The 144,179-nt window shown below is 37.2% G+C and overlaps 6 protein-coding genes across 13 annotated transcripts; 5 read left to right on the top strand and 1 right to left on the bottom strand.

Moving 5' to 3' along the window:
- Positions 1-4,405: 4,405 nt before the first annotated feature.
- Positions 4,406-13,723, top strand: dpt (dermatopontin). The gene is made up of 4 exons (XM_058779446.1): positions 4,406-4,783; positions 12,626-12,751; positions 12,938-13,045; positions 13,215-13,723. Exons 1-4 carry the CDS (start codon positions 4,494-4,496, stop codon positions 13,279-13,281), a joined length of 591 nt encoding a protein of 196 aa, XP_058635429.1. The 5' UTR covers positions 4,406-4,493; the 3' UTR covers positions 13,282-13,723.
- Positions 13,724-26,625: 12,902 nt separating this feature from the next.
- Positions 26,626-43,356, top strand: zbtb11 (zinc finger and BTB domain containing 11). The gene is made up of 10 exons (XM_058779574.1): positions 26,626-27,190; positions 28,103-28,323; positions 28,567-28,798; positions 30,180-31,192; positions 32,342-32,638; positions 32,731-33,127; positions 34,456-34,573; positions 34,702-34,860; positions 35,120-35,295; positions 42,271-43,356. The coding sequence occupies exons 1-10, from the start codon at positions 26,881-26,883 to the stop codon at positions 42,786-42,788; spliced, it is 3,441 nt and encodes a 1,146-aa protein (XP_058635557.1). The 5' UTR covers positions 26,626-26,880; the 3' UTR covers positions 42,789-43,356.
- A 1,270-nt stretch (positions 43,357-44,626) lies between these two features.
- dipk1ab (divergent protein kinase domain 1Ab) lies at positions 44,627-69,122 on the top strand. Its single transcript, XM_058779387.1, is given in 7 exon segments — positions 44,627-44,770; positions 44,773-44,811; positions 44,895-44,978; positions 64,302-64,436; positions 64,735-64,842; positions 65,029-65,205; positions 66,940-69,122. Coding segments are annotated over 7 exon segments (1,407 nt in total). The 5' UTR covers positions 44,627-44,719; the 3' UTR covers positions 67,753-69,122.
- A 10-nt stretch (positions 69,123-69,132) lies between these two features.
- On the bottom strand, positions 69,133-75,009 carry rpl5b (ribosomal protein L5b). Its single transcript, XM_058779388.1, has 8 exons — positions 74,868-75,009; positions 74,340-74,409; positions 74,138-74,253; positions 73,818-73,952; positions 71,383-71,585; positions 70,932-71,109; positions 69,873-69,961; positions 69,133-69,296 (listed from the first exon to the last, which is right to left on the bottom strand). The coding sequence occupies exons 1-8, from the start codon at positions 74,868-74,870 to the stop codon at positions 69,200-69,202; spliced, it is 891 nt and encodes a 296-aa protein (XP_058635371.1). The 5' UTR covers positions 74,871-75,009; the 3' UTR covers positions 69,133-69,199.
- Positions 75,010-79,956: 4,947 nt separating this feature from the next.
- On the top strand, positions 79,957-133,220 carry evi5b (ecotropic viral integration site 5b). Of its 5 annotated transcripts, none has more exons than XM_058778111.1 (20): positions 79,957-80,042; positions 98,383-98,609; positions 108,777-108,966; positions 110,364-110,588; positions 110,924-110,998; positions 111,159-111,284; positions 111,424-111,567; positions 111,777-111,866; positions 112,356-112,453; positions 112,561-112,621; positions 113,273-113,326; positions 114,330-114,362; positions 114,760-114,909; positions 115,568-115,699; positions 116,255-116,395; positions 116,565-116,723; positions 117,575-117,721; positions 118,148-118,243; positions 127,691-127,786; positions 131,234-133,220. In XM_058778111.1, the coding sequence occupies exons 1-20, from the start codon at positions 80,040-80,042 to the stop codon at positions 131,504-131,506; spliced, it is 2,520 nt and encodes an 839-aa protein (XP_058634094.1). In that variant the 5' UTR covers positions 79,957-80,039; the 3' UTR covers positions 131,507-133,220. The 5 variants fall into 5 exon arrangements, with proteins under 5 accessions (XP_058634094.1, XP_058634097.1, XP_058634095.1 ...); XM_058778112.1 differs by lacking the exon at positions 79,957-80,042 and adding an exon at positions 80,649-80,945; XM_058778113.1 differs by lacking the exon at positions 79,957-80,042 and adding an exon at positions 94,659-95,369.
- A 333-nt stretch (positions 133,221-133,553) lies between these two features.
- Positions 133,554-140,278, top strand: gfi1ab (growth factor independent 1A transcription repressor b). 4 transcript variants are annotated; one of them, XM_058778117.1, is made up of 7 exons: positions 133,554-133,749; positions 136,679-136,884; positions 137,316-137,516; positions 138,008-138,405; positions 138,487-138,624; positions 138,749-138,914; positions 138,999-140,278. In XM_058778117.1, exons 2-7 carry the CDS (start codon positions 136,773-136,775, stop codon positions 139,175-139,177), a joined length of 1,194 nt encoding a protein of 397 aa, XP_058634100.1. In that variant the 5' UTR covers positions 133,554-133,749; positions 136,679-136,772; the 3' UTR covers positions 139,178-140,278. The 4 variants fall into 4 exon arrangements, with proteins under 4 accessions (XP_058634100.1, XP_058634101.1, XP_058634102.1 ...); XM_058778118.1 differs by lacking the exon at positions 133,554-133,749 and adding an exon at positions 133,761-134,638; XM_058778119.1 differs by lacking the exon at positions 133,554-133,749 and having other exon boundaries at positions 133,761-136,884; positions 137,364-137,516.
- Positions 140,279-144,179: the final 3,901 nt, after the last annotated feature.

Here is a 144,179-nt window from a genome sequence, read left to right as displayed (position 1 = left end):
CGAAACACTTATTAATATTAATGTTTGCACACAAGATGTCTCCACATATCACTGTATAAAATGGTCATTATTTTAATAGAAACAGAATGTAAAAATGCTACATAAAAATGGTTAAATGCAAGTTACCTAAGTGCATGAGGTGAACATTTTTAACAGACATTAAATGTCAGTAGAAACATCAGGGATGATGTAGAAATCCAAATTATAAGGTCCCAAATGCTTCTGCATATACTGAAAACACACAGTTCTTCAGCATCTCAGAAAGGGTGTACTCAAAGTGCACTGATGTCCGATGACAAGATTTCCTCAACACTTGAGTGACCATGTCCACTTTTTCTTGGCTGGGATTTCTAAATTGCATAAAATGTCCCGGTTTTGGCTTTGTTTTTCTATTGTTTTCATACTTGCTGAAGGTAGTTTGACTGATAGCGTGCAGGCATTCATATTCGACCAGTCGTGGGGTACGAGAAAGTGGGATCTACAGAGAACGGTCAAAGCAATGCAAAGATGTGTTCATATAATGTATAAGGACCATAGAGAGCATGTAAATAGGAAAACAGCTAAAAGTGGATATTTAAGGCAATTTAAAAATCAGAAATGGGATTTGGGGACTATTAGCATAAATCCTTATTCACGAGTTGTGTGCCCATATAATCTTAGCATTAGTGGTAAACAGATTTGGCTTGATGGCTGCAATGGAGGGCTCAGAGAGACAACTCTACTCGAGCTCCGATAGCCCCCTATAGACAGAAAGATAAATAAATAATTAAATATGCATAAAAGGAGGAGATGGGGAGGAGGAGGGATGCCGAAAGAACTAACGACAGAAGTGGTAAGAGACTGTCTTTTATACTTGGATATTAATTGGAAGATTAGATTGGCGGATTCCTCCCAAAATTACGTTAATAACTTCACTTATTAAAAAAATTAAATAAAATAAACATATTTATTATTTCATAAAATATTTATAATATAATATAGTTCTGTGCACCATGTCCCATTTCCACTACACATACACCTATGTATGCTGTCAATATTTGTTGCAATAACCAGATTGATTTTTTATATTGTTGCAAAATGTAAACTATATTATTGCACAGCTCTCTATAAAGTTATTGTCACGGGTTGCTGGAGCAGGGAGCTCAAAGGAGCGCGAAGGAGGCAGATCTCAAACAAATAAAGTCTTTAATAAAGCCACATGGGAAAATCAATGAACACAACCACTTAAAATGACGTTAGACAGGACAGAGAACCAAGGTACAAACAGGAACTAATATACACAGGCTGATTAACAAAACAGGTGTGTGGAATAATCAATCAACTTAACAAGAACAGGAAAATAATAAAATAAGGGCAAAACAGAACTAAACAGGAACACACGCACACACATGACAGTGATATACTGTATACCAGTTAGTGCATCTTGGCAATGTAGTTTTTTATACAATTACAAAATGTAAACTATATAATATATAATATAAAAGTTGGTTCTCTGCACCACATCCCAGTTCCACCATTTACATATTGTGTTCTAAAAAGCAATATTGCAACAGTATATTTATACTGTCAATATTTGTTGTAATAACCTGTGCCATTCTCCTGGACTGTTTTATGTTACATGTCTGCTTTGAGGTCTTACATGTTTGCACAATGGTTTATATGAAAAAACTCCTGGACAATGTAAATATATCGACTTTGACTTTGGCTTAGGTCTTCAAATGTTTAATGACTCAGCTTGCCACATTATGGCTTTGTTGCTCTGTTAGTCGCTATGCTAGTACAAAGTTTGCTTTGCATCCAATCATTGATAAGACAAGTTAATGTTTAAACAGAACACTATGATAATTTAAAGAACCCTGCAGAAGCCCTAAACACAGATTGTTATCTGAGCTCCAGAGATAAATGTTTGTGTTTTACAAGATTGTCTCTAAGACTTATCTCTGAGATAAAGTTGTAGGGGATCAAAGGCTTATCTGATGTGGCCTGACATACTAAATGATCTGTTTTTATTGTTACTAAATATGACATAGCAATACATTTGTATTTTAAAGTAAATGGGAGGATGAAATGGACTGAAACTACTATATAAAACAAGTGCTGATCCAGCAGCTGTTTAAGAGGAAGAAAAAACTGGAATCAGTCCAAACACATGCATAACACAAAGTTCTCTGACATTAGTGACCTTGAGTAACTTGTGAATCAGAGGTCACTACAAGTACTCCTCTTTCTGAAGGGTTATCGCTATTTAATATTAACATACTTTTGCTAAGTAACCCAAAAATTGCAATTGTTGCATTTAAAGGGATAGTTCACCCCAAAATGAAAATTCTGTCATCATTTACTCACCCTCGAGAAGTTCCAAACATGTATGAATTTCTTTGTTCTGCTGAACACAAAGGAAGATATTTTGAAGAAAGTTTTTAACCAGGCTGTTTTGGGGCCCCATTCACTTCCATAGTAGGAAAAAAAATACTATGGAAGTCAATGGTGCCACAGAACTGCTCTGTTTCCCACATTCTTCAGAATATCTTCCTTTGTGTTCAGTAGAACAAAGACATTCATACATGTTTGGAACTTCTTGAGGGTGAGTAAATGATGACAGAATTTTCATTTTTGGGTGAACTATCCCTTTAAGGCCTGATCTAATCCTTGCATTTAGTTTGGCTGGTGTAACTTAATGTATTTAGGTTAATTCAGAGATGCTAAATAATATTTTTGACTTGATCCATATCATGTTTTATTCAATAAACAACTTAATATAGTAAATTATATTAAATTTTTTTTTGGCGGGGAAAAAATAGGTTAACTTTTATTTGTGTGTAAAAAATGTTTCATGTCGTAACATCTAAATGAACTGGGTCATTTTAATGGTTAAATGAGGTAGAAATAGCTCCATAAGAGGTCGGAAATATATCCTTGTGGGTGGTGCAGTGGCTTAGTGGGTAGCACTGAGGCCATGAGACCTTTCTGGGTGGAGTTTGCATGTTTTTCCCAAGGTTCCTATGGGTTCTCTGTGTTACCCCACAACTGAATTGCTTGATTGTTCATATTGCCGCAAAATGCAAACTTATATTATCGCCCAGCCATACATTTAAAGTTAGAAATACACTCTAAAAAATAGTGCTAAATAGCACTAAAAGTGGTTCACCGGCTCATAATCATAGGGGAACCACTTTAAGTGCTAAATAGCATATATATATAGCATCTTAACCACCACAAAAAAACACTGAAGAACCGCTGAAGAACCATACTGGGCATAACAGATTCTTTATGGTAGCAGTGCTATATAGCACCTCAACCATCTCAAAGAACCGCTGAACCGATATATACTAGCAAGTCTAGACGGTGTGAATGTTTATATTATAGCTAATTGTAAACTAAAGAGCTGTCACAAAAGCTATTGAGAACAAATTCTTTTATTACTAAATTATTATTTCTAAATTTCTCAAAATCTGTTCCGATGAGGAATTAAACGCATCTACATCTTGGATGGCCTGAAAATTTTTAGCAAATTTTCATTTTTGGGTGAACTTTGGGTGAACTCCTTTAGCATGACCACATATTAATCTGAATAAATTTGGCTGTAACCTAGGTCACCTAGAAATATTTGAGGTAACACCTAGCCATATTCATATTTTACAATGTTCACACACCAAAAAAAAATGTTCTTCAGCGGTTCTTTGGGGTGGTAAAGATGCTATATAGCACCACTGCCATACGAGGAACCCATTAAGTCCCTGTATAATTCTTTATAGGTTCTCGTTGGGGAAAGGATTAAAATGACATTAAAATACAGTGTATTTCCTGAAGATAATGTGGTTCTCAACCTTTTTGCCCCCAAGGCCCCCCTATAAGGAAATAATCCAGGGACCCCACACATAAAAGTGATTCAAAACAGCTTTGTCCATTGATTTCTCCACTTCCATGGCAAACATATGAGAGTGGAGTAACATATCTAAAATCTAAGAAGGAGAATGGTGCTACTCTTATGGTTCTACATAGCACCTCCTTTAAACATAGGTGCTATATGGCACTTAAAGTGGTTTCGCTATGATTACGGGCCAATGAACCACTTTAGTGCTATTTAGCTCCATTTTTTTATGATGTGTTTCTTTTTTTGTGATCAACTTTTTATTTTCTTTAAATCAACAAAACAACATCCATTCAAACAAACAACAGGGTTCAAGATTCCATTTTTTACTGTTTAACACAGTGAATGATAGATTGAAAATAAACCCATTCTGTTTACATAAATGTTTGGCCTTAAAGTGAGATTTCTTTTTAAAAAAAATCTAACTCAGGGTCTACGGCACAGTCTGGGAGGAGGCTGGAAACATCCTCCTTAACAAAAGGCCCAATCCCTGACCATAACCATCTGGTTATGGTGAAAATTATCACTCCTGGATCCGGACACAGAACATCTGGACAGCACATCCCAGGGAGCCTTTAAGACGGAGGAAGCATTGAGAAGTCCCACAGAGTTTGACTTCAGGATGAGCTCAGCACATGTTCTGCAGGCTCTGTGCCTGCTGATGGTTTTCTCCACAGTCAGCGCTCAGCACGGCTACATGCATGATACTGGTGAGGAGTGGGTGAATACCTGGCGCCAGGGCTTCAACTTTCAGTGTCCCCATGGTGAGGTCTTAGTGGCAATCAGGAGTTACTTCAGTGAGAAGGAAGGCTCGGACCGCCTGTGGAACTTTGAGTGCCAGAGGACTCCCTATGACTGGGGAGAGCCCAACGAATGCTGGTGGGACGATATCAGCAGAGCCGGGATGGAATGGTATGTCTGTATGAATGCATTCGGGTAACAGTGTGCAGGTTCATAGAGGTAAATGGCTTTTTTATATGTCTCGCTATAATGCAATACACATTTGTGAGTGTGTTTTATATGACAACATTCACTGAAGTAGAAAGGACCATGAAATGCATGTTATAGACATATAAATGCATGATATTCCAGTCAATATAATTTTATAAAAAGTGTTAGATAGAGATACATAGGGAATATACAGTAGATAGAATAAACAGAATATTTTTCTTATGTTTGCCAAACATTGCAAGAATGCATGTTTTTATAATAACTATTTTAGACTTTGCAGTATCAAGTGTCTAGCCAATACACATGAATGAAAGATAAGTCATTTCTCATTTTTATACAGTTATTTGGAAATAGCGTTTGATACTACACAGCAAACAACTTCACATGTGATACTGATATCCCTTGTATTGCAGAAAATGTTTTTTCTATGATAATATTCAGTGTAGCAGAAAAAAACATAAAATGACACCCTGATCAATCGATATTATTTTTTTTAAAAAGCATGTTAAATATATATATACATACAATACATAGAGAATATAGATGGAAACAAACAGAATATCTTTGTCATTTTTTAATTAATTAATTTTTATTTTATAACTTTCAGTTTACCAGTGAATACACATATATGAATGTAAGACACATTTATATATGGAATATCAGCTTTTTGTATAGATATTTGGAAAATCATTTTTGATGTTACACAGCCACCCCTTGTGTTGCAATTTATTTATTTATTTTTTCTGCTGACCATTCCTAAAAAAGGTTTGGCGTTTGTATGCTTTGTTTAAACTAACTAAAATGGAGAGCTCCCCTGCATGTATGATTAGACTCAGATGTGAATGTTTACTGAACGCACTAGCTAATGCTAGCTTTCAGAGTTGAGTGCTTGCTTTGACAACATCATGATCATTTGTTTGTCAAGAGGAAAACAATGAACGTTTCTTAAATAGGACTGGAGAAACGCAAGCAGATGTTTGGGCAGAAGTGTAATCCTTGCCTCAGGTCTCAGCTGTTCTCAGTAAGCCACAAGCCACAGAATAGATATAATGGCAACACTTAAGTTTAAGAGCCTTGTTTACTGCCAAAGTGAAACTTTAACAAGCTGCCTCAAATGTACCTCAGACATGTTTGATTGGACATTTGTGTATCACTTTAGTTCTGTGACATTCTGTTAAGAACAGCGCTATGACATTTCAAATTAAAGTTGTGTTATATGTTGTATTGACTGTACTTTGGGATCGTTAAAAGGTTTCTTGTTGAAGCACTGCAAGGTTTGCAGTGTTCATTCCAAATACAGCAGAACATCTTGGACCCATTTAGGTCTGACATGCAATTTTTTCTTCTTCTCCTCTAATGAACTGTAATGTGGTCCTGGATACGCACTCAGGTAAAGTTTAAATATCCAACACATTTCTGAGATTATCTATAGTTATTATAATATTTCTGCATTCAGCATAACAAAACCATAAGAAAAAACCTTCACACAACCACAAAAAAATGGATCATTAATAACATTTAACATTGCTGCTTATCACCTACTGATACTTGTCACAGCCATATAAACCAGCTTGTAATGACCAAAAAACAAAACAAAAAAAAACAGCGTGTATTTAAAAAATACACAAACAGATCACTTAACGAGTGTCCAAAAATCTGTCCACTTAGTCAATCCAACAATGAGTCACCTCAGTTTAAGAATGGTGTTCAAAACCAGGAATGGCCCACCCTCTGATGGCCGCCAGCCAGTCTTTCCAGTGGGAGATACTGCAAAATAACTTTTAACCAAAGAGATATTAATGCTTTTTTATCTGCTATTCAAAGTTTTAAAAGTGTCTCTCTAGTTGCATTAAAGGCTAGTATACATTATAATATTGTGAGTGCTCTGGGATGATCACTATGTCTATGAAATTATTTCTGTCCAAAACTTCTGTATGTTTAGTGTGGTGTATAGCCTCTATAATGCTCTTATTGTATATGAAGGATATGCACTACCAAACAGACACACATAGGAATCTGAATGTGAAATTGAATGTTGATGTGTCATTTAAATTCATAATAGTGAATGAACACAAATGAGACTAAATTATTTAGTACACAGAACGCAGCCATTATTAAAATTTATTGTGATGATAAACAGGAATTGTGGTATTCTGTTGTATGAACAGGACTGCATATTAAAGCTTCATAGTAACATTTATACTAAAATAATATTGAGGATACTGAAAACATAACAGTTACATCACAGTCTCTCATTCAGCTCTGACTGTCGTTTACAACTAAATGAATGAACCGAGTTCATGCACTATTCTCTCACTTTTGTCAGGTTTACACAGAGTCCTGAGGACTAACTTCTCAGACTGAAATCTGACCAATTAAAGGCTTATGAGACTTGCTTGAACTGCACTGAACAGAATGAGCTTTGTTGTTTTGAACACATTCAGGATTAAATTTTCCTGGAATAACAAGCTCATTCTATACTCACAGTGCTGCAGTGCCAGGACACTATGAATGGATATTTTGATAATCAATTGCTGCTGCCTTGATATAAAAACATAAAGTTCAAACTGAAGGTAAACTACAATAAGCAAAAGCATATTGTACACTGGTTTAAACATTACACTGGCTGCTTTCTTTGTTACGGTCACCTTTGACATGATCACTCAGGGATACTAAGGCACTATTTTTTTTATTTTTTATTTTTTGTAAAGCTGCTTTGGAACAGTAAGTATTATGAAAAGAACTATTCATTTAAAACTAACTTTTGTGTTAGTCTTTCCTGCTTCTAGACTCTGGTTGTCCACAGGAACGTGAATGTTTGCCCAGAATGGTCCGACTTAAATGATTCATAGCCCTCTCATGATTTTCCCCTCTACAATAACTGTAATGTCTTGATGTGAGATGATTGCCTTCTTTCCTTCCTCCTTTTTCTAATGATGTGATGTGTGTAGTAACACCACAAATGTCATAGTAACTTTCTGCGATTTTTTTTTTTTTTGGCTCAGGCTCTTCATATCATGGCTAGAAAGACATATCTTTATGCAAGACCCTTAAGATGACTTACAGTTCGTGTGATTCTCATGACAAAAGTGACCTTATTTTACCAGTTCTCCAGCTTGTTAGAACAGGAAAAGTCTGGTTGCTGCGATCAGTCTCTGAGGGCATAAGCAACAGCGCCAAGGGCCATTCAGTGTTCCATCAAGTGTTCTCCACCCACTCCAACAGCATTGGGGGAGTTTTTCCAGTGGGTTAATTGGACTCAGTATAGTTTTCCCTGATCTACTGCCCACTTTGTGAGATTTCCTTAGAGACAGTGCCAGTGACCTCAAGCCCTGTCTGCTGCGCACTGCTAGAGCTTTGTGGGGGAATGCTGTCTGTCAGATTTACTGCATGCTGGGAACTTACAATTAAGAAATCATTTTATGCTTTAGATCAGTTTCCCAATTTGTGGACTGATTTAAAATGTGAAAAAATGGCCAAAAATGCATTCTTAACATATAACATGTATTTACACACACACACACACACACACACACACACACATATATATATTTGAATCAATAAATTAGAATGTCGTTCATGCAAAAGTTCATTTATTTCAGTAATTCAACTCAAATTGTGAAACTTGTGTATTAAATAAATTCAACGCACACAGACTGAAGTAGTTTAAGTCTTTGGTTCTTTTAATTGTGATGATTTTGGCTCACATTTAACAAAAACCCACCAATTCACTATCTCAACAAATTAGAATACTTCATAAGACCAATAAAAAAATTGATAAGCTCATGTGCTGAGCTCATCCTGAAGTCAAACTCTGTGGGACTTCTCAATGCTTCCTCCGTCTTAAAGGCTCCCCGGGATGTGCTGTCCAGATGTTCTGTGTCCGGATCCAGGAGTGATAATTTTCACCATAACCAGATGGTTATGGTCAGGGATTGGGCCTTTTGTTAAGGAGGATGTTTCCAGATTCTCTATGGGGTTCAGGTCTGGTGAGTTTGCTGGCCAGTCAAGCACACCAACACCATGGCCATTTAACCAGCTTTTGGTGCTTTTGGCAGTGTGGGCAGGTGCCAAATCCTGCTGGAAAATGAAATCAGCATCTTTAAAAAGCTGGTCAGCAGAAGGAAGCATGAAGTGCTCCAAAATTTCTTGGTAAACGGGTGCAGTGACTTTGGTTTTCAAAAAACACAATGGACCAACACCAGCAGATGACATTGCACCCCAAATCATCACAGACTGTGGAAACTTAACACTGGACTTCAAGCAACTTGGGCTATGAGCTTCTCCACCCTTCCTCCAGACTCTAGAACCTTGGTTTCCAAATGAAATACAAAACTTGCTCTCATCTGAAAAGAGGACTTTGGACCACTGGGCAACAGTCCAGTTCTTCTTCTCCTTAGACAACGTCAGAGGCGTCTTACCTGGGCTGTGGTTCAGGAGTGAAACAAACTGAGAGACCATTTTGAAGGCTCAGGAAACCTTTTCAGGTGTTTTGAGTTGATTAGCTGATTGGCATGTCACCATATTCTAATTTGTTGAGATAGTGAATTGGTGGGTTTTTGTTAAATGTGAGCCAAAATCATCACAATTATAAGAACCAAAGACTTAAACTACTTCAGTCTGTGTGCACTGAATTTATTTAATTCACGAGTTTCACAATTTGAGTTGAATTACTGAAATAAATTAACTTTTCCACGACATTCTAATTTATTGAGATGCACCTGTATATATATATATATATATATATATATATATATATACAGTGCCCTCTACTAATATTGGCACCCTTGGTAAATATGAGCAAAGGCGGCTGTGAAAATAAATCTGCATTGTTTATCCTTTTTATCTTTCATTCAAAAATTCACAAAATTCCAACCTATCATTGAAGTAAAACAATTGAAAGTGGGGGGAAATCTCATTATGAAATAAATGCTTTCTCTAGTTCATGTTGGCCACAATTATTGGCAACCAATTATTGCAACATCCTTTTCCCAGGGTAACAGCTCTGAGTTTTCTCCTATAATGCCTGATGAGGTTAGGGAACACCTGACAAGAGATCAGAGACCATTTTCTTCATACAGAATCTCTCCAGATCCTTCAGATTCACAGCTCCGGGACTGGGACAGCCATGGCAAAAGATTCATATTGTGCTCAGTGACCCATTTTTGTGTTTATTTTGATGTTTGTTTTGGATTGTTGTCCTGGTGGAAGATCCAAACATGGCCCATTCTAAGATTTCTAACAGAGTCAGTCAGGTTTAGATTTTTTATCTGTTGGTATTTGATAGAATCCATGAAGCCATGCATCTGAACAAGATGTTCAGGACCTCTGGCAGAAAAACAGTCCCACAACATTAAAGATCCAGCAGTATATTTAACCGTGGACATGGGGAACTTTATCCCTCTTTGTATTAAACTCATCTGGTGGGTTTGCTGCCAAAAAGCTCTTTTTCAGTTTCATCTGACCATATAAGCCAGTGCCATTTGAAGTTCCAGTCCTGTCTGACAACTGAATTTTCTGAGTTTGTTTTTGGATGAGTGAGGAGAATTTTCCTTGAAACCCTCCCAAACAACATGTGGTGATGTAGGGGATGTTTGATTTTTTTTTTTTTTTTAGGTTTCTGACCCCAAGACTCAACTAATCTCTACAATTCTCCAGCTGTGATCATTGGAGAGTCTTTGGCCACTCAAACTCTCCTCACATTAGTGCATTAAGAAGATATAGACACGTCCTCTTCCAGGCAGATTTTTAACATCTTTAGTTGATTGGAACTTCTTAATTATTACCCTGATGGTGGAAATGGGGATTTTCAATGCTTTAACTCTTTTCTTACAGCCACTTTCTATTTTGTGATGCTCAACAATCTTGTTCTGCACATCAGAACTATATTCTTAGGTTTTACTCCTTGTGATGGATGATTAAGGGAATTTGGCCTTTGTGTTCCTCATATTTATAATCCTGTGGAACAGGAAGTCATGGCTGGACAATTTCATGCTCCTAGTCACCCTGGTGTGCTAAAAAATGTAAATATGAATGGGAATATACTTCAGAGATATTTTACTCATAAGAATTTCTAGGGGTGCCAATAATTGTGGCCAACCTTCATTGGAGAAAAACATTTATTTCATCATGAGATTTTCTCCCCACTTTCAATTGTTTTACTTCAATGATAGGTTAGAATTTTGTGAATTTTCTGAGTGAAAGATCAAAAGAATAAACAATGCAGATTTATTTTCACAGCCGCCTTTGCTCATATTTATCAAGGGTGCCAATATTAGTGGAGGGCACTGTATATATATATATATATATATATATATATATATATATATATTGGCATTTGAAGGTTCAATCAAAATATATTTTCAATTTGAAAAATATGTTTCCTTACACTGTGCTTATTTCCAAATATATTTAGAATGTATCTGCCATATCGGAAGTATGTGCTCTTTGCATTTAGACACTCATCTTGCTGAAGAATCAGTTGTTTAAATGATTGCTTAATTTGAATATTCGCCCCACCTAATTCAATGGCTGCATGTCTTTTAAGATGATCTTCTTTCCCTCTTCACATTATAAGAACAGTCTCTCTGATTTGCACTATACGGCATAGATGACATTCCACTGGGAGAAGGCCCTGGCATACTTCCTATTGGTGGAATAGTTGCCCATAGCGTTAGTGTTGCTATGACAAAAGTCTAGCACTGCTGGTGACTGGGGAGCAGTGCAGAACTTATGATTGTGTACCTGTTGTGATGACAACAGACTGTATGGGCCATAAACAATCAGAAAGCCTAAATAAACCTGTATTTACAGAAAACCATAAAAACTACTCCCGGTCTCACAGCCACTTCAGAGGTGACATTTCCTGGCTTAAAAAAACATCAAAACAACTTCTTTGTCTTATAATTACTGACTGGTTAAAGCAATTTAGAATCATTGCAATGATTATGTAAAAACGTCTTTTGCACACTTCCTGCTGTAACAAACATGAATATTTTATGGTCAAAGTTTATCATACCTGCGGAAGTTTAATTACATGGGTTAAATATTCTAAAACTATTGTGGGTGATGCATATGACAGTTAGTTCCAGTCCTTACATCTGATTGGACGAGCGGCATACCAAGAGTCTTGATACAGGATCCCAATGTTCACTGTATCACTGACTCATTTACAAAACAAGTGATTTGTCTTTATGAATGAGTAATTGAAACATTCACTCAACCAATTAATTCAACAATACCGATTCATTCAGTAATGAAACAAGTGAATTGTCTTAATGAAAAAGTCAATGAAACATTCACTCAACCAATTCATTGAACAAAGCTGATTTATTCAGGAATGAAACAACTGAAACTTTCTTTATGAGCGAGCCACTGAATCATTTCCTTCACATTGAATTATTAATTCACTTCATAATCTTTTTGTTTAACAATGCTAATTCTTTCTGGAATCAAACCAATCAACTGTCTATATGAATGAGTCACTGAATCATTCACTCAACCGATTCATTCAAAACCAATGGTTCAAACAAAAAAACAAAAACCCATCTGTTGCTCGAGCACTACTGTGGCTTTTTTCTTCTTGCTGTTTTAGTCAGCGCTTCAGTATAAACAGGAAGATGTACACAATAAAAGGTCAATAGCTAAAGGCAGGCACACCTCACACGACCACATGCCATACGTGAGACCTCGGAATACAATATTCCAATGCTTTGTTTTGAAGGATTCATATTCATTTAACAAATAACAAATATTGTTTAGCCCCTTTGCTCAATATAAAAGCCATATTTGTACTGTCTACAGGTCCTCAGTTTGCACTAACAATGGGCTGGTTGCTGGTGTGCAAAGTAAATATTTTGAAGCAGTTCTGGATCGAGAATGGCAATTCTACTGCTGTCGATATGCCCGCAGGTGCCCATATTCCTGCTGGTAAGTCTTGTAATAACAAATGGTGATCTAATACATTCATACAGTTACTAAACAACCTCTATACATCCTGAGTTATTCACAGATATGAGATTATGTGTCCTCTGATAATTAAAACTCTACAATAGGATGTTTTGTCACATCATTTATAACCTTTCCTTTGATTGCATTTTCATGAATTATGCACAGGAAGACGAATGATGTTCCAGAGTACCTCAAAGAAGAGGGGGAGATGGTGGTCCCAAGTTACGGCTACTTCATAAGGGGGGCTCAAACTACTTTCAGTGGTGTACTGAGGTCTGTAAAAACACTCTCTCTTACTTTGCTCTTAAAGGTTGTGCCTCTAATGCATTTATGTCAAAACATCTGTTTTATTACAGGATGCTTTAGTCATCGTTTCAGTTACTGGCTAAAAATTGTTTTCCTTTGGTGGGAGATAACTGTCTGTTTTTTTAATGCTTTGCAGGGATCGGCAGTGGAAGTATATCTTGTGCCGAATGACAGACTTTGATTGTCAGTTTGAAAACTTCTAGACTGCATTCATCACTTAATATCCTTATCAACACATCTATGCTAAAAGAGCACATGCCCGGCACCACATAAGCACTTATAATAGCACTCACTGAAAACATACACCATACTCCATTTTTTTATTAGCTTCATAGCTTAGAAATATTTGATTTGCTCTTTATAAGCCTGCATGGATTGCTATGTTCTCATATTTGGCAGTTATTTCTGTTATTTCCATGTTTACAAATATGTTGTAATCATTTTTAAAATATAAATGACAAAAAAGGAACAAAAAGGGTTTTGTACAATATATATATTTTTTTTTGTTTTTTTTTTTTAAATAAATTTGACTATGATCTCCAATGCATTCTTGAATGGTTGTTGAAAAAGTCTCAGATACTCAGATGGAGTAACAAAACATACTGAACTCTTTGGGAAAAATGGGCAGAACTAATAAAGCAAAGGTTTCTCCCACAGTCTGCTTGTTTTTTTTTCTTCTGCATTGTGCAACACACACACAACGGCTGTTTACCACTTCATCCATTCTCCATCTGTTTTCTGCTTTGCTTGAACTATTGAGCGGATGTAGTACATTTGATCCCATGTGCACAGATGTATTTTTGGGTGTTTACAAATACTGAATACATCATATAAAGCTTTGGGGCTATGAGGGTCTGAGAAAAATAGTGCAGTTTCTACAGTATAAGTTGCATAAAGAGTGTGCTGAATAAATGCATATAATATACATTTTAAAGTACAGTAGGGTAGAGTGGGGGAAAACGCCCCCCTACTGTTTTTCCCAAAATAACCACAAGATAAAGTTTAGATCAATTTTTATTGTAACTATGGACTACGTTGACGAGAGTGATGTAGAAGTTTTCACCATGAAGCTTACACTGGTGATGCACCGGAGAGAAAACGGATTTCACAGTAAATTATCTCATTTTCAGCAGTGAGAAAAAAAGTGTTTGAAAGTTTGTTATTTTGTAGAACATCACATTTATATATGATATGAGAACAGTAGGGCCTGTAGATAGGGAGTACGTGTTATTTAATAAAAATATAATTATATTTTCAGAATGTCATAATTTTTTTCTCAAACATAGTCAGTAGGCTAAAAGGCCCCCCTCCCCGGGGGCAATGGGAGTTATTCTATACCAGTTATTCTGCTCTGAACATCAAATCCTTAGTTTTTCCATTAAATGTATTCTAGTTGGTTGATTCAAAATATTTGGACTTTATATTTAAAAATGACCTCAAGTTAGCATCAAGTAGCTAATTAGCTATCCAGTTAGCATCAGCTAACATTTTTTTTTTCAAATAGGCCATTATAATTTTGTAATCCATAATTATTGATTATATAATTTATAATCAATAGGTGGGATAAAACGCCCTTTTCCCCGCTCTACCCTAAGTTCAAATAGAAAACATTTTTCATTTTATCATCATATTTTAATGATAAAACTATTTCAAATACAGATAAAATCTGTATTTTCGATCAGATTGCCTTGGTGAGCATACCAGATTTCCAAAAACATTAAAAAATCGTACTTAGTCCAAACTTTTAAACGGTGGTGTGAATTTATAGTTTACTACTGCATATTTACCATAGGGACAATAAGTAATTATGCTGAAACAAAAATAGCTTTCGATTATTTCAATGCAGACATCACTGAAAATAATGATAACTTCTAATTCATTAATTCAATCAGATGTTAATTCAGTTCAGCAACTGGATTCAGTTCAGTCAAAGAATCATCAGACTGATTTAAGCTGACAACGTAACTTTTAAAAAATTACTCAAGAGAGTCATTCGTTCAAGGAATCAGACTACTTAGGTTATGTTTTTAAATCACTAAGAAGAATCTAATCATTGTTCGTGAATCGGATAACACTGGCTGTGCTGTATGTTTTTGCATGGAGTCTGTGAGGAAAAGGTAGACATTTCCTGCTGTTTTGTCATGGTACGCGGTCTTTGTATTGCTTCATATCCAATCCAGACTGCACATTCAAAATTTAAACACACATGAATTTGTATGAAGACATATGAACACACCCTCTCTGCTGAAAAGCACTCATGTGTGTTTGTGCCTGGTCTGGGTGTGTCTTTCTCAATGAGTGAGGCAATTATAGATCGGATAAGGGTGTTGGGGACTGAGATAGCGCCCGATACAGTTTAAACAAAGAAAACATGCTCCTCTTTATGATGAATGAGAATGTAAAGCAAGACATTGCCTTTTCAAACATTTTGAACTGCAGTAGATTAACCATGGTGCATTTCTATGTTTTGTTAGAGACCAGGGGCCTCGTTTATAAAGAGTACGTATGCTCAGATTTGATCGTAGAGTGTGCGTGCGCTTAAATCCACGTCAACGCTCATATTTGTAAAAACGGTCTTTGACGTGGAAAAGTGCTTATCGTCACATCAGGGTCTGAGCAGACATGCGCACTTTTTCTTGTCGGAGTACTGCAGGTTTTTGGAAGCTGTTCTTGCAGCTCGCTGTTCTAAATTAAATAATTTGGATGATGACTGCGATCTTTTACATGTTAATGACATTAATTAGAAGTCGTTTGCAAAGCAGAGAGCTGAAACCATTCATTTGCGCACAAGTTCAAGCTCATTTGCGATTCATCGATTTCACATCTGAAAGTGACAAGTTTCGTTAAATGTTTTCTGTAGGCCTACGTACGTTCATTTTATGAATCACACGTAGCCTATGCATATTCGAGAAATGATCGTAAGATCATTTTTAGGATGGTTTCTGCGCAACATTTTATAAATGAGGCCCCAGGGCCTTTTATGAAAAATAGAATAGATGAATAGCATTTTTGGATTTCCTTATGTGTATGTTTGCTCTTACTTAGCATTTCTCAGCCATTTTGGTTAAGTACTTAAATGAAAGGGGTTAAGGAGAGGGTCAATGCCTCCAGCGCAGAGCCAGATTCTGTCTAGTAGTCTTTCTGCTCCCCTCCAGTGTAGACGTGGTTGGGTGTAAGCCAGTGGCTCTCAACACTGTTTATTTATGGCAGCTGCCGGCTTAAGGCATGGAGCCAAGCATCACAAAATGACATGGCTGTACCTAAGTCAAGTCTTCTCTTTTGGGACAGCCGACACTGTCCTTTCACTTACTGCACACTTCTACTGCAACTGACCACTGCAGAGGGTTCAGCGGGTCATTCAGCTGCTCTGCTGTTTTCTTGTGAGTTTTAATTATGCAGGCTTACATACGTGCATTATCAATATCCAAATTCTGCTTGAATGGCAATGTTGTAATTATGGTTGTTTGCAGGAACGAGAATAAAACTTTGTTAGCATCGTGATGGGTTTTTGGAACCTGCGCTCAGCTGTAATTATGGGATAAATACAATGAGACGCCACATTTAAGAGGAGAAAATAGACAGATGCTAAATCAGATGAAAGCTCTTTAAAAAATGACGACTGAGAGGGTTTACTTAAGACAAACAGATTTAGCCAATAGCATGTTTCAGAAGAAGTTAGGCTAAGTTACATTTAGAGTATTTGCTTTTGCGTACTATAAATTGAAATGCAAGTTTTGAAAGGAATAAAAACAAAACAAAAAAAAAAAAAAAAAAACAAAGAAAGAAATTTTTGTTCCACTTTTTATTATGCCATAAACTTCAGAATATCATCAAAAAAAAAAAACTGAAACCATATAGGTGAGCTCATTGTTGATTGGAGCTATATTAATGTTTTGCTAAAAAACATTCAGATAACTATGGATGCAAATAAACACGTAAGTTCTTGAAGACTGTAAAAATGTTACAGTATAATCCTGTGAACTGCACAGTAAGTTAAGCCGAAACTATACAGTAAATAATTGTAAATCGTTTAACATCACATGTAATTTTACTTTAAAATACTGTCAAATTCATGTTTTTTTTTTTGTTGTTGTTTTTTTTTTGCAAGTAACAACTACGAATGACAATACCATTTACAGTGAAAAATGCTAAAAAGACATTCCCAGAAGTTCCTGTGTGATACATCAAATATTGTTATATCTTTGTTTGCATGCCCTTGTGCACATCTATATATGATTATTGTCTGTTTTATGGACAATTATGATGAACATACAATGATTCATAAAGTGGCTTTCTGTTTTACTCTTGCATTATTATGGTGGCTATCAATAGATGTTACTGATATTGGAACTTGAAGTAGATATTACTATCACTTAATAAATATACGGTTATAAGCTATAAAATTTACAGGCACCAATATGCCATTCTGTAAGGCTTGAAATATTTTACGGTATATTTCTGGCAACCACACCTGCAAATTTTTTTACCGTAAATTTAACAGAATACCCTTTAAAGAGCTATAAAAAGTCTAACTTCTTTTAATGTGTTTCATGTAAGAAAAAAAACTACAGTATGGAATGCCATGAATGTGAAGAGTACAGAATGTGAACTATCCCTTTAAAGTAACCATGCATGCTTTAACCTCATTCGCTAGCAGAGCACAGGTGGATCCTTCCTCCTTTCCTCTGTTGTTCACCAGGACAAAAAGTAGATCTAAATGATTAAAGGGAAAACAGGTCCTTTCCAAACTCCTACTGTGGTATAAGTCAGTGAAAATACCACCATCCCATTCTTTCTGCAGGAGTATATATCCTCTTACAACTCTGAGGGTCTAGGTTACCTTAAAAATACTACACCCCTAACCACTTCAGTGTGTGAACACTTGCATAAACACACGGACTGTTGAAGTGTAAGTGGTTTCCACTCCAAAGATTTGACAACAACCTCTGCATGGAAAATGCTAATGTTTCAATCCGTGAAAAAAAGAAAAAAAGAAAAAAAGAAAAAAAATAGCATTATTGAGATTGGCTGGGCCCTGGGAATTGACCTTTTTGACCTTTTTGGTAACCTCTGTGGTTAACATGGGAGCAAACTGGACGCCTGAGTCACTAGCGTTAATGGTTATAGAGCAGATTTCAGCTCAACCAGGAAACCTGACTCTGCTGACCTTACATACTCCACGACCTGCTTGTTCCCTCCTCTTTCCTCCTTTCTGTCCTCCCCCCTTCCTCTGCTCACCTCCTTACTCCATTGTTCTTTGTGTCCAGTCACAAGACAAGTCAGTAGTACAGGAAAGGTGAAAGCCAGAATCCTGCCTGATAATGTCTCATTTCCAAGCTGTCATCAAGTTTTCATTGCCTTACGCTCATACCTGTACAACAACGCAAAGATACATGCTGAGTACACAAGAACATACCACACAGTGACCTTTACATTTCAAGGTCAAATTTTAAATTTACAGAAGAATCAGTGTTTCTGATCTTTGCTCTTGTCGTTTTCCTCCTTACTGTGCTCATTTTTGTTTTAAATCACTCGAAATGTTGTATTTTTGATCACATCAGTGCACTAAGACCTTGACAAAGTTCAATGACTTTAAACGTTCTGTACTTCAAGGTGCGTGTTCACGAGAGTAGGCAGAGCTACAGGTGAATGAACCATTTCTAAGAAATCTGTCCACATTTCTTTTCATCATTCCTAGTAGGGATACACTAGGAGTCTCCAGGAACTGTGTTCTCAGGGTTATTTTCCGTGAACAGCATATTTGAATTTTATTGCAGCCTATTTACGATGTTTTAAAGGGAACAGAACACACAAAGTATGCTGATTTCAGCCTCTGATAGAGCTTTGCATATCAATAGCTTGTTTCCAAATGAGTGGTTTGTGAATGTTTTATTCGCATCACATCTATCCAAGCACAGTCAGCATTAGGTCACATCTATTGTGGTCCTTCGGGAAGCAGCCTGCTGGTGCATTCTGGGAAACAGAGAGGCCCCGAGTTATAAGATGAACCAGTACTGCCTGTTTGCCCTCAGTGTGATTTGAGAGTCAGCTGACAAAGGGCTTATTATTAGGGGCCACATTGTGTAGTAGTGACTGCATGGTCGCTAGATTGAAGTGCATGAATCACAGTTTTACAGCCTTTGATGGCACAAGCAATTGAGATCCTGTGACGGGCCCCAAATTAATCTTTATTACCCCAGTTTAGGTATGTGTTGCCACTGAACAAAATAACTGGAGAAGACGGTGATACCCCCTGATTTATTTATGTTGTTTAATTAAAATAGCACTTTATGTATGCATGTATGTATTTATTTATTTATTATTAGGGTGGATGTGATATTCTAGTAATTGTATGTTTGTATTTATACCGGTACTACCTGTTAAAAATAGGAAGCATTATATTATAAAGACAACATAAAATGAAATAAATGTCTTTTATGTTGTCATTGTACTAAATTATTCGAATATTTTCTGGCAAATCTTACTATATATTGAGTTAACGGCTATATGTTGAGATAACTTTTATTTTAATATATTTTTAACATTTATTTATTCCTGTGATGGCAGTGTTGAATTTTTGTTCCAGTTCAGTGCCACATGATCCTTCAGAAATCATTCTAACATGCTGATTTGAGGCTCGAGAAAGGCTACTTATATTTTTATGTAAGCCATGATACACACTTTCCACTGGATTTTTTCAAAGAATATAAAGTTCAAAAGAACAGCATTTATCTGAAGAAATCTTTTGTAACATAATGTCGTTTCACTTTTGATCCAATGCATCCTTGCTGAATAAAAGTATCAGATTCTTAAAAAAAAAAAAGAAAAAAGAAAAAAAAACGTACTGACCTCAAACTCTTGAATAACAACACCTGTATATTAAGTGTGAGAGACAGTGAAGTCAGTGGAAACAGTGGCAGTATTTTGATCCTGCAACACTTTATTAAATCTCCAATCTCAAGGCATGGGAGTCCATGACTGGCTTGCGTAATGGAGTAGGGGGGTGCGGGGGAATTTCAGGGTGTTACTAATCCTATGCTTTGGCTATGAGCCCATGGAAAGACAGCATCTCCATTTTCCCAGCATGGTCTTAAACTAAACTCATCCCTGTTCTGTTACTAGCTCTCCCTGTATCCCAAAGCAACATAAATTATACCTGACCAAACCACCAACAATAGATCCCATTAATATGTGCCTGTGTTAGTTTTATTATTTACATCTTCAGTTTTATTGCAGACGTTTTCGGTTCATGAACAGATTTTCAATGCAAAGATCAAAAACTAGTTATTTGCGTTAATGATTAGCTTGTGATTAGTCACTTGTATAGGTTGAATATCATAAACATGCTTTCAGGAGGTCTTACTGGTCTCTCAAGGTTACTTACAGGCTCGTAAACTCCTGGTGCCTCTGGGATATTTCCAGCAGTACAGAAAGTCACCTTGTAGCATACATCGTCCTCTCCTGGACACAGTTTGAACAGGGCGCTTCATCCATGAGTTGGACATTCCATTCCCTTTAATACTCAAAACCATGACCTTTTGCCCTCTTATGTAACCTTTTAAATATAGGTTAGTCTGAGAGAGACAGATGATGTTGTAAAGTAGTGGAACAGCTTTCTGCTTTGCCAGCATAAAAACATTAGAGGAAGCTTTCATCCTATTCAAGAACTCCAAGTTTTGATCATCTGACATATCTGGACAACTGAATACTTAAAAAAGCCAACCCTTTAGTTACACATTATGAACTTCTGGTGAACATCAGGGTTGGATGTGTTGATTCAAGACTGTACTTCCTCTGAAACAGTTTAAACAGTCTGTCTTCCTGTGTGACCTTACGGAAACCTCATATCCTTTTACTTTCTCACAGGAAAACAGAAACCAAATTATCATCTATTGTACCCCGAATTAAAGGAATATTCTGGATTTAGAAAAAGTTAAACTCAATTTACAGGTTGATTACCAAAAAAAGAAAAAAAAGAAAAAAGAAATAAAAGGGTATAGCACCTTATTTTACATTCCTATTCCGTGAGGACATACTATATACTAATTATAGCAATTACAATAACCTGGTAATAACTAGGTACTAACCCTGAACCTACCCCTAAACCTAAGCTTAACTATGTAGTTACCTTATACTACAACACTTTCTTGGGTAAGTACACTGTAAGTACACAAGATAAAGTGTAACCCTTTCAAAAGGTATTAATATGTACCATTTTTGTACTAATATGCACCCTTGTGAACAGCGTTTATCATTACGTTCTTGCACCCACACACACTGTCCGCAGACTGTCTATGAATGTCTATGTTCTGAATGCAAGAGCAAACACAGACACATATATTCAAGCAAACTTAAACTGCTACATACAGTACATTTATCTCTGTCCCTGAATGACATAATAGTCCATGTCGTACTCTTCCACTTTCTCCTTGTCTGCCCAGAGAGTACATGCATGTCTTATAAATAGGCTCTCTGATTACAGAGAGAGAAATCTAAGCAGATGCTCTCTCTCTCTCCCAGGTGACCCCTGATGGAAAACTATGTCTGCTCAGCCAGACATATTCAGCCTTGATCCCATAGGAAAGAAATGTGACGAAATGAGGTCTCTTGAGAAATAACTGAGACTTTTGCTTCTGGGTAATCTCACATGTGTTTCCTAGTTTCTGTTGTGTCTTTTTTATAAGGAATCTGAGACAAAGTTGAAAATATTTGTTATCATTTACTCACCCTCATGTCATTCCAAACTATGACTTTCTTTCTTTTATATATATCTTTCGAAGATATTTCGAAATAACATTCAATCCCATTGACTTTCACTGTATAGAAAAACACACTTTTGAGAAGAAGGAAAATCATACAAGTTTGGAATGACATGAGGATGGGAATTGTGATTTTTGTGTGAACTATCCCTTTAAATGAAATCGAACTCCATTCAGTCTTCTAAGCTATGAAAGAGCAACTTCTAAGCAATAACATTTTCATCAGTGGCACAGATTTGGTTTTCCCTTTCTCTGTTTCTCCCCTTCTTCTTCTACATTGTCCTTTATCCAGGATTTCAAGCATGTTTCTTCCATGTCTAAATCCATTCATTCATCCCTGTCAGTACTCAATCTTTAAGTTGTGTTCAGTGCAACTCTTCTCTGGTATCTTACGCCTGTATTTGGCTAGCTGAAGCTGTGCTGAAGCTGAGGAAATATAAAGGACTAAGCCTGATCCCAGCAAACCAGTTCATTCCAGTGAAAGGAAGTGTTAGTCACATACTTGGTATTTATTGCAAGCCACTTCACTTGACAAACAAACAAAAAGTGTTGTGGCTTCGGCTAATTTAAAGGTAAAGTGTATAATTTCTATGCCACTAATATTGCAAAAAGGTATTACAAAAACAATGAGTCTTTTTAAAGGCTTTTTAATAGGAGAAAGTATTTTATCATTAAATAAAAGTGGGTCACACTTTATATTAGGTGGCCTTAGCTACTATGTACTTGCATCAAAAAATAAGTACAATGTACTTAATGTGGTCATATTGTATTGCAAAACACTTTTGCTGCTATTGAGGTGAGATACGGGTAAGGTTAGGGACAGGTTTGGTGGTATGGGTAGGTTTAAGGGTGGGTTAAGGTGTGAGGGATGGGTCAACAGTGTAATTATAAATATAATTACAGAAATTAATTACAGATGTAACTACATATAGGTATTTTTAAAAATATAAGTACAATGTAAAAACATGTATGTACACAATAATTGCATTGTATCAAATGATTAATTTAAATGTAAGTACATAGTAGTTAAGGCCACCTAATATAAAGTGGGACCTAAAAGTGATACACTTTAACATTGCTACATTGCTATTACCCACAGGGCATAAATAGGGTATGATGAATTTTGCTCTAGCTCTCCAGCAACTGTCAAAGAACATGAGTGTTTCCCCTACATACAGTAAGCATGCAAGTATTACATTACAAAATATGAAAAACATGAGTTCATGATAAAAAAATAAATAAAATAAAAGTTGTGGTCATACATGGCCATAGCTTACTTATGAAAATAATTATCACATTATTGCTGCTATTATTATCATCATCATCATAATCAATATAATTATTTAATTATAATAAATAAATAAAACTCGTATTTCTTTTTTATTATTATTTTGTTGTTTGTTTGTTTTTTGTCAGAATCACTTTCCTCAGGCGCCTATAAGGGTGTGAGAAAGACAGACAAACATTCTCCCAGCTTAATTATTGCCAATTATTGTTAATTTGGAGCCAGAGTGACAAAGCAGCCTCTGTTTTTAAGAGAACATGGAGTATTTTCCGTTACACCTAACTGCTGTGAATTGGCCTTGGGCCTTTTTGTTCCACAGTATAAGTCACATTTTGCTGTAAATATATGTCTGTAAATTAGGAAAGGCTGGTGTAAATATTCATAAATCTCAGACATATAAGTAAATACATAAACGTACTAAATCCCTGAATCCATTCGAATAGGGGAGTATGTGACATTGTATGTTTATATTATACATCTTAATGTCATCCCTGTGACTTCCAGGTCATTTCTGCTCTCTTCCTGCTGTCTAAATTTGTCTATCTTCTGTCTTTTATATTTGAGATGATACTTAGCAGTCAGTCATTTATAATGTACTTCTGGTCTTTTTCTTCTGACTTCTCTCTGCTCTGTATCTGCACTCCAGGTTTGACTGTTTATATCAGTGGAGCGGTACTATAAAACATTTCATAGCCCTGTATATTACTGGAATGACCTTTCAAGATCCATAACATCAGAATTTTACCCTATTTTTCAAATAAAGCATAATAAAAAATGTAGAACATGCATATTTAATAAAGGTGCACAGGAGGCTGGTGGTGATAAATTAGTCTTGTCTCATTTTCCAGTGCCAAGGTAATATTTCATACGCATGCACACAATGTACTGCAAAAATATATGTTGAGCTATGGGGTGTTCCAGGTAGTTAATGTGTTCCCAAGTTGTTTCGTGGGTATTCTAGCAAGCTAAATAGATAATGTTATTTTCATCATATTATTTTTATTTACTGTTACATGATTCATGTGAAATGTATGTGTGTGTGTGTATTTCAGTCATGACTTTATCAGTTCAGCAGGTCAGAAGTGTGCAGGGGACTAAATGGGTCTTCTCAGTGGAAGGAATGTATCAGTGATAAGGACAGACGAATGGGCTGTGGACAAAGCGTTGCTTCTAACAAGCCTTCACAGAGGAGTAGGTGATGAGTCATTTTGGTTGCCTGGCAACCCGCTACAGAGGTGCTGGCTTTTCATTTATCTCTGTCAGACTGTGTTCTAGCATGAGGAATAAAACACATCTCACAATCAATGTCAAGGGAAGTTAAAGCTTCGATCAGTGCAACCACCTGTAAGGTTATTACACAGATGAAAAAGATTCAAATTTTGGTAGTGTCTATTTACATCAAATGCAAATACCCAAACGTGTTGGGAAAAGGCTGTTTTTGCTAACCGTCCACTACTGCTAAGACTATTTACACAGAGTACAAATAACATGTTACTTTTATTTACATTTGACCTGCGTAGCATCTATAACTTTACTGTAAACTAGACGTTGTATGTTGCTGTTTACACATAGTACAAACAGTATTTACCACTATTGACCCTGGAAATAGAATTTACCTTCAACGCTTTAAGTTTATCTACATTAATTGTGTACCTAGAAAACCTAAAGCAGCTCAAATAACACTTGAGATAAAGAAAACAACAAATGTTACTGAAAATAAATTAATTTCTCATTTAATTCATCAAGTATGTAGGTCAGATCACTACAAATAAATTACAGTTTTTGCCCATTACCATGGAGGGTTATAAATAAATAAATATTGATGTTATTAAATAAAATCAAAAATTGATGATAAATAAGGAATCTGTTTTTTCAATAAGGATTTTCTTTTTTTAATGTACACTTTAATTTATTATTTGTTATGGAATAAATTACACCATTATTTATTTGTTTGTTTGTTTATTTAGAAATGGGTTTATTTAGACAGGGACTGTACATAAATCATGATTCTAGCCAGTAGAAGGTAAAAAATATGCAATTTGAGAGTATATCATATGGTATTTTGCATCTCGAGTCCCTAGAAAGGCTTTTCTTGCAATAAATAAAATAAATAAATAAATAACAATAACAGACTGATCATCTATTTTAGGGTTACTGGCAACATATAATTCAAAAATTAAAACAATTAAATAAAATTTGTTAAACATGCGTACAGCTCTGATTTATTTTAAACCAATGCTTAACCATCATTATAAAACACTTTATGGCATGTTCTTCTTTTATTTCAGTTGGTAACATGTTCCAGAGTAGGGAGAAAAGGCTTAAATAATTTAGGATTAAAACATAATTAAAGTATATCTTATAAGTATATTCTAAATTTCAAACAAACCTTTTTTTTCCCAGCATTTAAAACATTTTTTTTTTTATTATTATTATTTTAAATATTTTTTATAACAATTCAGTAACAAATGATAAGAAACTTTTAAATACAATAAAAATTCTAAACCTTTTCACATTTATGAACCTGCCCTAATATTATATAGCACGTTTTTGTCCTGGTATTATTATTATTTTCTTCTCATATTTATGTTTATCTTCATTTTATGTTTTGTTGTTGTAATTCTGTCTTACATGCTTTAAACAGAAGGACATTGCCTTATATCTGGCTTTACTTTTTGTCTTGTACTTGTATCAGAATCAGAATGAGCTTTATTGCCAGGTATGTTTGCACATATGAGGAATTTGTTTTAGTGACAGTAGCTCCACAGTGCAACAGAATGACAGCAACAGGACAGGACACAGATAATAAAAAAAGAAAGAATGTACAAATATACAAAATGGACAATATGCAAAATAGCACAAACACAATATACAAAATAGACAATTCAGTGTGTACAGGTATGTCAGGTGCAAATTTGAAATGTAATAAGTATGTGTTAAATAAAAAATAAGAAGTATGATAGTGTTGTGTGTTTCACGTTTATTGTCAAGTGTTCATGAGATGGATTGCCTGAGGGGAGAAACTGTTTCTGTGCTGGTCGTTCTGGTGCTCAGAGCTCTGAAGCGTCGACTAGACAGTAACAGTTCAGAGAGGGAGTGTGCTGTGAGGGGTCCAGAGTGATTTTTCCAGCCCTTTTGCTCACTCTGGATGAGTACAGTTCTTGGAGACTGGGGAGGTTGTACCAATGATTCTCTTAGCAGTCCGGACTACCCTCTGTAGTCTTCTAAAGTCAGATTTGGTAGCTGAGCTGAACCAGACAGTTAATGAAGTGCAGAGGACGGATTCAATGATGGCAGAGTAGAACTGTTTCAGCAGCTCCTGTGGCAGGTTGAACTTCCTCAGCTGGCTGGCGATATCATATGTGATGGAACTAAATAATAAAATAAAATAAAACGGGGAAAAACAAAACAGATGACAACAAATGCCTAAACTTAGTATTGCTGGTTAAACAGCGCTCTCTGCTGTCACCGTGACTGCCCTACACGTGAAGTGCTAGTCGCAGCTTCCGCCATTTCAAACGCAATATCCGGTTGTGCAGCAGCCATTTTGTCTGTTCAGGCAAGTCCACCCCACACGGTCAAGAACTGACGTTCCCCCTTGGAAAACATTTTAGAAATATCACACTCGATGCTTTTCCGTGTCATTTATGGAAGTGGGAACGGGCTGAAAAAATACCTTATTTAATTCTACGCGCGAGAATAGCTCTCACTGGCTGATGTGTCTCGTTTCTGTTGAGTGAGCTTCATTAATCGGGGTAATGTCGAGCGAGGAGAGTTACTTAGCCATCCAGCGCTACTTGACTGATGAACGTGAGCCTTACGCACCGGGGACGCACGGCAACACCAAGAGAAAGATCCGGAAAGCAGCTGCTTGTTACATAGTGCGTAATGGGATTCTTTATTATCAGAGGCGGCAGAAAGGCCTGGATGAATTCACGGAGCTGGAAGTGGTGCTGCAGGCCGAGAGACGGAAGGAACTCATCACGGAGGCGCACATCACGTCCGGAGGGGAACACCTCAACCAGCAGCAAACATGGGAAATCATCTCCCAGAAATACTGGTGGAGAGGTACACTAATCACTAATGTAATGACAGCAGAGCTTTCCTGCGAGTGTGCGGCCGCTGAAATCGCTTAAGGTTTCTTGTCGTTAGGTTAGATGTCAAGCAGGTGACAAGTAAGGATGCTCTCCATAAATATCTATAGGTCTATATGTGTCTATATGTATCTATGAGTCTCTATGATACTCTCTCTCTGTATATATAAATAAATAAATATGTAGTAAGACATGAACACACAGGCAATATTTAATTTGGGTTTAATGCAGCTTCTAACCACCTTAAAATAGATTCATACAACTTTTTTATAGTCTCCAGATGAATGTTGTTTATAATATCATCTGCCAATTGCTTGTTGGAGGCGGAAATCGAATTCTCTCCATAACTGTCCAAAGTGGTTTGATAATATTGAAGTCGTGATATTTGTTTGGCCAGGGCAGATGTTGAAGTTCATGGTGCTCCAGCTGTCCTGGTTTTATGATTGTGACACCATATTTTTTTTGCAAATTATCATTGGTGTCTGTGATTTAAAGTTTTAGCAATTGTAGCTATTTCATGGGTGTTCTCTGTGGTCGGATTTTGAGGAAATAGGGTCTTCAAGGTGAATAATATTGAGGTTTGCTGTCACTTTTGCTGCAGTAGTACTGTGTTCTGTCATTTTTGGAAATCTGAACACAACTTGTACTACGCTGACATAACTAAAAGATTCAATAATTGTGGTATGCGTTTATGTGCGTGTGGCAGACTATGCAAGCAGTACACAAAGCGGATCATCATTCTCCGAATGGCTTTTTATTGTCCAAGTGTGATTGTGAATGAACTTAACATGGTAGTTTCTGAGATAGAACAGGCAATATTATATTTAGGGTTTTTGAGACAACATCTGTTATTATAAGTAGCCTAAACCTAATCATCTTATGACAGGAGTGCTGAAGCAGGTGAAGGACTGCATCAGAGAGTGCAGTTACTGCCAAAGCAAGCAGGAGAAGGGGAGAGGAAATGCTGAAGATGCTACCAAACAAGCAGCTGTCCGACAAGCGAGACGAAAGACCTCTGTATGTGCCAGCGAGGATGAGGACGATGAGGCAAATGATGATTTGTATTCGGAGCGGTCCAGTGCAGTTGATAAACATGAATTGGTGTTTGTAAGTATAGTATACCATTTGTGTCACTGAATTAAAATTTGTTTCTTAAAATTTTGAATTTAATTGACATTATTCCAGGTACAATAGCATCTTGATATTGAAATCGCTTTCAATTGTTTCGATACAGTAAATATTAGTTGTTCTTAATTAGAATGAATATAAATACAAGTATTATATTTTATGTTTTAATGTATTTATGCATATGATAATGATATTATTATTCTCCTTTATGCGTTCTTATAGGTGGACAGTAAGGGAATTGTCAAGCAGTTCTTACCAAAGCATGGGCAGACGATGCTGGACAAGTTGAACCAGCAGCGAATGAATAATGAGTTCTGTGATATCACCCTGCTTATTGAGGGTGAGGAGCATCGCGCACATAAAGCTGTCCTGGCCTCCTGCAGTGATTATTTCTACGAGCTCTTTGTGGAAAAGGGTGCTATGTCCAGTCATGAAGCTGTCGTTGACCTCTCTGGTGAGAAGAATGCGCCATGCTGTTGATTGAAATTATGAAATAAACTAAAAGACAGATCAATTTAAGGATTTATGTTTAATTATATGAGGTATTTAAAGGTATAGTTCACCCAAAAATGTGAATTCTGTAATTATTTTTCTCACCCTCATGTTGTTCCAGAGCTGCAAGACCTTCTTTCTTTTTCTGCTGTGGAACATCAAAAAAAAATTTGAGAAAAAAAATGGCAATGAAACATACAATGAAAGATAGTGGTACCTAAAGTGTTTGGATTAGTGCTGTCAAACGATTAATCGCATCCAAAATAAATGTTTTTGTTTACATAGAATATGTGTGTGTACTGTGTACATTTATTATGTATAGATAAATACACACCCATGCATGTAAATATTTAAGAAAAATGTCACGTTTATATAATAAATATAGTTATATATAATATAAATATGTACATGTAAATATTTTCTAAATGTATGCTAAATGTTTGTGTATTTATATATACATAATAAATATACACAGATATATTATGAAAATAAAATTATTCGCGATTAATCATTTGACAGCACTAGTTTGGATACCAACACCCCCATATCATCATGAGGTTGAAAAAACTATAACATAATTTTCATTTGTGGGTGAATTTTGCCTATATATAAATATAATCTCTGTTCCAAATTCCAGTGAGCTACATCACAGTTTTGTTTCCATAAACAGCATCCAAACCAAAATATGACCTCAAAGTGGCTAATCTGAAACACTATTAATAGGCAGCAACACTTTGAAAACGATTAATTTAATATGCATTAAAAATATATTGCGCACATAATATTTTGGTGAGATGGTTGTTATAGTTCTTTTTAATACTACTGTTCTTTTTAACAATTTTATTTGGCTTCATCTGCCATCTTGGATTAAACTTTTTACTGAGAAAATTGCAATGCATTCTGGGTTGAAGAACTTACATCTTGACATTGGGAGCATACCTTTGATGGCAATAAAGTGGTCGACCATTGTTTGGAAAAGCCGTAAAGTTTTCCTCTTTAGTTGATAAGTGGCAGAAGCAGGACTTTTATTTTGACAGCGTCTGAACGCAGACACACAGTAGCGCCCATGTCTTCATTAGTTTGTCTTTTAAAAGATAATTTATGTCATTTAAATAAGTGTATTAAGTATTTAATTTTTTACAACCTTGCAGATAATAGCAAATCCAGCTGTTAAATCCTCGGATGATTCCCTACTTCCTTTTTATTCTTGTTTTAGACCATTTATTTATTTGTGAAAAATAACTTAATTAAATTAACTGTTTAATTTATTGGGGTATTATTTGAGAATATTATATGTATTTGAATTGCCATTGTTTTTTTTCTGTTGTTGTTTTACCCGCCAGGCTTCAGCAAGGCCAGTTTTCTGCCATTACTGGATTTTGCCTACACCTCCAATCTGACCTTCAACTTTTGCGTGATGGCAGAGGTCGCCACGCTGGCACGGCACTTACTGATGGCGGAAGTGCTTCAGATCTGTGAGTCTGTGCATAAGAAAGTGGAAGAGCAGAAGCTGATGGTCTACCAGAGAGGAGATATTCACACTGTGGTATCCAGCCAACCTGTGCCCCCTCAGCCAATCACACCCACCACTTCCGAAACATATGTAGTGACTATGCAGAGTGAAGGCACAGCTGAAGAAGGGCAGTCCCTGGCTGTAATCACAAGTGAAATCGGGACGGCTGAATCGCTGGCGTTGCTTGCTGGTGCGACCGTAGATGGCGAAACGATGACTGTAGTCACTCATAGCGGACAGGCTGGCTCAGCTGAGTCTCTTGCCATGGTGGCCCACAGCGGCCAGGCAGAGGAGGGCGAGACCATGACTCTGGTCACTCACTCTGGCCAGGCAGGTTCAGGTGAGTCCCTGGCTGTAGTACAGGCCTGTTGGTCTGTAGAGGAGCCACAGGTTGGTGACACACCTGCCGCAGAGAGTATGCAGACCGGAGCCTTTCTCATTAGTGTGGATCCTGGCAAAACAGATGCTTCTGAGATTGTGCATTTAGCTGCAGCAGCGCCACCTGCTATGCAGGATGAGCCCCCGGCGGCTGAACCAACACTTCAACCCGAGCCTGCAGCAGCACCACAGCCAGCCCCTGCACCAGTGAAAAGGAGGCCAGGAAGACCACCTAAAGTGAAGCAACAGGAACCGCCTCCTCCTCTTCCTTCAGAGGAGGAGCCCATGGAGATGGAGGGTGTTGAGGATGGATCCGCTGCAGATGGAGAGAAAAAAGAAGAAGAATGCTTAGATCCCAACAAGAGATACCTGAGAAAACGATCCGTGAAAGAAGGAGGGTATGTTCGTCTTCATATGGGACTTGAGACGGAGGAGGAGGAGAAAAGCACCTCACCTCCTCTGAAGGTATGCAGCTCTCATTCACTCGTCATACGATTCATTTGTAAATGTGATGATGGCCCTGTCCCAAATGGTGCCCTTTTGGACTTGGCATATTTGTGAGGTCCACAGGACCGCAGGGTGGCCCATCTGTCATTTTATGGCTTAAAAGGGTGCTCAGGAGTGCCCCCTATGTGGCCTTGATTAACCCTTTGTCAAAGCCTGTTGTCCTGATATCATGTCCTAAAATCATTATGAGGAAACAGGCTTCATTAAAAAATGTAATTCATGAAATGAAAAACCTTAAATAATCAATACATTAACAATTAAATAATACAAGTAATTATTAAATAATAATCCAATGAAATAATTGTCCAAAAATGTAATATTTATGTAGTACGAACAATTCATGATTAACAAAAATAAATAGTTTTACCTTGAAACTTGTGAATAATTTATAAATGTAACAATTTAGATCTGACTTTCATGTATTATGTGAAGTGAAATCAAATTATTCATTATTTGTGTATTTTTACAAAACTGCTTCATCGCTTATTAATATTTGAAAAAACACTGAATGCCGAGTCATGCAGAAACAGAAACTTGTTAGGAAAAAAAAAAAACTGACATTAATTACATTTATGTTCAGATGGTTTACGATATTTGTAAAATAACAACAACAACAAAAAAATGCTTTTTAGTTTGAAAAATATATTTTTAGATGTTTAAACTTATGTATTAATTGAAGTAAAATGTCATTCTATATTTTTCAATGTTGTTATATACAGTAGTCAATATTTGAAGTGGATCAAAAAAGTTCATCAAAGTTGCCCTAAGACAAGAACGCGTTTTAGGACAACTTTGATGAAAGGTTTTGATCCACTTCAAATGTTGACTGGTATATTTTCACCACAGTTATTAATAGCTTTTCTTGAAAATGTATTCATATTTTTCAAAACCACAAAATCAAAATTAAAAAACAAGAGTGCAGCCAAAAACCTGGGACATGCATTTTAAACTAGATTTGATTTTTTTTTTTAAATCATCTTAGACACTATTATTTGTCATTAACCCTAATATTATGATGTTGCTTAATGAGCCAAGGATTAGGATAGAAAAAATGCATTCAAAGGCAGTCAGCCAGATTGTCTTATTAGAATCACACTGTGTCCCCAGACACCTCAGAGATTTGCCAGGAGAGGCCGACCAATTCAGTCTGCCAAGAAGAATCTTGAAGAGTTTTCAGAGACGAACCTGGAGGCTGCTTCTGATGCCATAGCTGCTTTAGTAGAGGAACCGGAGCCTGTTGCAGACCAGCCAGAGACTGTGGAGGGAGGCGCACTACAGGGAGACCCAGGAGGAGCTGCAGAGGGAGAGCACTCATGTAACGAGTGTGGCTTGGTGTTCCACAGGCGGTACGCCCTCATCATGCACGCTCTGAAACACGAGAAGACTCGCAGCTTCAAGTGCAGTGTATGTTCCCTTGTGCTGAATAAAAAGTAATCATTCTAGCCTGATCTTTATGCATTTTGGTTATTTTTATGACCTTTCTTTTGTCCTCTCAGATTTGCAATAAGGAATTCCAGTACGCAGCTTCGCTCCGAGCGCATTTGGCCCGTCACAAGCATCAGAAGACCCAAAGAGCCAGCATGACACGAGCCATGGCCGCAGAAGATTCTCAGGGGTCAGAAGATCAGACGAAATACCGCACCAAACGGGAGTTTGTGTGCGACATCTGTGGCAAGACTTTGCCCAAGCTGTACTCCCTGCGCATTCATATGCTGAACCACACGGGGGTGAGGCCTCACACCTGCAAAGTTTGCGGGAAGAGCTTTGCCACCAAGCACAGTCTGAAGATGCATCGGTCACTGCACGACTCCCTCAAGAGATTTCAGTGCACTGTCTGTGAGAAATCTTTTGTCACCAAGAGAAGCCTGGAGGAGCATACAAGCATTCACACAGGTACACACACACACACACACACACACACTCCTTTTACTTGTGTCAGATTATTAGGTAAATATGCAAGTTTCTAATGTCATTATGTGATTAGAATTAATTATGGGTGAAAAAATGCATTGATATGCTCATAAATAAAATTCAGTGTATTTTGATTAGGATTCAGTTACAGAATAATAACTAATTATTTTTAGACTACTCTTCTGCAGTTTGTCAGGTGTGTTTTTTTTTGTTGTTTATTTGTTTTTTGGAATGAAATGAATACTTTTATTCAGCTAAGATGCATTACATTTTTTTAAAGTGACAGTAAAGATGTTATAATTCTATTTCAAATAAATGCTTTTCTTGAATTTCATCTAAGAATCCTGAAAAAAAAGTATCATGGTTTCCAAAAGAATATCGAGAAGCAAAACCATTTTCAAAATTGATTTTAATTGATTATAATAATAATAATAATTTCTTGAGCACCAGATCATCATATTAGATCATGTGACACTGAAGACTTGAGTAATGAATGCTGCAAATTAATTTTTGCCATCACATTTTAAAACAAAAAATATATTAAATATATTATAAACTATAATAATATTTCACAATATTACTGTTTTTACTGATCAGTTAAATGGGGAGCATAAGAGACTTTTTTTTTTTTTTCAGAAATGTTTCAAAAAAAAAAAATCTTACCGGCCCCAAATTCTTTGAATAGTAGTGTATTTTAGGCAAAGCAAGTTTATTTATATAACACATTTCTCGCACAATGGTAATTCAAAGTGCTTTACATTGTAAAAAATAAACTTAAAAATGAAAAGAAAAGTAAAATACAGTTAAAAAGCAATACAAATAAATTTATGAATTATGAAAAAGACATGCCAAAAAGCTGAATAAATTCTGTAAATAAAAAAATAAAGTGTAGAAATAGTGTGCCGTTTTAAAATTACAGAATGTGCAAGTAAAGAGAGATGTTTTAAGTTTGGACTTCAATGTAGGTGCCTGACATCTGGAACAGGTTCCTGACTCTTGGTAGATAAATACTGTCTTGCTGTATTTGGAATTAATCCGAAATATTTTTATTTGTAAAAATCCACCAACTCCAGATTCCAGCATGGACACTTTTAGTTGCTGTTAAGTCAGCATGTTTTCGGATGTATGAACCAAATGTATTAATTTATACCTAAACCCAAATTTAAGAGTATTTAGTAAAAGGTTGCAGTTAAGTCACATTATTGTCTGAGCAAAAATGTACACTCTTAGTTGTAATGTAGTTATTACACTGTTTGTAACATTACGATAAATGCTAAATGAGCAGTTCATAATAGCAGTTTATTTAACAGGTGAATCAAAGTACTTATGCACAACCTGTGGAGCATCTTTTCACCGTGCATCCGGACTGAGCAAACACCTCAAGAAACATCAACCCAGACCTGAGGTCCGCTCATTCCACTGTTCTCAGTGAGTGCCTTATCCCTCGACACATGCACACAACAGTTTTCTTCAAATAACCTGTCAGACTTATTCACATATTTTTCCAATATAACAGTTTAGTTCCTTAATTTGTTATTTTTGTTCCTTCATTATAGCTGTGATAAGAGTTTCTTTGAAGCAAAAGACCTCCAGCAGCACATGAATAAGCACTTAGGCCTAAAGCCCTTCCAATGCCAGGTCTGCGGCAAATGCTACAGCTGGAAGAAGGACTGGTACTCGCACGTCAAATCGCACACTGTTGCAGAGCCCTTCAGGTGAGAGTAAAATAGTTTGTTTCTTATAGGGGTGTTTTGAAAGGTTATTTTTAAGAAGAAAATTCATATGACATTTTATTATTTATTATTAGTCTAAAGATTTAGTTTTTAGACTGAAAGAAAAACACAACCTTAGATCTGAAAAGAGCCTGTCATGGAAATTATATTCTGTATTATATAATACCTGAACTCTAGAGAGACTTGAGCACTTGTTAGAGATAGACTTCTAACTAAATTGTGTGCTTTGTCCTTTTGGCAGGTGTAATGTGTGTGGGAAGGAGTTCTTTGAGAAGGCCCTGTTTAGACGGCATGTCAAGAAAGCCACTCATGGAAAGAAGGGCAGAGTGAAGCAGAACTTGGAGAGAGAGTGTGAACACTGTGGGAGGAAGTTCACACAGCTCAGAGAGTACCGCCGCCACATGAATAATCACCAGGGTGAGTGGAGGATCATACATAAACACATGTTTTGTAGAATGATAATAAATAATTTATATGCAGATTTAGGAACTGAAAAAAAAAAAAAATTTGTATTTTTTGCTGCAAGAATTTTGGCAACACTTTTGACTCAATCTGTTCTGACTCAGTCATTTCTGAGACAACTATGTTGTTGTTGGTTGTGAGATATATATATATATATATATATATATATATATATATATATATATATATATATATATATATATATATATATATATATGGCCCGAAACCATAGCGGTGCCCCTGTATATGTGCGTGTGTGTGAAAATAAAATAAATAACAGAGTGGATTGACGTAAGCTCGGGCGCTACGTGTTGTCTCCGACGGTGGGAGGGATCATCGTGTCCCACTGGTCAGTTAACGCCCGCCTTAAGCTGGGCAGCCCCCAGTCAGTAAGGTGCTGACCCGCCACAGTCTGTCTGCTTCAATGGGTGCTTGGAGCTTAGGGAAACAACCGAAAAGCAGACTGTAAAACCTGCACCAGACAAAACAAGAAGAAGAAAAAACAAACAGCCAGCCCTGCGGTTGGCAAGCTGGAATGTCAGAACCCATGTGCCCTGGCCACTCTGACGAATAACAACAAGTTGATGACGCCAGGAAGACAGCCATCATCAACCGTGAACTGAAACGACTGGACATCGACATTGCTGCTCTACGGGAGACTAGACTCCCTTCTAACGGCAGCCTCAGAGAACAGGACTACACGTTCTTCTGGCAGGGAAAGGAGTCTGAGGAGCCTCGTATTCACGGTGTTGGATTTGCAGTGAGGAACTCCATGCTGTCCTCAATTGAGCCACCTTCTGAGGTACACCCAGAATCCTCTCTTCATCTCTACCTCTTCAGGCCCAGTCAATATCCTGAGCATCTATGCTCCAACACTCTGCTCCCCAGCTGAGATAAAGGACGAATTTTATGAAGAGCTGGAGACCACCATCAAAGAGACCCCTACCACAGAACACCTGTTCCTACTCGGGGACTTCAATGCCCGGATCGGAGCCGACTATAACTCTTGGCCCCGTTGCATCGGCCACTTTGGCATTGGCAAGCTTAACGAAAATGGACAGAGACTGTTAGAACTTTGTTCGTACCATGACCTGTGCATTTCAAACACGTTCTTCTCAACTAAACCCTGCCACCGAGTGTCCTGGCGTCACCCCAGATCCTGTCACTGGCACCAGCTGAATCTAGTTATTACCAGGAGATCCCTGCTGAACTGCGTTCTCACTACCCACAGCTACCATAGCGCCGACTGTGACACAGACCACTCACTGGTTGGGAGTAAGGTGCGTCTTTATCCAAAGTGGATCCATAACTCCAAGCAGAAAGGACGGCCACGTATCAACACAGCCCTGACATTACTCCCAGAAGTTTGCACACGCTTTGCCAGTGCCATTGAAGAGGCCCTTAAGGATTGCCCAGACAGCAGCGCTGAAGAGAGATGGAGCCACATTTGTGACGCCATCTACAACTCGGCCATGACAACCTTCGGTAAGCGGGTGAAGAAAAATCCAGACTGGTTTGAAGCAGGAATAATCGAACTTGAGCCAGCCATCACAGCTAAACGTACAGCTTTGATAGACTACAAGCGCAAGCCTTCAGAGAAGGCATTAGCTGCACTCCAGAAGACCAGAAATGACGCCCAGCGGATTGCCAGGAAATGCGCTAACGATTATTGGCTGAATCTCTGTCAGAGCATTCAGCTTTCTGCAGACTGTGGGAACATCCGCGCCATGTACGAGGGCTTGAAGAAAGCATTTGGCCCAAGTACCATCAAGATTGCTCCCCTGAAGTCCGCTACAGGCGACTTCATCACAGAACGCAGTAAGCAGATGGAGAGATGGGCGGAGCACTACCAGCAGCTATACTCGAGGGAGAATGTTGTCACCGACACTGTATTGGAGAGCATTACCCCCTTGCCCGAGATGAAAGAACTCGATGCTTTGCCCACTGTATACGAGCTCAGCAAGGCCATTGACTCTTTAGCATGTGGCAAAGCTCCAGACAGTGACGGCATTCCCCCAGAGGTCATTAAGGCTGGCCTGAAGAGTGTTCTCCTTGACCACCTCCATGAACTCTTACTTCAGTGTTGGGAGGAGGGAAAAGTTCCTCAGGAAATGCGAGATGCCAACATCATCACACTCTACAAGAACAAAGGAGACCGCAGTGACTGCAACAACTATCGCGGTATCTCCTTGCTGAGCATTGTGGGAAAGGTCTTCGCCCGTGTAGCTTTGAACAGACTCCAAGTGCTGGCTGAACGCATCTATCCAGAGGCGCAGTGCGGCTTCAGATCCCAGAGATCAACGATCGACATGATCTTCTCTCTGAGACAGCTGCAGGAGAAGTGCCGGGAGCAGAGACAGCCACTTTACATCGCCTTTATCGACCTGACCAAGGCCTTTGACTTGGTCAGCAGGAAATGCCTCTTCACCTTACTGCACAGGATCGGATGTCCCCCCAAGCTTGTGAAGATGGTCACGTCCTTCCATGATGAAATGAAAGGTACCGTCCAGTACGATGGCTTATCTTCCTAACCATTTCCGATCCGTAGCGGTGTGAAGCAAGGCTGTGTTCTCGCCCCGACACTCTTCGGCATCTTTTTCTCCCTGCTGCTGTGCCATGCCTTCAGTCAGTCAGAAGATGGTGTCTTCATCCGCACTAGGAGCGATGTAACCTTTTCAATCTTGCACGTCTGTGCGCAAAGACCAAGGTGCGCAGGGTCCTGATTAGAGAGATGCTGTTTGCTGATGACGCCACCCTGACTGCCCATACCGAGGAAGCACTGCAGTGTCTCATCAGCAGCTTCGCTCGTGCTTCTGATGAGTTTGGGCTGACCATCAGCCTGAAGAAAACAAATGTCATGGGCCAGGATGTCAGCAGCACTCCTTGCATCTCCATCGGCGATGACACCCTCGAGGTAGTGGAGGACTTTATATATCTTGGCTCCACTATCTCCAGCAACCTCTCTTTGGACAATGAGTTGAACACCAGAATCGGCAAGGCATCAATAGCAATGGCCCGCCTGACCAAGAGAGTGTGGAACAACTGTATGCTCACCACCAACACCAAGATGAAAGTGTACCAGGCCAGTGTCCTTAGCACTCTTCTTTATGGCAGCGAGACGTGGACTATGTACATCTGGCAAGAACGCAGACTTAACTCTTTCCATGTGCGCTGCCTGAGGAGGATCCTGGGCATCACCTGGCAGGACCATGTCCCAAACACTGAAGTGCTGGCCCAGGCAAAAATATTCAGCATGCACGCACTTCTTTCACAAAGACGCCTACGCTCGGCCATGTCTGCCGAATGCAGGATGGCCGGATTCCTAAGGACATCATGTATGGTGAGCTTGCCTCTGGCACCAGACCAACAGGCAGACCAGTGCTCCGGTATAAAGACGTCTGCAAGTGTGATCTGAAAGCCGGCAGCCTGAATCCCGCAGACTTGGAAGCCGCCACCGCAGATCGTGTCAGCTGGCGGCTCACCGTAAGGACCAGCATAAAACTGAGCGAGAGAAAGAGAGAGGACCAGTGGGAGGAGAAGAGGCAGCGTAGACGGCAGAGAGCAGAGTCAATGCCCACAGAAGCAGAAGCAGTCACAGGCTTCACCTGTGGTAACTGCAACAGACTCTGCCGCTCTCGTATCGGACTGTTCAGCCACAGCAGGCACTGCAATTCGACAACAGACTGACTTGATCGCAGATACTCCATTGTCTCCCGAGACAGAAGGATGCCAGAGGTGTGTGTATATATGGGGGGGGTTCACCCTCACACCTATATCACATGAATGAATGTTAGTTGTGATGTATATACATATATAATTATTTATTTTATTTTTTTGCTTTGTGACCATTCAGGAGCCAAACAAAACAAACAATTTTTTGTAAATAATAATAATAAATAAATAGTTTTTCTTAGTTTACCGCAAAACAAAAACAAACAGCTTTTCATTTCCCCACTAATAATAATTTACGTACATAAACTATGTATTTTGTGTGTGTGTATATGTGTATGTGCACACACACATATATATATATATATGTATGTATGTGAGTGTGTGTGTGTGTATATATATATATATATATATATATATATATATATATATACAGTGGTATGCAAAAGTTTGGGCACCCCTGTAAATTTTCATGATTTTCCTTTATAAATCATTGGTTGTCTGGATAAGACATTTCAGTTAAATATATCACATAGGAGATAAACAGTGATATTTGAGAAGTGAAATAAAGTTTATATGATTTATGGAAAGTGTGCAAGAATTATTTAAACAAAATTAGGCATGTGCATAAATTTAGGCACCCTTGTCATTTTATTGATTTCAATACCTTTAGCACTGATTATTAGAACTCAAAATTGGTTTGGTAACCTCAGTGACCCTTGACCTCCATACACGGGTGAATCCAATCATGAGAAAGTATTTAAAGGAGGCCAATTGTAAGTGTTTCTCCTCTTTGCATCTTCTCTAAAGAGTGGCAACATGGGAGCCTCAAAACCACTCTCAGATGACCTGAAAACAATGATTGTTGAACATCATGGTTTAGGGGAAGGATACAGAAAGCTGTCTCAGAGATTTAAGCTCTCAGTTTCAACTGTGAGGAACATTGTGAGGAATTGGAAGACCAGAGGCACAGTTCTAGTTAAGGCCGGTGGCAGACCAAGAAAAATCTCAGATAAGCAGAGGCGCAGGATGGTGAGAACAGTCACAGTCAACCCACAGACCAGCTCCAAAGACCTACAACATCATCTTGCTGCAGATGGTGTCACTGTGCATCGTTCAACTATTCAGTGCACTTTACACAAGGAGATGCTGTATGGACGAGTAATGCGGAAAAAGCCTTTTCTCTGCACACGCCACAAACGGTGTCGCTTGAGGTATGCTAAAGCACATTTGGACAAGCCAGCTTCATTTTGGAATAAGGTGCTGTGGACTGATGAAACTAAAATAGAGTTATTTGGGCAAAACAACGGGCGTTATGCATGGCGGAAAAACAACACAGCATTCCAAGAAAAACACTTGCTACCTACAGTAAAATTTGGTGGCGGTTCCATCATGCTGTGGGGCTGTGTGGCCAGTGCAGGGACTGGGAATCTTGTTAAAGTTGAGGGTCGCATGGATTCCACTCAATATCAGCAGATTCTGGAGAACAATGTCCAGGAATCAGTGACAAAGTTGAAGTTGCGCTGGGGCTGGATCTTTCAACAAAACAACGACCCTAAACACTGCTCAAAATCTACTAAGGCATTCATGCAGAGGAACAAGTACAACATTCTGGAATGGCCATCTCAGTCCCCAGACCTGAATATTATTGAAAATTTGTGGTGTGATTTAAAGCGGGCTGTCCATGCTCAGAAACCATCAAACCTGACTGAACTGGAGATGTTTTGTAAAGAAGAATGGTCCAAAATACCTTCTGCCAGAATCCAGACTCTAATTGGAAGCTATAGAAAGCGTTTAGAGGCTGTTATTTCTGCAAAAGGAGGATGCACAAAATATTGAGTTAATTTTTCTTTTGTGGTGCCTAAATTTATGCACATGCCTAATTTTGTTTAATAATTCTTGCACACTTTCCATAAATCATATAAACTTTATTTTCACTATATATATATATATATATATCACACACACACACACACACACACACACACACACACACACACACACACACACACACAGAGTATGCTTGTTATCCAACATAACCTTCTTCCCCCCTCATATAATTATTTTTATAAATAGAAAAATATTAGAATTTTTTTTTTTTTTTTTTCTGTTTGAATTTTTCTAGACTCCTTTTTAATGGTTAAATTCTATTTTATTTATCAGAAAACATGTCTAATTAATTGAAATCATGAAACATAAACAATTGAAAATCAATTTATTAGAAGTTTAACAAAAATTACATGTTTAGGGCCCTACTTTGTAAAATAAAACTTTGTTTTATTGTTACCAAATTCTGTGTTTTAGCATGTCTAATTATTTGAAAGCATAAAAACAAGTTTAATTTATTCTTACAATAGCCCTATAATTTTTATTCCTCAGAAATACTGTTTTGTATTTTCAATTTTTAAGGCATAAAACATTCATTTAATTTATCTTTTAATTAATGAAACAAATTTTATTTTGTGCAAAATAAAGGGAATTTAATATTACAATTACCTCCTCCTTAGTGAGATGGCAGACGTTAATATCACCGCAAGCCTCACACGCACTTCAGTACAAGTAGTAAACAAAACCGCATGTCTTTAAGTAGTCTTTTTGCTGCTTAATATTTACAAATACGAGTGGGAGTGTGTTCACTTGTGTGTGCGTGCACGTTTGTTTGTGTGTGTGTGTGTGTGTGTGCGCATCGGGGCGGAACGCACCATGTAACGTAGAGACAGAAATGACATGCCGTCGTGTAAATAAGATAAATGACATAAGGCTATTTAGTTTGTTTAATAAAAGAGCAAGGTATAGACCTGTTCTATAGGAAAGGTAACTTTAAATGTAATCTGTTGTGATCTGGCACTATAGAGAAAATAAAATTAAATAAAATTAACTTCAAGGGGGGCAGGGGGCGAGCTGCCGCCTTAATATAATGGCAGGGGAAACACTGTACATACATTGTTTGAAGCATGTCACCCAAAGCAAATTATGATTTGATGAAAAGATTCCTAATCTGCACATCTGCAATGCAGCTGTAGGTGGCACTGCATGTCTCTGTACAGACACAGCGAACAGGAAATAATCAACATGAGTCATTATTGGGATTCAATCATCATCCTGTTGAGATGTTCAGTCTAATTAGACATCCTACACACTTTCATGCTTGTTTGTGGCAATTTTACAGTCAGCTGACATTTTGGTTTGGGTGTCAGCCACTTGAAATGCTTATAAATAGCTGAGTTTAACAGATGTCATGCTGCTCTTTTTTTTTTTTAGGAGTGAAGCCCTTTGAGTGTCTGACCTGTGGCGTTGCATGGGCTGATGCTCGTTCGCTGAAGCGTCACGTTCGCACTCACACGGGCGAGCGCCCTTACGTGTGCCCACTGTGCCAGGAGGCCCACATAGATGCCAGAACGCTGCGGAAGCACATAACAAAGTTCCACGGAGATCAGTTGCCCGGCAAGATCATGCTGGAGAAGGACACTCTGCAGTTCCACAACCAAGGCACGCAGGTGGAGCACGCCGTCAGCATCCTCAGTTCCGAACTGCCCCCTGAACTCCAACCTCCACAGCCTCCCACCACAGAGGAGATAGAGACCGTGCTCATCACAGAAGAAACCGTGGAGGCCGTGCAGGCTGTGAGCGAGGGAGCCGTGGCCACATTGTCTGATCAGAGTATTATGCAGGTGGTGAACTACGTCTTGGCACAGCAGGCTGTAGTTAAAGTGGAAGAGGCACCAGAAATCATCCAGACCATGGAAGTGGAGGTGGCCCATGTGGCAGAGGTGGAGTGAGACCACCTCAACTGAATCTGACCTGACAGTAAAAATATGACGACTATGGGCAGGTTTATTCTTTTTTTGTTGTCATATGCACCCTGTGTGATAGTGTAAAAAAGTGCTCATTTATTTTTGTTGTAAAATGTAAATTAAAATAAGCTCAAAGGACTCTTGAGTTTGCTTATATCAGTGTGAATGTGTGTGAATCAGTGCATGATGTGGATGTGTGAATATGCTTGATTTGCATTATAGTAAACTTTTGTGTACATGTGTACATAAACGTAATAATTTGCATTGTAATACAGTCACAATCAAGCATATGACAAATGAATTACAATATAAACATTTGGCTTTTTTAAACTAGGTTACATTTTCTCATTATTAAGGCTGTTTTTTTTCTTTTTGATTTTTTGTAAAGCTTAGCTGAGATATAAGCTCTTACAGTCTTAGCAAAAGGGCGCTATAGGCTCCTGTCTGTTGTATAATGCAGTGCCTCTCAGTCTCAGCTGAGTACTATGTATAGCAGCAGAAATGACAACCAAATAAAAAACTCCCTGTCTACAGGGATGCACCATGTGCTATATTTCTTTTCTGTTTTTCATTTTCTGTCTTGAAGTGTGAAAATGTGGAAAGTCTCTTATGCACCACAACCAGCATCCCAAGATTTGTGAGAGCTGATAGTAAAAATGTACTAAGGTTTTATTATAGTGTAGTGGCGGACATTTTGCAGAATAAGATTAAATCTATTGGGTTCTGTCTGGCAGGAATTTTTCTAAATATGTTCTGGTTGCCACTTTTCTTAACATACAGAATTGTAGTGTAATGTAGTGTAATATGCACAAAAATCAGCATCCCGCAAAAATGATTTAGCCACATATTATTTTAGCTGTGCACTAAAAAAAAAAAAAAAAAAAATCATTTATGGTAAATGGTATGGCCAGCACTTGATTTTACAAGTATCACCAGTGTATTTTAATCATCTTTGCCATTAAATTATACAGCATTAATGTGCTTGCATAAGCTATTAGTGTAAAAACTAATTAGTTGAGTAATGGAAGAAAACATACCAAAATATGCATACATTTTTAAATGTATATATATATATAGGCCTATATATGTAAGGGATAATCAACGGCTAGCTGTGCATTTACACGATTTGAATGCACGACGTGGAGGCGAAGAACCATTCACATATTAAAGATGTTAATAATGTTTGCGCTGCAATATTTGACCGGAACAATACAAATGACGGTTATTTTCGTCTGTATTACTATTCAACTTGTATGTTACTATGGTTACCAATGTTTATAGGAAGCGCATTAATATAGAACGTGATTAAACTGACCTGGAACTACCTGTGCAGTTCAACGAATTTAATCAACACCTGCCAGCCAATCAGAATCGAGTATTCAGACAGACCATGGCATAATTAAGGCTATGCATTCATTCCCTTGAATATGGTAAAGACTTAATATTTTTTATTTAACTTTTATTATATTATAATTTTTATGTAGGCTAGCTCCTTTTTAGAAAATAGTCTACTAATCTTTTTTTTATGCGATCGTGGTTAGTTAGTAACGTAGGCAATTTTACAAAAGTAGACCACAAATTATAATTTTTTTTTTTAATAGTGTGACAATCCAGTGCAATCCCTAATGGTAAGTTCTATTCCATTCAGTGTATTTAGTGTTCGTGTTTATTCATTGTGAAATGTTTAGAAAGGCGAGATTTTTGTGCAACAAACAAGAGTTTCACAAACTGACCTGACCTTATTTGGAGAAAAATAGTGACCACTCACATTAGTCCACCTGCGTGAACCTTCTTATCCGACACTAACATAACCAAAGCCCTACAAACGTGCACAAACTTCCTCAGACTTCATCAGGTTGTCGTTAAACGTGAGCCTGGTTCGCGTGGTCTCTCTCATCCAGCGGGTGTGAGCGCAGATGTTGCTCATCGCGCGTGAGGTGCGGCGCCTGAGGAGCCTCACTACTCTTCATCCTCTCTCTCTCCCCATGGCGAGAAAGACCTTGGCTTGGTAAAGGACATTGGTCGCTGCAATTTGTGTTTTGTCATTATTTAAATAGCTTTCGCCGTGCGCTAATGATGTATTTGTGGTAGGTTAGTGCTGTGAAATGTGGTGTTTCAATCATGGCACGGGGTCTGATACCGTGGATCTGGCTGAAGCGACCCGTTTATATCCAGGTAAGACGCGAATAAGCATCGCATGCAACTTGTTCATAAATCGTGCCGAGTGTTTCGCTTTAGCCATCTGTGTACTTGGAATCATTAGTGTGTAAGATTTGAATGGACGAGGAGGGGACGCTGTTATCCCGTTTGGACTCTGAAGTTTTTGAAGGCATCATCTCATCCTAAAGCTTTACTCCATCTAACTAGCTTTAATACAACGACTGAATGCATCGAGCGGCTCTTTTCAACCATTTTTTCGACCTATGCATGCGCCTCATTTGAATATTTTACTAAAAATACCAAAATGCCATTTTTGCAACTGTATGCGTTGCTTTCCTCCGGTGGATTTAATGAATGTGATGGATGAACTGATGTTGCTGCGTTTTATCCATCGTCGGGTAAGTCGTTGCTGTAGCAACCGCGCTGCTGTATAACATTTTTATAGTCCTGCTGAAAACATTTCTCTTACCTGTCAAGAATGTAATGCAAAATATAAACCACGAATTCCCAAACTCATCGGGGCGCTGTGTTCATGTGCGTCAAAGATTGACGACCTCATTTTACACTTCTATTAATACTGAGCAACGTCAATACAAGCTCATATGTAGCCTATTTAACTCAAGAGAATAATAAACCTTGAACTGCTAAAGACTTTTCAGGGACATTAGCTTACTTGTCGTGATAGCTGTTAAGTGCTTTTACTATTTCCACCCTTGACATGTGGAAAGTTTGAGAAATATGGACTAATTGCACATAAATTGAACTGACAAAACGTCAAACTCCTTTTTAAAATTTTAAGGTGAGCACTGTATGACAATGTTTTTTACCTGTACTTATGAAATGTTATAAAATCACATTCACGGCATCTTAAAAACCAACCTGTTTATGGTAATATGTATATTTTTATCATTTATTGGCAGCAAAGTATTAAGGCTTTTAAACTATGTAGATATGTAGGCTTGAAATATCACCGATTAGCAGGACCTACGCAAATAATCAGAAGAAATTGAATACAAACTTAATTGGTTATTGCATTTATCGCACACACACACACACACACACACACACACACACACACACACACACACACATATGTATGGGTTTATTTTAAAATTATTTATTTATTTATTTTTGTTTTGCTTTCTCATTCTTTGGTTTCCTCACTCCTCAGTGTGTGAATAGCTGATAGTTCATCCACACACTGTGGAAAAATAAATAAATAAATAATTTCTACAAAGTACATTATCCATTAATTTTACAGACATTTCTGTTAACTCCAAAACACAACGCAATGAAGTGCAAAATTCAAAATACAGGTTAAACACCTGTAAAAAAAATATGGAAAATTCTTTCATATTAATATAGTACATTGCGCCCCATTTTTACAGAATTTTTTTTTTTTTCAGTGTGGTCTGTGTGAAATAAACAAATTTTTTTAGCTGAAGAAGTCTCGTGCTACAAGGTGAAACCTATGGTAAACTGTAATTTTTTCACATCCCTCAAAATGAAGGAAATGGCATCGGTGTTGTGGTGTGAGGGATGGGCGATTCAGACTAGGATGGCAGCCCTCCTTTAAGCATTTTGTTTATTTTTTGAAGACCGTAATCCTGCTTGCTTTCAGCAGCTTAGAGACTTCCTCAGCTCTGACTGTCCTCACACCCAGAGTCTGGTTTACTCTCTGCTGTTTGCTTGCTCAACTGAAAGACTGATGGAGAGAGTGAGCATGAATGTGAGATATGAGCTTTTTTGTGAGCAAAATGAATCTTGGAGGCAGATAATCACCGCTTTGCACTGGTCCTTGCACACTATTTCAGTTTGAAGCAATGATGGCTGCTCCCTGTGAATAAGACTTCACTTTCATTTCTTTCATTCATTTTAAATATAGTTCAAATTACAGCATCTCTCTTAAATCCTGATGCTCTCTGAGCAGATTTCATTTTTATAGAAAATGCAGGAGCCATATTGTATTATAAATCTGTTTATATGCCCAAAGCATCTGCTGTGATACTTTGGCCTCTGGAGCTAACTGTCCTCTCTAAATGGATGAACTCTGAATAGAATGCTTTATTTTATCTACATAAGGCATTCTATTTAGAAGTCATGCACTCAGAGAATGTATTATAAAATAACAGCTTTATGCTTTCAAACATTATATGGAAGGAATTAGAATAGCTTGCCTCATAAAATTCACGAGGTTACCGAGACTAAATGCTTTGGGACACAATAGTACTTGTTCAGGAGGTGAGTTTTTCTGTTCTACATTTCTCTCAGTCAGAGGCATGATTCACATATTTCAGATACAGCATCCCCACAAAGCTGCAGTGAGATCCAGATAAATATAAAATATATGTGAACACAGGTTTATGCTTTGCTTTTATGTTTTATTAGTGTTCTCAAGTTACAGAAACTTGAGAACTGATGATTAAATCTAGACATCTGCACTTTTACAAAAACAGATCATTTTTGTCCAAATGTATTAATTTATCCAGAATTATAAAATCACTCAAATACATCTCATCTATAATGAACATACATACATACGTACATACATACACACACATATATATATATATATATATATATATATATATATACAGTCATGGCCAAAAATATCGGCACCCTTGGTAAATATGATCAAAGAAGGCTGTGAAAATTAATCTGCATTGTTAATCCTTTTGATCTTTTATTAAAAAAAATTCACAAAAATCTAACCTTTCATTGGATAATAAGAATTTAAAATGGGGTAAATATCATTATGAAATAAATGTTTTTCTCAAATAAACGTTGGACACAATTATTGACACCCCTAGAAATTCTTATGAGTAAAATATCTCTGAAGTATATTCCCATTCATATTCACAGTTTTTAGCACTCCAGGGTGATTATGAACATGAAATTATCCAGTCATGGCTTCCTGTTTCACAGAAATATAAATAGGAGAGAAAACAAAGCCCAAATTCCCTTAATCATCCATCACAATGAGAGAAACTAAAGAATATATTTCTGATGTGCAGCAAAAGATAATTGAGCTTCACAAATTAGTGAAGTGGCTTTAAGAAAAGAGCTAGAGCAGTGAAAATTCCCATTTCCACCATCAGGGCAATAATTAAGAATTTCCAATCAACATAAAATGTTACGAAACTGCCTGGAAGAGGACATGTGTCTATATCGTACGGTGAGAAAGAGAGTTTGAGTCGCTAAAGACTCGCCAAGGACTACAGCTGGAGAATTGCAGAAAATAGTTGAGTCTTGGGTTCAGAAAACCTTAAAAAAATATTGTCGAACAGCACCTACATCATCACATGTTGTTTGGGTGGGTTTCAAGAAAAATTCTCCTAGCTCATCCAAAGACAAACTCCAGTATATTCAGTTATCAGACACGACTGGAACTTCAAATGGGACTGGCTTCTATGATCAGATGAAACTAAAAAAATTAGCTTTTTAGCAGCAAACACTCAAGATGGGTTTGGTGAACACAGGTATAAAAAGTACCCCATGTGTACAATGGAATATACTGCTGTATTTTTGATGTTGTGGGCCTATATTTCTGCTGGAGGTCTGCTGCATCTTGTTTACATCTGTAATTAATTTCTGTAATTACATTCATAATTACATTGTTGACCCATCCCTTACACCTTAACCCACCCTTAAACCTACCCATACCACCAAACCTGTCCCTAACCTTACCCGTATCACACCTCAATAGCAGCAAAATTGTTTTGCAATACAGTATGAACACAATAAGTACATTGTACTTATTGTTTTATGTAAGTACACAGTAGTTAAGGCCACCTAATATAAAGTGTGACTGAAATCTTATAATGGGCCATGTTTGGATCTTCCAACCGTACAATAATCCAAACACAAACCTCAAAAACAACACAAAAATGGGTCACTGAGCACAAAACCAAGCTTCTGCTGGCCATTCCAGTCCTCTGACCTGAACCCTATAGAAAATGAGTGGTGAACTGAAGAGAAGCAGCACCAACATGGAGCTGGGAATCTAAAGGGTCTGGAGTGATTCTGGATGAAGGAATGGTCTCTGATCTTTTGTCAGGTGTTCTCTAACCTCATCAGGCATTATAGGAGAACATTTAGAGCTGTTAAACTAGCAAATGGAGGTTTCAAAAAGTATTGAATAAAAGGGTGCCGTTAATTGTGGCCAATGTGTATTAGAGAAAAACATTTATTTCATAATGATATTTCCCCCCATTTTAAATTGTTATTGTCCAATGAAAGGTTAGATTTTTGTGAATTTTTTTAATAAAAGATCAAAAGGATTAACAGTGCAGATTAATTTTCACAGCCTTCTTTGATCGTATTTACCAAGGGTGCCGATATTTTTGGCCATGACTGTGTGTGTGTATATATATATATATATATATATATATATATATTTATTTATTTATTTTTTTAATACATTTTTAAATTGTTGGGGGAACATAACATAGACATTTCAGTGACAGACTGTCTTGATATCATATTGAAGAAAAAACTGATTAAAAAGATACATTTCCGCAAAATCAAAGTTATACAAACAACATGCACTGAAAGAACCATAAATCAGGAAATGATATCAGAGGGCCAATACCTTCATAAAAAGCAGATCATTTGACCTTTTTATGAAATGGAAAAGTTAGTTCTGGTTGTAAAATCTCATATTGTATAGCCCCAAAAAACATATGATATTAATGAACTAATAATTTGTGGAATTAGAAAAATGCTTGTCAACATAAAAAATATATTTAAAAGCTTTTTAGCTTTTATGACTTATATTATGCCTTTTACTCAATGGTTATACCACGCCATTTAACCATATAACCAGCTTAATGAAACCAACTTAAATATAAAGATTTAATTACTAACACATTGTTAATGGATTTTTCCTTTTCTTGGAAACCCATTTTTTCATAGACTCAGATGTCTTCTGTGATGGGCTACTCTTGTGCAGGTTTTCTTGAGACTGGTTTTAAAATCCTTCTTTTTGCAAAGGTTGGGGACTAAAACACTGTAACCACCCAGCCATGAGGGAACGAGGACATTAAGAAAAGACTCCATAGGGAGCATTCAGACAACAAGTCCAGACAAACTTTCAGTTATCAAGGACGAGGGAAAGTAATATGAGCAGCCCAATACAAAATGACACAGTTACCCCACTGCAGTGTATTGTAGAGTTCTTGATCTCTGGTCCCATAGGACGGTACATTTCTTTACTCAATTCTCACCCTGGATTAGTTTCATTACACTTTTCATACGCAAGTATATGACAAAGAATCAGCTGTTTTGGTGTTAGTCATTAGAGTCCAAATACTGTATACTGCATTGCAGTTCCATGCATTGCAAGCAGTGATTTGGATTTACCAGAGAAATGCTTGAAGATATGTCCATGTTTCTTATTTGGCTGACTCACTATGACTCAAAATCCATACCGTGCTCTTTTAGCCAACAGCATTCTATTATTTTCGATAAAACCGTATGATATCATGGTGTGGTATGAGCAGAGGAATGCTATCTAGAAATCATTTGATGAAAATAAGATCTTAGATGCTTTTAAAAAAGAGTGCCTCTGGCTTTAAAGGATTTTAGTGCATCAGAAAAGAACCTTAAAATTTCATGGCCTCCAGAGTGCCTACTTAGATTTGTGCCTACTTAGTTTCTCTGTACACTGTTTTTATTCCTCTGTTGTCCTACCTAGTTGTTTCTTGTGGAGCTATCCATACTGTCCAATGTTTTTAAGAGTTTATCCTAGTATACACCTGTTTTGTCTTAAAAAAGAAACCTGGTCCTCATTTCGCCCACATTTCAGCACCGTTTAGGGTTCTGTCACAGTCAGATGACCATTCTCCTCCATTTTGTTCTTGAGGGAATAAAAAAACCAGGTCTCCTATTTACTGTGAGTGTCAGGTTGGCCCTCTTTGCTTCCAGTGCAGCCTAGAGGAACTGTGTCACATGCTAAATGAGGTTATATTTAAAAATATCAAATATATATTACGAGGACAGCAGGAAGACAGTTTGAGTGCGTAATATATTATTATGGTGAATTATTATAGGGTCTTAAATCATTTAGATAATCAAGAAATTCACAAAATACACTACAATGTATTTCACCTGAGACCAAATCTCTCTGAAAAGTAAGATCAACTGATTTTTAATACTTATCCAATTGCATTTTTATATATTTAAAATCATATATTTTTAAATTATTTACATATATTTTAACACATTAAAAATGATTATTCTAATATATATATATATATATATATATTCTGTATAAAGCAAACAATCCAAACATTATACACACACGCACATATTCTTTATGTGTAATACAACAAAATACATCAAATAAAGCAGTCAAAAACTCTTTTAAAATAATGTTTCCAATTGTATTTTTTGATGATTAATGTCTTGTTGTCTTGTTTTCTTATGTTTATTTCATCATGTTTAATAATTAATAGGATTTCAAATGTATTTAATTTGATCCCGAGCACTATGTGAAAAAAAACAATAGAAACATTCGTGACGTAAGACTTTCCATCTCATAAAAGAGCAGCTGCTTTGAAACGACAGCTTGTGATACAGTGAACAAGATGTTGCTATGTCTAGATTATTTGTTGCTGTTGGAGTCACACATCATTGTGCAGTGGAACAAGGGACAACTGATCGTCATTGCACATTAATCATGTGTTTTTTTTCTTCTTGTCCGTGTTGGACTGCGTTAGTCGCCCTTCCTGAGTCCCAGCGGTTAGGTTGATGTAAACATTTTGGACTGTTGCAGTGTTGAGTCAGTGCGTAGATGGATGTGTCTCATGGGGCAACAGGAGTGAGAGAAACGGGATGGGGTTCCCGATTGCTGGTTGTTCTCACAGAGATGAGTCAAATTAGACCTGCAGTGCCTGTGTGACGTCTGCTTCCATCAGAACACCGCCGCTTGGGAGCAGAGAAATAGAGGGAGGAAGAGAGAGAGAGGGAGAGTAGGAACTAACACTATCTCCCATCACACTTAGAATGCACCAGAGAAGCCTTTTCTTGTTCTTCATGCCATGTGTTTCCTTTAGAGAGAGACTATTCTTGTAAATGTTTTCTCTACAGTTCAGGTCATTAAAAACCCTTTTTGTTTTTGAGGTCATGTGTGACAGCAGCCATCTTTCTCTCACTCTCGGTCTGTCTTTGTCACTTTTCCCTGCTCTTTTTGGTGCTTTCTTCATCTATCCTTCACTCATTGGTGTGAAGGGGAGGGGGGCATTAGGGAGAAGGCAGCAAGAAATCGCTTTATGATCATGAATTATGGATGAGTAGAGAGCAAGCTATGAAAACAAGTGTCAGTGCAAAAATTCTCCCCCACTTGATCCGCTTCTTCCGTCCTATCATCTCTCACAAGCCACTGAGGGGCTTGAGGATTAAAAGCAACAGACATGCTCCTATTGTATGGAACATTTTTGCAGAGTACCTCGAAATCATAGGCTTTTAGAGAGCAAAGAGAAATGGTTGAAGCTGTGGGCACTAGAGGAGGTTGATTACATAGTAAGTTTCTGAGGACCTATCAACTGTTGGTCCCTGTGTGGAATAGAGACGCTGCTGTCAAACCAAACAAGCTGTCAACGCCTTAGGGGAGACAGCGTAATCTTTCACATTCACATTTACATTTAATCTCCAGTCATATTCCAGAAACCAAATGATTTATTGCTTATTCAGATGATTCAAGAAAACGAGAGATAGCGGATCCATTTACGTCAGTTTTGTGATACGGTTTTGGTAAATGGTCAATTGTTTAAAGGGGCCCTTCAGATATCATAAATTTTCCTTGATCTGTCCTTGAAATTAAAATGTTTCAGAGCTCAAAACACTCATCCCACTCCAAATCTATTGAAACTAAACTGCAAGAATTGATTGTAACTTTAATAACTTTCTGATGTCAGCTAGATGAATATATGAACGTATGATGGACCTCGTTTGCATGTCAGTGGTGCCTATTTGGTGTTCAGAAACCTGGCCTGCTCAGTCACAATGATGCAGGGTAAATAGTATTATTCAATTGCTTTTTTTTTTTTTTTTTTTTTGGTAACACTTTCGTTTAGGGACCAATTCTTACTATTATCTAGATGCTTATTAGCATGCATATTAGCATACTGGCTGTTTTTAAGTACTTATAGAGCACATATCAATGCTTTATTCAGCATGACCATATTTCAGATCCCTTAATCCTACCCCATATCTAAACTTAACAACTACCTTACTAACTATTATTAAACAGCAAATTAGGAGTTTATCGAGGCAAAAGGCATAGTTATTCGTTTAGTTAATAGTGAAAATTGGTCCCCAAACTAAACTTTTTTCAATATTGTTGACTTGTTTACTATTGGAAATATCAAAATAAATTATTTTACTCAATAAGGATGCATTAAATTGATCAAAAGCATATTTCTGAAGGATTGTGTTACACTGAAGAGTCAAGTAATAGCTGCTGAAAATTCAGCTTTGCCATGACAGGAATAAATTACATTTAAAATGTATTAAAAAAGAAAACCCTATTTTTTTATTGTAATAGTATTTCACAATATAATTGCATTTTTTTATCAAATAAATGCAGCTTTAATGAGCGTAAGAGACGTTTTAAAAAAATATTTTAAAATCTAACAGACCCAAACTTTTTTACGGTACTGTCTATAAAGTATAAATAGAAATAATGACATAAAAAATATTTGTTGTGTAGCACCTGCTCCTTTGTCTTCTCTGACTAAATTGTAATGGTACCATAAGAAAGTACTATTAAGAGAAAACAGAAAATCCAAAAAGAATGATTACGATTTTGAATTGTATAAACTGATAGATAGATAGATAGATAGATAGATAGATAGATAGATAGATAGATAGATAGATAGATAGATAACAAAATCTTTTACATTTTTTGCCCCTTACATATCCTCCGGAATATTCCCAACATAAGAATAAGTGTCTATAAGGTTTATTTTTAACAAGGTCCCCGACCTGATCAAACAGTTTGTGTAGCATTTTAGTGCTTTTATCCTGTCACTATGTGGTGCACATCTTGCAAGGGACTGTTTTTGAATGATAGGGCAAAATATCGGACAGCAAACTCCTAAAATTTTATTCTCAGGGTCAGAGCGAGTGTGTAGAGGGAAAATTGAAAAACTAAATTATCAAACAAAAACCATGACTAACATTATAAGACCTTGATTCACTTATTCTCAGGCTGGTCAGCAGCAGGTTGAATGTAGCTTTGAGAATATGTGGTTCTTTGAAGATGGACTCCCTCACTTAACATTCACTCCCTTTGCCTGTATGTCTGTAGAACAGTTCTGATTAAAATGTTAGATGAAAGCCTTTGAGGGTCATTGGGATACCACTGTTTCTGCCCACCTTTTCCACAGCCACTGGTCTTCACTCACTCAGCCACTAATGAAAAGCAGACACAAAGCCTCAATCAATAACCTCTCATTACCTACTTCTGTTCGGCTCTCCCTTCGGTGATGGCTAAAGTTGTCCTTAGGATGAACATGCCACATTAGCTGAGTTGAAATTAATGTCTCTTTGCATTGACTGAAAAGGTCAGGTGTGGGGTTGCTTTGTTTGTGAAGTGCTCCACTTGTAATGGAGCAGGGATACATTTGTTACACGAGGATCGATCTGGAATACAGTGCATTTTAGCAATGAGCATTACAGCATGTCTCAGTGAGCCAAACGATTGGAGTACTTACTGGTCTAAACAGACTTGTGTGCATGCATGCTTGAGTGCATATCGAGGTGAAGACAGACTTAACCTCATGGGAGGACAGCAAAGAAAATGAACCAAATGCAGATGGTAAGCTTTTAGTTGTACATTTAAAGTTGAAGTGTGTAATTTCAGTTTTTTTTTTTTTAAATACAATCCACTATCCCAGTTTAATATACAGAGACAGCTAAAAGTAAGCCAGTAATTGGCTGATTTCCCCAAAAAGTAGAAACACTGTGGCTTTGTGGAGCTATCAAAACATTGCTCTGTTTATTTAAGCATCACAACCTGCCTGACACATCAAACTGGCTTAACCAATAGTGGGAGTTTGGGGCAGAATTATTTGTTTGTTGACCAGTGTCAGACAGGGAGTATTCAGAGAAACCTGTTTTAAAAACCATTGCATAAAACCATTATTTTTGCAATACCGTGCCAGAAGTAAGTGAAAAACAAATAAATAAAATAGACCTACCTAGTATTGTGACAAAATGTTGAATCTAAGAAAAATCTTAGATTAATGTGTTATACTTGGGTTAATGACATCGCAAATTTTTATTATTTTTTGGATCTATTAAAGGAATAGTTCACCCAAAAAATTAACTAAAATGAATGAACTGAAAATTGAACAAAAATCGCTGAAAATTAACTCGATATTTATATGAGTTTTCAACTTCATCTGAACATATTTGGAGAAATTTAGCATTACATCACTTGCTCACCAATAGATCCTCTGCACTGAATGGGTGCCGTCACAATGAGAGTTCAAACAGCTGATAAAAACATCACAATAATCCACAAGTAATCCACACAACTCCAGTCGATCAGTTAACATCTTGAGAAGTGAAAAGCTGCATGTTTGTAAGTAACAAATCCATCATTAAATAGTTTAACTTTAATTACAAATTTTCTTTGATGAGCTATTATGATTTTAAATTGTAAATTAAAATGATTTTTCATGTTTTTTGGGGGACATGAAGTAAAAAATGTTAGAGTGAAACAGTTATCCTGTTATCAAAATGAAATATTGAGAATGAAATTATTGAAGCAAAACAAAAAAAGTTGCAAAGTAGAAATGGAAAGTATAAACAAATCTTTTCTTCCATATCGTGATGAACATGATACAGGAATATCAGGAAAAAATATATATATTGGGTGCATTCTATCAATTGTTTGTTGATTAGATGGTGGATCTGAATTGTAAGGAAGGGGAAGACTAAATGATTGAAGATGTTAGGCATAAATCACTAGAGAAATGTCATGACATTTTGATTAAACATGCATTTAAAAAATAGATATGGAAAATTGCAATTTTATGCTGATTTTAAATAGTCGGTGAAATCTTATATTTTTACCAAAAAAAAAAAAAAAAAATCTTTTAACTTATTTTAACAAATCTGCTTATGCTTAACTGCTTCGAATCTTGGTACGACCAAGTCATTTGTTGACATTAAAGTCATGTGGTGCAAAAAAACAAAAAACAGGAAATGATATCATACAATCTAAAAAATGCTGGGTCAAAACAACCCAATTGCTGGGTTTGTCCATATTTAGTCCATTATTTTACCCTGCATTTTTTAGAGTGTAAGGAGAATGCCTGCAGACCATCATGACTGTGTGCCAAGATTAGTCAGTCTTTTAAAAATATCTGATAATACGATCTATTAATGACATGACAAAATTAGCTCAGTTTGTAAAATGTCATATGATGCAAATCTGTAAAAATTTAATGATATTTATTCATTGATTCATAATATTGTAAAAATTATTTTTATTGTGAATAATTTATGTGTGTATTATTACACTATATTAAAGGGGTCTTTTTGAATTTTAGTCAGTGTGTAGTGTGTGTTTGGGCATAAAACGATCTACAAAGTTACAAATCTCAAAGTCCACTTCAAAGGGAGACATTTCGTTTTTAAAAAAATCTCTTTTCAAGAACTACAACGAACGGCTCGTTTGGACTACAAACTTGTTTTCCTGTATTTGTGACATCACAAATTGTAAATCCCGCCTACTGAAATTCGAATGGTTGGCGGGTGTGGAGAACGCTTGGTTGAGCTCTGCACGTTTCAGAATCGAAACCCAGTGCAGGTGTTCACTGTATTTCTGATGGAAACCAATTGTTTTCTGAAAATTCTGGATGTCATTTTCATTTCAGCATGAAAAATTCAACTTTATAACAGTTTCACTGCAATTCATGTTATAATGTTAGAATTAAAGAACAATAAACATAATACATATTACCGTTGCACTTATCTGTACATAGTGCAGTTATTTTTAAGCTGTTGTTGACATCTAAAACGTGATTTAGCCCCAAAAAAACAACAACAATAACAATAACATTACCACTTTACTATGTCTTGCAATATCCGTGCGTGCAAAGGTTCTGCGCGATCCTCTTGTTCAATATTCTCGGGGTCTGAAATTGATATGACAATATTGACGAACTTGCTGTTTTGGCAAGGGGCGGGGCAGTACTGAAAAATCATCTACACTGTTCGCCAATCACAACGCACTGGGACAGCTAACCAATCACAACACATTTCGTTTTTCGGAAGGCGAGCCTTCATCAAACCCGGAACTAATCGAGCCGTTTGTGCCAGGCTGGGGAGAAAGGTGTTGTAATAATGTCAATTAATTATCAAGCATGAGAGCATGTTCTAGTACACCCCCAAAACAAAATCAAGACTTTGTTAAAGAGCATAATAGGACCCCTTTAAGTCTTTGAATTGCAACAAAACATGAATACAAAAAGTACATTTCTAGAAAAGATTTTTCCTTTTTTTAATGTGGACACTCTTATTTGCCATTAACCCATTTCTGTGACGATGTCCCGCTAACACATCATCAATAGCGACCTAATTAAGACTCTTAGTTCACCTCAAAGTGCCGACAGACAGAACCATGTCCTTAAAGCCCATAATTATAATGATAGAGCTCTCCGCAGTACTAAATGAAAGTTGTAATGAAGTGCATTGGCCCTAATGTGGCTCTCATCCTCCACACATGCATAATAAAATCTGTAAAAACTCCAAAAACTATTTGCGCCTCTATGCCTTATCTACTCCCCCATAAAAGGCTGAGCCACAGGCTCATGTTGTGCGGAGCCTTATGTGGACTTTTCTCCCGTCTTGTGATTGAAATTCCACGCAGTCTTCAGTTCGCCTGAGAGCTGAGAGTGATGTGGGGGCCGCTGCTGAATTTTTCACACTGTCTCTGCCACATCGCCTGTGAGTTCACAGCAGCAGAGCATCCAAATACTGTTTGACACATACAGACACGTGTCCACTGACCAGCATGATCTCATTGTACTAAACGATGAGAGCTTTCTGACACTGCAGTCCTCTGTTAATTCAAAGTGCTGCCATGGAAACATTTCCTGTCACAAGGGGGAGACCCGTCATCCCGAGTGGCAAACTATAAAGCTATTGATGTCAAACTCCCTCTGTTTGATATATGAGCTACTGCTTGATAAACAAGAAGCAGAGCCTTACTTGTGTTGTCATTCTGAAAAAATGAACTGTTTAACTTGATTTCGGGCACATTTTACCAAGTTTTTCAGGGCATTATGGGTAATGTTTGTTTTTCATAGCAACAAGGTTATGTATTCCTGGAAGATAAGACTTGATCGGATTAATTGTTTTAATTATGTTTGTGGACTGACTGATTTGATCATCTCCACTCTCGTTATCTTTGGAAAGTCTTTGTCAGGCTTTCTTAGCTCTTTTATCATTATACAAGATGTGAGTGTATTCGCAGTTTACTGTTATATGTGAAAACATAATGAGCATGTGAGAAAATCAGAAATATGCATAGCGCTAACTGGAGACATTAAACTAATTACCTGCAGCTGCAGCTGAGTTTTGTGAATCATGCTGGAGAGAAATTGGTCATTCTGAGGAAATGGTGCCTTTTGAGGTTGAAGACCGAGACTACCATGAAGAGGTGTGGCTTACTGTTTTTTTTTCAATTTACATTGAATACTATTCATGAATACTCTTCATTTACATGAATTTCTTTCTTTTACTTTTAACTTTTAACTCAACTATTTTTGAGTGACCTATAAATATTGATAATTAGTAATTATTTTATTACTAATCAAATCAAAGTGCTATTCATTCATGTACCCAATCAGTAACAATGAGATAATACAGAAATGTGGAGATATTGTATTATATTTTAATTGAAAATATGTATATCAGTTTTTCTTATTTGTTTTATACACACACACACATATTATAAAGTAATACTTTTATGTAGCCAGGATGGATTCAGTTAATCAAAAGTGACAGTTTAAAGACATTTACACTATACAAAGACATTGTTACAAGATTCAATATTTGAAATCAAAGGAGTTATAGGACCGTGAAAAATAATTATCACAGTTTCCACTGTTTCTTGAGCACCAAATCAGCATATTTGAATGATTTCTGAAAGATCACATGACAATGAACACTGGAGTAATGGCTGCTGGAAATTTAGCTTTGCCATCACAGTAAGAAATTAGATTTCACATTAAAGTAGAAAATAGCTATTTCAAATTAGAATAATATTTTGCAATATCACTGTTTAACTGTGTTTTTCAGCAAATAAAAGTAGCATTGAGCATAAAAGACTTAAATCATTAAAACACTGTACCGTTTTGAATGGTATTTTATAGAGACAGAGATAGAGATACATAGAGAGATATACAGCGGGTAAAATAAGTATTGAACACGTCACCGTTTTTCTCAGTTAATATATTTCTAAAGGTGCTGTTGACATGAAATTTTCACCAGATGTTGGTAACAACCCAAGTAATCCATACATACAAACAAAACAAAACAAAACAAAACAAAAAACAAATAAGTTCAGAAATTAAATTATGTGTAATAAAATGGAATGACACAGGGAAAAAGTATTGAACACACTTACTGAAATTTATTTAACACTTCGTACAAAAGCCTTTTTTGGTAATGACAGCTTCAAGATGCCTCCTGTAGGGAAAAACTAGTTGCATGCATTGCTCAGGTGTGATTTTGGCCCATTCTTCTACACAAACAGTCTTCAAATATTGAAGTTTCCGTGGGCCTCTTCTGTGAGCTCTGATCTTTAGTTCTTTTCATAGATTTTCTATTGAATTCAAGTCAGGTGATTGGCTGGGCCATTCTAGCAGCTTTATTTTCTTTCTCTGAAACCAATTGGGAGTTTCCTTGGCTGTGTGTTCAGGATTATTGTCTTGCTGAAATGTCCACCCTTGTTTCATCTTCATCATCCTGGTAGGTGTTGGGACTGAACCAGCTAATATTAATTTCCACTGACAAGGGACAGGATTGCTTTCTAATTACTGATTGGCTTTCTATGCCTTTTTGCACCTCCCTTTTTTCATGTGTTCAATACTTTTCCCTGTGTCATTTCATTTTATTACACATAACTTAATTTCTGAACTTGTTTGTTTTGTTTTCTTTGTATGTATGGATTACTTGGGTTGTTACTGACATCTGGTGAAAATTTCATGTCAACAGCACCTTTAGAAATAAATTTACTGAGAAAAACGGTGACGTGTTCAATATTTATTTTACCTGCTGTATGTATATATGAACTGTTTTCAGTACATTCAGTAGTAAATTTGTTCAACCCATTAATAATGCAAAGAGGAAGTCATCATTCAATAAAAAGGAGGAAATCATAATTCCACCATTCAACAGGGATGAATAGATAGTGACACCCTAAATAGATTTTTTTTTTAAATTTGTGACTATGTTCAGTATTTTGCTCAATATTTGTATGAATCTTTTAAATATCAGTAGTAAGTCGCAGGGACATTCACAGAAGACAAATGGCACCAGATATGGTTTAGGTATCATAATTGTAAAGTTTTTAGATCATTTTAAACTTTTAAGCCAACAGACATCAGTAAAATAAGAAGAAGAGGATGGCAGTGGGAAGAATTCAATGACGAGAGACTGTGAAAGCGGGAAACTGATTTAGGTTTGATGAATGAACCTCTTCTCCCAAACCTTGACTTTGGGCTCAGGGAGACTGGCTGTCTACAAAACTGAGCATTCTGTCAGCCCATTGCCATGGCGACAGCTCCTCTGGGCCTTGCGAGGTATGAAAGGCTGTACAGGACGCTGGCCTGCCACAACTCTCTAACGCCTGTCATCCTGGCTTAGTGAGGCAGTGAGTTTGAGACGGTGGTGAGGGGGGAGAGACCCTGAAGGGCATGAGATTTAAAGAGTAGAGTAAGATGGATTCTCAGATGGAAATGGCAGAATTGCATCTCGCTGAGTGCCTGTAGCGAAGAGGGAGTGATGGTCTGTCATTAGGGGAGCCACTGAAGAAAAAGAGACAGTGAGAGAGAGAGAGAGATATTAGATGAAATTAGAGATGAGACCAATGATAGGGTGACTAAGAACCTCATTTCAAAATGTGTAGGAAAAAAAAAAACCTTCTGGTTCTGCTGACTGTAGCCACACCAGGCTCTCTGGACCTGACCAAATTTTAAATTGGAAGCTGGAGGGGCAGTTCAGAGATTGAGGTTTGGTCCAACCAGTTGGGACTTGAAATCAATCTACTTTACATTATTGGCATTTCAGTTATTGGTTTAGATCAGCTCGGGGTAGGATATTGGTGTATACGTCTCCAGGCTCTGAAAATAACTTGATTTACTTTATCAAAATAGAGTACAGATTAAATCTTACTCAGGCTTGTACCATGAAATAGGAGGCTGATTAAAAGAGGCTTACTGTCAGTTAGAAATTTGGATGTTCTCTGAGATAAAATGTCAGTGCAAGAGAGAAAATGGAGAGCTCATACTGTGCCATAAGCAAAATAGACTGAAGAAGAAAAGGAAGGCCCATCACTGTCGAACTCATGTCTCATCATCATTAAGAGAGAGAAGAGGCTCCATCAGGTCTGTTATTTGTCCGCTAAGCTCTTGTAGTATGCATAATTGGCAACTATTATTGATATGGTATGAGATCATTCACTCTAGAGCAATTAAAGATTGCAGGGCAAATGGGAGCATAACAACAATATATTACCATCATCAATTGTGTGCCTGTATTATATACAATCTCTCTCACGCTCTCTGTAAAATGTATAAATAAATAAATGTAGTATGTATATATTTATTTAATAGGTCTTTTACATGTGGGTAAAGTTTAAAATAGCAAATGAATTTAGAATGAATACTTATCTTACACTATATTATAATATAAACAATTATTATGTAACCATCTTAACAGAAAATATGGTTAGATCAAGCTGAAACTGACACAACAGGGTGCTATTTTTCTTTAATGTCAGTCAGCGTAGTTATCAGCTAATGCAATTCTTGGCCATTTTGAAATTATGATTTATTGATCAACTACAATTTTGCAATTCAGTGTTTACACTGGATTAAATCACAAAGTACCTCACCTGTACAGTGATATATACAGGTTTTAGAGAAGTAAGTAAACACGGTCCCCTTATATTACTAACATTTAAATTAATCAGTTGATACAATGGACTTATTGTGTACATACATGTTTTTACATACCTGCATGTAATTACATCTGTAATTAATTTCTGCAATTATATAGAATTACACTGTTGACCCATCCCTTACACCCTAACCCACCCTTAAAACTTACCCGTTTCCCACCTCAATAGCAGCAAGTGTTTTGCAAATACAATATGAACACAATAAGTACATTGTACTTATGGGGTCCCACATAATATAAAGTGGGACCCCAAACACTTTTAGCAATGTTGACCTCATTCACACTCAAGCACAGAATAAATAATTAATGAATTCATTAAAAAAGAAAAGAAAAAGAAGTTAAATGTACAGATCACCAGGAGAACATCTGAACTTGGGATTGAACCTAAAAACTCATACAGTATATTCATACCTATACCATTATGTGACCCTACTTCATGATTTTACTGTGCAGGTTAGGCCTATCATACACATAAAGGTTAAACACTAGCTACATTAATACAGAGATGCATGGCTGCAATCGTTGTGATTAATAATTTAGCATTTCTTATAAATTTTGCAGCAGTATAGCTGTTTGCACTGAGCCGAGCAAAGTTCAGCAAACTGTTCCTTTGAGGTTTGGTTTGCACTGAGAAACAATGTGTGTTTTCCAGTTCCAACCAAATAAGAGTCAGATATTATCACCATATTTTACATCACCTCATGGCCTTCATTACTCGGCTTCACTTTGGGCATTGCACTTTCATACTTATTTGATTTAAAATCCATGGCAGGCCAATCATATTATTATGGTACTATTTTTCAGTTCTGTTAGTGGGTAACACTGTCATGTTTCAACGTACTGCCGTCTTCTTCCCTAGTTGTTTGTTTTTGCTCCTGTTGCTCTGGGTGAATGTGTTTGCATGACGATCAACTTAAACAAACTCTGTATATAGGTGGTAAAGCGCTCAGCAAACAACTGCTATACACAAAGTGCCTCCTAAAACACAAAACAATAGACACCCGATCTACAGTGTTTCTCATGGAGCTACTGCAGGCTATCACGCTGAGCTACGAGGCCCATTCCTCCTCCTCATGCCAGAGGAGAAGTTCTGTCAGCTCAGATTTTGCAGACAAGGAAATGTCAGACCACGGAGGGCCGCGATGGTGCTGAAATTAGCTGGCTGTGTGCTACCCCGCTCACTCAAACGTTTGCTTGTAGTTTCAGGCGAGCTTTGACTCCAGCACCTCATTTTGAATCTCTTTCTAAGTCCCGATAGTAGATCTCTCTCAAAATGTGCAATTATTTTGAAGATGAAGCTGTAGCATGCATTAGACGGCTTTGCTTCTCATGTCCCAAGGAAGTTCTGCCCACAGGAAAAAAGAAAATTGACCGTAAAAGCCTCAAGCACTCAAGCAAAATGGTCAGTATTTGGAAAAAATGTCCTTTTGCATCGTAAGTTTGTGATAAATTCTGACCTCGGTTGTTTTTAGAAATCAGAAGAAAATGATATTTCATAAAGAAGCCCTCAGTGGTTGAAGTGAGGGGGCTATTTATAGTGGATCGCACATCCAGTGTGGCTGTCAAGATGATAGTTTCCTGCTGTTCTGAGCTTTAAAAGGTCACACATAAATAAAAGATGAAAGGATTTTCCTGGGTTTAGTACCTCATAGGTTAAATGAATTAAATAAATGGTATTGTTTAGTTATGCAAGTAATCAATGCATACATTTCAGCATTGCGCGAAAGTGTAGAAAACTAGAAAGCTATGATTAATAAATGTTTTTCTTACAGAAACTGCACTGAATATGTAGAACTGAAACCTAGATTTTTCACTGAGCTATGTTCCTTTCATCTGGTTTTTAGCAGTCCTGCCCCTTATCGCCACCATTGCAGAAGAACCTCGAACAAACTGTATCGGCTCATAATCAGCACACATCAGCATCTTCAAAACTGCCTAGTACTAAAATCAAACCTTCACTGCATAGTCTGTAACAGTCAAAGTGTTCAGCATCTATTATAAATAGTTTAATAATGAAAAATTATTACTATATCAATATCAACAAAACCCCTTTTTATGTTTTTCAGTTAATATTTGGAGATATTTTGTAAAAGGAAAGCGTTTTCTGCATAGTTACATTGTCTCTTTGTTTGTGCACAGGCCCGGTTCTCCTACCTACACATGAAATACCTGTTTTTTTCCTGGTTGGCTGTTTTCGTGGGAAGCTGGGTGGTGTACGTGGAATACTCTTCATACACAGAGCTGTGCCGTGGACATGAGTGCAAGAACTCTATTGTGAGTTTTAAGTTCTTAGCTTGATTTTAAGTATTTTTTGAACAAATGGCACAAACATTTGATGCTGTGGATATATATTTGATTTTTAAAGAGGAAAAAATTACTTGGTGCACCTCTACAGCTGTTGGATGCTTTTGCAAACATTATTTACTAAAGGGGGCCATCTAGAGGAGAGTGATTACATAAGAGACACTGACTAAAAAAATGGATCAGGCGATCTTTGGGGAGTACTGTGTCATGGAATAAAATGAATAATGCAGCGTAGACTCTGACGTATGTGTTTCTTCATGTCTTCCAGTGCGATAAATTCCAGAAGGGGGTGATCGATGGTTCAGCCTGCAACAGCTTGTGTGAGAAGGACACTCTTTATTTGGGAAAGTGTCTCTCTGCCAAACCCAGCAATCAGGTCAGACACAACAGATCTTAATATAACACTGTAATGCTTGTTTGATCTTTTAAAAGATGTTGTCTACTGAACCATGCTTTTGCTTATCTGGATCTGCACATACGTTTATTTGCATGCACAGTATCATGAGAGTAAGGATGAATAAAATCCATCCGCTCTCTCTTTCTTGCTACTTTCTTTGTTTAGGTATATTCCGGCAGTTGGGGGGATATGGAAGGAATCATAAAGTGCCAGATGGAGGAGGACCCTCATTACGATCTGGGTGCAGAACTGGAGCCCCGAAAAGAATCCGTCTCCTTTAACAGGCCAACCAAAGGGACATCAATGGAGAAGTTCAAAGAGATGGTCTTCAGCCATCTAAAGGTCTCAAATCCCATGCTGTACTGAAATACAATATTGCTTTAAAGGTGCCATAGAATGGAAAACTGTATTTACCTTGGCATAGTTGAATAATAACAGTTCTGTACATGGAAATGACATACCGTGAGCCTCAAACACCATTGTTTCCTCCTTCTTATGTAAATCTCATGAATAAAAAAGACCACTGAAAAATAGGCAAATCAGAACATAACACCGACTGTGAGGTAACAGTCGGGATCACTAATAGTTACGCCCCCAACATTTGCACACACCCGCCCATGTTCTCGGCCAGCCGAACCATCGGAAGTTCTGCAGGTATTGTGAAGAAACAAGCGAGGACAACAGCGAAAATGGCAGATCATGGAAATGAATGTTATGTTCCAGGCCGTGCAGGGGACGTGATGTGCAGGGATGGGTTGGTGTCTGTATTCAGAAAGCAACGCGAGCCACTAAAGGGACATGGTTAGCTCCTTGCTAGTGGTACCCTGTTACATTGCAGTACATAAGATTTCACTTACCACATAAACAGAGTAAGGAGAGATGACTGAGGATGATGGCGAATGATTTACAGATCCTGAGCACCACTGACAAGCATCTGATTTTGTAAAATATGTGGTAAGTACTGCTGCTCCATAGTATAAACAGAGTTTGTGCAATCGCGAATCTCGAAAGCGAAAGTGAAAGTAAAAAGCAATCGTGCATTTGAAAGCAGTTTCAGTGCCCCGCATATTAATAGCGGCTCCCTGATGCCCGCATTTTATATACAGTATAATTACCCGACGATATAACTGCAAGAGAAAGTATTGAAATATATATTTTCCTCCCTGTGTTTCCTTCCTGCTATGTGAGCTACTGAAATGAGCTGCACTGTGAAACAGCCAATCATAGCAGAGCTCGACATTATTATTCATGACCCTTCCAAATAAGCCAATAACAGACCATTTCATTCTAGGGAGAAATCTAGGTTGTAAATGCACATGTAAAACCGTTTCTGGAGAATTTTTGCCCTTACCTAAGCCACATACCTTCTATGTAGATATCAGAGAACAATTTAAAATATTGTATCAATGCATTCTATGGCACCTTTAATGTTATATGCTTTTAAAAACAAATAAAGTGTGCTCAGCCAAGCTCCTGGCAGGTTTTGTTCCAACTTTGTCTGTAATTTTAATAATCTATTAGGCTGCAGGAATGTTTAAACATATTCTGTGGCATAATGCAAATCTTTGGGGCCGTGATGATCATGCAAATGTATTCTATTAAATATAATTATTAAATCTTCTTCTTTTCCTATGCTGAAATATTTTCCATTTGCGGTGGGCTACAGGGTCTTAGCATCGGAGATGTACATTTTTGTCTAGTGAATATTTGATTGTGACATTAATATTCTAAATAACAATATAAAAAATATAACATTGTTAGTTTAAATAAATAAAATATTTGAAATCTGAATGAAGTCATTTTAACTTTAATATTTAAAAAATGTCAAAACCTCTGCTCCAGTGTATATATGTGAACTGATGACCTAAGGTCTGAAGCTGTTAAAAATCATTTGTTTACACTTTTAACCCCCTTTAACCCTTTTTAAATTGTAAATTTATGTAAAACATGCATTACTTATTCTCCATGAACTAGGCATGAAGAGAGTTATTTTCATAGCCTGGAAGACCTTTAATATACAGAGACGTCTCTTTTACTATTATTAACTCATTACAATGGCACTTTTTCCCCTTGCAGGCAAAAGTAGGAGACCAAGCCAACTTAGCAGATTTGGTGACCCTTGTGCTTGGAGTTGCAGACAGCAACAAGGATGGCCAGATCTCCCTGTCAGAAGCACATTCAGCTTGGGCTTTACTGCAGCTGAATGAATTCCTGCTGTCCATCGTGCTGCAGGAGCGAGAGCACACTCCCAGACTGCTGGGCTTCTGTGGGGACTTGTATGTGATGGAGAAGGTGCCTTACGTACCACTCTATGGCGTCAGCCTTCCATGGATAGTGGAGCTGTGGATTCCAGCCAGCCTGCGACGGAGCATCGACCAGTGGGCCGCCCCATCCTGGCCTCGCAAGGCTAAGATAGCCATCGGTCTGTTTGAGCTTGTTGAGGACCTCTTCCACGGCACATTCGGAAGTTTCCTCATGTGCGACGTAAGTGCCGCGGGGTTTGGTTATACAGAGCGCCACGATATAAAGGTGGTAGACGCAAGGCGTATTGTTCCTGAAGCTGCTTTTCAGGAAGTGATGCGTGAAAGGCGGTGCGAAGAGGACAGTGACTGTATGTACGGACGTGACTGCCTCACTTCCTGTGATCTCACTAAGCACCGCTGCACTACGGAGGTCACACAGCCCAATCTGGCGAAAGTATGTAGCACACTGAAGAACTATCTTCTGTACGGTGCACCATCAGACATTAAAGACGAACTGGAGAAACAGTTGTACGCCTGCATTGCTCTCAAAGGCGCCAGTGAACAGATGGAAATGGAACATTCCTTGATTCTCAACAACCTCAAAACTCTGCTTTGGAAGAAGATATCTCACACGAAGGACTCATAATGATATATAGAACTAAGTTATTGTTCTTATACAGAACACAAGAGTAATGAACAAGAGACTGGTATCGGACCATCCATGATTTGCCTAATATAATTACGTATTTTTATTTTTGGCCTGAATTTGCAGAGTACTGTATATATAGCCTTCGTGGCACCTTGTTTTGTTACATTACCTAATCTTGACTCAATCCCAAATTATAAAAGCTTAGGCTGCAGAGAGATACTGCCTCTGCTAATGCATGTCCTCCACTGCCAAGAGAAAATGCCAAATTTTAATTCTTCCTGCGGATTCTTGTTCAGGAAACTGAGACGGTCAAGCTGTGTCTAGTCCAGAGGTTTTCAAACTGAGACCGAGGACCCCGGTTTGGCAGAATAAAATAGTTTTTATTTTTCTTACTAAATGTATTTTTAGGGCAGTCTAAAGATAACATAAATTGAGAAATAAGTTTAACAATTTTTAAATTTAAATTTGATTTTAATTCATTTTTTATGTTTTCTAAAGACTGGTCAGAAATGATAAAATAATTATATTTTACTCACAGTCTAAGTTTTAAATCTGATTTTTTAAAAGGTGTATACATAGCCTATATTATTACTATTCGGTAGAGAAAAAACCTGTTCTGAACCTAATACCAAGTAAATACTGTAGATATAGTCTTTTAATAATTTGCTTTGGCATAAGTACAGTGATAACATTTGTTTATACATGAAAATATAAATGTCATTTTGACAGGGATAATTTAGGAATGACTTGGCCTCAGAAATTTTGAAAACCCCTGCTCTAGTCTGCAGATGAAATACAATCCAGATTTCAGAACACGTCAATCTTTTCTGTTGAACTACAAAGGATCTGAAAAATATTTGCATGAATTATAATTTTCAGATTGAACATTGTTACTCAACAATAGGTTAGAACAATTATGCTGTCAATTTTCTCAGTCAAACTGCCACAAACAAAAGTAATTAATTAATGTTCTAAAGAGGCAAGACGTGTGCATAAAAGTTTAAATGCTACTTTTGATAGGCCATTTTCAGTTAATGTCATGCAAGTGCTTAGTTTTTACATTTAATCTTTGTTTTGAATGCATTGGTATATACACTTATACCTTTAAGTTAGGACTCAGGGCCCTTTACAACATTTAAAAGTATATTTTGAACTTCAAGTCTGACTGTTTTTGGTTTATTCACTCATTCAGAGAAGAGTGTTGATTGAAGTAAAGAAAAGATTATGCCATTGTTTGTTTAATTCTGTAAATTCTAATGGTTTCCCTAAAGTCACACAGATGCTACGACAAAGAAATATACATAAATCATCCTAAACGTTTTCAAATCATGCAAAGCCTCCAACTCAATGTGACAAGCAATCAGACAGACACAAGAGTCTTTTTTGATATATTTATTAGAACAAATGAATTCTGCACAAATGAGGACAAAAGCAAGATCGAGCTCTAGTCCTCCTCTGCAGCTTGAGCCCGAAGGAAGCTGGCCTTCTTCTGGGCAACACGGTCTTTTCTCTGAGCCAGTGTGAGCTTGGCACGGTTCCATCTAGAAAGAGAACCACTCAATTTCAGCAAACCAGTCGCAAGCAATTTCACCCAGGACTTTTCACTATAGCACTACATTTCAATGAAACAATCATTTAGTATGTGAGACTACCCATGTTTTCCCTGACAAAACAAGCATTAGTCAAGTTTATGGATTTATTTAGTCCCAAGCATAATTCGTTAATGTTTTCTGCAGTCTAGCTGACAGAGATGTATACCTATTCTAAAAAACAAAAAAAAAAAAAAAAAAAAACTCCACAGTAGAGTTTAAAACAAAACCTCCTCTAAAGGGTTTTCTGACACTAAATGCCCAACAATTAACCAAAGCTGCTCTCAGACCCGTCTTGAAAAGTTTGCATCAACTATGCAAATGAAGGACCAACTACAATTTGCTCAGTCTGAAATGTATCATCATCAAGCAGCAGAATAGTTATTGTGGACATCAAATGTCAATTCTAAATGGTTGAAATGTCAAAATAACTTAAACGAGCAAAAACAACATGCCTCCGAGTCTGCAATCACAGACATCACCAGAGAGCACAAGACATGAAGAAACCAAAAGGACAGATATAGATACCTCTTCTTCTTGACTTCCCGCTTGGGCTTCTTTTCGTGCACTGGGTTCTCCCGCATGGCTGCGTGTGCCTTTTTGTACATTTCCTCCATCTGAGAAAAAGATTAATAACATTACTAGTTGTTACAGTTATATAGCAGCCAGCTTTATTGTAATAGTCAATGTTATTGAAATATTTAACTTCTAAGCATTTTGAAATGGAAACTCCTAAATCTTTGCAATTCTTAGAGATACTCCACCCAAAAAGCATGGTCTGCGAGAGGAAAGTACCAATACTTTAAACTATAAGCCATTGATTTGAGTCAACTGTTATATGAAAGTTCATGCGTGATGTAAACATCAGCACGCTGTTGATGAATGATGCAAGCACATTGTGAAACATGCATGAGAAGTGACATCCTGCTTCACTTACGTTAGTTTTAGAATGGGTTTATGCCCATAAGTTGGCCAAAAGAGATGGTTTATAATTCAAACAAGCTTAAAGTAATAGCATTTTCCTCATTTCACTTCATAACGATGGTAATACTGTCATTACGGTCTTGTTCGTTTGGTTTTTGAAGACTCCACAGTGAGGGCTCCATCAATTTGCATTACATGGACATGGTTTATTTTTCTAAAAATCTTTCCCCCGGTTTCACAGACAAGGCTTAAGCCTAGTCCTAGACTAAAATGCAAGTCTGAGCCGTTTTAACTGAAAGAAACTTGCACTGACTGATCTTAATATATATCAGTGCCTTTGTTTTCGTCTCAAGATGCACCCCAGTAATGTTTTTTTTTTCTAAGCAAAAAAAAAATCACTTAAATGTCCTAATTGAACTATGGCCTAATCCTGGTCTAGTCTAAGCCCTGTCTGTGAAACCGGGCCTTTGTGTTCCACAGAAGAAAGCCATATACATCTAAGATGGCATGCGAGTGAGTAAATGGGAGAATTTTCATTTTTAGGTTGAGTATTCCTTTAAGTCTAAGATTCAACAGATTTTTCAACAATTTAGGTATCAAACATCAATTAAAGCTTCACATTTTAAAATTGTGGGGGAAAAAGAAAATAAGCCCAGCACATACGGAATCAGGGGTAACGCCGTTCTTGATGAAACGAGAGAACTGTTTCTTGTAGGCGTCCTCATCCTCCTCCATCAAGTATCTCATGTATTCCGAGACGTTCAGGCCCAGGATGTGCTTGCGATGAACCTCTGCATTGAACTCCTTGCTCTCAGTGTCATAGCCAGGGAAACGCTTGGTGCTAAGACAAAGATTAAAAACTCATATGCTGGATATACTAGATTCCAATTACACTCGGCATTAATAAACAGAGCTCATGCACATTTTGGTGCTTCAAAGTCTCAAAATCAGTCCCGTCTTGAAAATCACATCAATTGAGCAACTACAAGCTGCTCAGTTTCAAACGGTGTCATCATCAAGAAGACAGAATATGAAATGGGAAAACGCAGAACAAATTGTCCACCCCCAATAATTTGAGCATATTCAGAAATAAACAGTAAGAGGGAAGACCTACCTGTGAGGAATGGAGAGACCTCCATCCACCGCTCCCTTCAGGGCACCGAACACCTTGTTGCCAGTGGTGGTTCTGGCCAGGCCTGCATCCAGGTAGCAGGTGAAAGCTCCTGGCTGCCCATCAATGCTCTCCACATTAAACTCATCCCCAGTGATCTCCACCTGGCCCTCGTAAACCTTGTCAAGGCCAAATTTGTTCAGCAGCTGGAAGAGAGCACATAGTGAACCAGTTATAACCAGTCGTTTGTCTTCGTATCAATTATCCTGGATTAATTCAAGCCTTTCAGAACTGCTAAGGGACCCGTTTACTCCTGGTATTAACCGTTACAAATGATTAGATTGTAAGAGGACAGCACTCAATACAAGTGTAAATGAGCTGCAAAACATTTTGTGATCGCTCAAGCTACATTTGGAGGTAGTTAAAACCACGTGACCAAATTCTATTTGCATATCAAAGCTAATGTGTCCCGAACAGTTCTGCACAACAGCAAAGGACCATCTACTTATCTAACACACAATCGCGGTGCCAGTGCAAAGGTTTTAAACTTTGCCTGATATAAATAAAAATCAATTTTTAAAAAGCCAAAACAAATACAAAAACTCACTCTTCAGCATGTATGACAACATGCAGTGAGAAAGGCCACATGATGCGCACACATCTAAAGCTCAGGTTGTGCCACAAGAGCATCTCGGTTGAAATTACATTTTTCTAATACACTGATGTGGCAAATGAGATGCATAGTTAGGAAGTCAGTCCCTTGAAGACATGCATCTCACAAGCGGTCACCGGAAGACCATTCTAGTTGTAAAAGGCTAAATGTACCCATTTACAGACAGATTCTCACATCAAGTAACATTCCTTGATTACTCTTATACTACAGTTAGACATTAATTTAGAATTAAATACCAATTATATACACATTTGCTGCATCTCAGTTCACATATCTCTATGCCTGTCAATCATCTTATCATAATGTCCTCATAAACAGTTACACACTCCACAGCTCAGTTTACACCATCCAACAAATCTTCCAACTGTATTAGAGTGACAGTCTTTCATGCAATGAACTCACCTCACAAGGGCCTAACATATCTTTACATGTTTACAATATTGTTGCAGATTAACTTTTTTCAGCAGGTTAGATTACATTGATCACTCAAACCCCTTTATCAAAACCTTTCTACTTAACCTCAATTTAACATTTTATTCATATTAAGAATCAAATATATCTGAACCGAATCCTCTTTCAAAGCACATTGGGTTGTGCACATCTTAGCTATTAGAGTGTGCATGGATATGCACTTCGAATTTCCTCCAAAAATATTAGAATATTCAGGTACATAGTATTTCAACATAGTATGATTTGGGACACACATTCTAGTTTTGAATACTATTTTGGAAGGATAGTATGCAATTTGAGACACACCAGGGACAGTTCACCCAAAAATGAAAATTCTGTCAATATTTACTCATCCTAATGTTGTTCCAAACCCTAAGACCTTCGTTCATCTGGGAAACATGAGAGCACCACGACGCATGCGTGTGGTGCTGCTGACATAAAACACGCATGTGCTGTGGCGTTTACAAGCAGAGGAACGCACATGTACGCACCATGGTACTCATGAATGGCGACATACAGTGGAGGAGGGCGGAGGAGAGGAGTCATTATTTGTGTTTTCTTTGCGCACAAAAACACCTCATAGCTTCGTAAAATTACGGTTGAACCACTGTCACATGGACTATTTTACAGATGTCCGTGTCAGTTGCATTGCTGTCTATGCAGGGTCAGAAAGCTCTCGGATTTCATCAAAAATATCTTAATTTGTGTTTTGAAGACAAACCAAGGTCTTACAGGTTTGGAATGACATGAATTTTGGCAGAATTTTCATTTTTGGGTGAACTTTCTTTAAAGTCAACAATTTATTGCTACACAAGAGTTAGCAGCTCACATTTAGTCTGCAAAAACAATGTGGAAAGCAACACGATTCATTCATTCAGTTGTTTCTTTATGTCTTGCCTTTCATGGATAAAATCAGATTAAGATAGAGTAGAATGTTAATGAAATCTCGACTGACTTTAATCTTGTGGCAAACCTCTTAAAGCATGAATATTTAATTCCATTAAAAAGTTTGAGAATGTGATCTCTGTTATGACACATTACTTTGTGCAGAGGATGCACAAGACTTTTGCCGTTTCAATTATGATTAATGCAAAGCAATCCATCTTACTAATTCAATCTTCCGCATGTGAAATGTCTCAGTTAAGTCATATTTCTTTATTTCTGCCAACATGACAAGTGTCTAGAGAATAGAGGTTAATTTCTTTAATGCAACCACTTTTCAAGTTCTTGAAGCACTAGAACTGCAAGGTAAAGTTTCATAAACTCATTTCAGGGGGGAAACCGTCAAATAATAAGTGGCGGAAGTGAGACTCACCCTGCGGGCCAGCAGCAGCCCAGTGCAATAGGCTGCAGCATAATTTGTCAAACCCACACTGATGCCGTACTTGGGCAGCTCATGGGAGTAGGCCGCACACACAATCATGTCACCCTCGATCTTGGCGTAGGCAATCTGAAAATCAAAAACACCTTAAATCACCTTTGACTGTCAACAAATCAAATTCAACTCACAGAGACAAGCACAAGTCACCTGTTATGCGGCACAATAATGAGAACATGCATGTCATATTTTAGGACGTCCCACTGCATGAGCGCACTATAACTGGTCATGGGACAAATGAACAGCTTTACACTCACCTGGCAGATGATGTCCCTGTTGGAGAAGCGGACAATCATCCTATACTTGGGTGTGTTGTACTTGTTCTTGTCTTGGATTACCAGGCGCTTTCGGGCAAAGTAATCAGTTTTTCCCTCTAGGAAACAAAAAGACAAAACAATGAAAACCAAGCCTGTCTGTGTGACTTTATATAACGGTTAATGTTTAAATTTCTGGATTCACCTCTCCTTCTCCTGAACTTCACCTGGTACCTCTTGAAGTAGGCCTTGTTCTTCACTACTTTAACGAATCCCTAAAAGACAACATTTTAAAAAGTCACTCACTTCAGAGATTCAACCTGCAGAAGCAAATAAAATGCACATTTTTGCTACAATGAAAAACGGACGTGTTATAACTGTAAAGGGCATAAAGGCCTCCATTGAGTCTCGAAGGCGTAGCATGCTAGCATTAAACATCATGTAAAAGCTCGATCAGGTGTTTAATAACATATTGTGTTTTTTTTTTTGAGAGCGTGTCATGTTCCGAAAACCCTCATTAATGTTGCAAATTCACTACAGTGTGCATATGTCTCTGAAACTCATGTGGGAAGGGCTTGAAATCAGCCATAAGGCCACGTTTGAACAATGTCTATCGGAGAAAATCTTAAGTCATCCTTTTATTATGCGCCATTATTCTATAACGTAAAGACACCAAACAGATCATTCATCTTTAGGGAACATAAAAACAGAAATATTGCGGCGCTGTACTGACCATTTTGTAGACTTTTCAGTCTCCTAAGCCGGAGCCTGGAGTCAAACTAGGGAGTTTTGACTCCGCTGCACGGGAAAAAGAAAGAATGATGTGCGCATGCGTGGTAAATACCGTCGACAACGGGGCAAAACAACACTGTGTGGAGGAAAGCACAGCGACACCTGCTCTTTTGGATGTATAAGGGCAAATATGAGCGAAAATATATATGTGCACTGATGATCAAATAAGACATCTGTACAGCTCATATCGCTTTGACTGGCATTATGTTTAGCTGTCTACTATATTGCCTGTTCTCTATGCTGTAAGTTACCGTAGCCTATTTTTACTAGCCTACTTTTCAAATGTCTATTATAAAGAAAGAGTCAAATAAACATAAAACATTTAAATGTTTTTTATTCTTTTTAAAGATCTATTGTTGGGATTGTAGATGTTCAGATTCATTGTTTTTAGTTTTTAGTTTTTTGTTGTTTTTAGTTTTTTCTTTTTCTGATTCTTTGCCAATTTATTTGAATATTTGTTTGTATTTTATTTAGAATGCTATATCTGCATAATTGGAGGTGTGATTATTATTACATTATCCATATCCTATTATGAGAATGAGAATGAGCTTTATTGGCAGGTATGTTTACACATACGAGGAATTTGTTTTAGTGACAGTAGCTCCACAGTGCAACAGAATGACAGCAACAGGACAGGACACAGATAATAGAAAGAATAATATACAAATATAGAAAGTAGACAATGTACAAAATAGCAAAAACAATATATAATATAGACAATTATGTATGTACAAATTTGAAATGTAAATAAGTATGTGTGTTAAATAAATAATGTATGATAGTGTTGTGTGTTTCACGTTTATTGTCAATTTCACGTTTTTTTTTCTGGCGCCGCAGATGGCAGCCATGGTTTGTCGCTGCTTGGTACTTGTTCTTTTTTTGTTTGTTTGTCCTGTCTTAAGCAACTTTTTCCCGATCAGCTTTACCAGAAACGAACTCCTGGACATCAGAAACGGCACACCAAATAACTCTCTGCCAACATTTGAGCATTCAGACCTTTTACTGGACATTTTAATCGGAGGAGCTGCGTTCTATACAAGCGCTCCAGCCGACGCAGGCGAGGGAAGCGCGCCGGCGCGCTCGTGAAACTCCGACAGCGGGGGTTTAGGACTCCGCTGCCGAGCATTCATCTGGCGAATCTCCGCTCCCTGGCAAATAAATCAGACGAACTACAACTCCTCACCCGCACAAACAAGGACTTTTTAAACTCCGCTGCGCTTTGCTTCACGGAAACCTGGCTGAACGGAGCCATCCCGGACAGCGCGCTTCATCTAACGGGCTTCCAGCTGTTCAGAGCAGACCGCGTCACCGAGTCCTCGGGGAAAACGAGAGGCGGTGGATTATGTTTTTATATCAACGAAGGCTGGTGTACAGACGTGACAGTTTTAAAGAAGATGTGCTGCCCAAATTTGGAAGCTCTCTTTATTAACTGCAAGCCTTTTTATTCACCGCGGAGTTTTCCTCGTTTATTCTGGTGAGTGTGTACATTCCTCCTGACGCGCGCGTGAGCGCGGCGCTAGAACTGCTGGCCGATCAAATCACACACACAGAGCAGCGTTATCCGGACTCTTTCATCATCATTCTCGGTGATTTTAATAAAGCTAATCTCACCCGTGAACTGCCTAAATATAGACAGCACATCACATGCCCCACCAGAGACAGAAATATACTGGACCACTGCTACACTGTCTTAAAGGATGCATATCACTCTGTCCCCCGTGCAGCGCTGGGACTCTCTGATCACTGTTTGGTTCATCTCCTACCAGCCTACAGGCAGAAACTCAAATCTGCTAAGCCTGTAGTAAAACTGTAAAGAGATGGACTTCTGAAGCAGAGCAGGTTTTACAGGCCTGCTTGAACTTACTGATTGGAGTGTTTTTGAGGCTGCAGCTACTGATCTGGACGAGCTCACTGACACCGTGACGTCCTACATCAGTTTCTGTGAGGACATGTGTGTACCCACCAGGACTTATTTAACATTTAACAATGACAAACCTTGGTTCAGTGCAAAACTCAAACAGCTTCGCCAGGCCAAAGAGGACGCCTACAGGAGTGGGGACAAAGCCTTGTACAAACAGGCCAAATACACACTGAATAGGGAAATAAGAGTAGCAAAATTAAACTACTCTGGAAAGCTAAAAAAACAGCTTTCAAGCAATGACTCTACATCAGTGTGGAAAGGCCTGAAAGCCATCACCAGCTACAAGACCCCATCCCCCAGCACTGAGGCCAATCAACAACTGGCTGAAGACCTGAACGAGTTTTACTGCAGGTTTGAAAAGACTGGTCTGACACCTCACACCCGCTCCGACTGTCTCACAGCACAGCCATTCACACCCTCACCCTCCCTCCCCTACTGTTAATCAGCCTGTACTCAAGATCTGTGAAGATGATGTATGCAAAGTCTTCAGAAAGCAGAAGATAAGGAAAGCCAAAGGCCCAGACGGTGTCTCTCCAGCCTGCCTCAAAGCCTGTGCTGTCCAGCTATCATCCATCTTCACATTGATCTTCAACAGATCACTGGAGCTGTGTGAAGTCCCTCCTGCTTCAAAGGTTCCACCATCATCCCTGTACCCAAGAAACCAAAAATCACAGGACTTAATGACTACAGACCTGTTGCCTTAACGCCTGTGGTCATGAAGTCATTTGAGAGACTGGTGTTGGCCCACCTGAAGGACATTACTGGACCCTTGCTGGACCCCCTACAGTTTGCTTACCGAGCAAACAGATCTGTGGATGATGCAGTTAATATGGGACTGCACTACATCCTGCAACATCTGGACAAACCAGGGACTTATGCAAGGATCTTGTTTGTGGACTTCAGCTCCGCTTTCAACACCATCATCCCAGACACCCTTCAGAACAAACTGACTCAGCTCTCTGTGCCCACCTCCATCTGTCAGTGGATTACCAGCTTCCTGACAGACAGGCAGCAGCTAGTGAGGCTGGGAAAACACACATCCAGCACCCGCACCATCAGCACTGGAGCTCCTCAGGGCTGCGTTCTCTCCCACTGCTCTTCTCCTCTACACCAATGACTGCACTTCAAAGGACCCTCTGTCAAGCTTCTGAAGTTTGCAGACGACACCACAGTCATCGGCCTCATCCAGGACGGCGACGAGTCTGCTTACAGACAAGAGGTTGAGCAGCTGGCTGTCTGGTGCAGTCACAACAACCTGGAGCTGAACACGCTCAAAACTGTGGAGATGATAGTGGACTTCAGGAGAAACCCCTCCTCTCCCCCACTCACCATCATGAACAGCACTGTGGCTGCAGTGGAGTCATTCAGGTTCCTGGGCACCACCATCTCTCAGGACCTGAAGTGGGACAATCACATTGACTCCATCGTGAAAAAGGCCCAGCAGAGGTTGTACTTCCTTCGTCAGCTGAAAAGTTCAACCTGCCACAGGAGCTGCTGAAACAGTTTTATTCAGCTGTTATTGAGTCGGTTCTGTGCTCCTCCATAACTGTCTGGTTTGGGTCAGCCAGCAAATCAGATTTAAGAAGACTTCAACGGACTGTTAGGACAGCAGAAAAGATCATTGGTGTGCACCTGCCCAGCCTTCAGGACTTGTACAACTCCAGAGTGAAGAAACGGGCAGGTAACATCATCAAAGACCCCTCTCACCCCGGACACAACTTGTTTGCACTTCTCCCTTCAGGCAGACGCTACAGATCTCTGTGCACTAGAACATCTAGGCATAAAACAGTTTTTCCCCATGCCATCTCCAGCTTAAATAGCTAACACGTGATCATTACCTGTGTTCTGTAATTCATTCTGGAATTCATTCTCCATCTTTAATTATTGCCTCCTCTCAAGTATAATGTAAATACACATACATATGTTTATCTATACAGCTGTATATAGAGTAAATAATGCACAAATCTGTACATAAATCTACTGTTCCAGATTCATACTTATTATTATTATGATTATCATCCATTGTTAAGTCTTACTATTTAAATGTTTTTTCTGTTCTCATGTCAGATGTGTATTTATGTATGTATGTATGTATGTATGTATGTATGTACCAGGAGCACCTTAAAACCACAACAAATTCCTCGTGTGTTTGCGCACACCTGGCGAATAAAGCTAATTCTGATTCTGATTCTGATTCTGAAGTGTTCATGAGATGGATTGCCTGAGGGGAGAAACTGTTTCTGTGCTGGTCGTTCTGGTGCTCAGAGCTCTGTAGCGTCGACTGTGTGTGCTGGATGTGAGGGGTCCGGAGTGATTTTTCCAGCCCTTTTGCTCACTCTGGATGAGTACAGTTCTTGGAGACTGGGGAGGGTTGTACCAATGATTCGCTTAGCAGTCCGGACTACCCTCTACCCTCTGACTATACCCTCTTATTAATGGTTGTTTGTACTCTAAATGATGTTCATAAATTTGTTTGTACTTTACATTTGTTTTAATGTTGATAAATCAAAATATTTCTGTAATGATTAGTTAATAATTAACATTTATTTACTACTGTGTGAACATTGGACAGCAATCAAGCTGTAATTTATTTTTTGTCTTTAATTTTGTCATCATGGAAAAGTGTGGATAATTTAACTGTATTATTATTTATTCAAAATGATTTAGAATTATTAAAAATATTATTTAAATGTAATTATTTCTACCACAGGATGCTACACAATTTGAGATGTGGTGGAAGTGACATTATGATGGAACTACATAAACAATGGTCATTACCTATGAGATCCTGAGCAATTATTTTGTATAATCTTAACAGAGTTCTTAATATGTTTACTTTTTTATAAATGCTGAAAAAAATGTGTTTGACAGCTTAACTGTTAGACACACCTTCAAATGAGAACACATTAACCTCATTACATGGAGAAAGTAATTCTCTTTTTTTGTGTGTCTTAAAATAGGTTCCACGTAAAGCAATTCTTATAGGCTGGACTGCTGCGTCAGTGATGCATTGTTGGAGAGAGAAAGGTGTGTCCTACATCAGAAAGAAATGAGATTAACGTCAGCACAACCAAGCAAAACCAGAAAAGTTAGTTACTGTACGACGACTTCTGCCATTAGTGTATCCACACGGTCTATGTATTCACTAACTTTCAAGAGAAATCTACATTTTACAGATGACCTAGCCATGTAATGGTGAGTTTATTCAATTACCAGGCCTATTCTTTTCACAAGGGCCTTTTTAAGAGAATATGACACAGCAAGGACAATCTCAATGCAGCAAGTAAAGAAAAACAGAGGAGGAAAATGATTATAGTGATGAAATACACTGGAGGATTATTAAAAAAAAAAAACATTACAACGTGAAATATTGACTTGAAGTTGAAACTATTGCTTTAGATACAAAGAAATGAGGTAGAACTGCGTTTAAATCACTGTTGTTAGTATTCAAGTTATTGGAGCTATCTTGCTTATGGCCGTGTATTGTGAAGAACAAATAGATAGGCTAATTGTTATGTCAATGATTCTAAAATAACTACTTTTTGTTTATTATGTTTTCCCATATTGACTGGTTGCCCTCTGTTTATATATTATAGCTGTACATTTAGTCACCGAAGATGCACAGTGAGCAAAACAAGGTGGACCCTGATTTTTTAAAATGAGTTTTATTACATTATACGTTTTTAAATGTGTTGTTTTATATTCATTTTGTCGGCAAGTAGGCAAGAGCATGTGTGTTTACATGTACTGTTTACAGCAGAGGGTAGTAGAGAGCTGATATGCTATGCAGGCAGCGCATTTGTGCGCATGCGCAGTTCTTCTGTCCAGCGCAGCCGCAGCGCAAAGCCCGTCTTCTTATGGCATGAGTGACTGCTGGAGGAGCTGCGGCAACTGCCTAGCTGTCTGCGCACACAGGCTTTATACACTCAGCCTCTCTATGGACTGGACTGTTGAAATCCTGCCCCAGTGTGAAAACTGACCGCTGACGTCGGGCTTGAACCCTCAGTGTGCGCGTGTGTGCAAGGTTATGCAACTTTACCTCGCTCCATGGAAAGTTAATATTTAGCTAAAACCCCTGGAACTGAAAAAGACTTCAAGGTAAACAGTTTGAGACCGTTTTAATCTAGTGTGTGTGTGTGTGTGTTTGTGCCTGTTGCAGGAGAGAGGTGAATGCCGACCAGCGTCCGTTGTTTGTTGTGGTTGTTTATATAGTTGTCCATTTAGTTATTCAGGCTCAGTTCATCTAGCTGCTTGTCAGCTACTAAAACACCGTTTAAATACTAAAATATGGTTTAAGAGTTGTCAGTTTTGAGACTCTTAAAACAGTCCCAGTATTACAAGTTGAGGTCTAGACTATCAGTTAGCCACCACTGCTAACTCCTTTAGCCAGACATCTCAATAAGACACCGCTAACACTAGTCAGCACATATGCGTAACACATTATATTTTTTACAAAAGTTACATTTGCCATACGTTGTAAATGTATCATTTTTACATTAAGATTTACCCCAAATCATGCAAACATGTATTGTACGACTGATGTTATGAGCTGCCCGATGGGTTGTTTGCCAACAGACATTTAAAAACCAGTGGATTTGTTCTCTTATTTTTACCGTTATTATTTTGAGTTTTGAATAACAGGTTCATATTTGTGGGCATATACGACAGTCCCAGGTCATCAGAGGTTAATGCACGTGCGTGTGGTCACAACATTGTCATGGATCACAGTGCCACGTTAAGATGTCTAGTCTAGGGTGGGGTGAGACTCAGCATGCATTGATCACGCAAACTAGAGGAGTGCCACGATAAACAGCAACAGATAATTCATTCATTATGGTTTTATACTTTTGCACAAAGCATGCATCAAGAATCATGGCAGTATTTCTATTGCATGCACCCACTTTAATATGGTGCCTTATTTGCTTGGATTTTACATTACTTAGTGCCTAAATGGTTGAGTAGGTTACCAGCAGTATTGGGGGTAAGACATTACAAGTAACGCAAGTTACTTTTCAAAAAAGTAACACCAGTTAATAAATGTTTTCCCACTTATTGACTGACAAGTCTCCTGTCCCCATATTGGGAGAAATCGGAAGTACAGAGGCGTTGTGTGAGCTGTGTGAACATGATCTTACTGTAGTTCTAGACTAAATGTCAACATGTATTAATTCAATTCACTCGCAAAAAAAACAGATTTAGCATTTCTCAAAATGAATTAAAACAGTGAAATGCAAACTCAGATTATGGCGCAAACCTGCAATAATTAAATGTTAAATAACACAAATGTATCTAATCCCATTTTATTAACCAATCTTTGTTGCTGACCTTTGATGATCCAGTTCAACCATACTAATAAGCAAAAATGACTTTAGATAAACTAACAATTGTGCTTCATTGTTTTTTTATTGCTGAAGTGTGTTGAAGCTGCGTTCTACTGAACAGCAGTGAATTTACTTTTCCTTCAACCTGAGGTTTATTCATTACACTTTTTGGTGTGAAAGGGCTTTTACATTTGCTATAAATAGAACTTCTTATATTAAACATAAACAATCAAGCCCTGCTCATATTTTAAAAAGTAATGTGAAAGTAGCGCAACAGTAACGTAACGCATTACTTTACATAAAAAGTAACCAAGTAACATAATTAGTTACTTTTTTAGGGAGTAACGCAATATTGTAATGCATTACTTTTAAAAGTAACTTTCCCCAACACTGGTTACCAGTGAGTTCTAGTACAAAACATAATACCTATACTTGACATTGAAAAATATATAAAAGTTATTTAATTATACATATTAAAAATAATTGGTGAAATATGAAAAAAGGGCATTAAGAATGAGGGATGATTGATTTTACCTGAATGAAAAAAAAAATCTGTAATTTATTTCAGAATTTTAATAAAATACAGAGATTATACATTTGTATTAAGTACATTCTAGTCACGTCACTGCAAATGTTTGAGGAAAAGCTGTTTTAAAACTAATGTCTGGTAAATATGTTTTGTCAGACGCTTGAATCGTGTGTCAAAGGGCTGGCTAACAAATTTTAGATTTTATGTTTTAGACATTTTGGATGGCATATGTTTTTATAATAGGTTGTGCAATAGAACGGGGTGGCACCATATTTAAATTTTGATATAAATGAAAATGAGGCTATGAGGGATAGAAGTACAGTACATTCAATAGTTTGTACTGTTGTTTAACAGCATATCGATTGTTCAGCTGATGAAACCTCTTTCAGAAAATAACATTCAGTAGACAGAAACTCCATAAAACAGTTCTAAAAGTTGTGAGTTGGTGAAAATTATGTGGAGAACACAGTATAAAGACTGTAAATCTATCCCTCACAGCCTTGTTTTTTATCCACAGTAAATTTAATATGATCACTAACCTGAATAAGGTTTATTAATTGTCTCCATTAAAGGTCCATTTTGACTAAATATTAGATGTAACAATTTGTTAATGAAATGTAAACATAAGGGCCATGCAGAGCGGTGCGATTAGTTGATCAATGGCTTTGGGAAAACAGCCAACTACTAAAGTATTTTTCTCCCTTCCGTTTAGTGTGATATCCTTGGTGTTTACATGTTCAAGGGTGATGATATTTCTAGTGCGGGAGGTTCATACTGAAGAAAAGAAAAAGCACCTTTCTCCACTTTAGATAGCTACCTTTCACTGTCATCCTCTGGCTCCATCAAGGTCGCTAGAATGAAGCGTGAACCACTGGATCTCTAACTCTGGCTTTGCAGTGATTACAGCTGATCTCCTCTGATCGCTGCTGATCCACTTTAGTCATGAGCCCATCCTTCTTATTCTGTGCACATCGAACTGTATTGCTATGTGCTGTTGTAGCACTTAACTGGAACATGCAGCTTCAGGAAGTGGACTGTAGTATGACCTGAGGTATGTGTGCCAGTCATATGATTAGATTTCCTTGATTTGTCAGGCCGATAATCTTCCACAAAATGCTTCTGACGGTCTTCTAGATCAGAACTTGTATGTGTTTTTGTGGGAATGCTAATGCTGGATGTTGACTGACTTCAAGGGTAAGGGTGTGATTTTGAGGGCAGATGTCTTTGTGGTGACTTGTGGGTGTAAACTTTGGCTGTGTCGCTTGAGATTATAACCAAAGTCTTGCGACCAAATGACTTGCCTTTACTTGCCTTCTGGAACGCTTCTTGTCTGGCAGAGGAGCTGTTGCTTTGTTATTTTTTCCCATAACCCTGAAGCATCGGTTATTGGGATCGTTCATTGTTCTTATTCACATGGGCCAAATATGTTGGCTCCATCTCATTTCATACAATTTGTCACATTGAATTTGAGCAAGACCTAAACAGAGCATTCCTGCAGGGGATCTTCTTCTAAATGGCCTCCATGTGGCTTGGTCTAAACTTGTTCTTTTCTCCCTCTCTTTCTCTGTCCTTCCTTTCTCACACATGTGCCTCAGACAAACATCTTGCTTCCATTTGACCTGAGCAAATGGAACTTGTGTTTGCTTTGCAGACAGGCATTATTGGAGTTCCCTTTTTAAGAGTATCTTGCCTTTTCAGACTGCATGACATGGAGAATTCCTGGCCTTAAACCATTGAGTCAGGCAGTAGTGCACAGACGTAAGCAAACTTGCACATTCCCTACCAGTAAAGTGCTGACTGGTGAAAGAGAGCGGAAAGATACAATGCAACAAAATAAATCTGCTTAGTATAAGGTTTGTGTAGGACTTTTGGTAATATTCCTGTCTGTCTCGCACAGCGAAATGCCATTGGCTGGTCTAACAGTGACTCTTCTGTTATGTCATCATGTCTTATGTTGGCCTTTTCATCATTCAGTATTCAGATTGTTGCTGCTTTGTTATCGTCATCCCCTTTGACAAACAATGTGGAAAACTAGAACTGCAGCCTTGATTTATGCATGCTGTTGAAGATCACTAGATAAGACGCCACCTGTGTGACGGGCCTCCTTCTGCAGGCCCATACAGAGGACGTCATTAAACTTAGTGTGGTTAGAAGACTTAAAGCATTCCATTACAATAAGTCCCTAAAGTGTGGTTGTAAATCAGTGCTTTGGTGTTGCATAATATGGGAAAAGACCATCTGGGCCATGTGAGAAGTCATTGACTATGAAGTGTTCATCTGCTGTTTATGCAAGTGCATTTTGAAGGAAGATTCTGGGTTAAATGCAACTTAATTATTCTCACACAGAAAATTGCAGCCAAGGAAGTCAAAAGCAGAAATGTGACTCATGAATTGTTCGGTAGAAATGCTTATTACTTCATTTGTGATATTGTCTAGTTTGTCTTTTTGAGGGCATATGCTGGCTAACCAAACAACCAATAAGTTTCATGCTTTTGATCACATGCCCAGAGTGAGCTGCTTCTTTTACATACTGTTTCTATGACTTGGTGGTATACTCACAAACAGACTGAGACAGAGTGAAATGCATTTTCATTGAGCTTCTCTATTGTTTTGTTTTTAAAACGCATTGGTCTAAACAGACATATTGCATGCAAAAATTGGACCGTGGTTTGAACAACAGGGTTGGATGATATGGCCAAAAAATGATCACAATAAAATTTTTCATATAAGTCAGTTTCATGATATTTGTCAAATCAGTCACACTTTATTTTAAGGTCCAGTTCTCACTTAACTATGGCATTTGCATCGATAAACTCCTAATTTGCTGCTTATTAATAGTTAATACGGTAGTTGTTAAGTTTAGGTATTGGGTAGGATTAGGGATGTGGAATATGGTTATGCAGAATATGTGCTTTATAAGTACTAATAAACAGCCAATATGTTAATAATAGACATGCTATAATAAGCAACTAGTAATTAGTGAGAATTGGTCCCTATGCTAAAGTGTTACTGTCAAATCTTTATTTCTTAATTACTACTATTTGTTGTCAGAACATGACAAACAATTGCCAAACAGGAGAATAAAAACAAGTTTTGATACAAGCTGTAATATGACACATGTTTTCATGACACATTTCTTCAAAAATGCATAAAATAATGAAGACAACAGGTTAAGTAAAAATATAATGGATATGTAATATAGTGCATGTATTTAAGAAAATGCTCCTCTTCAGAGTGTTTATTTATTTTTATTTTTTTATATATATATATATATATAGCTGGCTAACAAAATTTGAAACGCTGGGACTACTTTTTTTTTCAAAGCACAAAGCTAGTTGCAGTTATTGGATGGCAGATTTAGGAATCCATCATTACACTTAGTGATGCACGATCATGATTTTTCATGGCCGATTCCGATACCGATTTTTTACAAGCTAACCGGCCGATTCCGATACCGATTTTATTTTTATTTATTTTTTAATCAAGCAACAAACAAGAAAGCATGAAAGTATACATAAACAAGATTTTTATTTGGTATTTAACAGGCCAAACTGGGTTTTGGCTATTAAAAATAACTGTAACCATCTGAAATTAACAGCAGTAACTGCACAGTAGGAAAGCTACATTCAATACAAACATAGGTACTGACAAAAGCATTTAGCTTTTGTTTTTAAATTGGGTTGAATCTATAAACTGGCCTTAAATGAATACATTAACTGTAACCATGTAATTTTAAAGGCAATAACTGCATAGTTCCACAATCCAAACAGCACAACCAAAACACATTCAACACTTCAAACAAAGATGTTACTTAATCAGCATTCAGCATTTGTTTTCATTTTTAAATTTGGTGTAAAGAAAAAAAAGGTCTTTAACAGTGAAACTAAATAAAACCAAAGTTGGCTATATGAATATATTATTCCAAAATGTTAAATCAAATAATGTTTAGTACAAGGAGTAACACAAAGATTCTACAGCAGGTGCTTTTTAAATCAAATTAAGTTAATGTAATTTTAAGGTAAAATTAAAAAATAGGCCTAATCATCCTCTATCTTACAGAACTGATGTTTACTTCTGGCTTTTCAAAAGTGCATGCGAGTTCTTCTTTACAAAAACAAGCATTTCAGCTTTGTCACAAGTTAGTCTGTTTGGTTTCTCATCCAACACGTGAGAAGCGGAGCTGAACAAACGTTCACTGTTTATGCTTGTGCAGGGCGCGGACAGGTACGCTCGCGCAACTTCAGCCAGCGCAGGAAAGCGGCTCTTATTTATCCGCGATTAACTTGTCCTTTGCAGACATTGCAGATTGCAATCTTCACGTCCTGCGCACAGATTTCGAAATACTTCCACACAAATGACATGTTCGCGAATGATTAGGCTTACAAATGTAGTCTGTGCACGCGGGCGCACTTCCGGAAAAATCGGCCGGTTGCTGATCGCACATTATAAGCAAAAACCGGCCGGTTCTGATTTATGGCCGGTCAACCGGTGCATCCCTAATTACACTGCACATTATTTTGTAATCAGAAATATTACCAATCCAGTTTTCACCCAGACTGCCTCATTAGAACTTGAATAAGTGTGAATCTGGGGCCTGTTTCATAAAACAAGTTTACCAAATAAGCCAGGCTTATTTCAGTTAGTCTGACTTATTTTGAACCAAATCAAATGACAATAAGTCAGACTGACTGAAATAAACCTGGCTTATTTGGTAAACTTGTTTTATGAAACAGGCCCCTGGAATTAATTACTGTGAAAAACACAAACGTCTTAGTGGGCTTCCAGTGTATTGTAACATAAACCGAGCATATTGATTGAATTTGCCTGTAGCAAAATGCCTAATCCTCTCCCTTGTCTTAAAGCAAAATTATTTTCCTTGTAGTGAACAGGTGTTGAAAATGATAAATAGCTGTTTTCCAAAATAACCCCATGCTGCATTTGTTGGTTGTTGCTCTCTTTATATTGATGTGTGTTGTTAGGGCAGCAGGTTGGCTCTCCTGTGGACTATTTGGACAGCTGAAGCAGAATCCATAACAAACAGTGGAGGCCACAGAGCTTTAGCTAGAGACATGACCGCCTCTTGCTCGCTTGGTTTAAAAACTTAGCAGGGAATCAGACTCATAGCTTTCTCTTCGCTCACAGAGAGGCAGCTCGGACTTGCACAGTGACATTTTTCTATTGCTCTGAAGGAATGGTTCACCCCAAAACCAAAACTATTATGTCATTGAATCTATATGCTGTTATTCTTTTCCATGAAGCAGAAAAGCACAACATTTGAAGAATCTGGAGAACCGCCAAAAAAAGAGAAGCAACTCACAAATCTTTCCTAGATATTTAAATGGCCTTCTATAAATTATGTAAAATCTGGTGCGCCACGTTGAGACATCAATCGGATTGAATGTGACCACAAATGCTTCACCAGAGGGAAGATTATCTGTGAATGACTAGGCTACTTAGTGTTTTTTTCCTAACAAAGTTATTGTAAAACTTCAGATCACTTTGAATATAGTGCCAAAGTTATGTCAGCAAGTTTTTTCTTTATTGGAGCTTGACGGATGTGGTTGTTTATGACCTGTTTTTGTATGGAAAATAGCCGTGGTATGATTATTCAAGATATCATGAGGGTAAATAAATAAAGACAGAAGTAATCATGACAACGTTGTAGGTTACGAGGACAAGTTACAAAAAACATTAGTGAATGCTGTAGTAAAAAACATAACAGTAATTTTTAACTTTGATGCGTAATCAAGTCAGTCTAGACAGCATGTCTGACTCAAGTCAGTCTACTTTCCTCTGTTCATTAGCACTTATCAGGCAACTTTAAAAAAAAAAAAATTATATCAATACATTTTGCAATCAGAAGATTTTCTGTGGAGCTGTAGAGAATCACTCTTTGTATTGTGCTACATTAGCAGGGTCAGCATATGGTCATAGCACCAAAAACGGTGGTCATCTATAGCTGCTGTTTCCTGTTTTTCTGTGCAACACAGGATCTGTGCCAGCATACGTGTCTGCAGGTTTCTACACAGCTTGACATAATGACAGACTCTGTTATTGTTATTTGCTTTCTGTCTTTAATGAACACACTCTTCTCTGGCTCTCACTCTGCAATTGTACCTCTGGCCAGTTAATGGATTGCTGTAAAACATTGTGTTGACTTCAGCATGTTCAAAAGTTCATGTAGTCTGTTTTTTTACCTCCTTCTGAACCTCCAGCAGTGCAGATAGAAAGTGCATGCACATCATTTTCTTGTTCTCCTCCCAGGATGAGCCGAGGTCTGACTGTCAGGGGCTTTTATTGACCGTATATCACTGTCAGGTGGAGGTCACTCACAACAGAAACTTGAGTCATGAATTAATGTGTCTTTGTCCAAGAAATATGCCTCTCTGTTTATCCAGTGCAGAGAAAAAAAAGGATCACAGTATTTTTAAATATCTGATAGGGATGTCTGTTTTGTGAAATTGATTGTACGTACTTGACAAAACTACTGTTAAAATAGTATTTAAATTTATTTTATTCATAAACTTTATGTAAATTGTAAAAGTTTACCAACATTTCCTTTAACCCTAAAACACAACTATAAATGAATGTATAATTCAAATTACGGGTTGAACACCTGTGAAAAATAAATACTGAAAATTCCTTAATATTAACACTACTTTTTGCACTATTTTTTACAGGCATTCCTTAGAGTGTTATAAATGTTATAACATTTCAATATTATTCTAACTTAAAGCTTTGCATTTATGAAAATAAAAATGAAAACAGCAAAAAAGTTATATTGAATTTTTACTGGTTAGCTACTCATTCTGTACTAATTACTCACACACTTCCCTAATTTCTAGCTCTAAAGTGAATTATAGCATTTTTATGTTCGCCCTCACTTTAAAAGGTGTTATTTGAAATTGTTTTATTTATCATCTAAAAGATTAAAGTAAGTTGTTTCCTTCTGCAGTATGTACATTGTGCAAGACTGCACAGGTTTCAAGTTCTGTTTTTTTGCAACGTCTTTTCATGTCAGATGATTTCATGTCTAAAAACTGTAATTTTCATGTCCGTGGCACACCGGTATTGCATATGTGCCGGCCTTGCTTTTTATGTACCTGTTTGTATGTTTGTATTTATGTATTTAGTAGTTAGTAGTTCCACTGTTAGAAGAGGGAGACCTGGGAAATTTCATTAAACATAATGAAAATGCATGAGGCCTGACCTTCCTCTAATTTTTTTTGTCTTGTTCAGCAAACACAGCCTAGCAACTCTACATGAATCATTTAGAAGGCCAGAGCAGAGGAAGTGATCTTGTTCGGTTTCCTAGCAGTTACTCTTCTCCTCTCATGTATGAATACCCTCGTTCCCCTGAGAGGCTAAGTCAGGCTTACCCAAATGATGTTTTCTATACTTACAGTATTGACTCTCCTCTCTGACAGTGCTAGCATGCTCCACAGCTGAGAGAATGATATAGTCTGTGATGTGGTGAGACAGTTCAGTTCCTATTACTTTCTTATGTGTTGCATGATATATAAAAGCTGATATTGGGTAGATCAGCATGGAGGGCTTTGAAATCTGATTTCGGTTTATGAAGCCAGGCAGATTGTATTTGCATGTGTGTGTGCAGCTCCTAATGCACAGAAACAGTTAACAGCTGTGTGAAAGCGGTACAGCTGTTGCCATAATAATTGATGCAGATCTCAGACAAACTGGCCAGTTCTGTTTGGTACACAATGTGAGGATGAGGCATGTGGGTTATGAGATTTCAACTCAACTATTGCTTATGTATAGGTTGATTCTTACCAAACTAAAAGTTGTAATTCATATTATTTATTGCTGTTAAAAGGATAGTTTTCCAAAAATGAAAATTCTGTCATTAATTGCTCACCCTCATGTCGTTCCAAACCTGTAAGACCTTCATTCATGTTCGGAACGCAAATTGAGATATTTTTGATGAAATCCGAGAGCTTTCTGAGAAACGTAGTATGCACTAGTGCTGTGTTCGATATATCGATACAACGATATACAGCTGTCTCTGTATCGATATTGTGGCACGTGTGCAGCAGTGGACCCCGCTTAATTTGAATACAAGAACACCGTTTAAAATGGAGTAGAAAATTGCGAGGTTTCTAAAAAAAATAATGACAGAGTATAATATATAGGCTACAACGAGGTTTAATCTGGCCGCAGAGGAACGCAACTGGGTTGCCTGATATAAAGAGACGAAATCCCCAAAACAGAGCTTTCCACTTGAGTAATACTGAAATATCTGCTAAGTGTGTTACTTATTTTTGTTAACCTGGCAACCATGTGCACGCGCTCTCTCAACACTGTGGATAAACGCACTTGCTTTCTGAAAACATTGGCTAGCTTGCAGTTTAGCTATCTTTGCTTTGATATTCAACAACTGTTCATTTACGAAAGAGAGAGAGAGCGAGAGAGAGGCTGTGTATGTATGAATTACCACCGTTTTGCTGCTTTTCTCTATTAATAGTGAAGCTGTGGCTTAAATTCCTTTAGAAACAATGATGTTACCAGCACTTCTTTGAGAAAGATAATGTAGCTCTTGAGCGATTAAGCTTTTTTATTGATAAAATTGCGGGGCAGCGCTAAAAGGTTTGTTCCTGAATGTCTGTGTGCGGCCGCAACGTGATCTGTTTAAGTGAACGTGTGTGCGTTAGATACAGTGAAGACAGCGCATTAGTTTAGAACTCTTCTAATTCTTATATGTTTTTTTAAATGTACAGAGTGCGTTAATTTATGCAATGATAACCTACCAGCAATGTTAAGATGATTTAAAAAAAAAATATATATTAATATAAGTACATTACAATATAAATTTATTACAACAAGTTCATTATTATTTATGGAATTAAAAACAAGATGCAAGCAATCAGAATATTTTACCTGGTGGGGAGTGCCCAATGCAAACATGATACAAATGCCATTACCTAGATTGTACTGTGGTACAGTTATAGAGGCCCTTCATAATGCAGACGTCAACTGCCAATAGTTAGCAATGGCCCCTATAGTATGCAGTGTTTAATAAACAGCTGTTTTACTAAATTCTTCTGAGGTGAAATTCAGTGCAGTCCTGTATCGTATCGTATCGTGACTTTACTGGTGATACACAGCCCTAGTATGGACATCATTAAAAAAGCCCATGAAACATCAGTGGTTCAACCGTAATTTTACGAAGCAACAAGAATACTTTTTGTGCGCAAAGAGAATAGGGATGCAGCGATTAACCGGTTTTAAACGTCACGGTTAATTAATCGTAAAGGCTCCGCTACACCGAGTGTTTCTGTTGCACGGAATGGAACTGTTGAAACAAGAGCAAAACAAAAACAAAGTTACACTAGCGGTGCACCAGCTTAAAATGCCGTGCTTATCAGAGACCCAGAGGCTACTAGATTAACTATGACAGAGGAACCAAACAGCGATCCTTTATTTCCACCAGAGAAATGACTGAAGTTGATGGTCATTTTGGGTACATCAAGAATGACCATTTAAATATTGCTGTAAAAATTACTGTTAAAGAGCGAGTACATAAGTAAGCAATAAGGTACTAGAGGCCGTGCTGTATCGTGAATAAATCACTGTAATGCAGGTTCGGAACATTCTCTTGCTGTTTACTGTTGCTGTCAGGAACTATTTTTTAGCGGAAGGACAGCGCCCTTCAGCCGTGATTTATTCACGATACAGCAAGGCCTCGAGTACCTTATTGCTTTTATAAAACGGTTACCACACAATAAAAAAATATTAAAACTCAAAATGTATGTATTGAAATGTTACTTTTTTTGAAGCAAGTTCGTTAAATGCTGTCCTTCCGCTAAAAAATAGTTCCTGACAGCAACAGTAAACAGCAAGAGAATGTTCCGAACCTGCCTCTCGTCTAATGGAGTTTAAATAAAAACAGAGCTCTTATCATCCGCTGTCATTTATTTTTTGAAACCCCATATATGACATTTTCTCACACACATACATCTGCTTATCTCTCAGCTTGAGAAAACTTCTGTTTTCCGTCTTTTAATTTTAAAACAGACCGATTCGCGGCACAGCGCGAGTTTGCAAGCGCCATTACAGTGTAAACTGATGGACACACAGAATCATACCTGAAACAGAAAACTAATAAATTCAGTAATATTCCCTCCTCACTTCGGAAACTGCAGTCTTTCACTCAGACGCGCTCCGCACACGCGTCAACACATCTCGGCATGAGAAGAGTTTATTTAGACGGGCGGGTTCTCAAAATTAAAGATGAAAGATGCAACATAACGCCAGCAGGGGTCACTCATGCTTAATTAAATAAATAACAGACAGTTAATTCTGCCGAAATGCATAATACATTAAACCGTTTTGATGCTATTGATTGTTTATGTTGCTAAGGGTGTTGCTCAGTGATACACAGAAGGTTTGGTGAAGCGGTCATAGCCGTGCTGTATCGTGAATAAAACACAGCTGCCGACCAATCAGAATCGAGGAATGGAACTAACCGTTTTATAAGGGATAATGCACGGCTAGCCAACCTGTTCTCACTGTGCAATTAACGATTTTAATGCACGACGTGAAGGCAAGGACCACCTGATGCGAAGTTCGTTAGCTCGAACGTTCTGCCCGCTTCAGCGATGAAATAGTGCGGTGGGAGAGAGACAGTGCGTGTGTGAATTAGCCTACCTGCATCTGTGCGTCAACAAACAATGAAGATTTGAGTTTAGTTATTTAAACAGTCATTTTACCCCCTCTTTGCTGATTAATACAATGTAGCGATCCAGTATCTAAGCTATTTTATTAATGAAAGTCGCTGGGCAGCGTTGACAACACGTTTCTGTCCTCCTAAATGTTTGTGTGGACATGATTTTTTCAGGCCATATGTAAAATCAGATGAATAAAGATTATTAAAATGAATAAGTATGGATGACAATAATAGTTTAGTTTATTCCCCTCATTAGTAACAGTGCTCTCTGTGGGATAAATAAAGTTAATATTAGTCTTATATTAATAATACTTAATTAATATTGTGATTTATCATCCCTGTTATAGTATTATTCAGAAGTCAAATTATTTTTCACCATCTTTCCAAGTTCTGTACCTCAGGTCCAAAAGAAATGTAGAAAGAATTAAATGAAAACACCAAATACATTTATTTTCAAAAGGGAAATACTGACATGGATGTTTACACAGCAGAGGTCACCTTTTTTAATTCCAATAGGAGAGATGGCCTTTTTTTTTCTTTAGTGTTATTATTTTGTGCTGTATTATTGGTTACTGTGTTATTTCTGTTTCAAAAGGCAGCAATAAATAACACTTTAATATCTAAAGAGTGTTTATGTGATTTTATGTTGTGAAATGAATAAATGCATACTAATCGTGAAACCGTGATTATTCCTAAGACTATAATCGTACCAACAAAATCTATAATCGTTGCATCCCTAAAAGAGAACAAATATAACGACTTCATTGTTTTTGCTGAGCAATTGCTAGTAAAATTTTCAAAAAACGTTAAGTAGAACATTGAATTAAATGTGGAACTTTTTAATAGAAAGACTGAAATAAAATATTTTCTTATAAAACATACTCCAATAATCTTCATTTTATTTTTACAATGCACACAAAGGGCTTATGAATTAAACACACACACACACACACACACTCAATGAAATGCAATTAAATAGAAAAAATTAAATATATGGTGTATATTATATATTGTAATTTTATATAATTATACAATCAATGTATATGAATTTTATTGACACCTGTCAATCCTTAGACTGCTCCTTCATTTGTAATTGACCTATCGGTAAGCCCCGCCCCCCTTAGTTACTGGCACATCGTTTTTCCATTTTTGAAGCATAAACCCCATAAAACCGATGCGAGCTTCGGATCTTCCAATGTTTCTCTATGGCGCTGAAACCTAAAGATGTCCGAGTTCCGCTCTCCGTGCAACTGATACTCGACTGCTATTGGCTAGTCTGCGTTCGAGGGGAGGGGCTTACCGATAGGTAAATTGCACTTTGTTCTGGTGTTCCTGTTTATGCCCCGCCTCTTTCTGTGTCACTCTTCTGACTGTAACGCTATCTAAGAAAGGGTGTTTCCAACCTTAACTTCTTTGAGTCATTTCTAGGCATTTTGCTGGGGAATACTATAAAATTTTGGTGGTTTCTAAAACCACAGAAGCTGTGCATAGGCATGTGGTCATAATTTGTCAGAAATGGAGATTGTAAGAGGAAACGTGATCTGTCTTGTAGAGGATTCAGAGAAGTGCCGCATGCAAATGAGAAACCTGCTTTGTTGTGCAGAGGTAGACTTCCCCTGGGTTTATCATTACAGCTCACTTATGTCGTGAAGCTCGTGCGGTGAGCTCAGACGTCACAGACATTTTGCAGGAAAATGTTTTTTTTTTCTCTGTAGGGTGAATTCCAAGGCATGAAATAGGGTTACTACAGCTGTAAAAGGGAAAGCAGAAGCTTATACTGCTTCTGTCTGCTTTACAGCTGCCTCAGTGTCTTCTACATGAGCACTTTGACCCCAGCTGACACCTACACAGCAGTGTGACTTTTGGAATTTGCAAAGCTGCAGATGGTGTTTGAAGACGGAAGACACTTGTGATTTACCTGTTATTTCTCCTGTGGATTTGTTTATGGAATTAGCAAGGACTTCAGCTAGGGTGACATCTTTCTTCAGGTAAGAGCAAAGTATACCAAGGAAATCCTAGATGGAGGAGAGTTCTTGGCTTTACAGTGTTATGTTACAGTGTTCTGGCCTGCTGTTCCCAGTTGTCTTAAGGTTTTCCGTACTGTCAGTTGACGTAAGTTTCTGCTTGGTGCCTTTTTTAATGTCTTCATTTCATTGTGATTCAGTTCGTGTGTGTCAGTGTTTGTACTATTGCCGTTCCGGTGGAAAGTACACAACGACATCAAACATTCCCTTAGTCCATACCTTCTAGAGGTCGTATTTGAAAATATAGAATGACAAATGGCATCAGTTTCCAATCTATGGTGTACACGCCTAACTAATGACCTAGTAAACCATTTTGCTCATGTAGCTGTAAGGAATGCGTTTTAGAAAACCCTTTACACAGTTTAAGGAGCCTATAAAATGGCTTCACAAATACAGTTTTCTTTCATGTGTTGACGTAGCATATTTTTCATTGAATGAGGAAGGTGGTCATGTTTAGTCAGAGACAAGTAATAATTGGTTTTAGTGGTGGGGAGGTTTTCATTTATAGAACATTTTATTGGACAAATAATTAGACATGCCCACAAACAGTGGAAGATGAGGTATCAATATTTTGGTTTTCCTAAAAAAAAAAAAAAAAAGAAATATAGTAAACGTGTAAAATATAAAAGTTTTAGGAGTACATTAGCGTATAGATAATCTCAAAGTTTTTGTCTGAAAAGGCTGTCTTTTATTGTCTGATGATTACAAAGGGTGATTAAGGTGTCATGTATTTGACACACACACACATATATGGCAAAATCTAAATATTTTGATGTCAGTCATTGCTTCTTAGCAGCAACATTTTTTGCTAAATGTCAGTCTGACATGTCTTGCAGGTCACACACCACTGTGGCTGGCAAAGAGCATCTGCATTTGGCTGGTGCTGGTTGTTAATTTTCAAACCCACAAAATATGTGAATGTTTTGTAAAAATTGTACATCTTGTCATTTTTTTGGAATGTCCTGAACAGGATGCGTTATTACCAGCAAGCGTGTTCACAAGTTCTTAAAGGGTTAGTTCACCCAAAAATAAAAATTCTGTTACAATTTGCTCTCCCTCATGTCTTTCCAAACCTGTATTACTGACTTTTCTGTGGACCAAAAAGAAAAAAAAAGATATTGTGAGAAATGTAATCAAAATTCTTCAGTATATCCTCTTTTGTGTTCTGTGGAAGAAAGAACATTTTTAATTTCGGGTGAATTTTTATTTTATTTTAAAAATAGTGCTTTTATGGGTGACAAAAAAAGGTATTATAAAAGGGAAAGTGAACAATTGCACAGTACAGTCCAAACCAAGTATGAAAACCAGCATGTTTGTATGCGGTACTGAGAACTTTGCCACATTCAAATATTAGACAGCACAAAGCTGTTACTGACCTGAATTTTTCCATGCATGAGAATGTCTGTGTGAGGTTCTCAGTCTGCCAGGCCATCTCTGCATCCTTGCTAGCAAAGATGAAATCATTCATTTTTTTAATGCATCTTATTGAAGAAATGGTCTCAGTTGGTTTCAGTTTATTGAATTGTTCAATTTCATTCAATATCTGCCAATTTATAATGCCATTTATGTAGCTTACACTGAAAAAAATAAGTTAAATTACTTAATTTTTATTTTGCAAGTTTTTGCACGCATATTTTTTTAAGTAAAATTTTAATACGGAATTAAGTAAAATCTACTTAACTAAGTTATCTAAAATTAGTAAAGGTAATAATTAAATTTAACGTGGCCAGGTAGAGTTTGAGTAATTTCTACTTAATTTTAAGTTTACCCTATAATACTCAAGTACATTTCACTCAGTCATGGTTTGTAAACTTTACTCAAACAACATAGCACTGAAAAACAAAAATGCATATAAAGCATGTGGTTAAGTTACAAGCACGTGTGTAAACAAGTTGACTGCTCGTTATTCATTTTAAGGTAATATATTGACTCAGTATAGTTATTAATTGAATGAACACAGAGACCTGAATACTTGGCACATGATACACAATGACGGTATGAATGGGTCATTTTGAGTAAAAAATGAACTCCAGATGTCACACAACAGCAAGTTACTTAACCTAACAACAAAAGCAAGCACAAAACAGCCTAAATACATCTCGAAAGTAGCAAAAAAAAAAAAATTACCTTAATTATTCATGCCCAAGTGCATGATGGGAACAACGGGATCATGACGTTATTTACTTGAACAATATTTTAAAAAATAACAAACAATTCCAAGTAAAATATACTTATAAGTTCAAACTTTAAATTCTACAAGCTTAAATTGAGTACTAATATTGAATTTACTCTCTTATTTAAATTCTTACCTGAACTAAATTATTTAATGTAGAAACTACATTTGTTTTTCTGTAGCATTTACTTGACCACAAAATCATTTTTATCAGTGTAGGTTTACATAAAAATGTTTTCATTATTGCATTAGGTGTTAGAATCAATTGAAAATAACTAAAAAAAATTATTTTTATTTCTTCTTTTTAAGATTTCTTTTTGCTGTTTTTGCCTTTTATTGATAGGATAGTAGTGAGACAGGAAGAGAAGGGGGATGGGATCGGGAAAGGTCTGCGAGCCAGGACTCGAACACGGGATGCCCGAAGCTCAATGGCGCTACATTTCGAGGCTATTGGCGTCGACAACATGATGATGATGATTATTTAAAATATTTTTGTGTGTGTGATAAATATATATACATATATACATTTTTTTTAACACACACACACACACAAATATTTTAAATAATCATCATCATGTTATATATATATATATATATATATATATATAATTTTTTTTTTTTTTTTTTTTAAAAGGCTAAACCCTGAAACTATCATGTTGTCAACAAATCATATATTATATAAAGAAGCACTTTTTATAACAACAAATTTATAATATCCTGTCATTAGTTTACTAAAATCAAGATTTTAAGATGTTTTCTGAATTCATTTTTACAATTAAACAAGTTTCTTAAATTTTTCCAAAGGTGGCGACGGACAAGGTAGCAGGCAAGCTGAGTTCGACTCTTTCATGGGTGAAGAACTCAGTGTCGCTCACGGTGAGTCAGATGGCTAGTCAGGTGGCCACCCCCTCCTCGCTGCACACCACTGTGGCTTCATCCACGGCCTCGCTGTCCTCGCCCTCCTCAGCCTCCCCGACCCAGCTCAGCCCGGATGATGTGGAGCTGTTGGCCAAACTAGAGGAGCAGAACAGGTACGAGTTCTTCACCCAATGTCATCTGGACGATTTGTTTCAAGTCTTCATCTTTAGTGTTTGCCAAAGCACAATACCTGAACAATTATCCCATTCCCAGAAATATTTTGGGGCACCATTTGGTCAAATTGCAGTGCATATTGGGTGTTACACCAGCTATGTTGCAGATAAGTGGCATATGCAAATTAAAAAAAAAAAAATAAAAAAAAAAAATAAATATATATATATATATATATATATATATATATATATATATATATATATATATATATATATATATATATATATATATATATATATATATATATTGTTTTAAATTGATCTCTTTTTGTTAAATTATTACTCGCGTACTTTCTTTTACTGCTTAAAGGATGAATCTTTGATTCGATTTAAGGTCATTTTAGATGAACGGAACAACTTACTTTATACTTGCATTATAGGTTTAAGCATTCTTTTAATGCTGAAAAGCAGGAAGTTATAAATGTCTACAGCCTTTATTTTTTTTTTATAAAGGAAATGCTTTTGTTTGTTGTGAACTTGTTTGGCCTTCAGACTGGCAGACTTTCATTTTAGAGTTTGTCCATCCTTGTGTTGAGGAGCTCTAATCTTGTCCAGCTTCTCTTCTGGTGTGGTCCAAATTTAGCCTGCTCTCTTGTGTAAACAGTGATATGTCAAGAGCACTGACATGATGTTAACACAGTGAAGCCTTTGCTGGGGTGGCTGTGTTGTGTTCTCAGACAAGTGATGGCACAGTACTTTTCCAAATATAGAACCTGCGAGAGATGAGGGTCTGTGGAACTGTCTGTCTGCCAGTTTTAGTTCTCCTGTAATCCACAACCTTCTCACTTGTTGACATGATAGCAAGTGTGAGAGTTGCTCACATATAGTTGAAGGAAATTATTCATGTGGGTGTCACTGGTTCAAATCCTGCTGGTGATGTGTTCTGATGTTATTCCTCCTTTCACACTACTGTTCAAAAGTGTGGGGTTGATTAATTTTGTTTTAACATTTTTGAAAGAAGGCTCTTGCTCACTAAAGGTCTTTGCACACTGAGTCCGAAATTCTCGTAAAAAAATAAGACGTCAATCACGTTTACACTCTGCCTTCGAAACTTTCGTCTGTCATTAAAAAAAAAAAAAAAATTGTACCAGGTTCGATTTTCTGCGTTTTCACATCCATAGCAAGCATTTTGATAGGAAAGGATGACTGATATGAAAAAACAACAACAACAAAACAAACAAAAAAAACCTAAAATTTCAGACTCAGTGTGCAAGGACCTTAAGCCTGCATTTACATATAGTAAAACAGTATTATTATGAAATATTATTACAATTTAAAGTATCTTTACTATTTTTAAATAATTTAAAATGTAATTTATTCCTGTGGCGGTAAAGCTGAATTTTCTGAAGTGATTCCTCCATTCCTCAATGTCACATGATCCTTCAGTAATCATTCTAATGCCAATTTGGTGCTCAGTACACAATACACATTCTCCTTATTACCAGTTTTTAACTGCTTTATATATTAATTAATTAGTTTGGAAATTGATGTTTCTTTTCAGAATTCTTTAAATAGAATGATCAAATTAACATTTATTTGAAATAGAAATCTTTTGTATTAATGTTAAAGTCTTTACTAACACTTTTGACCAATTTAATGTGTCCTTGCTGAATTAAAGTATTCGTTTATTGACCCCAAACTTTTTTTTAGAGTAATATCAAACCAAAAAAAAAAGTAAAAAATATTAACAATATTAGCTCATTTATTGCAAACTCATTCATATAAAATATTCATGATTTTCTATGTATTTCACATTTGTTCTGCATCAGAAATGATCAAATATTGTTGTGCATTTGTGCTTTTTCCATCTTGTTCCCTTCAGATTTACTATGTTAACCCAGTTTGATCTGTGACCTTTATTAAATAGCAGAGTGGGAGTGGTGCTCAGGCCAGCTGACCTCTGACCCCAGCCTTCATCAGGACAGCTGGAGACTACAGCTGGTCCCAGAGATGACTAACAATGCCCTATCACCTGCTGTCTCCTACAGTACTCATGCTATTAGTGTAATGCTGCCTGGCACATGTCAGAGAGTGTCTCCTATCGAGTCAACACAAGCCTCAGCATTGTCATTATGCTCACATGATAGCAAAGCAGAGTAAAACATTCGACAGTCAAAGACATTTAAACCTTGCTTGCTTTGGAAAACCTTTTTAATTAAGCTAAATTTACTTAAATTGTCACATTAGAAACCAGGAAGGAGATGTAATAAAATGATAAAATAAAGGCCTTTTCCTTCCTGGTTTCACATAAGAAGAATTGGTGACCTTATCAGCACCTGCAGCTGATTTCCTGGCTGTTTTAAAGTGTTAATGGGCATGTTGACCTTTTCGTGAGCATTAATTTGAATTAGTGTTGGCAGATCAAAGGCCCGCCCCTTTCCTCATTAATTAGTGAATAGGTTGGAGACCCAATGCTTGCTTTTATCTTGCTGTTTCTGGTATCACAGGCTGTTTTCGGTATTAGAACGGAATCAGAGTGATACGCTTGGGCGAGTGCAACACCCACACAGAGTTCTCTCTGCAGCATGGAAAGTAGGGCAGCAGCTCAGAGGATCTGTGGAGTGTTTGGAGCTCTGATTCTTCACATGTGGCCATATTGGCTTGTCTTGCCACTGCAGAAACGGGGTCTCAAGTACCACTGATTAATCTGTAAATTAGGGCTGTGCCAGTACAATCAGATATTAATAATTTATTTTCTCACAATATTACATTGGCACATAGTTATATTTTTATTTATTGATTTGTTAATTCATGTTTCCTATGGTTTAGTTAATAAAGAAGCAGCTAATCCAAACCGACATTCCCCTGTAAAGTCAGAGCCATGTCCAAGACACTGTGCTCAATTGTGAACAGCATGACAGATTGATATTCCAGATTCACTCGTGTCTTGCTGACATACTGAAACTTTTTTTTCATATATGGCAGATTTTCAAAGACAATTCAGTTATGTTCAGTGTTGGGGAGTAACTAGTTACATGTAACGGAATTACGTAATTTAACTGAGAAAAAATTTGTAATTAAGTTAGTTACTTTTGAAAATGTAAATGGTTACAAAGGAGGTTACATCTGAATTTTTTCACACACCCACATACAGATTTAATTGACTTCTTTCATAAATTGCAGTGACTGCTCTAATATATCAATGTTTCAGGAGTTTGGGACACAGAATTGGACACATGCTTATTCGACAACTGTTTTATTTCCTATTTGGGTTTATGCATATTATGTATGCATATATTAGGCTTTATTTTTTTAAGATTAATAGTTTTTTTCCAAGGCATTGTTAGATGCCAGTGTTTCCTGTCATAACTATGCAAACATTTGATTTCAAAACCAATATCATAGCTATTAAACTATTTCTTGTTATGATTTTAAATCTGTAATTAACCTCAAAATGATCTCAAAGTAAATAAGAGGTTTTAAGTCTGATTTTGTGGTGGCTGTGCTTTAAATTATTACACGGCTCTGTGGAATGCTTGATTCTGATTGGTCAGTCGTGACATTCCAAGGTATGTTATTCCCCAATAACAACTGGTAAAAGCTAATAACACAGACTCATCCAGGTAACTTAAGTGGGCGCTATATGCTTGCTAGGAACAGTTTTTCTTGTTGGAAGCTTTACATTTGGTTAGCTAATAAAATATTAAAACTCAATTCAATATTATGTGTACAATTTCTTAATTCTGTCATACTGGTATCTAGATTTGCTCTTGTTTTATACAAATGCAGCTGCTGCCATTTTGTTTTGTATACTGTAATGGATTATAAGAGAACTTATAAACTAGTACTGCAAGTACTAGTACTTATGTATGTGGTGAAATGTTGTGTAATAAAAGTGTGTGGTATGACTGCACCGTATCCCTTAAATGTCAGTCTAAACTGCTCTCTTCGTGGAAGCTTTGCGTTCAAATATTTAAATTCAGATCAGTGTTTCTTGTCTAATTATTTACTTTTGTGGCAAGCAGCCGTGTACTAAGCGGGATAATGTACATCCAGCCAGTTTTTATCGCAAAATAAATATGTACATTATCCCTTACTTATTATTTTAATTCAAGTGATGAAGGATTTTGAAAGTCTGGCAGTAATCAGTGTTGAGTGCTACTGTAAGGTTAACCCTGCCTGTAATTGAAATGTTACACTACTTACTGCATTTTAAATAGGGTAACTTGTAATCTCTAATGCCGAGTTCACACTGCACGATTTTCAAACTCATCGGATCGCTGTTGTTTTCACACTGCGTGACTATCTGGGGTAGCATTCAGTCGCTGCTGTGTTCACACTGCACGATGGATCGGCGACAGGGGCTTTCACATTGCACGATTTCACAATAGGAAGAATCGCCAACAACTCTGTCTGATCCGCAAACTACGATTCACAACAAAACACACGCGAGAAGTGATAATGAAATAACGCGAGAACCTGCGTGCGTCAGCCCGTTGTTCTCGAGCTAGACTGGAAGTATTAAAACAATATAGCCCGCAAATGGTCTGTGTGCTGATTTCCAGCTACAAAAACAAAAACAGATTATGCAGGAGGGAGATGCAGGGAACAGGGATTGTGTTCTGCAAAGAGTGGTAAATAATAATTTGCAGTAACTGTTATGTTGTTGCGGCTGGTCAAGCGTTTGTGCTTGTTTCTGTATGATATAATTGTACAAATTAAAATACTGATATGATAACTCCTCACAGAACTTCCCTCTGCCCTGTATCTTTGTCTCTCATTGGCTGAAGGTCATCGTGATGTAGTTTTCAGTCAGAAATCATTGCACACAGCGTGATTGTGAATCGCGGACAGGTCCAGATATTTAGCATGCCAAATATTTCACGGGCGTCGGCGACGTGTCGGCGATTCCCTCAGATCGCGTCTTTGGTAATTCACACTGCGCGATTGTCATTGTGAACGAGCTCCGATTTGCCTCCGATGTCGGGCATTTGTCGGCGATTTATCAAAACCTGTCGGCGAGTGAAAAATCGGGCTAAAATCGTGCAGTGTGAACTCGGCATAACCTATTACATTTCCAAAGTAACCTTCCCAGCACTGGTTATGTTTTGTATTGCAACATGTATCATAATGTGTGTGAGGTTGCTGATACCTAGCCCTACTTTACACTTGCATAAAGTTTAGGATTTGTTTGTTTAGGATGTTTTCAAAAGATGTCTCTTATCCTCACCAAGGCTGCATTTATTTGATAGAAAATACAATAAAATCAATAATTTATGAAGTAGTATTACAATATATAAAATGATTTTCTATTTTAAAAGTTTTAAAATGCAATTTCTTCATCTGATAGTAAAGCTGAATTTTTAGCAGCCATTAATCCAATCTTTAGTATCCCATGATCCTCCAGAGACATTTCTAATATGCTGTTCAAGTGCTTAAGATTAATTTCCTTTTATTATTATTAATGTTAAAAACAGCTGTGCACTTTAAAGGTGCCATAGAATGCATTGATACAATATTTTAAATTGTTCTCTGATATCTACATAGAAGGTATGTGGCTTAGGTAAGGGCAAAAATTCTCCATAAACGGTTTTACTTGTGCATCTACAACCCTAAGATTTCTCCCTAGAATGAAATGGTCTGTTTTTGGCTTATTTGGAAGGGTCATGAATAATAATGTGGTGCTCTGCTCTGATTGGCTGTTTCACAGTGCAGCTCATTTCAGTAGCTCACACAGCAGGAAGGAAACACATGGAAAATATATATTTCAATACTTTCCTGTGCAGTTATATCGTTGGGTAATTATACTGTAAATAAAATGCAGGCATCAGGGAGCCGCTATTAATATGTGGGGCACTGAAACTGTTTTTGAATGCACAATCCATTTTTAGTTTCACTTTCGCTTTCGAGATTCGCGATCGCAGGTACTCTGTTTATACTATGGAGCAGCAGTACTTAGCACATATTTTACAAGATCAGATGCTTGTCAGTGGTGCTCAGGATCTGTAAATAATTCGCCATAATCCTCATCTCTCCTTACTCTGTTTATGTGGTAAATGAAATCTTATGTACTGTAATGTAACAGGCTACCGCTAGCAAGGAGCTAAGCATGTCCCATTAGTGGCTCGCGTTATTTTATTAGATCGTGTTATTTGTTTTCTGAATACAGACACCAAACCAACCCAACCCATCCCTGCACATCACATCCCCTGCACAGCCTGGAACATAACATTTATTTCCATGATCTGCCATTTTCGCTGTTGTCCTCGCTTGTTTCTTCACAATACCTGCAGAACTTCTGATGATTCGGCTGTGCTGGCGGCTGGCCAAGAACATGGGCGGGTGTATGCACAGTCACAGTCGGTGTTATGTTCTGATTCGCCTATTTTTCAGTGGTATTTTGCATTCAGGAGATTTACATAAGGAGGAGGAAACAATGCTGTTTGAGGCTCACGGTATGTCATTTCCATGTACAGAACTCTTATTATTCAACTATGCCAAGGTAAATGCAGTTTTCCATTCTATGGCACCTTTAATATTTTTGTGGAAACTACATTTTTTCCCCACAGTATTCTTTGAATAGAAAAGGTCAAAAGAACATTTATTTAAAAAAAAAAATTAAACAATGTAAACTTTTTTTATGACTTATGAATGGTAGTGTATGTGATCAAGACACTCCATAGCATGGTTCAAAATGAATCAATAACCAAATGATAGTTACAAGGAATAAATAAGGAAGCAAATCACAATGTGATGTGATTTATAACAAATGACGTTTTGCAGAGAAACTGATGCTGCGAATGACATAGAAGTGAATTTTAAAGACTATGAAATAATTCTGTTTTAATGCAAAATACAGTTTCATTGCTGGTAAGAAATACAATCCAGTAATTCACCCCCCACATATTTTGAACTCCACTGGGAGTACATTTTACTTTGCTGCTTTGCAGGTTGAGGGCCTTTGCACTTTAGATAAGCATTGTTTGTGTGTGTATTTATGCGGGCTCAGAGAGAGAGAGAGAGTGGGGTGAGACTGAGACAGCAAGAGAGTGTGAGAGAGAATCAGGTTGCTTCAGTTCTCACAGACACACATTTGGGATTACTTGGAGAAATCCGGGGAAAGACATGTGGATTGCAGAATGAGCTTCCCATGGTGAGCAGCTTCACAGTAATACCTTTGATCAATTCTCTATCGCACAACACAGCAGATGCAACAGAGCTGTGATTCACAGCCGGTTACTCATTTTTATTAATGCTGTCTTTTTCAATGCCACTGTCTTTTTTTTTTTTTTTTTTCTGTTTGTGGTTGCTTTTAAATTCATACGTAGAACAAGTACTTGGATTTGTCTGCTTTTACAAAGTGACATTTTTATTTTATTTTTTATTTTTTGAAGGAATGAGCAGTGTTTGTTTCCTGTACAAGAATCCACTTTGCACTTTAACCAGCAGTGAATCATTAACACAGAAGCAACGCTTGCAATGCAAATTGTCTTAATGCTTACTAAATTCATCAAATAGTTTAAGCCTACAGTACATACTTTATTTAATTGCTTTATTTGTATTTAATATAGTTTATGAACATCTGTACAATGGCTTGTGAGTGGATGTAATTACAAATGTTTGTGGGATTTCCCAAACTTTCTGTCCTTTGAGTAAATACCATCAAGATAAAGGTTTGCATCTGGGCTGCAGTGGATTAAGAACCACTAGATTAGATTAAACGGAATAAAGATTTTTATAAATTTCCACTTAGAAACAAAGATTTTACTATTTCTGGTTTTTGCACCCTAACCAGGCCTTCTCATTTGTTCCCACATACCAAAGCGGCAAGCTCTGCCTTGCTTCAAAGACAATGGAGGTTGCTCATTATGCATTTCATAGTTCACCCAAAAAGGAAAATTCAAGATCAATTACTCAAATCATTCATTCATGTTGTTCCAAACCTGTTCTTGCTTCTGCAGAACATAAAAGATATTTTGAAAACAGTTCAAATGAAAACTGTTGGTTACCACCATACGTACACGTTTGGAACAGCATTAAAATGAATAAATGATGACAGAACTATTCATTTGAATAATGAAGGTCTTTAAAGTTTCCTATCTGTTGCTAATAATTTTTTGTTGGCCCTTTAATGTTGTTTGTCTTACTTTGATAGAATTATTACTCATACTGGTTAGTCACCACTAAAATCATGAAGCAACTGGTTATTCTAAGACAGTCACAACCAACAAGATAACATTCTCATGTATCCCATTGCAATTCGTGACTGGAATTTAAAGTAACCTTTAAGTTGTTTAGAATGCAGTTTATAGTGTGCTTCTAACAAAAATTGGATTGAAAAGATACATTTTCGAGGATTTAAGTCCAGTAGTCTGAGAAAAACAGAGACTGAAAGTGTCCCAGCAGGACCGTCTCTCTTTTTTCCTTTCTGCCCACCTACCACCAGTAACTCATTCAGCATCACAACCCCTCAGCTGTGAACTCCATGACTCTCTCTCGCTGCCTTTCACCCCTAACAACCGTGGCCCCCCTTACGTGACCCAAAAGCGGCTGTAACTGGATCCAGCCTCAGAGCCTTGGTCATGACGTCACCTAGCGCTGCCTTTTGAGAACCGGGGCCCCTCTCTTTTTCCGAGATCAGGTTTCCATGGCTTTGTGTCTGTGCTGTCAGCTCTTAAATGTTGAGGTTACTCACTGCTTGTTTTCCAGCTGATCCAGGGTCAGGTTCACAATGATAGCGTCCCCACATTGTTGCGCTCAGTCAGAAAGGGACTTTTTTTTTTTTTTTAACTATGTAATAAGCATTTTACAACTTTGTTTTGAAGCATTTTATATTTTGATGGAAGTGGCAGGAAGATTTAGTCTGTTTCTATGTGCCTTATTTGTCTTTATTTTTGGATAGGGTTTTTAGGTTTTATTGGCCTGTTGATTTTTCTGTGTGCAGATGCTAATAAAGTTAGCCTTTTATTAATTTTTTTTTACCTATTCTACAAAGAATTTCTATTCTTTTTTTTTTTTCTGTTTTATAACCACTGCATTTTGCATAAGATATGCTGGGGAGTCTTAAATTGGCTTTTCTATTTATAGCTGTCTGCCAACATTCCCAAGCTAGCACACTCATTTGGCAAACATCCCCTGTTTCATAACAATATTCAGTTGTTAATTCTAAATACTTGACTTCTAATGCTGTGCTCTGAATTGTGTGTTGCTTAGAACTGTATTAATGTCTGGAACAGATATGCCACCCAGTGTTTTTTCCCATTAGGCAAAAAAAGAGTGCTGGGACCAGTTTAGCCATGCAGCTAACAGCTACTGCTGCCCAAAATACAACTTTAATGTCAACATGAACATGTCAGTGCCATAAGTTGCCAGCAGTGACATCACTACTGTTTCTCCGTAGAATGGATGGTAGGCTCTGCTACAAAAACCTGCCATTCAGTTCACTGATTATCAACTTAGATGACTTCTCTGAAACTGGATGAAAAGCTGACATGATCAAAGTTTTGTGACTGTTATTGTGTTCCTTAATGCGATGGCTTCTCTTATCACCGCTCCATCTGTACACCAAAACTTCCTTTAAGGAAATACAACTTCTACCTTTAAACTGTATTACTTTTCATTTTAGAGTGGGTGGTATTAATTAAGTTTTTATGCCACAGTACATTTTTATGTCTTGGCAATAAATCTTTTTGCTGGAAATTCAGCAGAAAATTGTTTGTATTAAAATAAATATTGAAAAATAGGTCTCTTATTAAGTTATTCATAATTGTTTAACTACACAACTGCACAACACAATATGCTTACAAAATCCTTAAAGGGATAGTTCACCCAAAACTGAAAATTCTGTCATTACTCACCCTCATGTCATTCCAAACCTTTGTTCATCTTCGGAACACAAATTAAGATATTTTTGATGAAATACAAGAGCTTTCTGACCCTCCATAGACTAAGGTAACTACCTCGTTCAAGGCCCAGAAAACATAGTAGGGATATCGTTAAAACAGTCCATGTGTCATCAGTGGTTCAACCGTAATGTTATGAAGCTACGAAAATACTTTTTTTCATAAAAACATACGTTTTTTCATTTATGCTTCTTTTAAAAGAACAAAACATTAGGTTACAGTTTACTTATGTAATAACTGTTCTTTGCCATGGTTGTCTTTCCAGGTTGTTGGAGACGGACAGTAAGTCTTTACGGTCTGTGAACGGCTCTCGAAGGAACAGTGGCTCCTCCCTGGTATCTAGTTCATCAGCCTCCTCCAACTTGTCACACTTGGAGGAGGATTCATGGATCATGTGGGGACGCATCGTCAATGAGTGGGAAGATGTGCGGAAGAAGAAGGAAAAACAACTCAAGGTAAGCAGATAGACTATCCATCAAGTACTGTGAGCAAATCAGATATATGCCACTTATTACTGAACATAAGGGTTTTCAGATATCATTCTTTTATTTAATTACAATAACAAAATGTATTGGTATTTAGAGCAAAGCTACAGCAACATCAAATATACTGCATAAGCACACAGCCACAAATTTATTGCTGTTATAAGGTAGTGAAACACATTACAAAAAAGGTCATAAAACATACAGCCCAATTTGATTATGTGAGTGATTTACTGGTGGTGCTAATGTGTTCATGAATTAAGAAAAATGGTAAATGTGCAGTGCCATTGCAGACTGAGGAAATGGATAGAAATCGCTCCAAGAGAGAAAGGACTATTTACTGATGACAACCAGCTGAAATGATTGATGTCAAGTAGCATTTCTAGAGCAATTGTAATGGTATATTTAAATAATGAATATTCAAAATTTATGCAGCAAATGAAGAGTTTAACAAAATCCATGGTGTGTGATGGGAAATGGTTTATAATCTTCATAGAGAGCTTAGCATGAACTGTTTGCTCCTGGGTGTATAGCACCTACAGCTGAAGTATGACTTTTGAAGAAAAAAAAAAAAAGGCTGGTCAAGGCCTTTTATCAACTTTATCTCTTTCCAAAACATTACTTATTACTACACGGAAGCTTAGGCCTTCTGAAATATTTTCCATTTCCTCTTAAAATAATACTTATGCAGTGTTTTACATATCCTGCACACACAATAACATTTCCAAGGAAACAATGGGAAAGAGAAAGTGGTAAACCACTTAAGCAAATTTCACAGTTGTCACTTTGCCACAGAACATACTGAACTCAGTGAGACAAATTAAATGCAGTTTGTGTTTAGTGTATGACCTCTTACAAGCCAAAGAGGCGGATCTCAGGCGCTTCTAGCAAAGCAGCAACAGAAGTCTTTTGTACAGCCTAGTATTCTAACAAAGACACATCTCTAGCACACCCCTAGAGTGCTTTTGAAGAATCTCAGTGCTGACAGTGTATGTAGGTGGACTCTCATCTCAATGACTATCTGCAGAAATAAGCCATCTAAGCCAATCTTCTACTGCGCCGATGAGCACAGGAAACCGCTTAATCAGGTCAAACATAATTTGGTTACAAAAACATCAAGCTTTGCTGTAGAAATCTGACAAGGTTATATTTAGTAGCATAAAATGGTCTTATCCTGTCTGAGGTACAAACTAAACCCTGGGAGAGAACATCTGAATGCTGACATTCTTGGAAATTTGAGTCATTTGAATGCGTAATCCTTCAAATAAACTAATGGAGATTTGGCAGTATGTGTACTTGCTTTTAAGTTTATGTCCTGACTTTCAGTGTTAATATTTAAATCAGTGTTTTTTTTTTTTTTTCCTTCTTAGGAACTGGTTAGGAAAGGCATTCCACATCACTTCCGAGCAATAGTGTGGCAGCTGTTGTGCAATGCCCAGAATCTACCCATAAAGGAGCAGTATTCTGAGCTTCTGAAGATGACCTCGCCTTGTGAAAAACTTATCCGCAGGGACATTGCCCGTACCTACCCCGAGCATGAGTTCTTTAAGGAGAAAGACAGTCTGGGTCAGGAGGTGCTCTTTAATGTTATGAAGGTAGGTTACTAGCCACTTTTATTTAAGGCAGCAATATATTTAATATCAGAAGAATCTCTTTGAACTAGGACAAAGTAGTTATAGTTCATGGTTAGTTATAGGAGTATAAACCTCCTGATCTTTAACCTGTGCACCACCTGACATTGGTTTTTGTTTAATGTCATTTGAAACCAGTTTTTACACAAGGAAAACACCTAAAGGTCACTGGAGTTTTTTTTTTTTTTTTTTTAAATATTATTTTTAATATATATATTTTTTAAGATGAGTAATAATGGGGAATAACAGATCTGGTTCTGCTCTTAACTGAGCAATGATTTTATGACTTGTGTTTACAGGCTTATTCACTGGTTGATAGAGAGGTGGGCTACTGTCAGGGAAGTGCTTTTATTGTCGGCCTCCTTCTAATGCAGGTATTAACACAATCAAAAAATATTCTAGCTATAAATTACTTTTTTTTTTTTTTAAAGTAACTTTATTACATAATAATAATAATAATAAAATAGTTATTACATAAGCTGTTGTTATTTACAGTCTGTGATAATGTGATATATAATTGTTGCCTCTTTGCAGATGCCAGAAGAAGAGGCTTTCTGTGTGTTTGTGAAACTGATGCAGGATTACAGGCTGAGAGAGCTCTTTAAACCCAGTATGGCTGAACTTGGCCTCTGTATGTACCAGTTTGAATGTATGATTCAGGTCAGTGACTGTCTGCTGATTTGTTCCTCATAAATCCATAAAACTTAGCTTAATGCTTACATCCAGTGCATACTAAATTAAATTAAAAACTTATTGCTTTCACCTGGTGATTTCACTCTTTTTTGGTTTCTCCTTGCAGGAGCAGCTCCCAGAGCTCCATGTGCACTTCCAGGCCCAGAGTTTCCATACCTCCATGTATGCTTCATCTTGGTTCCTCACCATCTTTCTAACCTCTTTTCCTCTTCCTGTTGCCACCAGGATCTTTGATATATTCATGTGTGAGGTAGGACTTAGTGGTTGTCATTCTTTCTCTCCAAACACACTGTACTCCGCCTCTCATTTTTATGTAGTCATATGTTTTGCATGCTAAGCTAATTTGAGAACACAACACACTGGTGTATTTCAGTGGTCTCTTATCGCCCTCTGGTGGCTTCACAATGCTACTGCATATATTTTTGGATCTTGATTTCTCACCAGTAGGTGTCCTTACAGGGTTTAGAGATAGTGTTTCGTGTGGGGATGGCCATCCTACAGATGAATCAGGCTGAGCTCATGCAGTTGGACATGGAAGGAATGTTGCAGGTGGGGTATTTATAAACTTTTTATTCTCAAGGATAAACTCCCATTTAATTTAATTATAGCTGCTATGCAAGCTGATGCTTTTCTCAGTGGAAGCTACCACACCATAATTAGAGTCTAGGGCTGTTATACAAATGAGTTTGTTTTACAGATATGCAATTATTATTTAAGCAAAATACAAAAGTTCTTTAAATTTCTTTGAGTAACCATTGAAATAATAACTTGTGTAATCAGTAATTTATGACATTTTTTTATAAAGTTGGTCAAACGTTTAGAATAATTAAGATTTTTTAATACATTTGAAAGAAGTCTCTTTTTTTTTTTTTTTTTTTTTTGATAAAGTAAAAACAGTGATATTGTGAAATATTACACATTAAAATAACTGTTTTCTATTGTAATACATTTTAAAATGTAATTTATTTCTGTTATGGTATATTATTAATAAAGTATAATTAAAAATAATAATTTAGTTTTGATATTTTCACTCTGCAGCACTTTCAGAAGGTCGTCCCTCACCAGCTGGATAGTGGACCAGACAAAGTCATCCAGGCTGCTTATCAAGTCAAGTACAATGCCAAGAAAATGAAAAAGTGAGTGTACATTTATGTAAAGTGAATTTCTTTTCTTTTCTTTTTTCCTTTCAGTATGTTTTTGGACATGGAAGATTGCTTAACTGTTTCTTTGTCTTTATTCTCAGATTGGAAAAGGAGTACACTACAATCAAAACCAAGGAGATGGAGGAACAGGTGGAGATCAAGGTGAGACAGCCATCCCACTCCTAATAACATTTTGCTTAAATGATGCCTTTTCAGACATTTTTGCCACTCTTCTTAGTATTGTTGTTCATATTAGTATGCTCTTATGGACACTGTTCATAGACTTTAAGGTGTTTCCACTGCTATTAACATAAATTTAGTTTTAAAATTGTTTTAATTTTTAATTAATGTGCATTTATAGCACTCTTCTTTGCATTAAGTTGTAAAATAGCTAGTTAACAGTGCTAAAAGTGTGTTCCAAATTTGACATTTTTCTCTCTTCTGAGGCTAATCAATCTGTCTGTTATTTCCACTTTTGGGAAGTTGTGGAAATGATGGTATGGATTTTGTCTTTTACTATTGCAGCAAATGGGAACATGATAATCTGAAGAAATTATATTTGCTGTAGTTTTCCGTTCACCACTGTAGGTGTTTTGAGAAACCCCGAAATGTGAAAAAGTCCATTACTACAATTATCTCTTATTTTTTCAATCCATTTTTAAGTAGTAAATATTTTAATAAATACTAGTAGCTGAATTAATCAATACCCAAACTAAACAATGTTGCCAAATATAGTTCACAGCATCTAGTACTGTGTAATATTGTATTGATGTATTTCAGTCTAACATTGTTGATGTTGACACTCTATTACAGAGACTACGCACAGAGAACAGACTCCTGAAGCAGAGAATAGACACTCTGGAGAAAGTGAGTGATAAATAAGATGTGAAGCAAATCATTCATTATTCAAACACATCCATATACCATTATGTCATCCCATATTTGCTTATCTTGAATTGGTTCATGGCTCTCCTTGTTGTCAGTTATTCTTTGGTGTAACCAGTAACAAATGCTTGAACACACCCCATTGGGTGTATCATAACTGGCTTGTGTGCATGTCATTGGAAAACTTGTGTTTTATGAGGCTGGTAAGTACAGCGATAACAAAAAAAAATCACCCTTTTGGGTGTGCACATGGGTAATGCTTGTCTACATGTACTAATTTCAGACAATAATGGTTGTCTGACAGGCTGTCTTTTGAGCTATAATTTTTTGAGCATGGGTGAAAACCCGAACCTGCATTGATGCATGTTGGAATATTCTCTGCTTGTAAAGGCATGTTTGTATCATGCATGAAACGGAAAGCCCATGGTGCAGATCAGTTAAAAAAAAAAAAAAAAAGCAATAAAAACAAAGACGCACATCTACTCGCCTTCCATCTCCTCCCCGCATGGAACCTTTGTACTCAAATGAAGTACTAACTCAAACGCCTTTACAAATTCCCCATTTGTAACCCAGAGCCGCGTTTGTCGTGCAAATATAGTAGATCCACAAACTTTAAAATGACATCAGTTTCTGCTGTATTCTCACCCTACTGACGCTCAGACTGTCCTCTGCTTGGCCTCCTTTTACACTTTTCACCCTGTTGTGGTGTCACAATCTTGCTTTATTTCATAGCTACAGCACGAACACCATGCTCAAACCATGTTCCTTTTCTACCCCACCTCACTATGACTGTTTCAAAACTGCATTTATGCAAATTTAGAGAATGTTAATCTAAAACAGTGTCTTTGCAATGTCTTAATGTAGGGGTACGAAAAAGAACACTGTTTTCTGTCAAATCAGTCTTATTATTTTGTTCTGTGTTGTAATATCCTTTGGTCTCTCTCTTCTCTTTGCTGTTTCCTTTATGGATTTTCTCTGTTTTTAGGAAAGTGCTTCTTTGGCAGATAGATTGATACAGGTACAATTTTCACTCTCCTCTCCACCATTTATCTCTGTCTTTCCCCTTTAAGAACCCAACAGTTCTATCTTTAGCTTTGCTTCATTTCCTTGATTTGCTTAAATATCTCACACCTACTCACAATCAAAAGTGAAATAAGGCAAATTCTGCGATTTCTGACTTTAGGGAAAAGGCCTCACTGTGCTTAGTATCTTTGGGCTGCAGTCCTGATTATTGGTGGAATACTACAATAATCCCCATTTGATAGTCGAAAAAAATTAAGTGCTAAATCGAAAGACTAAAACTGCTAACAGCATGACAGAGCTTTAGATCCAGCATTATTTTTTCTCCATCCATACGTCCGTTTCCACCCATTCCGATTCTCCGCTCACCCCTCATCCATAATTGGTCACGTCAGGGTCAGGTGACACGAGCCCAAGAGGCAGAGGAGAACTACCTGGTCAAACGGGAGCTGGCCACGGTCAAACAACACAATGAGGAGACCAGCGCACTGCTGGAGCAAGCGCAAAACACCATCCGACAGCTCCAGCAACAGCAGCCGTTTGCGGTAAGGGCAGCTCAGAGACAGTGCCTCCTCCTGAATGAGAGGCCTGCTCTTTGAACACAGAAACCGGTTGAAAACACTGAGAAATGTTTTGCTCCATGTCAACAGTTTGCAGTGGCAGCCACACTTGATTTATTCGGTGTTGCCTAGCAACAAAATCTCAGCGAACGGCAGCTCTTGTAATGATGCTCTTTACATGCATGACTGCAGATCAGAACAGCAGAGCAAGGTCATTTGCATGCACAACAGTGCCAAATGGGGCTTATGTACATGCAAGAGTTGTCAAATATGAGTGTAACTTAAGCAAGAGTCTTGAGTCGCCACCGTCTGTTTAATAAAATCTACACACTCGACTGAAGGGCAGAATATGGCTCATCAATTATTAATGTGCACATGCTCAACACGGAGAAAAAGCGGATAATGTGTCATTTGCTGTGGGGAAAGTGCTGTTTTACATAATGTTGTGTTGCAGTTTCATTATGTTTTAATGTGACTGTTGGTAAAACTAGTGTTTTTTGTTTTTGAAGCAAGGATGAAATGTGTGCATTGGTGAAATCAAACTGCAAGAGCTGTTCAGATGTTATGTCCACGAGTATTCAGTGCTAACAATGAATGATCAAAATAATTTTTGCTCACATAATTTCTTTGGTTTTCAATTTAGAAAGGGAACCCACGCTACTCTGAAGAGTTCATCCTGCAGTTGGAGAGGGAACTGGTGCAGGCCCGCTTTAAAGAGGCTGAGTCTCAGTGTGCACTGAAGGAGATGCAGGACAAGATTCTTGACATGGAGAAGGTGGAAGAACTTTTCTCAAGCACACAAACTCGCCTGTAAACTGTTGTGGTTTTCCACCGTAGTGGAACTGTCGAACAATGATGCAATTGGCTACTTTGCTACAAAACCTGCTCATGAAGAAATATTTTTTATGCATATTGCAAGTTTTGAGAATATATAATTTTACGTCCTTAATTGAATTGCACAAGCTGCTTTTAATGATAATAAGCAATCAATTCTCACGCAATATTATTAGAATTTCTTTTTTTTTTTTTTTTTTTTTTTAAATGGACAGGAACAGTTATGTGGTTGGTGTTGCTGTGCTGCATTAAAGGGTGCATTAAATTGAATAAAAGTCACTGTAAAGGCCTTCACATTGCTACAAAAAATTATATTTCAAATGAATGCTGTTGGACTTTCTGTTCATCAAAGAATACTGAAACAAAATATAGCATGGTTGTGTCATGTCGTGCACTGGTTCCAGGACCCTGACTGTGGAAAACTGCTTTTTGTTCATTGTTATACAAGCACTAACTAAGTACTAACTCTGTCTTAACTCTTTTGTTTCTGTTTCAGAGAAATGCATCCCTGCCAGATGAAAATAATGTGGTATGTCTTCAGGAGGAACTAATTGGTGTAAAGTTGAGGGAGGCAGAGGCTCTAACAGGCCTTAAAGAGCTTAGACAGCAGGTCAGAGACCTGGAGGAGCACTGGCAGGTAAATACACAATTTCAGAGAGCTGTTTTATCCACAGTTTAAGAGTTTAAGAATATGTGTAAGTGTGTGTGCAAGCTCTGCTGTGTTGCAGTTTTACCATGTGCTGTCCCTTTCATGCTTCCATTTAACTCACAAATGTTTAAGTAAGGTACTTTGGTGTTGTGTGCAGAGGCATCTGGCGCGCACGGCAGGCCGCTGGAAAGACAGTCCGCGGAAGAATGCAGCGAACGAGCTTCAGGATGAGCTGATGAGCGTGAGGCTCAGAGAGGCAGAGGCACAAGCTGAGCTCCGAGAAATCAGACAGAGGATGCTGGAACTGGAGACCCAGGTCTCATTTACATACGATTGCTCATCTTTGTTGTACATACTGTTGGGTGTTCATGAGAAGGCCAGTTTCTAAGCTTGTTTAAGGGGTGACCCCGACTAAGGATTTGCATAGTCAAATCAGAATTGTCGAATCTTGCCAATAGTCAACTCCATAGTCAAGTCATATGTTTGGGGGCGGGTGAGGCAAAACACATTACCCGACAGTCATAAATACTGACGTTAACACACAGGGAAAATGTGTAACGGACACTTTGCAGAAGCAAATAGGGTAAATAATGTTTTATGTTTTGATTAATAGATAGCTAACATTGGTCGGCTGCATATCATGTTGTTATTAGCGCTGATGAAACTGAAGATTTGCACTAAATAAAACCATATAATCTGCTAATATTTGACTGGTAATCGAATCAGGCTTATCCTATCGAAGCATCGAATCTTCGACTATTCAGGGTCACCCCTTGCTTGTTTTAACATTTTTAATATATTTGTAAATTAATCATCAGACAGACTTTTGCCTGGTTACATCTACATCTTTTTTTAAGGATGTTATATCTATGTAACAAAATAATTGACTACAAAACAAAATTATTTACACACAACAAAATTATATTGCACTTAATTCTAATGAAATGGCAAAAAATTCGTTTTGACCCCTGAACTGCAGGCCAATAGCCAATAGAGGGAGACAAAGTTAATGAATTTATACTCTGACATGATTCGCTTTGAGTTTGGACACTGCTTTATCACTTCAGAATTGAGTTTGGTTATCTTGGGATATTTTTTTTTAAAGAAAACTCCATTAATTACATTTGTATGTATTTATGTTTTTTTTTTTTTTCTTCTCACTTTCAGAATCAGATACATAGTAATCAACTGCGGCGTGCAGAACTAGAGGCACGTAATCTACAGGAGCGACTGCAGGTTTTGACCAACCAGAACAAGATGTTGCATACAGAGCTGCAAGAGACAAAACGGAAACAGGCTGAAATAGACTGCAAGGTTAGTGACAGTCAACCTAATACATAAAAAAAAAAAAAAAAAAAAAATTATAATGCTATATAATCACTTTGGATAAAGTACGTATTTCTTATACTAGTTTACCAGTACATTACCAGTACCAGTTTACCATTACTTTTATTCAATTAGTAATCTGTCAAAATAATAATAAAAAAGATACAAAAAAGCAAAATATGCCTCTAATTACCACATATTTGTATGATTTGGTTACATTTCCTCATTCATTGACTTAGCTTTAAATAGGGTTTAGCAGTTCCTGTTTTCAGCGCTTCAGTTTGAGAGCAGCAGTAGATGCTGAGTGTTTCTGGTCTCAGATAAGCTTAACAAAAATAAGCCATTCAAAAAAAACTGAATATATATGCATGTTCACAGTGGATTCATTTCACAGCTTTTTCTTTTTTATAACAGAATAAAGAAGAGGTAATGGCAGTGAGACTGAGAGAAGCTGACAATATTGCTGCCATGGCTGAGCTTCAGCAGCAGATCTCTGAGCTTGAGATTCAGGTACAAATAAGAACAGAATTCACTCAGCACAACACATGCCATCACAATTTAGTCCTTTCACAGCATAGCACAGTCTATCCGTCCAATCCAGGATAGTAGTCTCTCCAAAGCACAGCTGCTAATAGATTTTTTGTCCCTTAGCTTCCAGAATACCCATTAAATTTCACATTTACAATGTGATTACGTCTTTCTGCTGTCACAGCATTTTTACTTTTACATTTTTTTAATTTATACTCTAGTGTGTAAATAAGGGTTTAACTCTGGGATTATTTGTGAACACAGTTCTCCTGAGGATACCATTTAAGTAAGAAGGGGTATTTATGTATTTTAAATATGTTGTTTACATTTTTTTTTGATTGATTTAGTAAGGTATTTGGTGATTGTCAACAAATAACTTTGACTGAACCCAAATCCTTTATAAATAGTATATAATGTATATTAGATGCCTTAAAATCACTTTAAAAGCAGTTGCATGTTCCAGATACTAGTTCCAGATAACATCTAGATAAAAAAAAAAAACGACAACAAAAAAACTGTTTTTCAGAATCCAATAGTAAGATGTGTGAAAACGTTTCATGTAAATCAGTTTAAATTTACTGTCATTTACGCAGCTTAGGCATTACAGTAAATAGAGCCATATATATATTTGTTGACCGTGATTGAAACAGGTGTGTTTTGATTTGAGGGAAGGATTATATTAGTAAGATTTACTGGATTAAAGTGAGACGAGCGTTTGATCTTTTCGGAGAAGACGCTGCTGTCTGAAAAGGTAGTGTTCCCCATGCAGGAAGCCAAATTATTTTAAAGATTAGCTCAGTATATCATCAGTGTGGGGTGTTTGACTTTCCTTCCTGAGACCGATATAAACTGGGCTTTTTTTTGTATTCGAAACTAAATCTCACCTTTATGAGAGTGTGTTCATTTCTGTCACAAGCTTTTCTCTTCAGCACTTTCTTTTACCTTTCTATGAAGTTTGATGTTGGATAGACTGTGTCATCTCTCATTTTGTTGTTTCCTTTCTTAGATTTATCCTGAGAGTGGTTTTTTTTTTTTAATTTAATTTTTTTTGTGTGTGCGCTGAAATTGCATCAGCTTGCTATATATCAGATTAGACAAGCATGCTCCTCACAGGCATGTGCAGCTCTTAGCTGTGGTTCTGTGGTTTTGGCTACCTACATGGTTTTTACCCTGAGGGCTGTGGGCAACAGATCTGGCTCACCGTATTTTAATTCACTTTTAGGCTGTTGGTAAAAGTCAGTGACGATGAGAGGCAGTGAGAGAAAGTAACTGCCCATTGTATATCTATCATCCTTGAACATCATCAAATGTAAGCTAATTTTGGGCATTGAAAAAATATGTTAATTTAGGCTGTTAATGAATGCAATATTCATATAATGAATATTTTAAGTTGCACACTGTTTATTTCTTTGTGCTGTTTGTGAATTTATTTTACATTATTCATATGTTCTGCGTGATTTACTAAATCTGATTCAAATGTTGTGTAGCTGATCACACACAAAATGGAACACCTGTTTATCATTAAATGATAAAGTAAGTTCTACACAAATTGCCGCATTTTAACAGTTACACAGACAAAAAATATTAAATGCTATAAAAATCAAATAGGTTGACAGGCCTATTTTAAATGTATTATGGAGCATTTTGAATTTGCATCTCTATTCATCATTGTTACCGATTTAGCTTCAAATGGATCGTTTATTCGCTCACCTTTCGCCCACTCTTAACTTGACATGTCCCACTTCTGGAAAATATAACACCATGATGTCACCACAGCCTTTTTTCTCTGGACTGACTCTCTGAGTCACCTGATGTGAGTGTGGTTTTTATTTTCACTGGAAAGATCCACTATAAAGTGAACCTACAGGTCTGTCTGACACCAAACACCAACACACTAACCCGACTCCTCAGTATACAGATGTAGACACCTTTCAGAACACCCACACATCTTGTCAGTCCCGAGTCTGTTAATAGTTGGTGACTGACATGCAAGTAAGACGTGAATGAAGCCTTCACAACAAAAATGCAGAACATCAGCATTGCTGCTCCCCTCAACATTGTTATGATCTCTTAGTGGGGTTTTTTTTTTTTTAGTTTTAACACCTAGCTGAGCTCAGGGTTGAAACGGCTGCTTGCACGGCCCATGGGACCGCAGCTTAGCTATCTTCATTACCAGATGAGAAACCACTTCCTATCAGGCAGAGAAACACACTGAGCTATAATCAAAGCTCACATTTTGCTTTATGCTTTACTGCTCTGCATTCATAGGATCTATTGTAACAGAGTGATTTAACTCAGCATGTGTTTGTGAGATGCATGCATAAAACTGAACAAAGAAAGAGCAATAAGAGAAATCTCGGTACTATACTAGTGTGTTGCTGCAGAGGAGAACAGTGACATTTAAGCGTTTCCAAATCACAAGCATCTGAAACACTGAAATGACAGTGTTTGTTGCCATGCCAACCTCGAATAGATCAACAAATATGGCCTTAAGATTTTGCCATTTTAATTACGTATTCATCAGGATGTGTCTGTTGTAGGCGTTTGATTTTAACGTTTCAATAAATGTGCAGTTTCTTGGCTTTATCTGAGTTGCTGATCTCATTTTAAACTTAAAGGTACACAAAAATAACAAAATCTAATATTTTCAGGTTAACATTTAACATTTATCAAAGGTTAAAAAGGAGCAGTGTCACAATAGAGTTCGTTCCATCAGATAAGAATTGCTCAATTTAACGAAGTTGAATCTTCCGCAGAAACTGGACAACAGTTCAACTCTAATATTACAAGTTCATCAGCATCACCATTCGATCGAGTCATTGTGGCTCAGTTCTGTTCTGCTTTTTGTGTGAAACAGTTATGCTGTTTACCTGTTGATTGTGAAAACATCCAAAAAAAAAAAGAGAAAAAGTTGCGTTAACTCTAATCCTTGAACTGAACAAACATTGGATATGCTTTGTTTTTAGGAAAACGTTTATAACTGAATGTATTTTGGCTTCTGAAAAGTCGTTAAAAATTTTTCCATGTAAATATATTGTCATGCAAGGCTTAACATTTTTTCCGTTGCAATAATTTAATGCAGTCAGCATTACATTAGGATTCATGTTTGCACATTAAAGAGATTAGTTGAAAATGCACAATTTTTGCTTTCATATTGGTTAGACTGATACTGTTTTTATTGAGTGGTATTATAAGTAATTATTGTTGGAGAGTAGTAGGCCTGGGTATTGACACAGGTTTCATAATTTGATTTGATTTTGATTCACAAGTGCTTGATTTGACTCAAATTTTGATTCAGAATCATTAAGACAGGTGCAGTACATTTTTCTTAAGGAAAAAAAATGTCTCTCAACTAAAGCTGTAAACTATATAGGGATCCCTGTCTGTTGGTACAATACTACAATATTATAGGTTAAAATTAAGAGTCCAAACTATTAAAATCATTTTCTATGTATTTTATGTATTCATGATAAATTTATTGAATTATACATTAAGTAATGAAGGCATCACTAACAGTTTAAGTAATGAATATGTAATGCAGTACATATATGTAGCAAACGCTCCTTTTTGGAGTTATTTTTAATGGTTGACTAATGAGCTATGGAAAATAAATGGCTTTCCTGACATAAATGCAACATTATGTGACATCGTTTGCAAGCTGTTTCATTGATGCCTTTCCAAAACATTGACTGAGCGATTTCATGAGATATAACACTTTTAAGCAAGTTCTAATTCTGATGTTCATTCATATTTTTTTGTGATATAGGCCTAACTAGTAGTAAAGAGGAACAGATGATTGGTTTAAGTGAACTGAGGCGGCAGTTGTCCTGACCCCTTAGCAGAAAAACACCCCCAAAGCATAATGTTTCCACCTCCATGTTTGACGGTGGGGATGGTGTTCTTGGGGTCACAGGCAGCATTCCTCCTCCTTCAAACACGGCGAGTTGAGTTGATGCCAAAGAGCTGGATTTTGGTCTCATCTGACCACAACACTTTCACCCAGTTCTCCTATGAATCATTCAGATGTTCATTGGCAAACTTCAGACGGGCTTTCTTGAGCAGGGGATATAGATCGAGATATAGAGATTACTCCCTTCAGTGAAATAGGGAATAGACATACATAGATATATATAGCTACATAGACACAGACTACCCCATTCAGTGAAGTAAGGACGCCATCACTTAGACATTTGATGTCCCTAGCTGCAGCCTGCCACCTGCTGATTTCATGCAGCTGAGTGTTAGGAAGTCAGCTAACTGCCTTTCCCTTATCACAACACTATGGGGGGAAGGGGGAGAAACCTCAAGAAAAGCACAAATTCTTGGAAGAACACTTTAAATTCCTCGCCATCCCCATCCTCGGCCTATCAGAGCACTGCATAACACCCGAACGCAGACCACAGGAATTGAAAACACCCTTCCCTGCTAGGAGGGTGTGTGTGTATGCGTTGGTCTTACCTCAGTACCTCTATAACACACCCCCTTCTGCACCTCTTCTCCTTTTTCACTCCTCACTCTGTCCTGTGTGGCTTGCCATAATTGTACCAATGCAGAGGAAAACGGCTCTTTGCAGCATGTTTGTAGCATGTGTTTTGATTCCCTTTTTAACAGGTGTGAATGTAGAGGGTAAACATGTTATGTAGTGTGTACACATGGCTGTTCAATACCACAGCTCCCCCAAGGCATTCAGCAGCAGTGAAAAACACAACAGCATTTATAGCCTCACAATCTGTTCACATATATTTAAACCAATATGGCCGAGGCAACACTCACAACTGATTTTTCACTGTCACTTACTACTTAAAGGGATGATTCTCTTAATAATGAAAATTGTCAATATTTCTTCACCAAACCCATACAACTTACAGTTACTAATTACATCATCAATATTGTATTTAAATTACTGATTACTCTGTCTGAAAAGTAACTTAGTTACTCAATAAGTAACTTAATTATTCAAATCGCTAATTAGGCTACATCTTAAAATCCCTATAAACCTTAATAGAAATTAAACTGTTTATTCTTTCAATTTGAGTCAAACATAGAATAGTTTAGCCTTTTAGCTTTAACACAACTTTAATACTTAAACATTTTTATAAAAAATGTTAACCTTCTTTGGTTAACAAATATAAATACTCTGCAAAATATCTGAATAACAAAAAAGCTTAAAAGTTAAACAATAAATTTCAGTTTGGTAAGATGTTCATGAAAAGCCCAACTAGTAAAATCCATACAGGTTTATGTAAAAATAACACGTTAACTAATGTAGGTAAGGTAAGAATAAATTACAGAAATGATCTTCTCTGCTGAATAAAGTCATGTCAGATCGCGCTGTTCTTATGAGGTAAATTCCTTATAGCAGGTCTTCTTTCAAAAATGATGAAAATTAGATGAATCTTTTTTTTTTTTTTTTTTTAAACTAGGTGTGGGCGTTTGCGTTGGGCGAGTGACCGTGTACACACACACACAATGCATATTTTTCAATTAAAGACAGCTTATGGATTTATATGGGCTGCTTTTGGTGCTTTTTATTGGTCATTTTGTGTTTCAAGAATAAGGTTAAGAATTATGCTGTTAGTTAGCCTACTTAAATATAAAATGTTTTTCTCTATTTAACAATAATACAATAGTGAAAGACGTCTTACTGACCACGTCTCTTGCGCGGCGGGATGTTGGACTCATGAAAAATAATCACGTTGTTTGTATTCACCAAAACTGATTTACTGAAGTCAAAACACAGACGGAATTGGTGATAGTGCAAGTAGAGCTCTGCACGGGCCTCAAATTTGTGTCCGACAGCTTATCAGAATTACCGACCCGAGCCCGTCTTTTTTTTTCCCTTCTCCCAAAACAGCTTATACTACTGTTTCGGCTATTAAAATAGTTCAGTTTTGTATGTAATGGCAAAATTATTATATTTCGTTTTTTTTTTCTTCATTAAGTTAATTTAGAAAAACGTTTGGAGTATTTTTGTTCGTTAAATATAAGTTTTATATAATGTATAACGACCAAGCGGCCAGCGGCATACAGTGAGCTGATCACAGCCTATGTTTGATCAATTTAGCCTTCTCAAATCATCACGACTTGCCTAAAATAAAATCTATAAATATACTAAAACAGTTCAAGCATATAACAATGTTTAAACGTTAAACCTGCGCTATAATAATGATGTGCGCTAACCTATATTCAAGTTTGTGCGGAGAGTGGAAGCTAAAGTGCGCTCTGCAGGACATGGAGGCACCAGGGAAATCACTTGCATTTTTTTTCAGTGGAAACAACTTAAAATAGCCTACGCCGTCATTTTTTTTCTGATAAAGGTAAGAGTAATACATCATTTGCAACTGTAAAGGGTCTACTTTTATTTGTGTGCACTCACAATATCAACAAAACGTTGTGCTTTTATTAAACAAAACTTTCTGCCGTCTCGTCTTGAACAGGAGCACATCACAAAAATGAACCGAAGCTGAGCGAATACATGCCTCACAGACTTGATAAATATATCTATAGAAAGCTTTATCACGTAACGAAATGATCACGTAACGGAAAAAAAAATTAAAAAATAAATCGAAAACAAACTTTTATTATAATCTTAATCGTAAAGATGCATTTGTCTCTAAAGGCGCGTCTAATGAGGAGACGGCCAGTCAGGATCAGCAACTTCATCCTTGCGACACGGACTCAGAAAACATTAGTTTATTGGTAAATAATTCAAATATGTCCTTCCTATTTCCCGCGGACACATTCATGGTCATGTTTGCTGGGGCTTTGCGGCAAGCTTTAGCCTATTGCGTGCATTTGAACGCAGAACTCTTCAGCTGCGCTGAAGTCACTTGCGCTCGCTGCTGCTGCGGGACACTAAACACTGTCGAGCCGCTCTCAGTCGGTCTCGGCTAATACGGGACGGTTGGCAACCCTACTTGTATGTATCTGAGTATTTAAGGTTTCTCTGTGAATCAGGAAAATCTGAAAGTGAACGAACTGGCGCGCGGAGGGCATACATACATACATACACGCATACACGCATGCATACACGCATGCATACACGCATACATGCATACATGCATACACACATACATGCATACATACACACACACATACAAACACACACACATATATATATATATATATATATATATATATATATATATATATATATATATATATAATAAATATATATATATATATATATATATATATATATATATATATATATATATATATATATATATGCATGCATACATACAGGTGCTGGTCATATAATTAGAATATCATCAAAAAGTTGATTGATTTCACTAATTCCATTCAAAAGGTGAAACTTGTATATTATATTCATTCATTACACACAGACTGATATATTTCAAATGTTTATTTCTTTTAATTTTGATGATTAGAGCTTACAGCTCATGAAAGTCAAAAATCAGTATCTCAAAATATTAGAATATTACTTAAGACCAATACAAAGAAAGGATTTTTAGAAATTTTGGCCAACTGAAAAGTATGAAAATGAAAAGTATGAGCATGTACAGCACTCAATACTTAGTTGGGGCTCCTTTTGCCTGAATTACTGCAGCAATGAAGCGTGGCATGGAGTCGATCAGTCTGTGGCACTGCTCAGGTGTTATGAGAGCCCAGGTTGCTCTGATAGTGGCCTTCTGCTCTTCTGCATTGTTGGGTCTGGTGTCTCTCATCTTCCTCTTGACAATACCCCACAGATTCTCTATGGGGTTCAGGTCAGGCGAGTTTGCTGGCCAATCAAGCACAGTAACACTATGGTCATTGAACCAGCTTTTGGTACCTTTGGCAGTGTGGGCAGGTGCCAAGTCCTGCTGGAAAATGAAATCAGCATCTCCATGAAGCTTGTCAACAGAAGGAAGCATGAAGTGCTCTAAGATTTCCTGGTAGATGGCTGCGTTGACTCTGGACTTCAGAAAACACAGTGGACCAACACCAGCAGATGACATGGCAGCCCAAATCATCACAGACTGTGGAAACTTCACACTGGACTTCAAGCAACATGGATTCTGTGCCTCTCCACTCTTCCTTTAGACTCTGGGACCTTGATTTCCAAATGAAATGTAAAATTTACTTTCATCTGAAAAGAGGACTTTGGACCACTGAGCAACAGTCCAGTTCTTTTTCTCCACAGCCCAGTTAAGATGCTTCTGACGTTGTGTCTGGTTCAGAAGTGGCTTGGTAGCCCTTTTCCTGAAGACGTCTGAGCGTGGTGACTCTTGATGCACTGACTCAGCTTCAGTTCTCTCCTTGTGAAGCTCTCCCAAGTGTTTGAATCAGCTTTGCTTGACAGTATTCTCAAGCTTGATATTCTCAATCCCTGTTGCTTGTGCACCTTTTCCTACCCAAATTCTTCCTTCCAGTCAACTTTGCATTTAATATGCTTTGATACAGCACTCTGTAAACAGCCACACCTTTCAGTAATGACCTTCTGTGACTTACCCTCTTTGTGGAGGGTGTCAATGTTCGTCTTCTGGATCATTGCCAAGTCAGCAGTCTTCCCCATTATTGTGGTTTCAAAGAACAAGAGATACCCAGAATTTATACTTTAGGGATGGTCATTTATTCAAACTCAAATGTAAATATTCTAATATTTTGAGATACTGATTTTTGACTTTCATGAGCTGTAAGCTCTAATCATCAAAATTAAAAGAAATAAACATTTGAAATATATCAATCTGTGTGTAATGAATGAATATAATATACAAGTTTTACTTTTTGAATGGAATTAGTGAAATAAATCAACTTTTTGATGATATTCTAATTATATGACCAGCACCTGTATATATCTTGGCCACTTCTTTTAGAATAAGGCAAATGTTTGAGGACTAAAGCAGTCAAGTTTCAAGATGATGAAAAAGCTCTAATAAATTATAGTGGAAGTATTTGTGTTCTTGATTACACATTTTCTATAACCATATAATAGCTGTTTAAGGACCAAATTATAAATCTCTTGACGATATTGAAAACTGCCCTAGCTTTGTGCCACATTTATAAGAAGTGAATCCAATACACGAAGGCATAATTCTTGTAGGTCAGGTCTTTTCAGTGAATCAGTTGATACGGTTCCCAAAACTGGTCTCACTGATTCATTTACAAATTGGACTGATCTGGTTCTCAAATTCAACTCAGCCATTCTGTGATCTAGTTGTAGCAGTTACAAACTCACTGAAGGTTTGTAGGACTTTGAAGATATGTGGCGCACTAGTCATATGGGTTGCTTTAATGTTACTTTATAATACTTTTATGGAAAAGAGCAACAAATATTGAAATTGTGTGGAAAAGTCATGCAGGTTTGGAAACATGTGAGGTTAGTTAAATGACTTTGCATAAACTAATTCTGTAAATGATCGCTAGTTGTTCTAGGTGGTTTGCATATTGATTAATAAAATAATATACATTTTTTCTTTCATTTAGAAAGAGGAAGGAAAAGTCCAAGGTCAGCTCAACAACACAGACTCCAGCCAGTACATCCGAGACCTCAAGGATCAGATAGCAGATCTAAAACATGAGGTAATGTCCATGTGTTTCTAGACATTTTTGAGAATTGTTTCAAAACATTTTTAGACTATGCACACTTTAAAATGGACAGAATAATAATAAGGGCATCAGCTAGGCCACAGATGTCTTCATCTGTGAATGCATGAATAAAGTGTGAATAAACGGTAACACTTTACAATAAGGTTCATTAGTTAATGTTCATTAATGCATTAACATTACCTAACAATGAGCAATACGTTTGTTACAGTATTTATTCAAATTTGGATTTTAATAATGGATTAGTAACTTTGTAATTAATATTAACTGAGAATAATAAATGCTTTACAAGTATTGCACAAGCAGTAATTACACGTGTAGTTTTGTGCACACCCAGAATGGTTTGTTATGAGTCTTAGTGTTAAAGTCTACTTGGTAGCTGTGATGATTTACCCACCCATGTGATGCTTCTTTTCCTGCCTTATGTATGTTTTTGATCTTTACTATTTGTTGTGTGGTTAGCTTATTTTTCACAAACTTTGAGCGTTTTGAACAGATTTGTTAGTTTTTCACAGGCTTTTTTTTTTTAAGTGTTAACTACGCCCTGTGCGTGGCCTCTTCCTGTACTTCAGTTTGCCTGCACACACCCCTTCGCACTCTTAGCGCTACACCTATCCGCTCACAGGTGCTGTTATAACCACCCCGAAATCTGTTCTGTCGACCCTGCGTTTTAATAAAGTGTCTGCATCTCTGGTAGAAGTGAATTGTGCTCATCAAATGTTCAAATTAATCAAGACGCTTCTTAAGTGGACAGATACAAGAAGAAATGCACACAGAATTTTCAGTGAGAAATTTTCCCAGTTTATGTAGCATTACCTTGGCTCTACACAGTCATTGGAGATGGCACACTAAAAGAATTTTGAATAATAAGCAGCGAAATGTAGAATTTTGTAACAAAAATGAAGGTTTATTACAAATTTTTTCTCTAATTCATTAATTCAGTAAAGTTTATAAATAGACAAAGGGAATAAACAACAAAATCTTGCGCCTTAGAGTGTGACCCGGAACTGCTTTTGATGCTCAGGGTTAAGACTCTCTTAACTGTGACATGAGGCATTGCAGAGCTTTGGATCAGAAGGATTTTCATTATTGACGTGTAGAGGGAAGTGGCCACATAAAAAATTTCTCAAGATACTGTATGTCTCCTCTCTGCAAGTTTTAGTATTGTGGTTATTAATGAGTTCCACCCAATTTTATATAAGTGCTGTTCCAAATAAGACTCATGGATGGGTAGTTTACAATAGAGGGCTGAGGACACCGTTCTGCATTGGAGTGACGTACAGGTTAACAAATCTATAGGTTTTAGATGTCGTCAGGGCGTTAGTTGCATGCTACTCATGACAACTTCTGATTGTCTGTAGGTGGTGCAGTTTTTGTGGCCAATGTGTTGTTTTGGTTGCTGCCCACTTCTGGAAGTGAGATTTCTGGTCATTTTTGCTATTTCTGTGGTAGTGACACACTTCAAGCTGTGCCACTTGGTAAATAGCTACAGAAATACTTGCACTCTTGAAAGTCTAAAGTATATTAAATTGATCAAATGGACAGTTAGTTATCATTTTTTTTAAAGCTAACTTCATGAAAAATCATGAAAATATCCATCCATCCATTTCTCAAACTGCTCGTCCTATGATTCTCATTTTCTAATTACAAGAAATATTTTTTAATACAGGTTGATATACAGTAAGAAAGCTAAAATTAATGTGGAAGAGCAGAACAGAAAACGGAAAGCGTTTAATTGATTTATACCGGGTGCAGGTCAGGATGTAGTCTGATTTTCTCCTCCTGCCTAATACTGACAACAAAAAGCTGGTGGTTTGTGGTCAAACAACTTTCTACTAAATCGTTCATTCTCGGGCCATCTCAATCCCTATCAGCAGAGTGCAGCAAGACAGCTTTACCTCTTAAAGCCTACCAGGTTCCTCTTCGTGCACAATCAAACAGCAGCATCAATCCTGTCTGTAGCCACAAACCCTTATGAACAAGACTGATTTGGTTGTTTGTGGATGTGTAGCTTGAGAGAAGAGCGATTTTAATAATGGTTAAGTACAGTACAGTACAGTTGTTGTTTTTTTGTTGCTTTATTAGTTAATCATATATTAAAATGACTGTTTGAAAATCTGATCGTGTATAATTGATCTAAATCAACAACTGTTTCAAGGCTAACTTCATCAGTCATCATATTAGTAGTACATAATGACAAGTTTAATAAAATCGCTCGCCTTTCATCTGAAAATGTTTTCTAGAGATTTGTGGACTGAAGTTGTAAAGTTGTGCTTAAAAGATCAGCCACACTAAAGTCGGCTTAGTCATAACCTTAAAACAAAAGGACGGATGTCTCGTATCTGGTTGCTATTTAAATCACGTAGTTGCTAAACAGCGAGGGGTTTCCAATCAGCCGCATTTGCACCAAGCAAAACCATACTTGAGCTAATCTCTCAACATCACAAAAGTCATGACTTGTCAAACTTGTGGCCTCACTTGCCATTTTGACACAGTCTTCCGGCTTGTTGACTTTTTTTTTCTTTCTGTAGCCTCTACAACCCACACATCAGCCCTCTTCTATGTGCATTGCATACGAATACCACATGAACACTGTGTTCTCATTTTAAAAACTCTTGGTTGTTTTATAATTGGAGTAATATCAAATGGAATGACTACATTGTGGAAGGGATATAAAACAGAATGTTACTGATTGTGGTGAAACTGAAATACCCATGAATATGTCTTTCCCCACATGTCTGTCTTTCTGTGGCAGAATGTTTCAGGTAAGAGCGTATACAACTCCATCAACTGTGTGTTATACCACAGAGCACGTTTCTCAGTTCAAAACCACATTTCACGCAAGGACTTAAAGTTGGCCATTTCATTTACTACTTTTTTTGAGCATGAACTTAATTTCAATTTGATGGACTTGGAGCATTGTATTATACTATATGACACATGGTTAATCCCTCCAAGTTATTACTATCTTTTTAAATAGTTCACACAAAATTAAAATGTTCATAATTTACTCACCCTCGTGTCGTTCCAAAACCGTATGCATTTGTTTCTTCAGTAGAACACAAAATATGTACATTTGAAGAAATGTCTTAAGTTCATACAGGTTTAAAACAACATGAAGGTGAGAAAGTAATAACAATTTTTATTTTTGGCTGAACTGTCCCTTTTGACCGATTATGTTAAAGTTGTCTGTGTAGAAAACTCATTTAATGCATACATTTTAAGCATTTTGACCCTTTTATCCCATTAAATGTGTTTGTTTAAATGGATGGTGCTGTTCAGAGATTGTGCATTGGTGTGTGTTTTGCAACTGTTACCTTAACTATCATCATCTTTTGTGAAGAAATGGTTTCATGTCGTCAAATGAAATGGCTGAGGTGTTAAAGTTTCAGTTGTGCTGACGCTCGTTTTCTCTGCTTGTAGATCCGATGCTTAAGAGGGCAGCAGGGCTTACCCGGCCAACCCAGTTTTGATGGGATTCATATAGTTAATCACTATGGAGGGGACAACGAATCCTACCAGTCCTCTGATGAAGATGGAGTGAAGCTGTCACCCCAGCTGACCAGTCATCAGGTTAGAGGCCGGATCACACTACATCCAAACCTGGAGGACTCGGAAAGTGAGGGTGATGAGGAAGGAGATGCCCTACGACTTAGTGTGCCCTCAAATGGCAGCCATAAGACAACTACAGTGTGATCATCTGGATTGGTGACACAAACTGCCATCGAAGGTCTGGGAAGGAGTGTGACTTTAAGCTCGTCCTTTAAATCTGCCTACAGCATTGAGCATGGGACTCTTAACTGGAGAACTTGAAAAGCCCTCGTTCATCTTTACAAATGGACTTATGGAGTCATATCTTTCTTAAGGTCATGGTTTACATCTGCATTTGTTTTGTTTTTGCCAAAATGCGTCAGATGTTTGTCCTGGCACTAGTTTTTAATTTTAGCCTCAAAAAAAGAGGACGAATAGGCCTCTTTAGGCTCTTTGAGACCCTTGTAATAAAACTCAACATTTTGTGGCACGAGATTCCCAAACCTTAAAAGGGGGTGTTTCTAATACCCCACAAATTTTTCACATTTTGTATAGCGTAGTGTTTTATGCATTAAGAATTTGCATTGTCATAGCTTTTATTTTTTAAATCATCCTTTTTTTAAACAAACCACGAGAAACCAGTGAATGCATAACTTTTGAGGGAAACGTATTACGGAACACTATCTTTAAATGCACATTAAACTGTTCCATATTAATACAGTGATGTCATATCGTAAGTTAGCAAGCCTTGTTTTCCTGGCATGAATTATACGATTGGGTCTTGAACACATTACGTGTGGGTCAAGGAACCAGCATCTATGTAAATATGTACATGTTTTGATTTTTTTTTTTTTCATCTCCATTATTACTTGAAAATATGTATTCAATGGATGTCATGTCTATATTGTAATGTGTTGTACAGTTAAGTTGAAAGGGATGCATTACTGAGTTTGGGAGGTCTTTGGAGGCAACAACTTTTCCTGGCACACTGCTGTCCAGTAACTTTTATGTACTGTAGCTTTGATCTAGTCAGTTCTCCATTTCACAGAATGGCGTTTTTGTTTTGTGCCTGGAAACATTCAATGAAATTCTTACTGATTTACAATATTTTCTACAGTATGTGGTAAGCTGAGCATGTTATGAATAATGAATACCTGCAAACTGATGGAATCGAAGGCAGGGAGTGTTGGTTAGTGGAACAATGTTCTCAATTTTTTTTTCTGGCCTTATTTAAGCCAAGCACTCACAGGCAATGAGAATATAAGTACACAGACTGCCCCTCCTTTTCTTTTTTACATCCATATGTGTACCAACTAGCTTCTGACTCAGTTTGCTTTTTTTGCACAGATGACATGCATATCACTTCACAACAATGGAAACTACTACTATTCCCTGTTTTTGTCAGTTGAGCTTCACTCTACATTGTTGTTCTCCTCCAATGAGTTTGTGCGTCCCAATGGTTCATTTGAAGACTTTGGAAATCATCTTCAAAGCAAAGAAATGAAGTTATTTCACATCAGTCTGCTATTTCTGATGTTATGCTTGGCTGGAGATAAATAGCACCTGAGAACAAGCCTTAAAACCCATCGTGTTGGATGTAACGTTGGTACACTATTTGCCCACCTTTTTAAAATGGTTAGTTCATCTACAAAAATAAGACTTTGCGAAACAAACTTGCAGAGCACTAAACACTAAAGTGATTTAAAGTAATTAAGTAAAAACATTATTTAATATAAACTAAAATCTTACAAAAAATTGAATTCCTGTGGAATGTTCCTGTGGGCTTTACACACTGTTGACAATGCAAGATAAGTGTCTTGAAGATGATGGATATGTTGATTCAGATCACAATAAAATATCATTTGATAGTGGCCTTGAATGTCATGCTTTGTTTGCATTTTTCCGTGCAGCATTATAGAATTTAAAAAGAAAATAAAATAAGTCATTATTTAATAAATGAGTTGTTTGATGAATCGAAAATGTAGTCATATGTTATATGTTATATATATATATATTCAAATAGCTAACATTTATAACACAATACAATTTTGCAAATTTGTCTCTCTAGAAATCGAGAAAGAAACCTGCACCAATGTTGCAAAAATACCAATGTGTTTTTATCCGTATTGCGCGAGATTTATTTGTTTAAATTTGATGTAAACGGTCTTACATGACAAATAAAACGCATTCACGCTTCAAGCATTGCGCTTAAATAAACAGCTGCTGAAGGTACAGCCCTCCTTATACCGGATTACTATTGAGATGTGTCGCAAATAACGTTCAGGAAGCTTTTTGCCTTTGCTCTTACGCATAAAAACCCATGAGATGAGATGGGCTGCGCGCTCTTTGCCTTAAACTAAAACACCGCGACCATACTGAATTCATCTTACAACGAATAGTGCGATCAGGTAAGCGCTGTAATTCCTGATGGCAAATGAGCCCGTGTCAAATTTAAAGTGATTGTTAGGTATAAAACGTAGCCTAATTCTTAAATCAGGGTTTCGCTGACAGCAAAATCACAGTTCGCGCGTTTCCAGTTATGCATGAAGTTTCATACTGTAGTCTACCTACGAATTTAACATTAATAAATCTCATTGACTCATCTCAGCACTGTTTTATCAGTCAAATGTAAACGATTTGATTTGCAGCGTTTGGTAGTCTATTTCGTTGATGGTTGTCAATTAGAACGTACATGAACGAACACCTATTTGAGAAAAGGCATCGCTTTATTTTGGTAGGACGTTTTTGGTTGTTCGGAGAATTTTTTTTTTCTGTAGCTATTAATTATGCACTGTATTTTAGAAGTGTAATAGCTATAATGCTCATTACATTACAATTTATATTCAGGGGAAAAAAAGAAGCAACAAGACTACAATCAGGATTTTTTTTTCTTCTTTTTTTTTTTTTTTTTTTGCTACTTTGCAGTTTAGCTATTTTATTCTGAGAGTTGCTTTATGGATCGTTACACTGACGAAAAGTAGGCCTATTTGGTGCCGAGATTCAGTTATTTTTCCCGTTATTATGTGTTCTGTACGTACCTTTGGGTTTCTGTTACTTTCGTTATTTGGGATAAATAGGCTAATATATCCAATATATGATTTTCGTGATGAAGCACAAAGCAAAAGTGAGATAATGTTTGTGCATCAGTCAGGATATTGCCTATAGTTTCCTTACATTATCGGTATCCTATCTACCGGATGCCCTGCGGTGGTATGTCTAATCGACGGAGGGCACATTGCGCTTTGATTTCCTGGGCTTCGCACACTCTTCTACAGATCCTGGACTGTGTGATTGTAGGTATGCTATCAGTGTAGCTTACTGATGGGCGAGACAGATTTCATAAATCCATGCAGACTGGTCAAAAAGTGATCTAAACTTGAAAAAAAAAAAAAAAGTTGAAGCAGTAACTTACATAACGGTTTGCCCACATAATTTCCCAGCTTTTTTCTCTCAATATGACAGACTGCAGAAGCCTATATTGCGCTCTATGTAGGCTAAGTGAAGTGAAGCGATTAACTTAGGAGACGGCTGTCACGAGTCAGAGGCAGGTGAGACGCAGACTGATGGACTGGCTGTGGGCTCCCACTGATTGTCTGCCGCACGAGCTGAATGCGTGTCCCTGTTGTGTCCACGACAGATCACCAGCGTCCTCTCTGAACAAGGCAGCTCTGTTCACTGAGCAGCCACGAAACTCGAGAACACCGTGACCCCGCTGGCGTGTGGACAGCTTTATTCCAAGGCTACAAAAACCAAGTTTTACCATATCGCTTTGATCATGCCCGATTAATGAACCTATAGTCAATTAAAAAATCAAGAGCAGCATGTTAAGAATAAGATGTTTAACTTCAAGGAGCATTTTAATTTCGGCATAAACTAGACTTAAAATGGTTGATTTTGCATTTTGAAAATGTAAATAATTATTTAAATTAGGCTAAATATTTCATTAAAAATTAAACTTCAGAAAATTGAGCCATCTCAGTTGTTTAATGTCATGTAGGCTATGCCTTCAAAACTGGCGTGATGGTAAGATTTATTGTTAATTTGGCCATTTTTCGCCTTGCGCTCAAGGGCAAGACAATTCATTGTGTTTATTAGAAAGAAAATTTGATGTTGATATTTCTACAAATGTCAGTTTAATTTTTAAAATATATATATATATATATATTTCTTCTTACAAATTCATAACAGGGTTGACTATCTGGGATCAATAACTATTCTGGACAAAGGTAGAAAGTTGTTAAGAGAGGACCAACTTTCTTTGAAAAGTTCAAGGTGTCATTATGATGACGTTTAGATTGTCATATGACTTTTTTTATGTTTTTTTTAATGGAATTGCACATGAGGGGGCGTGGTGACGATAAAAAGTTGACACATAGGCCTAACCTGAAACTAAAATGTAAAAAAATATAGAATTAGGCTAAATAATAAATACAAATGTACAGTTCTAATTTCATTAGAACAGCAATGTTTCTTTCTTCTTTTTATTATTATTATTTTTTTATCAAAGTATGCATTTGCGAATGCAGCAAACGAAAATAAATTTAAAAATGAAGTAGGCCTACATTTAGGCTATATGTTCGATTTTTGTTGATTTGCATATCGAGGGGTGAGAACCAGAAGGGCGTAAGTGACATTTTTGGTGAAATGGAGATATACACATCAAATGAAAGCTCTTAATGAGCTCTTTCTACTGGAAAAAGTACTGTCATCCATGAGTGTACAAATGTTTATTATAAACAACTGAAATCAGTACACAAAGTCAGATCAAACTATGGTAGAATTTTTGTTTTGGCTGTCCTGTAAAATTGGTGAAATGTCACTTACCCCTCGATATAGCCTATACTGCATATAATAAATAAGTTGTGTTAGCATTTACACATATTCATGTTTAAAATATTAAGCCTAATTAAAGACACAAAAAAAGATTATCCATCAATGACATCCATATTGTGCTAACAAAACACAAAATAAACGACGTAAACAACTTTTTTTTTTTTTGTTAACAGCCAGTTTTTAATAACTGCACAAAACATGAGTATATAAGACACAGGCTGGGTTGCCGTCTCCACGTTTCCTCTCCCCCTGCAGCTAGGGATTGAGTAACACTTTGATAAAACAGTGTATCACTTATCCTGATAGCCACGGTTCCCCCCGGACCTGTCTGTCCTCTCGTAGAGGGGCGGACCAATCACAGGCCTAAGGCTTGGTAGTTGTTCCTTTAAAGCACCTGTCTTCATAACACCTGGCAGACGAGAGAACTGCTTTACGCATGCTCCCACTCTGCCATATCCTCTATACAGACGCGCTGCTCAACCAATGGTCTTCAAATCTTTTCAGAGATAAAAAAAGCCGCCGCATCCGTGGATCTGACAGATTGCCTGATCTTCACTAATGACTGAGGACATAGCAGGAAAGAACCAGAGGAGACACAATGCCTAGGTCTTTCTTGGTGAAGAGCAAAAAAGCCCACAGCTACCACCAGCCACGATCTTTGGAGGATGACTACAACAGACTTGATACTATTTTAGCTCATATATGTGCAGGTATGTCAAAATTATATCGATTTACTGATAGTGTGGATAATAATGCAAAATGCTTCGCAATTATCAAACAGAAGTCAAACAGAAAGTGTATACCTATAGGCCTATTTATTCAAATACATTTTTTTTTTAACCTTAACCATTTTATTATGACATTTTTCCTTTTAAAACTATTATTTTTCAGATTTCTAATAGATGTGTTTCTTAGACTTACTTGTCTAAGAAAGAAAATGATGTGAAATAGCGGGCGTAGCCTATACGACTATAGTTTTTACATTTGTGTGGGGGAAACTAGATTCTAGATTTTGGTTGGCACAGTCAGTAAGGCAGTACGCAGTAGGCTGCATTAAATGTTCGTGAACAGTTGTGAGATAAATATTGTATACAGCTGTGGTTTTGACGAAAAAAAAAAAAAAAATGAAATCTCATAACAGAAAGCAAAACCTCAGACGAGTCTGAGTGCTGTACGGATGCCCTGACAGGCGACACGGCTGGCGCTTGTTCACCGGACTCTCACCTGCTGGATCAAGCGGATCTTTCTTCCAAGTCTCCTCTCAGCTGCGGGGGAAGCGTGTGCGACCGCTCCTCAGATTACGAAGACTTTTGGCGACCTCCATCACCATCAGCATCACCTGGTATGGATTTATTTATTAACGTAGCCTATTTAAAATATCTGAATCTCATCCAATTTGATTTACAGTGTGAATGCACCGTTATACGAATAATGCTTTTCTTTACATATGAATATTTGTCAACGTGTTTTTGTTAAACATTTTGTTTAGTCGGTGGTAATTTGCATGAGGTAGCGACCATAATAGGCCTATTAGACACGCTTCGTTCATTTTGGTTCATTAGACGGAATCTATAGGCACAATAATATTTATAGCCTATCAGAAATATGTAATTGTAAATCTTTTGTGGTTTGTTTTAAAAGTAGGCTATTTAAGACATTTGCGAAATTAACTTAAGCAGATTTTGGCACACATTGGTAACAATTACGCATAAATTGGTAAAAACAATTTGACCCTTGGCTACACAGCTATGTAGCCTAAGTCACCTTAAAATCCCTAAAAGGTTTATTAAATACGTGGAAATCATTAAATGATCGATTTTGTTTCTTTAACAGAATCAGAAAAGTCCTTTTCACCCTCCACTGAGGAAACACAGCCCTTCGCCGTCCCCTTCAGGCCTTACGCGTGGAGCAGGTACTCGGGATGTGAAATCAGACAGCTGGTGCAGCATACTCTCAACCATCACCACTCTCTGGATCTAGACCGGCCTACTCCTCCAGCATATTACAATGACCGTGTGGTCGAGTCCTCTCTTTTCACTGAGAGAGGATCTGGCGCTAGCATTTACAACAGTTATAGTTCCACTGCCACCCTATTCGAGCGCGCCACTGCCTCTGGACTTTATGATGACAGCAACATACTGGGAAAAGGAACTGAGATGAAATCCAGCTCTGATGTGATGTGTAGTCGTCTCCTGCTGAATGGCGCATACAAATGTATCAAATGCAGCAAGGTAATGTAGCGCAAATAGCTCGCTCAGATTTTTCTAAATCACGATTAGACATTATTAAAGATCGCCCTTTCCGCTCCACAGGTGTTTTCTACTCCACATGGCTTGGAAGTTCACGTTCGGAGGTCGCATAGTGGAACAAGACCTTTTGCTTGCGACATCTGTGGGAAAACGTTTGGACACGCAGTCAGTCTGGAACAACACAGAGCTGTTCATTCACAGGTAGAGTGCTCGAGTTTTGTTTTTATTTGGTAATGTAATGAAAATCATAGCAAACACGTCTAAATGACATCGATTGAATGCAAAAACGATTTTTTTAAAAAAAAACCCGCCTTTCATCCCACAGGAGAGAAGCTTTGATTGTAAAATCTGTGGGAAAAGTTTTAAAAGATCATCCACTTTGTCCACTCACCTCCTCATACACTCCGATACACGGCCCTATCCGTGCCAGTACTGCGGAAAGAGATTTCACCAGAAATCAGATATGAAGAAACACACATTCATCCACACAGGTGAGCTAAATACACGGAAAGAACTTTATCTATAGAAACAGAATTGTGTATAGAAACGCTGACGTATGGATTTTTCTCTCCCAGGGGAGAAGCCACACAAATGTCAGGTGTGTGGGAAAGCTTTCAGTCAGAGTTCCAATCTGATAACACACAGTCGAAAACACACCGGATTCAAACCGTTTGGATGTGACCTCTGCGGCAAAGGATTCCAGCGCAAGGTCGATTTAAGAAGACACAAGGAAACACAACACGGACTGAAGTGAGGAAACACTTCAAGACTTTACCAAACACTATTGGACAACCCATCGGGACTTTAATAGCCGTTTTAATTTAACAAGCTACAAATGCTCATTCATAAAACATTAAATCAGTGTTTTAGAGTAGGCGACAAATAGCGTTTACATTAGTTGTAGAGCTGTTTATGCTTTGTGAGATTTGCCTACGAGTCAGCAGCAGGCCAGCAGGTCTGGCAGCTTTCATGGTGATGTTATACAGGGTATCACAGGGTATCTTGATCCAAATCAATAGCCCGCTGCAGAGACATGCCAGGCATAGTGTCTGAACCCAAAATATTATCACCAAAATAATCAGGGACGAAATATAACCGCCGCGAGAAAGGACACTGTATCACCCAAAATATCAGCTGAAGGAGAGAAAAATCACCGCATCTCAAAAGAATGTCACTGTTTTCAACGCTGCAAAGGGAATGCTGGCAAAACAAGCACTACAATAGATTGCGAGATTTCATCAATAAAATGATTGTTTGTGTACTATAGCCCAACATAAATGATTTGGCAACTTGTCGAAGTCTTTCCATTCATCATTTTTTTCTTTTCTATTAGGTTCGTTTTCTTTAGCATAGCCTAAATAAACATGTAACAACTCAATTGTCTAGCCTATACATTTTCAAATAAATTAAATCGATAAATTAAATTACATTTGTTTAATATCATTTACACTATTTATTGGAATAAAGAATTTTACGGAGAGATATTTCGTGTGTATTTTTGTATTTTTTGTGTAATTATCAAAGTTTGTATAGCCTATTGTTTCATACAGATTTATACAATCTCTGTACGTAGTGCGCAACGAATAACTTAGGCTATCTTGAGCTAAGCATAGGCTTTTTCACTTCAAGCATTTCATTATTTTAAGAATTCAGTATTTCATTACATGTTTAAAATAAAATGATTTATTCGAAACAACTGTGGGAAATTCCAAATGTGTTCCGCAATCAGTGCGTTATTTTCAAGATGACAAATATGGGAAAGACCAATAGATAGGTTAATGGAAAGTCAAGAATTATTTTATATTAGAAAGGAAAGGGATGAGAAAAATGTGGAAAAATAAAGATGATTGATCAACTATGTCTTATGTCTTTGAATACAATAACATCTCAGCCTATTAATTCACTGAATGCTGAGAGGAGACCAAAACATGAGTCAAAACAGATTAATTGAAAACCAAGAATAATTTATGCTCGTATTGTTAATGAAAAAATCTTTTTTTTCTGAAGCTCGAAGTAATATTTTGACTATTAATTAGTCCGTATGGTTTCAGACACCTGATTGTCAACTTTTCCAACGATTTATTGCACAACCCGAGAAATGAATGTCACATTTATTGAACACTATAGCCTACGATTTATACGGTTTATTTTATAGCCTACTTCAATTCATAATTAACTGCAGAAATTATGAATTACTAGCACAGATCAATTATTCATCAAACACAGGATTAATCTGGGCAAAACCTTTTAATCGAAATTTAATTATAGGCTACCTGTTTTTAGAAATCAGATGCAGATGTCATCAAATCGAAGTTCGAACGTCTATTTGTTTTTCCATCTTATCTGACCATGAAAATAATTATCCCCTTTTATTTACACTCTAAACACTCTTGGATTTCTCCTGTTAAACCAAACTGAGTGTAAATAAAGGAAGTTTATTCAGCAGAAACAGTTCACTCCCGCGGAACAATAGGGCGGGTCAGTGCACTCTGCTTCCCTGCAGCCTAAAATGGCCCTGGGATATAACGTCAACTCTTCTAGGGATCTGATACAGTGAAGGTAAATAATGTACGGTCTAAAATCTGTTTGCAAAAACGCAAAAAAAATTTTTTTTTTTTTTTTTCCCATTTTATAAAAGTACCCTCAACATTTTTTTTTTTTTTTTTTAAATTAAATTCTTTGTTGGACGCGCAGGTTTTTGTATAGGAAGACACAATCAAAGAACACTAAGCACCACTTTCTACATCGATTGAAATCACTGACTTTTCATGGCTCAAATCTTACTGCATTTATGCCCGTGAAAATGCTGAATATTTTAAAACCCTGAAGATTTGACTGCAGGGAACATGAACATGCTTATTTATTCCAGAGAAAACAGAGATAAGAGCACAGCTGTGGGATTTACATGTTCTGCTGTTGTTTGGAAAATCGAACATGCCGAAGGAATTAGGACAATATTTGGTATGTAATCTGCTCCTTCTTTTTTAACTTTATCAACAGCTGATAACATTCACGATTGTCAGATTGACAGAATCGTTGTAGTCATATCCATCATTTAAAATACAGCATTAGTTATTTCCCTGTCAGAGAACATTAGAGTGGTGTGTGTAAGAATAGACAGTATGGCAGTACAGTGGGTATAGTGGATGTGGTCCAGGGTGCTGCAGGGATTGCACTGCCTTAAGGTCAGTCAGTATCCACCACAGATGTTTCAATCCTCTGCAGTTCACTCAGAGGGAAAGTGCAAGCTTCAAGTGGACCATTAGGCCAGGCCAGATTTCAGTGAGGGTTTTAAGACCGTTGCCCCACAGCCTCCAGGCATATCAAATATGAATAGAAGAAGTCCTGGAAAGAGCCCAATCAATTTCAGTGGGCGAGTAATCAGAGCACTTCAGTCTTTGGCTTACACACACACACCTACACTAACAAAACAAAACAAAACATAAAGGTTGCTATAATCTGTCTGATAATTTAAAACAAGGGTATAAAGAGTTATGGAAATATTCACATGGTGGTGTATTGAAGTAAATACATGGCTATTTTAATGCTTAGGGTTATATAAAATTAATATCTGTTACAAATAAAATATGAAGGATAACTTAAGTTTCACTCTGGTTTTAGATGAGAGAGCCAGTATTTAATTTAAGAATCATCCTTCAGGACAATTCAATACCTTAAAGCTACAGTTCACCCCAAAAAACAATTATTCTGTCATAGTTTACTCACCCTCATGTCGTTCCAAACATGTATGCCTTGCTTTTGCAGAATACAAAAGCAGATATTTTGATGAACCAAACTGTTTTGGTTGCCAGTGCCACTGACTTTCATTTTAGATTTTTTTCATCTTTATAGTCCACAGAAGAAAGAAAGACAAAGAGGTTTAGAATGACATGAGGGTAAAAAAATAAAAAATAAATAAATAAAAAAATAAAACACACCTATTTTGTTTTGGATAAACTATAATTTTTGAGTAAATACAACACTTGATGTACCTGCATTATGGTGCAGTTTTATTGCCATCTGGTTGAATTTATGTACATGACACACTAATATAAATAGAAAAAATATACACACATTTAAAAAATCTTTCCAATTACATTTCACTGACAAGAGTAAAAATTAAGAGAAAAAAATAATATACATCAAAAAAAGGAATAATAAAAAAAAAAAAAAAAAAAAGAATAAGTGCATGACCAAAACAAAAGGATAAAATAATCCAAAGTGGGCCTATGTTCTTAAAACATGTTTAATGATAGACAAGCAACATTTCCTAAGAGGCCAGACCGGAGAATATTCATTCTAAATCCTAGGAATCCTCCAAATTGCCAATCACGACTTGAATACTGTGTTAAACATATCTGTGAAAACAGCCTGAAAACCACAGACACCTTTCTCTTTGGAGTGTTACAAGCTGTTTGTGCATAGATAAGATCCCTGAAGTTGCAAAGACTAAAGTCTCAAAACCAAAGTGGTATTCTTTATAAAAGTTAAGACTCGACCACACCCACCTAAAACAGCTCATTCAAACACGCCCCCAACATGTCTACGTCACGGTGTGGGGAGATTTGCAAAACACTGCCCAAATGTATACCGCAAAGAAATAAGGCATAACTTTTATTCTCGCTGTAGTATTGTTGCTGCCGCCGGCGCCATGTCCTGGAGATGCTGTGTTTTGTTGTGAAAGCGAAAATACTTTGTTTGGGCTTCCAAAAGAGGACACAACTAGAATCAGTGGTTAAGTTGTATTTTCAACACTGTTCCAGAACAGTTCAACCCAAATAGTCGAGTGTGTGCAGCGGATTTTAACGGAGGACTATTTCCTGAACCTGGGAGTAGCCTAGCTGGGCTCAAAAACTGTTTCTATAAAGTGGGGCAATTCCAACTTTGCAAGGACAGTCTGGGCTTCTGACTCACAGACTGTAAGTATGTTTTCATATTTAAAGAATTTGGCACTGACTATTCAAACGCGAGTTTTGAGCTGTGTAGAGTAGTGCTTGTTGTTTCTCCGATCAACAAATGCAGACATGGTAATGTTTACGCGTGTAAAAAGACAGTATAAGTCATTATAGCCAGTAATTATGTCCTCACTGGATGCAAAAAATGCCACGTTTGTAATGGATTTTATTGCTTTTGTGTCGTCGCGCCGGGACACACCATCACAATACGGTAAGGGGCGTAACATTTCCATCTCACGCTTGAGGTATTTGGCCAATCACAGTGCACCGGATAGCTGGCCAATCAGAGCACACCTCGCTTCTCAGAACGATGAGTTTTGTAAAAATCGACAAGGCGGGGCATAGTGGAGCAACAATAATGTACAGTATGTGGAAAATAATGTGTTTTTTGAACCTTAAGCTGCATAAACACATTGCATTACACCAAATGCACAAAATAATGTTATTTTTAGCAACGTCATATGACCCCTTTAAATAGAAAAGATGGGTGGATTGGTTATGGTGTGTGTTGTATAAAAATAATTTCAAAATTTTTTTTTAGCAGAAGTTTCATATTAGCAATTAAGCATAAATAGGTAAGTACTGTATGGATCACCTGTGAAACATATTTTGGTTTTTATCAAAGATGAATTACTCAGCAGTCCCTCACTCAGCCAGATGAACAGGAGTGACAGAAGAAATGCAGGGCGTCTGCACCCCTGTGATGGGATAGCAGTGGAAGGTCTCAGCAAGACAGGGCTCAGATACGGTGTTCTTTTGTTGTGGCGCTTTATTCATTATTTATTTGATCTGAAAAATAGA

The sequence above is a fragment of the Onychostoma macrolepis genome, chromosome 06, assembly GCF_012432095.1.
Source record: "Onychostoma macrolepis isolate SWU-2019 chromosome 06, ASM1243209v1, whole genome shotgun sequence".
Taxonomy (NCBI): domain Eukaryota; kingdom Metazoa; phylum Chordata; class Actinopteri; order Cypriniformes; family Cyprinidae; genus Onychostoma; species Onychostoma macrolepis.
Note: the sequence above shows the minus strand (reverse complement) of the source record. Positions and strands in the feature narration are given on the sequence as shown.

Excerpts from the sequence above, each read along its gene's own strand:
- dpt (XM_058779446.1), top strand. The coding sequence starts at position 4,494 with ATGAGCTCAGCACATGTTCTGCAGGCTCTGTGCCTGCTGATGGTTTTC. Across the intron at positions 4,784-12,625 it reads AGCAGAGCCGGGATGGAATG|GTCCTCAGTTTGCACTAACA; the intron begins GTATGTCTGTAT and ends TACTGTCTACAG. Across the intron at positions 12,752-12,937 it reads AGGTGCCCATATTCCTGCTG|GAAGACGAATGATGTTCCAG; the intron begins GTAAGTCTTGTA and ends AATTATGCACAG.
- zbtb11 (XM_058779574.1), top strand. The coding sequence starts at position 26,881 with ATGTCGAGCGAGGAGAGTTACTTAGCCATCCAGCGCTACTTGACTGAT. Across the intron at positions 32,639-32,730 it reads CTCGCAGCTTCAAGTGCAGT|ATTTGCAATAAGGAATTCCA; the intron begins GTATGTTCCCTT and ends TTGTCCTCTCAG. Across the intron at positions 33,128-34,455 it reads GCATACAAGCATTCACACAG|GTGAATCAAAGTACTTATGC; the intron begins GTACACACACAC and ends TTTATTTAACAG.
- rpl5b (XM_058779388.1), bottom strand. Across the intron at positions 74,254-74,339 it reads GAAGTTCAGGAGAAGGAGAG|AGGGAAAAACTGATTACTTT; the intron begins GTGAATCCAGAA and ends TTTGTTTCCTAG. Across the intron at positions 69,297-69,872 it reads CGGGAAGTCAAGAAGAAGAG|ATGGAACCGTGCCAAGCTCA; the intron begins GTATCTATATCT and ends TTCTCTTTCTAG.
- evi5b (XM_058778111.1), top strand. Across the intron at positions 114,363-114,759 it reads TGGCAGATAGATTGATACAG|GGTCAGGTGACACGAGCCCA; the intron begins GTACAATTTTCA and ends TGGTCACGTCAG. Across the intron at positions 118,244-127,690 it reads TCTCTGAGCTTGAGATTCAG|AAAGAGGAAGGAAAAGTCCA; the intron begins GTACAAATAAGA and ends TCTTTCATTTAG.
- gfi1ab (XM_058778117.1), top strand. The coding sequence starts at position 136,773 with ATGCCTAGGTCTTTCTTGGTGAAGAGCAAAAAAGCCCACAGCTACCAC. Across the intron at positions 138,406-138,486 it reads AATGTATCAAATGCAGCAAG|GTGTTTTCTACTCCACATGG; the intron begins GTAATGTAGCGC and ends TCCGCTCCACAG. Across the intron at positions 138,625-138,748 it reads ACAGAGCTGTTCATTCACAG|GAGAGAAGCTTTGATTGTAA; the intron begins GTAGAGTGCTCG and ends TTCATCCCACAG.